The sequence below is a fragment of the Mytilus edulis genome, chromosome 5, assembly GCF_963676685.1.
Source record: "Mytilus edulis chromosome 5, xbMytEdul2.2, whole genome shotgun sequence".
Classification (NCBI taxonomy): domain Eukaryota; kingdom Metazoa; phylum Mollusca; class Bivalvia; order Mytilida; family Mytilidae; genus Mytilus; species Mytilus edulis.
The window spans coordinates 79,363,055-79,507,233 of NC_092348.1; the positions used below are offsets into that span (position 1 = coordinate 79,363,055).

The 144,179-nt window shown below is 33.1% G+C and overlaps 4 protein-coding genes and 2 long non-coding RNA genes across 11 annotated transcripts; 2 read left to right on the forward strand and 4 right to left on the reverse strand.

Moving 5' to 3' along the window:
* The first annotated feature begins 17,070 nt into the window (after positions 1-17,070).
* On the forward strand, positions 17,071-45,531 carry LOC139524532 (dual specificity tyrosine-phosphorylation-regulated kinase 1A-like). Of its 5 annotated transcripts, none has more exons than XM_071319372.1 (9): positions 17,071-17,417; positions 32,191-32,405; positions 35,373-35,567; positions 36,609-36,756; positions 37,391-37,677; positions 38,267-38,413; positions 39,317-39,457; positions 39,880-40,162; positions 42,175-45,531. In XM_071319372.1, the coding sequence occupies exons 2-9, from the start codon at positions 32,223-32,225 to the stop codon at positions 42,819-42,821; spliced, it is 2,031 nt and encodes a 676-aa protein (XP_071175473.1). In that variant the 5' UTR covers positions 17,071-17,417; positions 32,191-32,222; the 3' UTR covers positions 42,822-45,531. The 5 variants fall into 5 exon arrangements, with proteins under 5 accessions (XP_071175473.1, XP_071175471.1, XP_071175475.1 ...); XM_071319370.1 differs by lacking the exon at positions 17,071-17,417 and adding an exon at positions 23,762-24,472; XM_071319374.1 differs by lacking the exon at positions 17,071-17,417 and adding an exon at positions 23,770-24,472 and having other exon boundaries at positions 39,880-40,173.
* Positions 45,532-48,079: 2,548 nt separating this feature from the next.
* On the forward strand, positions 48,080-52,476 carry LOC139524533 (uncharacterized). The gene is made up of 3 exons (XM_071319375.1): positions 48,080-48,231; positions 48,712-49,199; positions 51,574-52,476. The coding sequence occupies exons 2-3, from the start codon at positions 48,746-48,748 to the stop codon at positions 52,275-52,277; spliced, it is 1,158 nt and encodes a 385-aa protein (XP_071175476.1). The 5' UTR covers positions 48,080-48,231; positions 48,712-48,745; the 3' UTR covers positions 52,278-52,476.
* Positions 52,477-55,467: 2,991 nt separating this feature from the next.
* LOC139524534 (uncharacterized) lies at positions 55,468-90,471 on the reverse strand. Of its 2 annotated transcripts, none has more exons than XM_071319377.1 (16): positions 90,358-90,471; positions 84,422-84,514; positions 82,979-83,167; positions 80,703-80,771; positions 80,111-80,383; positions 77,593-77,733; positions 75,920-76,024; positions 75,167-75,328; positions 73,162-73,287; positions 72,350-72,517; positions 67,600-67,674; positions 64,472-64,715; positions 63,582-63,673; positions 62,526-62,645; positions 61,976-62,147; positions 55,468-59,342 (listed from the first exon to the last, which is right to left on the reverse strand). In XM_071319377.1, exons 2-16 carry the CDS (start codon positions 84,485-84,487, stop codon positions 58,831-58,833), a joined length of 2,514 nt encoding a protein of 837 aa, XP_071175478.1. In that variant the 5' UTR covers positions 84,488-84,514; positions 90,358-90,471; the 3' UTR covers positions 55,468-58,830. The 2 variants fall into 2 exon arrangements, with proteins under 2 accessions (XP_071175478.1, XP_071175477.1); XM_071319376.1 differs by having other exon boundaries at positions 80,688-80,771.
* An 11,899-nt stretch (positions 90,472-102,370) lies between these two features.
* On the reverse strand, positions 102,371-106,942 carry LOC139524535 (lathosterol oxidase-like). The gene is made up of 4 exons (XM_071319379.1): positions 106,769-106,942; positions 105,297-105,526; positions 103,502-103,634; positions 102,371-103,180 (listed from the first exon to the last, which is right to left on the reverse strand). Exons 2-4 carry the CDS (start codon positions 105,504-105,506, stop codon positions 102,657-102,659), a joined length of 867 nt encoding a protein of 288 aa, XP_071175480.1. The 5' UTR covers positions 105,507-105,526; positions 106,769-106,942; the 3' UTR covers positions 102,371-102,656.
* A 21,350-nt stretch (positions 106,943-128,292) lies between these two features.
* On the reverse strand, positions 128,293-129,950 carry LOC139524536 (uncharacterized). Its single transcript, XR_011664813.1, has 2 exons — positions 129,898-129,950; positions 128,293-129,501 (listed from the first exon to the last, which is right to left on the reverse strand). It is a non-coding gene; the product is annotated as an uncharacterized lncRNA (long non-coding RNA).
* A 7,398-nt stretch (positions 129,951-137,348) lies between these two features.
* On the reverse strand, positions 137,349-140,856 carry LOC139525485 (uncharacterized). The gene is made up of 3 exons (XR_011664904.1): positions 140,512-140,856; positions 138,295-138,395; positions 137,349-137,421 (listed from the first exon to the last, which is right to left on the reverse strand). It is a non-coding gene; the product is annotated as an uncharacterized lncRNA (long non-coding RNA).
* Positions 140,857-144,179: the final 3,323 nt, after the last annotated feature.

Genomic DNA, 144,179 nt, shown 5'->3' on the forward strand with positions numbered 1-144,179 from the left:
GTTTTACATGCACACGTATAAAAATTGCGGTTTTTATCCAATGCAATCATAGGTTTGAACATTGCTTATAATTTAGACTTGTTTATATTTATTTTGTTTGGGCTTGTGTTATATTTTCCTTCCGTGAGTTTATATGATCCGTTCATCATGGCCTATTTCGACTCTTTAAAATTTAAGAGTCTATCCTATTAAAATTGAGGTAAATTATATGGCCTTCCAAATACTGTTTCGATCCCTAACATCACTGAAAAGACATCAATTGTCGAAATCTGAATATGGTGTAAAATAAAAATTAGAACCTCATGTAAGTGGTTTACCATCTTTGCCGCAAGTTAATTGTTTTTTGTTTGGTATTAAAATAATATTCAGATCCATTTGTTACATCTTGTGTATTTGTTATTTTACTTTTTATTGTACAAAATTTGGTAAAAACATGGGTTTAACTTGAAAACTAAAGTACGATCATGACCATGATTTTAAATGATCGTGCGGTTACGTACTCAATTAAGTTGCAATAATGTTTTTTTTTCATTTTTATTTGACTACATCTCGTCGTTTGAAACGATATGGTCCCCATTGGTAAAATTGAAGATATAGCTATAGTTGATATCCAAGTGCAATGGTCTACCTCAATATATAACTATAATGACGAGACTTCTGCACTTTGTTAAGTTTTTTACAGAACTACAACACTTCCATTAGATTAATAGCTTGTTCGTCTTGTTACTCATGTTACTTACAAACCCGATAACAGTGCTAGTTCGGTAGGTCAAATTCGTGAAAAGGAAACGGAATAGTAGTTACGACATCATAACTTATCCGATATCACCTGCGAAACGGATATTCCATAACGGTCAACCAACTCGTGATGGCGTCCGTAAAATTTACAAAGGGATGATTTCAAATTCTGCATTTGGAACTCCTGGTTTAATAGCTACCTTGTGAGCTGCAACCCTCTATCAAGAAAATCATGATAGGAAAATCAAATACAAGCACGGGAATATCGTATCAAATGGGAGATATATACCCCGTATGCAGGTGCTGCTGGAATGTTGCTACTTAGAAATGGAAAGTTCACAATTGGAAAACTGAAATAATCTCTTTTGTCGCGTAAAGTTTTGTTTTCAACCGACCCGCATTGCTGTTGTATCCTTGATCTCTAGTTCGATGGGATAGATGCGTTCAACATAGTCACCAAATTTTGGATTATTTGGTGAGAGAACATCATCTATATAGCGGAAAGTTTAGTTAAAGGATATTGCTAACTTCTTATCGTTCTTCCTAAGAAGTTACTATATGAATTCATTCTCATAATAATAAAGAAACAAGTCGGCGAGAAGAGGGGCACACTTATTTCCCGTTGGAATGCCGACAGTCTGTTGAAAAACACGTCCTTCGAACGTAACAAATATGTTGTCAATCAAGAAATCAAGCATCTTGATAATGTCAGTTACAGAGAATTTTTTGTTTGAATCAGAGTGACCCTTTACAAAGTAGGATTTATCCTTCCCTAAGACAATATACTTGTATCTACGTTAGCCATTCTTTTTTATGAAACAAAGCAATGCCAACTCTTTCAATTTGTCTTTTAGTTTGGAATGTGGAATACTTGTGTAAAGTGTAGAAAATTCAAATGTTTAAATACTATTGCAAGATGAAAGAGAATTAGATTGTATGCACTCCAAAAGATCTTTTGAATTTTTTAGTATCTGCATCTTTTTCACGCCACCTCTTGAATAGACAGTTTCACAATAACTTTGAAGCCCGGCTTTGTAGTAGTCACCAAATTTTGAATTATTTAGTGATCTCATATCATCTATATAGCAGAAAATAAAGTTAAATGATACTGCTATTCTCTTGTCTTTATTCCCAAGAAAGTCCTGTATGAAGTCAGCCTTATAATAAAAATAAAGAAACAAGTCGACAAGAAGACGGGCACTGTTGGTTCCCATAGGAATGACGATTGTTTGTTGAAAAACGTGTCCTCCAAAAGTAACATATTGCCAATCAAGCAATCTTGATTATGTCCGTTTCAGAGATCTTTCTTTTCTTCAAAGCAGGATGTATCCCACCCTAAGTCACGATACTAGTATCTACGCTGGACATTCTTTTTTCTGAAACAAAAGCAATCCAACCTCTTTCAACTTGTCTTTTAGTTTTAGTGGGGAAAACTTGTGTAGAAAAGTCAAATATTTTAATGCTAGAAGATAATGGCTTGGCTTTGCGTACAAAGGCGTATGACATTTTTGTTGATTTTTTATGCCCCATTTAGGGGCATTATGTTTTCTGGTCTGTGCGTCCGTCTGTTCGTCCGTTCGTCCGTTCGTCCGTTCGTCCGTCTGTCCCGCTTCAGGTTAAAGTTTTTGGTCGAGGTAGTTTTTGATGAAGTTGAAGCCTAATCAACTTGAAACTTAGTATATATGTTCTGTATGATATGATCTTTCTAATTTTAATTCCAAATTTGAGATTTAACACCATTTTCATGGTCCACTGAACATAGAAAATGATAGTGCGGATGGGGCATCCGTGTACTGGGGACACATTCTTGTTTATAAATTAAAATATAAAGAGTATAAACGTTATTTGTTCTGTTATGGAATAACGCTTCCACTTTGTTTTGACATTTTTTTTATTTAAAACAAGAACATATTAGGTATTGTAGAAATGACGCGCTGTCATGATAGCTCCATGCAAAATTATAATTCATGAGATATTTGTGAAAAGGTAGTGCATTTAAAAATAATAAGCGTACTTTTTTAAAGTTAAAATTATAGTAATATTGAGTTATTCTGTTAATCAAACACAACTAATCCTTATCAACGATTCATTACACAAGAATTTCACTTTAATCATAATTTTTTTTTCTTGTATTATGAATTATTATTTTAAATGCTATGACATCTACATTTTTGCTCTATCATATAGAACTGATTGATATTCAGTACGTTTAATAAAACTAAAGCAATCACACAGTCACGTCTAAATATAAGAGGTGTTCACAGTTAACCTTAAAGATTAAAAGAATTCAAAATTCTTATACAAGCAGCCGATGATTAATATCTTATCATTCGGGCTTGGAATTTATGAATATGCATCTTCAGATGGCATGTCACTATTTATTTTTGATTTTGAGATTTTCAAGATGCATTATATCTATTAATTGCGTATTAAAAAATGTTGTGTTAAAAGTTCGAAAGATACCTACGTGCCATTCAGACTCATAAGTCGAAAATAAACTTACAACACCATGGCAACAAACAGAAAAGAACAAAAACGACAAACAACAGTATGCAAAACACAACATATAAACTAAAAATTGAACCCATCAAACCGGTGGTGATCTTAGGTGCTCCAGAAGGGTTAGAAAATCCTGCTCCGCATGTGGATACCGTCGTGTAGGTGATTTTAGCCCAAAGCCGGTGGCAAGTCTAACGCGGTAGGTCGACATTCAGAAAGAAAGAGGACGGGAGTGTGGTTACGACGATTTGAACATATCTGTCGTCAGCTGTGAAACAGATACTCCATAATGGTCATCCCACTCGTGGCGGCGTCCGTGAAGTTTTCGAGGGATAGTTCATCTTCACTATTTGGTTTAATAGCTTTCTTTCGAGCAGCAACCTTCTTTCAATGAAATGCAATCTGTAGAATATCATTTATTCATATATGTGTATATATAAACAACCCTTCAGGCCATGTAAATACTGGTGATCTTAACATCTCCGGAAGCTGACATCTCTTGGACCTTAATTTAAAGAGTCGGATCACATTAATAGGAACAATAACTATAGAATGCACTAAAGTATGAGAATCGGTTGAACCATCCCCTCTGTCAGAATGGGTTAAAGTAATTGGTTCAATATGTGCACAATCTAATTTAAATATTGATCTCTGATTTCGTTATACTACATGTAGTATAACGGAATCAGAGATTAATATTTTAATTAGATTGATATGTGCAATTCATTCCAGGGAGGCAGTCAAGGTAGCATTTTCATCAATGCGCTGCCTATATCGTAAACTAGGATATATATGATGGCTCGTTTAGAGTCTGATACAATTTACACATGTGGCTCTTTTACAAAGTGAGATTATTTGTCGTAATTGAACAAATCCCGAAAAGCCATTTGTGACACGGTTTTCATAGGCAATACCATCTTCAAATCAGCACAAACGGTTTAGCTCAGTCGCTTGTTAAAATTGAACAATATCACTGCACAGAATTTTTTTGGTTTACGTATATTTTAGTTCCTCCATTTGAGACACATAAAATTATTGACTCAATTAAGTCCTTGATACAACTTCGTATTCACAAATTGAAATGTCTATCCTCTCTTCGCGATGAATATGTTGTTCTTACAGACAAAGATCCCAAAACATTTGTTTTTATAACTGTAGGACTAATAGTCTATCTATGAATAATTTGGAACACATGAACGCTTGAATAATCCACCGTATAAAACCTAACTTTGTCCGTCATGACCTCTTTGAATATTTTGATGAGCAAAAAATCTGAGGACTTTGTTTTATTGGGTGCGTTAATTTCATAAAGCTCTGTACAAACAACGGTACATTCCTGGCTCATCTGGATGCTCTACCAAGGAAAAAGTAAAATCACATAAAAAATACAAAACTCCGAGGAAAAATCAAAAGCACAAACACATCAAACGAGTGAATAACAACTGTCATATTCCTGACTTGGTACATACATGATCTTATTTACAAAATGATTGATTAAACCTGGTTTTAAAGCTATCTAAACCTCTCACTTGTATGACAGTCGCATAAATTTCCAATTTATTGACAACGATGTGTGAACAAAATAAAGACATGATAGGTAAACATGTAAATAATATAGGGGCACAGCAGTCAACATTGTATTATTATCCTAATCACTCTAAAAACAACACAGACGTATTAACAAATGTTAAAAATGGCAAAATAACACGATGACGGGATGTTAATGTACAGAGCCACGTTATATGTGATAAAGAAACATAAATAAATCATATATACAAAGCATATTAGAAAAATGAAAGATAAAAATACAGAACAATAACGCAATTACGGGTTGCATAAGTACAGAGCCGTGTCATATGTAAGAAAGAAACACAAGAAAAAGCATATAAGCAAAAATGAAAGACAAGAATACAAAAATGATCATAAAACAATAATATAAGAACAGGATGTATAGGTACAAAACCACGTCAAATGGATACCACCAAAACAGAATAAACAGTAAATGTAATATTCATAAAGAAAATTAAAAGAATACTACCAATTTAACACGTTATTAAGATGATAAACAACGTCAGTACCAATAATCTTTATTTCAAGACCATCTTTTATTATTTTTGAAGTTGGTACCGAATACATATAACATCTTGATACCTCTTTTTTTTTTTAAGAAAAAGGTCGAGAGGTTCTTTGGCATACCCCTGGTTCATCAACTCTCTGCTCAGACATTGGTGACATTTTACAAAGTCTGTGTAGTTGTTGCATGCTCTTGGGTACCGAATAAGATTGGAAATGTATATCCCATATGCAGGTTACGCTGGTATATTGCTACTAAGGAGGGAAAAATTGATTTTCAAAATTTAAATCGTCTTTTTGTCATAGATTCTGGTATAGTGGTATGACCGTGTATGTAAAATTTGTTTACATCTTTAAGGTATATATGTCTAAAATGAAGCGGAGGAATCCGTGTCTGTTGTTTCTTTAATTTCTTGTTCTGGGGAAAATATTAATGGAACCCAATCAGAAAAGTTTGGATTGTAAATGGAAAGAATACCATCAATATATCTGAATGTGAAATTAAATGACCTGGCTTCTTTGATCTTCTTGTTTTTACAAGTGTCTGAAGGAAATCCGATTCATATGAAAATAGGAAGAGGTCGGCAAGGTCGGCAAGGGGAGGCGCACAGTTCGTTCCCATAGGAATGCCGACAATTTGTTGAAAAAGTCTACCTTCAAATTCATCAAATATATTGTCAATAAGAACTCCAACTCTGTGAAGCATGTTTTATCTTTTTTCACTATTAACAAATTACGCATTGGCAATCATACCACAATTTCTTATTTATACGTACGGTATCCCAAGTAATACATTTATAGCGTATGCTACCAGTTTTATGTTGAAAAGCATTGTGGATTATTTCTTTTAGACGATTTTTCAATTTCACATGGGGAATGGTGGTATACAGGGTTGAAAAATCAAAAGTTTTGATAGAACTAATTTCACCCCCCAAAAAAATAAAATTATCCATATTTATTTGGTCGAACATGCAGATGAACCGGCAATATATCATTTATTGGGTTAACAAGATCAACCAAAAGTAAAACAATGATTACAGAAGTACTGTGATATTATAATGGCATCAACCATATGTGGAATTTTATGAACTTAAAAGAAATCATACAAAATGTTTTCCTCCGTAAAATTGTATCATACGCTGAAACCTATTGTTTTGGGTTAAATTCGGCATTTTAGTAAAAAAAAAATGAGCCTGAAAAATGCAACACCGTAGAATAAGTGATCAGTATGCTGGATGTTTATAGTTTGATGGTAGAATTTTCCAGTAGATTGTCAGCATTCTTATGAGAAAATACTGTGCACCTCTCTTGGTAGACCTTTTCTTATTTTCATATGAGTCGGAGCTCATTCGGACACTTGTTGAAAACAGGTATGATTGATGAACCTCATCAACAATTCAAATTTTCTATTGGGTACCCTTGATATATCGTCCTGAACTGGAGATTAAAAAAACTGCAGACAACTGAAAGCTTCATCTGCTTTATTTTAGACACACATCTATCGCGATGTTCACCGCACTATCATGACAAACGATAACAGTTAAATTTTAAAGTTACAAATTTTCCTTACATTAGCAGCAATACTAGCTATACCAACTTCACTTGTATATGGAGTACTGCTACATATACGGGTTATGTTCTTTACATATATTTTATGATGGTATGATACTAAACTGTACACGTGCATGTAATATAAGATCAGAGGCAAATAGAGAGAAATTTTGCAATTTAGTATCTATAACCCTACCTCAACCCTTACAAAGAAGATCCAAAAAGAAATGAAGTTCTAGAAGAAGGGGCGAATCTTGGAAACACATGGATATACCATATCCAAACTATTTGATTACAGTAACACGCACTTGAATACCTTACAAACTTTACAAGATAAGGCAAATAGTTGGATGACTGATCAAAGTTATCTTCCCCCATTGAAGTACAACTGTTACTTTGCTCCAACATCATTGATTTTAATTGAAGCAAGCTGCCATTGTTCAGATTACACAAACTAGTATTTGACATCTGTTCTAATTAGACTGGTTTTGGAGTTGCCCATATTTGACAGATAAAATCTAAATTAAAAAGTAAAATAACAAAAACACCCGAATTCCGAGGAAAATTCAGAACGGAAAGTTCGTAATAAAATGGCAAAATCGAAAGATCAAACACATCAAACGAATGGATAAAAACTGTCATATTCCTGACTTGGTACAGGCATTTTCTTATGTTGAAAATGGTGGAGTGAACCAAGTTTTATAGATAGCTAAACCTCTCACCTGTGTTACAATCGCATCAAATTCCATTATATTGACAACGATGTGTGAACAAAACAAACAGAAATAATAGATAAAAATGTCAAAAATAGGGGTACAGCAGTCAACAGTGTGTTATTATCTTAATCACTATAAAAAAAAATATGTAACAAAGAAGCACATCAAGAATATTAGCAAAAATTAAAGACAAGTATACACAAATTTACCATAGTATTATAACACAATAACGGGATGTGTAAATACAGACCCACGTCATATATGTTTCAAAAATACATAAAAAGTAGTGTTGTTAACCGGTTAACGGTCGGAAGGACCGAATATCGAATACCAAAAACGCTAACCCGTTAACTGGACCTTTTTCAATTTTAACAGATTTTTATATAAATGAGTATTGAAATCATGAAAATTTTTGTTCTATTTAAAAATTAGCTTCCTGGTTATTAGTTTGACACATCAATTGTCCAGTATATTGATTGCTATTGTTAATCCAAAAACATAGCATTAATTAGAACTAAGACAACTTGTGTAAAAGCTCGGGGCAAGATCATAAGTGAACATATTAGTAGAACTGTTTTTCTAAACAGTTAATTTAAATATGTTATCTGATTAAATTTTACGATTGACTTATTTTTTTTAAAATTTTTTGATCTAATATTGCGTAGACCTTCATGTGAATAAGAAACCTCCATCGTGCAAGGCTTTGTCAATGCCAACCCAAAAATTGTGAAATGCAATTCGACGTGAATATAATAAATATATACTTAATGGTACGAGTAACAGGCTAAATAATTTCAAATCTTAAATACTCCACATTATGTTATGAGACATCAAGAGAAAATGAAAAATCATCGGTTTCAGACATTTTCAATTGGACGAGATCTAAGGAAAGGGATTCATATAAGTTGCAAAACTTGTTTCCCAATCCACTATAAATAAACATGTTTAAACTAAAGAATTGTAAACTTTATTAAGATGATAAACAACGACAGTACCCATAATCTATACTTCAAGACCATCGTGTACTATTTGTGAAGTCGATTCGAGATACTTATTAGCAAGGTCTTGATACCTTCCGATGAACATTTTTAGAAAAATGAAGAGAATTTCTTTGACATACAACCTATTCAACAACTTTTAAATACCGAATAAGTTGGGAGTGGTTAAACAACTGAAAATTTTCTAAAACTATAAAAAGGCTGCTGGACCAGACAACATCAAAACCAATGACACTGAAAAAAACTAGCCTACCCAGTAAAATTTCCATACCTAACCATTATTTACATTTTTTTCGATGGAGACAAGGTAGATACCTGATGACTGTCGAACTGCAAATGACACTCCGGCATATAAGAAAGTTCAGAAATACATACCAGCCAACTATAGGCCAACATCACTAACATGTATATATGCTGCAAAAGAGGTGCGAAAGATACCAGAGGGACCGTCAAACTCATAGATTGAAAATAAACCATCAACGTCATGACTAAAAAGCAAAAAAAGCATACAGACAAATAATAGTACACAAGACATAACATAGAAAACTAAAGACTAAGCAACATGAACCCAACCAAACACTGGGGTCTCATCTGCTCCGGAAGGATAATTAGCAGCACCTCCTCCACATGTGGCATCCGTCGTGTTGCTCATATTATTACAAACCCGGTAAATAGTCGGGTCATATTCGTGGTAAAAATGGAAGTGGGTTGTAGTTAAGACATAAGGAAAAAGTAAAATCACAAAAATACTGAACTTAGGGGACGACCATTTGATATTCGAGGGGGGGGGGGGGGTGTCAGGAGGATTTGTTTTTGATCGGTTATTTATTTTTGTAAACTAAGAGGACAGATTATTCATTTTCTGCACTATTGAAGCAAGATTTTTCATTTTCATTAAAGCAAGGGACTTATTACTCATTTTCATTGTTTTCATTTTTGGTTGTAACTAACCCGCCTTTTTAAAAAGTATTGGCCAACACATGTCGCCGAGCAGCGCGAGGCAAAAATTTTTGAAGGGTTTTGAAGCCACTGATGGCACAAAAAGCTATAGCACAAATGGTGCAAAATCATGCTTTCTAGGTGTTCCGAAGACCCTTTCATAATCTGAAAATGCAAGTTTTGTTTATATAATTGTTTGACAATGTTTTGGTCTCAAAGCAAAATGTATAAATTCAGTGTTAGACTTAAGTTTCTAGGGACAACATCAAAAGACCAATGTGCATGATAAAGCAAAATTGAAATCACATAGTTAAGTCACTGGCTGCTGTGTTTTTTTTTTTAAACTCATGTTCAAGTTCATAACAAAATTACTAGATTACAAAAGGAATACTAACAGAATACAGAAAGGCAATCAATGAACAAAAGACAAATAAATAAGAAACATTGATCCCGAAAAATCAGGGCTACGTCTGAGGGAAAACAGAACTTGCTTTTTGCAAGGCACTCTCCATGAACATAATGAACCCAATTTGATATGGAGACAAGCGTTTGGTTTTGAAATTTCCTACATGAGGCATTTGCCTTTATGTAGTTATGGCCCTGTTAAAATAAAAGTGAGGTAAGGTTTCCTGAGACAATATACCTCAAGTTAAATGAAACTAATTTTCAGACATTTCAAGAATATTTAAATAATATTTATACTTTTATTATTAACAAATTGGGAAGTGTTTCACGATTTTTTTTGGGGAAAAAAGATGAATTGATGAAAAATCGGGTGCCATCTCATACTTTAGATTAGACCTGCTGAGTTATTTATTTTCAATACATTGCAAGTCAGGTAATTTATTTTCAAACTTCCACAGAACAAACCAATTTTTGTGATTATCAAGGCTGAGTTATTTATTTTCAAAATCGTCCTGCACCCCCCCCCCCCCCACCCCCGAATATCAAATGGTCGTCCCCTTAGAGGAAAATCAATTCGGAAAGTCCATAATGACATGGCAAAATTAAAATACAAAGCGCTTCAAAAACGATTGGACATATCCAATATCATCTGTGAAACGGTTATTCCTAAACGGTTAACCAACTAGTGATGGCGTCCGTAAAATTTATTAAGGCTTAATTTCAACTTCAAGCTTCCTTATGAGCAGCAACCCTGTATCAAGGAAATCATCATCGGAAATACAAGCCCGGGAATATCGTATCAATTGGGAGATATACTAGTATATTTAAAAAAAGAAGATGTGGTATGATTGCCAATGAGACAACTGTCCACAAGAGACCAAAATGACACAAACATTAACAACTATAGGTCACCGTAAGGCCTTCAACAATGAGCCCATACCGCATAGTCAGCTATAAAAGGCCTCGGTATGACGAAGTAAAACAATTCAAACGAGAAAACTAACGGCCTTATTTATATAAAAAATGAACGAAAAACAAATATGTAACACATACACAAACGACAACCACTGAATTACAGGCTCCTGACTTGGGACAGACACATAAATGAATAATGTGGCGGGGTTAAACATGTTAGCGGGATCCCAACGCTCCCTCTAACCTGGGACAGTGGTATAACAGTGAAACATAAGAACGAACAATAAAAATACGCCGTATGCAAGCGCTGTTGGAATGTTGCTACATAGAAATGGAAAGTTCACAATTGTGAAGCTGAAATCATCTCTTTTGTCGTAAAGTTTTGTTTCCAACCGACATTCATTGTCCTTGTATCTGTTGTATCCTTTATCTCTGTATTTGAATTTTGAATTATTTAGTGAAAGAACATCATCTATATAGCGGAAAGTAGAGTTAAAGGATATTGCTAGTAACTTCTTATCTTTTTTCCTAAGAAGTTCCTTTATGAAGTCAGCCTCATAATAATAAAGAAACAAGTCGGCAAGAAGAGGGGCACAATTGGTTCCCATTGAAATGCCGACAGTCTGTTAAAAACACGTCCCCGAAACGTAACAAATATGTTGTCAATCAAGAAATCAAGCATCTTGATAATGTCAGTTTCAGAGAATAGTTTGTTGGAATCAGATTGATTCTTTACAAAGTAGGATTTATCCCTCCCCAAGACAAGATACTTGTGTCTACGTTTGCCATTCATTTTATGAAACTCTTTCAATTTGTCTTTAAGTTTGAAATGGGGAATACTTGTGTAAAGTGTAGAAAAGTCAAATGTTTTTATACTATTGCACGATGAGAGAGGTTTAGATTGTATGTACTCACATCTGATTAACGCCACCTCTAGAAAAGACAGTTTCCCAATAACTTTGAAGCCCGGCTTTGTGAGCTGATGAAATAGATGTTAATGATTTAAAAAGAGGTTTCGTGGAGCACTTGGAAGACCCAGCAATATACTGTTGTTTGTAAGAAAACTTATGTAGTTTAGGTATCCAATACAATGATGGAAGATCCGATTCTACATCTTTCTTTTGAATTCCAAAGAAACATAGAACAGACCTATGAGTATCCAGGAATTCCTCTTTGGTAAGTGTCGTGAGGGTATATATTGAGTTTCCAAGCTAATTGTCAATACCTAATTCATTTATCAAGCAGTTTATGTAATCAGATTTACACACAGAAACGATGTTGTTTGGGGCTTTATCTGGACAACAACATATTTGTTATGGAGGTAGGACAAGTGTTTTGAAACATTTGGGTCTTTAAAGATTGACGTAGCATGAGTATCAATAGACCCATTTAGTTTCATAATTCTGGTTTGTATCAACGACCTTACAGCCTTAATCCATTCAGAAAGAGTATCTACGTCTTCTTCTCGCGCTTATCCAATTATACCTAGCATAATCTTCGACTGAATCCATCAATATTTTGAAGTTGTATTTCCAATTGATGTATTTAGGCTCACGATATTTCGGACCTTTGAATAACACATTTCGCAGGGAAGTGTTATTGACAATGTTAGTCTCAAGTAAAAACTTTGCCAGCCGGATTTTATGTGAATTGGGAACTAGCACAGGTGCAATGAATCAGAAGGATTAGATTTGAAGTCGTCAATATTGAGATCCTGCAATACGTGTTTGTAATTGAAAATCTTAGTTGAAATTAGTTTGGTATAGGTATAAATATAAAGGCAACAGTAGTATGTCGCTGTTCAAAATTCCTAAACCGATAGAGAAAAAAACATCTGGGTTACAAACTAAAACTGAGTGAAACGTATAAGACATTATTGGTACAGACAGATCTTTAAAATAAGGATGTATTTTCGACTAAACTTATTTATGATGCATGTTGCCTAAGTTGACGCAATCGAGGCCTTAGTTGGCAAAGGAAAGTTGAAGAAATCATCTTTTCAAATTTCATCTTTTCCAATGCGAACTGGTTTGAAATGTCTGTGACTAGCAATATCCTAAATGATAGCGGTAAGTTTGTATTGGTTTGAATGAGGGTTTGTAACAGTGGTTTCCAAACATAAATTGAACGGAGAATAAAGTTTTGAAAGAGGAATATTAAAGAATAAAGTTTCGTGCGAATGTGATGGATACCTAAAGGCTTTTGCATAAATGACAGCAAGATTTAGTCATTAACAGAGACATCATGCAGAGTAGGTGATGTATAATGACGATGACCATGACTGCGTCTAAGTCGAGGAGTAGAGTTGAAAGTATGCATTACTTTCACCAAGCTACAGGAAGAACTAGATATAATACGCATACCATCAATTTAGTCATTGCAAACATATGATGCAAAAGTTCCCAACTGTCGAATTCACTAGTCCTCTTTTTGTCTACGGAGAGGCGTTGCAAGTTGAGGATTATTATTCTTGTGGTATCTTTTTTCGATAATGCGCACTGAACAGAAACGATGGAATGATCAGGCTGATTAAAATGATGGTTAAGAATGTCGTTTGCATTGAGATTGGATTGATATTTGATATATGGCTGCACATACGTTTGTTAAGCCTTCTTTTCGTTTCATCGACGTATACCAATCCGCAAAGGTTACAGTCTAATCTGAAGACGACATTTATAGATTTACAATTCAGATCATTGTAACTTCCAGTAAAATAAGACTTTTTAGTTAAACTGCAAGTGAATTGTGCATCTGTTATTAAATTATCACAAGTTTTGCAGCCATTTGCTTCACATTTCGAAATGAGACAGTGTTGTTCAGAGTCATCAAAATACAAAATGTCTTTAAGGGGAACTGAATATGGCTGTGTATGATAAGATAAGATAAGATAATTTTTATTTACCAATCATGGTGCCCAAAATTTGAGCTATACAATTGAATGAATTACAAAATAAAGCACAGAAAATGATTCAAATGATTACAGTACATTTAAACAAATCAAAAAACAAAAACCAAAACCAACAACACATGAATACAAATTCACACTAATTAACCTGATATAAACCAAGTTATTGACACAACGTAGTTGTTATGAGTGCCACTGTGACCTAAAAGAGGGACGAACGATACCAGAGGGACAGTCAACCTCATAAATCGACAATAAACTGACAACGCCATGGCTAAAAATGAAAAGGACAAACAGACAAACAATAGTACACATGAAACAACATAGAAAACTAAAGAATAAAAAACAAGAACCCCACAAAAAACTAGGGGTGATCTCAGGTGCACCGGAAGGGTGAGCCGATCCTACTCCACATGTGGCACCCGTCGTGTTGCTTATGAGATAACAAATCCGGTAAATAGTCTAATTCGGTAGGTCACATTTATGACAGGGAAGGGGACTTTAGTTACGACGTAAGGAACATATCCGATATCATTCGTGAAACGGTTATTCCATAACGGTCAACCAACTCGTGATGGCGTCCGTAAAATTTACGAAAAGATGATTTCAACTCCACCATTTGGAACTCTTGATTTAAAAGCTTCCTTGTGAGCAACAACCCTCTATCAAGAAAATCATGATAGGAAATGCAAGGACGGGAATATCGTATCAATTGGGAGATATATACACCGTATGCAGGTGCTGCTGGAATATTGCTACTTAGAAATGGAAAGTTCACAATTGGAAAACTGAAATCGTCTCTTTTGTCGTAAAGTTTTGTTTTCAATCGACCTTCATTGTCAATTTCTAGATGTAAGTCAAGATATGAGGCCGACTTAACTGCATCTGTTGTATCCTTTATCTCTAGTTCAATGGGATAGATGCATTCGACATAGTCACAAAATTTTGAATTATTTAGTGTAAGAACATCATCTATATAGCGGAAAGTAGAGTTAAAGGATATTGCTAGTAACTTCTTATCTTTTTTCCTAAGAAGTTCCTTTATGAAGTCAGCCTCATAATAATAAAGAAACACGGCGAGAAGAGGGGCACAATTCGTTCCCATTGGAACGACAATAGTCTGTTAAAAAACACGTCAAATATGTTGTCTATCAAGAAATCAAGCATCTTGATAATGTCAGTTTCAGAGATTTTTTTGTTTGAATCAGAGTGATTCTTTACAATATGGATTTGTCCCTTCCTAAGACATGATACTTGTATCTTCGTTGGCCATTCTTTTTTATGAAACAAAGCAATACCAACTCTTTCAATTTGTCTTTTAGTTTAGAATGTGGAATACTTTTATAAAGTGTAGAAAAGTCAAATGTTTTAATACTATTACAAGATGAAAGAGAGTTAGATTGTATATACTCTTAAAGATCTTTGGAATTTTTAAGTATCCACATCTGATTCATGCCACCTCTAGAATAGGCAGTTTCACAATAGCTTTGAAGCCCGTCTTTGATTGCTGGTAAAATAGATGTTAATAATTTAGAAAGAGGTTTCGTGGAGCACTTGGAAGATGTATATTCTTCTCTTCTCTTCTGTGCGTGATTTCCAACAGTACTATTGCTATAGTCAAAAGTATGATGATCTGAATGAGTCATGTTTGATATTTGTCATGTCTGGTGATGAGGGGACACCTGTCGTATCAGACGACACCGTGTCCATGGTGACGTCTGTTTCTCGGACCTTTTTATACTGGACGACGTCCGAGTAAGTATCCTGTTAGATCTTTGGAAATTCATGCAGTTTTGCTACTGAACGGATGATGTCCTCAGGAACAAAATGTCCACCAGGAGAGACATCGACTCAGTGGTAATAAATGGGCGAAAGCTATCAGAGGGACATTCAAACTCATGAAATACTCTACATATAAATGGAAAGTTCACAATTGGGAAGCTGAAATCCTCTCTTTTGCCGTAAAGTCTTATTTTCAACCGACCCTAATGATCATTATCAATTTCTAGATGTAAATCAAGATATGATTAGTTATCAAAGGTACCAGGATTATAATTTAGTACGCCAGACGCGCGTTTCGTCTACATAAGACTCATCAGTGACGCTCATATCAAAATATTTATAAAGCCAAACAAGTACGAAGTTGAAGAGCATTGAGGATCCAAAATTCCAAAAAGTTGTGCCAAATACGGCTAAGGTAATCTATTCCTGGGATAAGAAAATGAGGCAGATTTTAATTAATCTGTTGTATCCTTATCTCAAGTTCGATGGGATAGATGCGTTCAATATAGTCATTAAATTTCAAATGATTAAGGAGAGAACATCATCTATATAAAGCGGAAAGTAAATTATATTGCTAAATTCTTTTCTTTTTTAATAAAAAGTTCATGTATGAATACAGACATAAGAATAACGGACAATTCGGCATGAAGAAGGACACATTTGGTTCCCATTGGGATGCCGATAGCTTGTTGAAAAACACAACCTCCAAACGTAACAAATATGTTGCCAATCAAGAAATCATGCATCTTCATAATATTAATTTTAGAGAGAAAAAAATGTTTGAATCAGAGTGAATTCTCTTCGATGGTACGTACAGTTGTATCTTTACTATCTCTTTGAATTTCAATGTGATATGTTTTGTTTGCGACAGACATTTGCTTTATATTCCTCATGAAATATTATTCTTCCTCAGATGTTACTTTTTATCTTTAAAACTGGTAGGACAATGTTTTTTTTCCGAGATGTAGTCAAAAGACCTGAAGCTCCACATGTGGCGCAGTAGCTAATCGGTCCTATCCTCTCCCCAATATTGGACTCATGGTTTGACGATTCGTATCTCTGCTTGATTTTTCCTGTTGGATGTCATATATCATATTAAAAAAAACCTACATGATGTCTGCTGAGGTGTCAAAATAACTGTGTGTCTCCATTAAGAAGGAGCTAACCGGCAGCATTTAATATTAAAGGGGGCGGGGTTAGGATGAAACAAATACTGCATTTTTGTTAGTTTCAATCATTGTCCTGTCTTTTTATTTTTTAATTCTATTCGGTTCTGCCTTTTTTTCTGTTAGTTTATCCAAACATTTTTTTTACATAAATTGTCATCCTGCTCTTTTTTGGGGGGGGGGGGGGGGGGGCAAAGTTGCTCAACCTGCCTTTTATTTTATTCAAAACTCCTGTCCTGCTATTTTTTTTATATTTCATCCAAATCCTCCCTAAAAATCAAATGGTATCTCCCTTGTTTATTTTAATCATTTATCCCCTTCACATCCTTCATTACATGCCGAAAAAAATCTTTGCGAAATTTAAGGTGCTCCAAATGTACGGAGGAACTTTACGGAAGAAGTATTAGCCATCGACGCCATTTTGAATTTTGTACGAAAGTGTCCGAACTTTTCAAAACAAATTTATTAAAATTTATTAATTAATTTTCTTATCAGGTGATTATAATCATCAAACCAATTTAGCAATAAATTTCGTATGAGGAAAAAGGTAAAAGTTTCATAACGCATTTTAATTTAAATTTGTTTGCGCGCCATTTCACGTTGCCTGGTTCATCGAGGGTGGCCAAGTCCAACCCTGTATATCCTATGAAGGAAAGAAAACTTTATATGTACCAAAACTGACTGAAGCAGATGAAACTAATGGCTGTTGGATAAAAAAGTAAACAACCTAGTAAGTAGAAAATTTTTTATAATGTATGAATCGATATTGGTAGCAAGAAAACCGATGAAAACGTGTCCTAACATTTCTTCTTTGACGTGACCATCTCGGTCTCAGATTTCAAAACACAGAAATGTTGCGTGAAACTGTTCGACCGTAGTTTCTCATTGCCAAATAATTTGGTCATGTACATTTCCCCCCATTAACACACATAGCATACGCTTGCAAGTCCCCACTTTTGACATTTGCAAATATAAATTCTGTTCGGTATGTTTAGACATGTTTTTACACTGAATAATTTCTTGTCTGTTATTTTGTACACACAAATTATCTACTTCATACTTTAATATTGTGATGAATAGAATTAGAAATATTCAGTTTTGTTTATTAATTGTATTCTATGATTTATTTAAGTATGTATGTAGAACCTTGATGTATTTTTTTAATAGAAATTTGCCAAGGGAGATAATTACTGTATTTTAAACTAGAAATAAATAAAAATATAAGGTACATCATTTCATCAGACAATAAAAAGATAGGTTTGTCTAAATGTCCAGAATTGCATGTTCGAAACGAACTAGACAAATGATTTTGGACCACCTATCTAGAAAACTAGATAAGATAGAAAACATTCAAATTTCTTGTTCACTGACACTGTTTTAGTGTTTAAAACATTTCAAAGTGTTCAGTTCGTGTTTAATAGCTTTATTTGACTGTAGAGGAACATTTTTCTACTGAAAGCACTATCTCTTTTCAGCTTATATATTTTAATATGAAATATAATAAACAAAACAAACATACACCACTCACAAGATCTCCAAAGACATAGTCACAGCAAATCTTTAATATTACATGTCATGGTCAGAAGCATATAGATACGATACAAATGGCATTAAGGAGTTAATTATAGTATAGAAATATTAAAATAACAGTAAGCAATCATTTAATATTAAACAAATTAGCAACTGTAGCACACCAAGCAGAAATTAAAGCATTAATTATTATCAATCATGTTACTGCTATCTGACAACATTACAGTAGGATTTAACATGTACTATGACCATGTCCATAACTTATGCAATTAGATGAATGTATTCATACAATTATTATTTGAATGTCCCCACTGTAGCAGAGTGATTTTTGGATTGTCAAAATGCGGGGGGAAATTGTGTATTTACTCAAATTGATTCAGATATTTTACACGCCCCTACCGGAAGTTCACCATTTGACATGTGTTTGATTGTAGAATAAATAGTCATATAATGTTTAATTTTGTTGCATTCTGTTATGAATTGTTGCATTTTGTCCATAACAGATACTTCTGAAGGAGATTCAGATGACAGAAATCATTCACAATCCTCAAAATTTGATTGTTTGAAAAGTTATTTTTCAGAAAGAAAAAAAATTCAAGGGTGGGTTTTTTTAACTAGGGTCAGTCGGGTAACTGGAACCCACACACATATTTTTACTGGGCCTGAACCAACAACAACCACTGAATCATAGCAGTGTATCCCAAACTCTGTCTGACGGACAAAAAATCATTCAGACAGACAGAAATTTAAAAATATTTTGGTTGAATATATAGTAGAAAAGTCAAAATTTCTCTTTCGGTCAGACAAAACATTAAACAGTTTAACACAGACTGGCATAGTTTCCTGACTATCCCATTTACAAATCGAAATTGCTAATTTTATGCCAAAATTTTTGTTTCCATTCCCTCACAAAATTAAGCAAATGACATCTTTGTGTCGGACCCAATTTCAGGCAAATTAGTCTACTGTTTGAGGCTGTCAAAATGAAAATTGCTGTTGGTCCTGGTTACCTTGGCTTCCAAATCAACTATGTAGTTCAAAAGCTGCTTAACAAAGGGAAAAATGGCTGATTTTTTTTCTCATAAATTTTCATTATCTAACTTTAGTTTGCCTCAACCAAATATTATGAAACTTATTATACACAATGCTTATAACCACAAAACTCAGATCCAGTTTGAATTATGGATGCGTCACTTTTACCGTTTTAGAGTTATGCCCTTTACAAATCTTTGTTTGCCTCAACCATATGGTAATAAACTTATACAGAATGCTTATTTAAACAAAATACAGATCAAGTTTGAAATTTGGTTGTGTCACTTTACTGTTCCTCAGTTATGTCCCTTTATTACTTTATTTGATATGCAAGTCAGGGCATCATCTGTGTCTGGACACATTACAAGTCTATTTCTTGATAGTCGCTTTATTTTTTTTTACCCCTTTCAGATCAAACATCTCGTGATAAATCCTTAAACCAACAATTTTTTTAAATCTTGGCTTAAGTTGTTGTAATTGAAATAAAGAAAGAGATATTTCTTTTATTTAGATATCCAATGGGTCATTTCAGAGTTGTCAGACTTTTCTTTTAGATCATGCAGTGGATATAGAAAAATAAAAAGATGTATGATTGCCAGTGAGACAACTCTTCATTAGAGATCAAATGATGTAATAGCTAGAATTTTTTCGTCAGGTCATGAATGACCTTACAATGTAAAAAATAAGCAAAAACTTTAACCTCCAGGTAAACCTAAAAACTTTTAAATTATATAAGGAAGGTCCATACAAACTGACAATCAAACGATATTATCTATCATACATGTATCGAGTGGAAAACAAATATCATATTAATAACTTTGGCACAGATGTATTCCAGAAGAAAATGGTAGGTTAACCATTGCTTTATAGCTAGCTTTACCTCCCACTTGTATGAGAGATCTTCATACTAAGTTCCCATATATTAACAAAATTGGTTGATTAACCCAAACAGACACAACAAGGAATTAGTCAATTATTAGCAACCCTGAGGTTTTGTAAATATCTAGTGTTGACTGATGTTTGTAGGTGGTACTTTCAATTTGTAAATATTCAGAGAAATTCATACCACATTGCAAGCTGTGAAAGGCCCAACATGACAAATGTATAGCAGTTCTAACAAGAACACTAAATTTTTTATAAGCTGCCAACTAAAAGTTCTAATTTATTCTTGCAACATCGAGGCAGGTGACTGCCAAACGGTGTCCATGCATTTTCTCATGAACTGTTCTACCAAAGCTTCTCACATCTTGTATGTTGTAATGATTCTGATGACAAAATGGATGTCAAGTTTGATATTGACGATTTTTACTTTCACCGTTCAGGAGTTGTTTCTTGACAGATTGAAAAATGGTGTTTGCAGTCATGATCATGCTTTAACTCATGAACCATTCAATCAAAGCTTTTAAAATTTTAATATATGTTGTAACTTGTGAAAAATGAAGGTCAAGTTGAAGTCAAATATTGATGATTGTACATGTCACTTTTACCATTCAGGAGTTTTGATTCTTGTGATATTGAAAAATGCCAGGACACAAATAAAATATGTTAAAACATCCAGTTTTCTGTTAATCTGAAATTCATTGTTTACTTCTGTTCATTATAAGAAGTCTATTTTACAAAACACTTATTTCATGCCCCTGCAGTAGCGGAGGAGCATTATGTTTTCTCCTTGTCCCAAAGTTGGTTTGCGATCTTTCACTTTAGTTTGCCTCAACCACAGTGGTTTCCGTTAAAGTTTGGCAATGGTAGCCAATATATACAGTTAAATACAAGAAAAGCAGAAACTTTAGGAGCCCTGGCACACTAAATTGTAGGGGCCATTGGCAAGTGGGCCCCTGTTAATTCATAGATGCCAACTATTACGATTTTTCCGTAGTTTTTCCGATTTTGCGATATAAACTACGCTATTACGGTCAAAGTCGAATAGTTACGGATTCCCAATCACCGACGTTCAATTTTGTAAAACGCGGATTTTTATCATTACTTTTCCGTCCGGGTCCAGTATTTAGGAAACGCCAATCTAATGCTTCCGGTTTCTCGGGAGTTATCAACCTATTGTTGGGTAACTAATTGACTTCCGAAGAGTCAAACTTGCATTTTATTAAGTAGCTTTTTCCCTTTCTCTACTTCTCCTTGACAAAACAAAAATGTTTGAGTCGAGAGCATCTGAACAATTAATGAATGGAATACATACTACAGACAACATGTTAAATGACAAATTTTAGTGTACATCACTTTGCAACCACTCGTCAGTAATTTTGATTGGTAAATGCACGTTTAATATAAATGATTACTGAAAACTTTTCAAAAATACGGAAAATTTGATAGTTTGTTACTGATTGTGTCAAAAGGGGGTTGGCATCTATGCTAATTTCAAACCCTGCTCAACCATATGTTATATAATTTTATATGCAGTGCTTATTACAGATTCAACCACAAAACACAGATCAAATTTGAATTTTGGTGTCATCATTTTAACCATTCTAAAGGTATATATCCCTTTGCAAATGGAAAAATTGCTGAATTTTTTTCGTTTTTGTTCTCCAACTTTAGTTTGCCTCTACCAAATGTTATGAAACTTATACACTATGCTTATTACCACAAAACACAGATCAAGTTTGCATTTTGGTGGTGTCACTTTCAACCATTCTAGAGTTATGCTCCTGTACAAATGGAGAATTCTGCGTTCTCTTACTTTAGTTTGCCTCAACCAAATGCTACGAAACATATACACAATGCTTTTAACTTTAAAATGCACATCAAGTTTGAATTTGATGATGTCACTTTTACTGTTCTAGAGTTATGCTTGTTTATAATATTGATTGAAACATTGCTGATTTTTTGTTTACCTTTTCTATCTTGAGTTCACCTCTACCAAATGTTATGAAACTTATTCACAACAGGGCGCCATTACACGCCAAAACCACCTGTAGGAAACACTAATACTATTACCTCAAAACTCGGGGGCGGATGCAGGAATTTTCGAAAGGGGGTGTGCTAACCCAGGGCAAAGGGGGGGTGCAAAACATATGTCCCGATACAAATGCATTGATCGGCAAAAATAAAGGGGGGGTGCGCACCCCCGGAACCCCCCCCCCCCCCCCCCTGGATCCGCCTCTGAAACTCAGATCAAGTACACATTTGGGTAGCATCACTTTTATTTTTCTTCAGTTATTTCCCTTTGTAACTTTATAAGATAAGTGGGGGGATCTTCTGTGTCCCATGGACACAATTCCCATTTATTTAATTGCAGATTTGAAAAGCCAGGGGGAGAAACTTAATTTGCCAATAGAAAAGCAAAAGAATCCATTTCGGAAAAAATAATTGTTAAATGATCCCATTTTGTTGAATGTGAATTTCAATAATTAATTTGCAGATTTTTGGCAACTGAAATTTCTATTTAGCTATAAATTGTTACCTCCAACAGGCGCATGTGAAATAATTGAACTGATTTTTGACAATAAAAAAAATGCACACCCAATGTCCCCTTTTTGTAGGACTAAACTGGAATTACACATGTAATTTTTTGTTACCCCAAAAAGTTTTAAAGAATGTACATTGTATCTTCAAATTTTTCCTATTATTGCATTGCATAGGGGGTAAGAACAATTTAGAATTGTTTTATAACTGGTTTTGATGGAATATTTTTCGAATTGCTTCTGAAAAATCCACAATTAATTTTTTTCAATTAGAATTTTTGATATACAATTATACATAATAGAAAGCTCTAAAAAATTTGGAGCTAGAAATATATGAAGTACTGAATTGGAGTTAAATAAAATATATTTACTTTTTTTTCTTAAACAAAATCCAAAGGAATCCTTTCTAAAAAGGAGAAAGCAGACCACCAAGGCCAAATAAAAAAAGTTGTGTTTCCTTTTACCCTACCTTCCCTATTATCAAAAATAAAAAATAGCCTACCTTAAAGTTTTTTGGGTCATTTTTCAATGAGCACTATTAAAGTCAGAATGTCCATCCCATACACTCAATGAAACAAAAATGGTAAAATAAAAAAAAATCTGTACCTACATGTACCCTCCTTTTTTTAGCCCAACCATAATAAAGAAAAGAAAAACACTTCTAGAGATCCCCATTAGATTAATTCAGAGTTTTGTGTTTCATTTGCTGTTTGCTTATATTAAATATATTTATAGAAACTTTTTTTTAGGTACTGGTACTTATACATACCTCCTTTTAGTTCATAAAATTCAAATCGCATGAGCTGTTGATTATCAAAATATTGTAAATAATTATTTATTCGTTATCTAACAAAATATTCAAATTTGTTATAAATACCTGATAAGTGTTATTCAAACTATTTCTAAACAAAATGTTTACATTTTATTTATATATCAGAGCATCTTAACAGCTTTCCTAAGTAAATTAACTGGAAAAATGGTTATTACATAATGTCACACACCCTTAGGGAGCCTCTATATCTCCTCTAGACTTCTCATTACATATTGACCAGACAACATTTTACATCCAGATAATGGATGTAAGAAGGAATCTGATTGGCTGATAACAGTCAGTAACCTCAGGCACATATCATCTTTGATCCAATTATGGCTCCTCTGTCACTGTGTTGTCAGGTGCTTTGCTGTAAATTTTACAGGGACATAAAGTGACCTGAAGTGTCCTTAATTTAACACCTTCATTGCCCTGTATTGGACCATTATTTGTTATGGATTATTTTCTTGTGCAAAAAGGGCTCATTAAGGATGTGAATAATTTGACTGTCTACCATGGAGGTCATTTGAGTTCACAGCACCATAATATGGTCTTACTTCCTTTATGATGGATTTTAAGTGAAGGCCTGGGATCCTTGCAATAGTTTGTTTATTTGTTATTATTGTTGATATTTTATAGAGTTTATTGATATTTACACTGTGCAATACTACTTCTTTGGTGTTCTCAACAAATCAAGATATTATATAAAACATATCTGATGCATTTTGTGTTCATATGGATATATCAGGACTGGCATGTTTTAAAAGTTGCATATAATTAGTGAAAAAAATTGTTTGTCTGCATCAGGAAAACATTGACATACTTTGACAGGACAAGTAAGGATATAAAATTTAATTCTAATGGTTCATGAGGAAAGTGGTGAAAACAAATTATTGGTCATGGATAGTGCCATGGATGATCGTATGTTGTCAAACCGTGGGCACTGGCTAAGACAGGAACAGGAGTACCATTTACAAGCCATGCGTCTCAAACGTTAGTATACAAAACTTCTCTATTTCATTACTATTCTTTTTGTGTTAATGGTTTATACATCACTTGTAGGGTATGCATGTTAGATGTACAGTCATACCTATGTAGGTGTCCTTGACCAAGATTTTGAATTAAATAGCCTCTGTAAAGTGACCAATATCTTTTCTGAATGGGACCATACAAATTTTTAATGGGAGATCAAAAAGTGTAAATTTCTCATTATATTATCAGTTCTGATCTTTTGTATTTAGGAAATCAGGTATCTAGATTAAGATAAATAGTTACCTCATCTTAGGGGATAAGTAAGGAGAACTTACTTATCTATTAATCATCATACATAATGACAAAAACAAATACATAAACAACAACACCCTTCAATCCATTCAAGATTGACAGCAGACACAAGTTGTCAAATTCTTGTATATGACAGAAAACTCCCCTGACAAATATTTATTTCATCTGATTGACCCCAGGGATTTTAATTGTAACATAGAATATAAGTTGCCCTGTGGGGGACCTCCTCAGTCAGCTGATTCATGTACCAGCTGTGTATATATGACTGGTAACATACCACACATACTTTAGTTGGGATGCTCTGATGTCAGATAGTACATCAATACTTTTTTGCAATAGATATAATGTTATCCAGGCATTATTTTTGTTTTCTTGTCTAGACAATCAATTTTAAACCTTAAAATTTAACTTTTACTGTTCATATTTCAATTTGAATGTTTCAGTTCATTAGTCAAGAGTAAGACAATACACATGTTTAAAGAATGTCAGTCTACAATACTTGAATAATCTGGCTTCTTTTGAACATCAGTAATGTAAAGTAAGGAGACACTGAATTCAAAATACAAATCTGAATGACCTTTTTAAACTGCTGAAGATTTAAATTTGACCATTGAACTGAAATAACTACCTACAATTGGCCATAGATGAAGTAATGAATGCTTGGTCAATCTTTATCAAAGGAGCCATGAAATTTCCCATGTGAAAACATTGTATTTTCTTTGTGATTTCACTTAAATTATGTACAAAGTAGTTAAATTAAGTTTATAATTTGTATTGTGGGAAACTCAGTGCTCATTCATGTGTAGCCAGCTGTAAACAATATGATGGAAGACATCTGAATATGTATGGCATGTAAGGAATGTAGAACCAGGAAATATCCTGTCTTTATTAGAGATAAACAAGAATGTAATTTTGATATATTATGTAAACTCAAGAATTTAAGGTCAGGTATTGTTATTAAGACCTTTTCTGTCTTTATACCTAATAAAGCTGCAGACTGGTTGACAAATAAATAATGCAGTTAGATTGACTTTTTAATTGCAAGATCATAAAGAGCCTATAGTATAATCCCTTCATTATCTTGCACTGTACAAACATTGCTGGACAAATTATTGATTTTGAATAAACAATCACATGCAAAACTTTATGTCCACTACATGATCTGGAAATGGTTTTAAAAGTTCCTCTTTTGGACTAAATAGATCAAAACATAATAAAATGTGAATGTTTTCAAAAACTCTTACCTATTTTTTTTCTGATTGAATAAATGACATGATCAGGACCATCAAATTTTGTATTTTTAGCACCAGAAATTCTCTTCGAACATCATATACATTTTCCTAAGTTTTTATAAATCTTCAAAATACTCTACATTATATAATGATTATATTAATTGCCAAGTTCAAAAACCTTGACTACTGGAGTATAATACCTTTCATTTGGGAACCATTAGTCTAGAGGTACATTGTATTACATTGATAGTAAAAGTAAAAAGCACAGAACTAGCTCCAATTGATTCTTATCAAGAAAACATGAAGCAAAGTTTTACGCATTTATTACCAGCTGTTTATTACCTCATATTGCCCATAACTTTTATTTTACACACTTTTATTTCGATATCATTTCAGACCCAATATATATATATAAGTTTACTTTTTGCAAAATGTGACTTGAAAGGAGAGTTGTCTCATTGGCACTCATGCCACATCTTATATCTATATATGTCTTTATATTTTTCCTTAGAATAATAGATCAGTCTCAAACATAAGTTTGATCAACTGAATCAAATGCTCTGACTGCACTTTATGAAATAAATTGAATCTTTTTTTGGATTTAATCTTGCCGGTCTCTTAGATCAGTCTACTTTTATTGGATAAGTGTTTGACTTATTTTGCATGTATATGTATTGTTTTTAATGGTGGTTTAAGTGTACAAATGTCATTACCCCCTAAGACATCTGTTGGTAGTTGTGTTCATGATTGTAGTTTATATTAAGTAAAACCAGATATTGAACTAATTGAAGGGCCTTTAATGTTAGTCCATGAAAAAGTTATATGTATATCCTATTAAATCTGAACATTGTGGAATCATTTCTTGCTAATTTGCACTCTCTTCAAAGTTCAAGTTGAAGTTTCTTTTTGGGATGTACATGTATCATTCCTTTTTATATAGGTATGAAATATTTCACCTTGTCTTGAACAAACATCAAATATTTGCACCTGGACCTCATGCAAACAACTCTAGGCTTTTAAATATCTCTCTTTTTCTATTTCAATCTTAATTATTATAAGATAATAGTTTACATAGTACATGTATTAATGAACTTCTAATTGTTTAAAGTGATATTATTGGAAACTATGTATGGTACTTTGTAAAGTCTCCAGTTATCTGACCACTGGTCATAATTAAATGTTTAAGGATGAATGTAGGAAAGTCAATGCTACTTCGTTTTAGAACTCCATTTCAATTTTGGATTTTTTTTCATACTTTTCATTTTATAGAATAATGAATCATTATTTACCTGAACAAGTAAACTTTTAAAACATATTCTTTGTTAAAAAAAGTTGTGTATAAATTTTTTGTATCATTATATTCATTTATACATGCAGTCAATAAATTAAAAAAAAATCTTTACTTCCAAATGCCAGAATTAAGAAATCAGAGTGAACTAGTTTATTTAGATTGTCACAATGAAATACTATAGATTAAGATTTACTGGTAAGAAGATGTGGTATGAGTGCCAATCAGATAACTTAATCCATGCAAGTTTTTCATCTTCTGAGCGACAGCCAATTGTGGGACTTCATTGACTTTATAATACACATACTGGTACAAATGACAATCTTTTTTAAAGGAAGGGCTATGTTGACTGAAAGAAAATTGGTACTGAATACTTTCTTTTCGTGATATTGGCATCCCACTCCAAATTAAAGAAACCTTTTTCGGCCCACAGGTCCAAGCATCTTTCATTAACTCTGACTGAATTAACATCTGAATGGACTTGAATAAGGCCCTAAAAACAATTATTTTACGGTTTCTTCGTTCAGAAGAAAAGCATGTGTAGGATGTTAAAAAATATTTTGATTCTAATTATGTTTCCTTCTGTAACCTTCCTTTAGGTCCCAAATATATAGTAAGTGCCAATACACACTCTGAGAAGGCATAGAAAGGGTAGGTCTTGTTTAGTTAAAACAATATTTTATTCAATTATATAGAAATAGATTGGGCAACAGGCAAAACCTATGTTATCTCTCTCCATGATTGGAAGGTAAACAATTCACCAGATTGTTTATTTTTGTCTTATTAGTAATATTACATGTACATGTAGGATATATAAAAAAAATACGGTTGTTTGACCTGTGGATAAATGGGATTGTGTATCTAGGTTTAGTCATCTTTGAAACTGAAAACCAACATTGTTGTAAATAAGATATGTGTCTATTGTGGCAATCTATGCAATTCTCCATCTAAATTTAAATTAGACAATGTATACTGTACTGATGTGATCTTAGGGTCTTTTGATTATGTAATACTTAATCAAGTGATAATCTTATGGTTTTTCTTGACCTTTAAAAAGAAAGTTGAAGTGTATATGATGTTGCTGAAATCTGGTTTTTACAGTTTTATTTTTAGATCTTATGTGATAAGAATAAGAATGTTATTTTTGTATACCATAAAAAAAAGATGTGTTGTGAATTGCCAATGAGACAGGGACAAAATGAATTAGAAGTAAAAAACTAAGGTCACTCAGACACTGTACATCCATGAGATAAAATGATTTAGTTCCTCTTATGCTAAATACTATGTTGGAAAACACCTAATTGACAAAAAAAAATGTGATTAAATTGTTGAATAATAATGGATAACTAAGCATATTTCTGTTAAATGGATCTAAGAATTCCAAGTTAAATACTGTTGATAACAAACAATGAATGTATGACTGAAATACCTGACGCTATTTTTACCCATCTAAAATAAAGTTTGATTACAACAATCATGACAAATAAGTTAGTTATTTTGAATTTCCCACCACAAACAATGACCCATAACACCCTTATCATGTGATCAAAGAATCTGTGTAGGTATTACTATTAATAGGTATTGTGCCTGGCAACAAATGGGTCAGTGATTGTAACCTTTCATCTGATTGGCTGACAGTATTAAAATTAGCAGATTGTGATCATGTGATGTAAACAAAAACAGCTGATAGCAGCATGGCCGTTTAAATGGAATAACAATGGAGAAATATATGAAATTATGGTGTGTGAAGGATTAACTAGTTATTCTTGTTTTGGACCAAATGAAAGTATGTTAGCTTGTTAATATTGAAGTTTATCTTCCTACATTTCTTTAAACAATTGACCATTTGTGTGTGTATATTTGGAGGTTTTATTATGTAGGAAGTTATATGAAGATTAATCTCTATCTTTTCCTTGTGTACTCTCTTTGTTTCTCAAAAGAACAATTTATTGTTATGTCCTTAAAGTTACTTCCTCCAGGAAGTCCTTACATGTATTAGAAGATTATGATTCTTACTGGTATCTTTAGAGATTATGTTTTAGAAAGGTCTGTTTACAATGTATTACATTGTTCTTGTATAGATGATACATAATGTATGAGGTTGATTACAGTTATTTGCAAATCAAAGTGTGAGCAAAATATTTAATCACAAATGATTATGTTATTTTTTCTACTTTCAATTTTGACAAATGAAGACCATGAGCACCCAATTTCTATTTTCATATATATACTTTAATTTTCACGTGAGGGCTTTATAATCTACATATATGCACTATTTATAACTTGCATTAGATACAAATGTGATGTAAAGCATTCTTTGTTATTTACCAAAGTAAAATGTATTTTACACGAAAGTTGAAATTAAATGTCTGTCCCTTGATATCTGTTGTTGGTTCATATAGTATTTATTATTATACATGTGTATATTGTTTTAAAGATCTGGATTTTGACATACATGTAAAACCTAATGAACAAGATAGAATTTTATACCTGCTTTTACACTATGAAACACCTCAATTCTCAGTCCTCGTCCTTTGTAAAAATAAATAAGAAAACTATGGTTACTCTACCAAAGATGTGAACTTTTTGTAGTATTTACTTTACTTATTCAAGGAAGATTTAATAGTCGCAATCCTTTTAGTTTCTGGTCCTCAGGTAGAATTTCAAGAAAAAAAAGAGGGGGGGGATATCTAGCCAATTTTGTAATAAAAAATCAACAAAATTCAAAACCAATTTGTTGGATAAATAGGATTTAATTTTAGATAAACAGCATTGTACACTTCTTATTTTAGCTATCGCCAAAAAAAAAATAATACATTATAATCACATATATGTACATGTATGTAACTATGCAGCTTATAAAATTTCTCTTGAAGTTATTAATGAATATGAGAAAATGTGTTGCCTCAGCTGCTGAGGAGAACAATATGTTACATTTGTTTAAGTCATTGAAAATCCTCTTAAACTGCCTTCAAGTGCCAAAATGGTGAAGAGGCTAAGTGAAAAATCATTCAGAAAATCTATTTATAACTTTAACTATTTCTAATCGCCTTTGAATGAGATTTTTTGTGAAATTATGAATGACTTGGATGAGGGAGGCGTTAAGGGAGTTAGTAACAATGAGAGTCTATGTATATTCATAGATATGTAAGTATGATCTAAGGCCAATGGCAGAGGAGATTAGCTCTGATGAACCAATAGTAAACAACCAAGGCATGAATAATTTTACCTATAAACAACATTCCCAGATGGTGTTACTAATTATAGACTCAGTAAAATGTGAACTTTGATGTTGCAAATAGAATGATAAACTGAAGATTGAGAAAAATGAAATGTAATAAATTAAAAACTTACATGCTAAAAATAAATAAAAGAAGTAAAAATTCTAAGATTGATAATCATTTTGATGCAAAATTATGTAATGTTTTGACGTCATGTATATGTAGCAGACTGAAGAGGTGGATATAGAAAATGTTAGGGGAATTGAAATTCATCAATTACATGGAATTGAAATTAATCAACTACAAGATGATGACTGAATGAATATTTATTTATATTGATCTATATATTAAAATAGAAATGTGATATAAAATACATGATAATGTTCATATCAAATTAAATTTTATCAAGGTTATCTATGAAAACACCTTATTTATTTCTCATATTTCCATCTGCAACAAGTAAAAACCTGAATTAATCAAAGATAAAAAAATCATTAAATTGATACATAATTGATTAAGGTGACCTTTAACCTTTACCTGTAAATCATTTAATTCAGATTTGAACTTGTTCAACTTGATACCCATAATGCTTTGTTTTGTTTTTATTGTGGAAGTTTTGTTATATTGGTGATGAAAATTTGTGAATTAATGGAAAAAGAAAAAAAGGATAAACAATTGGAGCTGTTGTAAATTTTTGTGTCACCTAAATTATGGTGATAATATAGTCTGATACATTTAAATACTTTACTTAAAAAATGAGGGAAGATTGTATACATGTTAGATCATGCTTTTCCCACCTGTGATTTTTACCTGGAGTTGATGAATTTTTATAAAAAGGATATATTTTCACTGGTGTAAAGGTAGGAAATTTGTTAAAAATGTCAATTTCTGTTAACTCAACAAATAATTAATTACAGGTAAAATATGTTAAAAGGTGTATATGTTAATTATGTATCACAGGTGTTCTTCATTCATGTCTTAACCATTGAAGTGAAACACAGTGGGTATTCTAACAATACATACAAATACATAACACATTCTCAACATATCATGTCTTTTGAAATGGCTATTTTACATGGTAACATACAAATGTTTTAAGAGACGGTTTAAGTTAAACTTGAAGGCATGCATAGGATGAATGGGGTACCTTGTTAATGCAACAGAGAAACTTGTCTTGAACATACACTCTCCCAAGTCTCATACTGTTTCTGCAAAAATACATACACTACAAGTTCTGCATTTTCAGTGTAGAGAATCTAATTTATGAATTTTCTAAAATATTGAAAAGTTCATTAATTGAGATCAATTGTAGCAATTTTCCAAGGCACCAAACTAATAGCTATCATATATTCAGGGAAATTGTTAACCAAAAGATTTTATGTAATCATTTGTACTTGGTGATATTTTTATATCACGAACAGGACATTGTAGCCCATTTGGGTGATTGTCCCCAAACGGCTGATTGTTTATAAATTGGACTATCCAAATACATGTATATTGCTGTCCTATTAGTGTTTATCTATGGGTGGCTAAAGTTTCAGATACACTTTAGATTTTTGAACTGCTGTGCTGTTGCTTTTATCGTATGTTCATCAATCTTCTCAGGCTGAAACAGTAGAGTTTACAAAAAAGAAAAGAAGACTATGTTTATCAGTGTATTGTAAAAATTAACTTTTTATATTGCAGGTCAGCTGTCTAAAGTTCGTCATGACCCAGGCATGGTTTACAGGCAGCTAGCAGGAGCAGCCGACCATATTGAAATCATGGCTGATGCCCTGCAGCAACAGCAAGACGTAGCAGCCATGCAGAACAGAATACCAATGACCTTCCGAGAACCCAGCAATGCTCCACTTCGAAAACTTAGTGTAGATCTGATAAAGACCTACAAACACATAAATGAAGTAGGTATTTCTCTACATGGTTCATTATTGTGTTTCTTGTTTGCAAGAGCTCAACTGTAGGACATACATCTTCTTTAAATATTCTAGTTTTAGAGTTCTGTAAATTCAAAATTTTGCATGCTTTTATTATTGCAATTTTTAAAGAATGCACATAAATGCAAGATATCTGGAAAATTTTAATACTGATAACAAAAAATTAACATGTATGTATCAAATATCAGAATGCAAGTTTTGTAATTATTGCAATTTTCACCCAGTTGCATTTTTTGGAATAATAAAAACCTTTGCAATAATTTCTGAATTTACAGTAAATATGTGTGGAAGAACAAAAATCACAAATTGATTCATTAAAAAATTCACAATTTAGCTCTGTCAGGAAATGTTAACTATAATCCCCATGTTTCATGGAACACATTATGACAATTTGCATTGATATGAAGAAAAAAATGACTGGAATAAAGAAATTGACACTTGGAAACCCAAATTTATGCACTGTATTACTCTGTTTGAACCACATATTCAGGACAAGTTGTTGACTGGCCATTGCTTAAATAGATTGATACTACATGTACAAAATTGTCCTTTTTTGTTGACAAAATTCAAACATGTGTCCCAGCCTCCCAATAGGTCAGTTAAAAGCTTCTTTTGGTTCAGATCATGTTAAACATCTACACGTGTATACATGTATTTTAGTTTGGTAAATAACAAACTGCGTTGGCATCTTGAATAATCTTAAAAACATCATCCCTATTTTCAACACAGTTTGGGTTTTCATCAATGTTCACACAGTACTGGAAAAAAACTTTTCATGCCAATGTTTGCCCTGATTCTTATACTAATGGGGGTTGGGAGTGTATATCAGTTAGAACTTCGAAATAAGCTTGTACAAGCCTCTGGATATTCCTGAAGCACATTTTAATTAATACAAAAACAAAATTGAATCTGTCTGCATCACAAAATGATTCTCTGTTTGGAACTAGTAGATATTAGGCATATTGACTTTGTTAACAAGATATACGGATCAGACCAAGTTTTACAAATTTGTACTGTTTTATCTTATCGTTTGAATACTTCATGTTCCTTTGCCTCAAGTTCAATACAAATGTAGGAGAAAGGAAATTCTAAATATTTGAAATATCTATTACACAATGCACTAGTTGATGAATTGCAATGTATCTTGTGATTACTAATGACATCCATTTGATATCAAGATTACATAATGTAGTTCTAGAACTGAGCTAATTAAATGCAAGATTATTATGTAATCTGGAAATGTTACTGGGTCTATAGCTGTTAGCTTTGTATGTGTTTTTTTCTTCAATTATATCATGTTAAAAGACAGAAACAGGAATTTTTTGGAAAGTTTGTTTAAAGAACATAAAATAACTGAGTATTGTAAAAATGTAGGGTAAAGAAATTGGGAAAAAAATCAAACCTATGTCAATATAAAGATAGGGACCTGAAAGATTTTTTTTTCTTCTAAATAGAGCTTTGGGGCACTTAATTTGAAAAAGTAATTCAGTAGATGATAGTTAATAACCTAGTAATGTTTTATTGAGTGAGGTACCTCTTATGTTTATTGCTGATCAATATTGTCTGCTGTTGGAATGTGTTTCCATGGCAACCAGACTACACAGACGAGATTTTCAGAAAATGGCAAAATATGTGAATGTGATAGGTTTATAATAATCCTCTGTCGACACCATATACATTTAAATGTTAAGTAGAATGTCCAGCATATATTACTTTTTGCACAAATGTACCGTTCATTATTTTCAGAAATAAATAAAAAAAACTAAAAAAAATATAACATGTTTGATCAGATATATATAGAGAGTATTATTATGTAATTTTCCTGCTGTCATTTAATTGTTAGAAGACAATAAATTTGCGTAAAAAAAAGCAAATATTGGTTTTTAAGCCTTTTCATTGAGATTACCTTTGCATGCTTGCACAGGTTAAACAGGAAAATGATAAAATTTGCATATCAGATACTTGCATATTCATGCATTGATATTTGAAGGTCAAAACAGTTTATCTTGCAAAATAGCTGTCAAAATTATTCTGAATCATGAAAAGGAAATTTCTTCCGAAATGTTTTTTTTTTTTTTTTTAATAAGGAAGATTGAACGAAATGCTTTTTGTTTATTATACAGTGTAACTCCCTTTGATTAACTGCCAAAATTAATGAGATTTCATAAATAAATTAGTATTCATTTGTTAATTATACAGCATTAAAACACACAATCAAAGACAATATTTTGATTAGGATATTGATTAGGTGACAGACTTGATTTACCTGTGTTCAATTAATGTCATATGTCATATGATGTACTCTAGCTGGTGACGATTAATCATTTTAAAAAGAAGACAAAAAAAAACACAACATATTTATAGAAAACTAACTTAAATCATCCATTGTTTCCAAATATGAAGATTATAATAATACCATGTTTTTAATAGGAGCTGGAAGCTTTCTCAGTAGCTTTCTACTTCATGTCAGTTATTGTTGATATCAATAAAGTGGGGAATCTATCTTTTCAAAATGAGCTTGTTCTTCAAAAAATAAGGAAAATATTGATAATAGAGTGGTGTTCTATGTGCAAATATTTTATAAATATAAAATAGCCTTAAGGGGAATTAGTAGTGGAAAACAGAAACAAGGATATATTAATATAAGGTTCATTGTTTACATTAACATATATTTTATTTCTAATGCATTCTAGGAAATACAATAAAAGGATGTTCCAAGAATGCATAATAATATTTAAAAAGAAATGCAAGTGATTGTTAACTTTTCAATTGTATAAATTTTGACCAATATTTTATAAGACAAACCCCTAATTGTGAATGCATGTTTTCTTATATTTTAAATATAAATTAAGCTACTATCAAGATACATTAAGAAGTTGTTACTTTTGTTTTTGTCATAGTCTCTCATTTAATATTTCATTATTAATATTGAAGGTTTACTATGCAAAGAAGAAGCGAAGAGCACAGGGCCATGGAGATGAAAGCAGCACGAAAAAGGGCAAAGTAAACGTGCATATTTATAATGATGGTTATGATGATGCTAATCACGATTATATAGTCAATCCTGGAGAAAAATGGATGGACCGATATGAAATTGATTCTTTAATAGGCAAAGGATCTTTTGGTCAGGTAAGCAGTTTAAGAAAAGAAAAAAAGAATCTAAATAGTATGACTAGAAAAAGTGACGACAATCAAGCTGCATTGTACATGTAGTAGGTCTTGAGGCACACATTAAAAAAATGAATACATGCATATATTTTCATCAAATAGTTTTCAAAACTCTGTAGTTGAATAGGAGAAAAAAGATGATTGCTTCAAAATTTATCCTGTAAGTCTTATCTGAAAAAAGGGAAACAAGGGGAGGGGGCAGAACACATTCAATATTTATTTTTAAAAAGTCAAAGAAATTTGAATGATCACAGGTGGTTTTAACTTTTCTCTATTATATTGACCTTGTACAAAGAATTGAACAGTAGAATATAAGGAGTTTTATTATATTGTTAGTAGTCATAGACAACAGATCAACACCAGAGGACCCAGGGGATCATTTGAATCCTATATTAATTTGATTGGCATCTTTCGTAAGTGGAAAGAACAGTGTGCTTCATTGGTTAAAGATATTTATTGCTTCATCCAATGAGAGTTATGGTATCAATACCATTAATTGTAGAACAGTTGATGTTTGTGAAATGTTTGTAAACAGGAGATTCCCAAGATAACTGTTATATTATATAGCAGTAGATTATGTATCCATACAAAGTTATGTATTTGGTGCAGGAAAAATAGAAATTATTGATGTCATAAGATATCAATCAACCTTTAATTTATATATAAAAAATCAACAGTTGAAAAAATATCTCAGCAGTACATTTTGTATGAAACACTGAGTGTGGGCTGCATACCAAAATATTTTCTTTCGTAAATATGGTTGAAAGATTGAAAGACATCCATCATTTTCAACCAAATCACATATAATTTAGAAAATGGGTTTCATTACAATTAATATAAAAAAAAAATCAAGAAAGGATTAATATCCTACTATTTTATTAATAAATTAAAAATAGGTCACAAATTTTTTTTATGCATAAATTTCCATTGTAGAAAAAAAACTTCGTCTTAAAAATCATGTATTCAACAGCCATGTATAACTATATCCATTATAAATTCCAGGTAGTAAAAGCCTTTGACCATGGAGACCAGGAGCAAGTGGCAATCAAGATAATAAAGAACAAAAAACCTTTCCTCAACCAGGCCCAAATAGAAGTCAAATTGTTAGAGTTAATGAATAAACATGATAAAGAAAACAAGTACTATATAGGTAAGTTTGATTTAATTCAGGGTAGAAAAAAAAACAGGTGTATAAATTTATAGTTAAACTGTCACAAGCTGTTTCACCTCTTGATTTTAATTGCTCGAGTTATAGCTTGACACCTACACTTAAATCAAAGGCACGATAGAAATATAAAAATGTATGAGAATCAATACAACAAAAAAGATACACCAAATACAGAAAAACAAAACTAATAATGAATATCTACTGCCAGAAATCACACAATACCTATATATCAGTGACAATATGAAGTTTTAAAAACTGAAGGCCTGAACACGGTGGTTATACATAATAAAGCCCTTTTTGATCAAGCATTAAACTTCCATTCTATTCAAGCATTATATGAACACTATTTGGAACCAGATTAATCAAACCTAGTTTTGCCAGCTGCCAATTACAAAAACATAAAAATGAATGACAACTTATTGTTGCTGTGAGTTGTGAGAAATATGATGATATTTTCTTATAATATTGTAAAGATGATTTGTGTTAAAATATTTGTATTGTGAAGTTGGAAAGAGGAAATTAAGTTATCTATACCAATATGGGCCTTCCTATACATTTGTATTTGAGCATGACCTACATAATTCATGATTAAAAATTATGTTTCTTTATTTTTCAGTAAAATTGAAGAGACATTTCATGTTTAGGAACCATTTATGTTTAGTGTTTGAACTTCTATCATACAACTTGTATGACTTATTACGGAACACAAACTTTAGAGGTGTTTCATTAAATTTGACTCGTAAATTTGCTCAACAATTGTGTACAGCTTTGCTGTTTCTAGCGACTCCTGAACTAAATATTATTCACTGTGACTTGAAACCAGAGAATATACTTCTGTGTAATCCTAAACGTAGTGCAATCAAGATAGTGGATTTTGGAAGTTCTTGTCAATTAGGTCAAAGGGTAAGTTATTTATTTACCTTACTTAAAATAATTAACATTTGCAGACAGAACAAATTTCGTGCATAATGTTTTTGTTCTTTTTTCAATTTCAAAAATGGACATTTATGGACCATACTTTCACCTATAATGGTTTACCTTTACAAATTGTGACTTGGATGGAGATTTTCATTGGCACTCATACCATATCTTCTTATATCTATGGACAGTAAAACAAAGCACATATGAATTAATGCTCACCCCAAAAAAAAGATGGAACATATAGATATGACATCATATGAATAGATAAATCAACAAATCAGTCTATCCATCCGTTTTCAGATGAAACATAGATATTTGAAATATTTACATAAAAATTTACACAAGACATAAATTGGATTTTGTTGATTATACAAATGTATCTTTAACCAAAATAAACAAGTTAAAATATTTTGCATACTAGATACAACTGGTTGGGGGGGGGGGGGAAATCACAAACATTCACCATGATATAAAAATACTTTGATCTGGTTGGAAAAAAGTGCATGAATTCAGTATCTTTACTTTGTTTTGATGTGCAGGAAGATTACTAATGTTATGTTTTTATATTCAGATTTATCAGTATATACAGAGCAGATTTTACAGATCCCCCGAAGTGTTACTAGGCATTCCATATGATTTAGCTATAGATATGTGGTCATTAGGTTGTATATTAGTAGAAATGCACACAGGGGAACCATTGTTTGCTGGTTCAAATGAGGTAATTGTAACATACAATAAAAGGGAGATAAATCTTTATTTTTTTATGAAATTTTAAAAGTGTATATTAAAAGTAATTCAAAAATTTGACCTTTGCTTATGAATATTTCATCGATAAGATAATTCAAAAAGTTTGGTCTTTGCTTTTGAATATTTCATGGATAAGATAATTCAAAAATTTAGCCTTTGCTTTTGAATATTTCATGGATAAGATAATTCAAAAAGTTTGGTCTTTGCTTTTGAATATTTGATGTATTTTAACTTCCTCAGAACATTACTGTTACTAGAACTCAGTTATGTGATCCATATTTGTATGAAGTCATTTATTAACTGAAATGTAATTCATTTATTGGTGACGCTTCAAGACTTTACTTGAGTTGACCTAATTTTCATCTGAATAGCAATAAGATTATCACAAGAAAAATTTAAATAGAAAATTCTTCAAAGTAATCAGTAACATATTTCCAATTTATTATATAATAGTTGAGCAGATAAGTTTCAAAAAATCATTTTGCCAATAAATAAATAATCTGTTAAATACCTGAAAGCAGTATATGAATGCTTAAATATTAAGATATTTCAAGACAATAATTGTTATGTTATTTGGTAATTTGATATATCATAATGAAATTTGCTTATAAGTAACTATTAAACAAATAGCAGTGTTCTCTGAAATTTCTTATATCATCTTGGTAAACAGGAATTTAAGAAAAAACATTTGGTTTCTAGAAATCATAGCATTACATCCATAACACTATCTATAAGAAATGATTTCTGATAGCACCACATTTCTAGAAATACAGCATCTTAAAGGCCCTAGGGATGACACTGAAATGGATGTTTAAATGTATAATTTCTATGCAATATTTAAATTCTATATTAAATTAATAATCTTCTCTTACAGTTTGACCAGATGATGAAAATAGTAGAAGTATTAGGTATGCCACCAAAAAATATTCTAGATCAAGCGCCTAAAGCAAGAAAGTATTTTGATGTACAACCAGATGGGACCTATGTATGTAAAAAACCTAAAGATGGCAAAAAGGTAAGATCCATAGTGGTATTGAACTCTGAAAATGTTAATGTGGAAAATATTAATAAAACGAATAAAACGTGTCATGAATAAAGTTGACAATGGAAATGGGGAATATGTCAAAGAGACCACAACCTGACCAAAGAGCAGACCAACAGCGGATGGCCACCAATTGGTCTTCAACAAAATGAGAAAATCCTGCACACAGAAGTGGTCCTCAGCTGGCCCTTAGTGTACTAGTTGAGTGAAAAGGAATGATTTGAAGCACAGGTGAATTTTTAGTTTAATTAAAAGAATTATTTTAGGTATCCTTTCTGCCAATAAAACTGATTTTCATACTTTATAACTAGTGAAAAAGTCAGTTTAGCAAAAATAGCTTTTTCTCTTTTAAATTGCCATGTTTTTTTATTAGATCTTTTTTTACATTATTTCAGTATAAACATCCTGGAACGAGGAAACTCCATGATATTATTGGTGCTGATTCTGGTGGCCCAGGCGGCAGACGGGCAGGAGAACCAGGTCATACTGTGGCAGACTATTTAAAATTCAAAGATCTCATTTTACGAATGTTAGAATATGATCCAAAGACACGGATAACACCATATTATTCACTGCAACATAATTTTTTCAAGAAGACCACAGATGAAAGTACTAACACGCCAAATTCTGCATCAAACAGTCCTGCGATAGAACAGCAGGGTGTTTCTAGTCCTACAGGTATAGTCAGGGTGAGACAGTACATTTCATTGTTCATGCTGAGGTTTAGGTCTGAAATTAACATAGTATGGTTCAAAACAAAACTGATAACGTCAGTTAAAGCCGATTTCATTGAGTATGTAGGGAAAGGTAGAATCCTTGGTTAGCTTGTTAACTGAACCAAAATTCACTGTTAGGTAAGGTATACTACCCTCCTTTTGAAATTGTCTAGTCCTACAGACAGATAGATTGGTTTTCTGTAGGGCTAGTCTACTCTGAAAGGAGATTTACTAATAACAAACAAGCTAACCAAAGATTCTAACTTTCCCTACATACTCAATGAAATTGGCTGTGAAAGAGTTGCAATTTAGAAAGATTTTATTCATTTGTGCACTATGCAAGAGTGTTTTTAACACTGAAACAGCATACACTAATGTGTACTAATGTTAATTTCACACCTCAGCTTCTTCCTATCCATTGCTGCACCTCATATTGAAATTCTTTTTGCACAAAAGTATTTGCACTTAAGTTTAAAAATATAGTTGCAGGCGAGAAGTAATGTACTGACATTGTAAATTGTTCTGTTGATAAAAGAAATATTGTACAGCAAATTTAAAGAAAAAAAGAAATTAGTCATTTACAATTTATTAAAATATCAATGAATTTATTTACCTTTTGTTTTAAGTATTGAAACTACAAAAACCACTATCCATGAAAAGAAATTGTGGAAAAGTTGTTTGTTGCTAATTTTTTTCTGCTTTGTTGTGTGTTGAAAAAAAACCCAGTCGGAATATAAATCATCTTTCTCATCATGAATTATAAGTGTTGTAAACCTAACTGCAGCAATGGATATGTTGTACTTAAGCTTTATGTACTACATTTTCTGTTTCTTTTTATTTGTTTGTCTTGTTAAAAGTATTCGTTTATAACAGCACTTCTTCATTTTAAAACATGAATTACATCATACTTTTTCTTCTGTCACTCACATATATGTTCTTGTTCTTTTTATAATCTCTTCAGCTTCTACAGGTCTTAAGTTAAACAAAGTTTGATAAATAGCAAGTGTTTATTTTAAATGAAACAATCATTGTAATATTAATTAAGTTTTAAGTTGTGATGTATTGATCATTATTTTAACCTTTCTTTGCTGTATTACAATTTTATACTATTATAAAGTGTTACGTTAACAATTTCTTATCAAGTGAATTTTCATTGACATTTTTAAATGGTGACATGTTTATATCTGAAAATTAAGAATTTTTGTGCCATTATTTATTATGTTTATAAAAAAGATGTGGTATGATTGCTAATGAGACAACTCTCCACAAGAGATCAAATGGTACAGAAAATAACAACTATGGATCACCTTATGGCCTTCAACAACGAGCAATACCATGTTCGAATGTTTTCACATTAGAATTTAGATTTAACATAGAGGGAAAAGTTAATGTGACATGATCTAAAGAGGGTTTCAAACGAACAGATTATTTTTCATTTCAATGTTTCTGAAGATTGACTTAAAAAATAAAAAAAATATTATTGCTAACAAGTGAATTTCATGTATGTATTTTATGCATTGATACTCAAAAGCATAAGCTTAAGTTCAATATTGTTATATGACATTTTTCCTTAAAAATATTAAAATGTTCTGATCTCATTTCCCAATTATTGCATTTTATAAGTTATGATTGGCCTGTAAATGTCACAACAAGAAAATTGTTTTTGCAGTGGTATACTCATTAAAAAAGTAAACTTTGTCCAGTGACAGTACTGTTTAAAAAAAGCTATCTGACTTACCTAGCTTGAAGCCTTGAACTGATTGTAGTACTACAGAAATTGTCCTAGATCATAAGAAATTGGAATGTATGTTTATATTAAGTTTCTCGGGTAATTTTGTGACCACTAATGGTTGGTATGGCCACACATCTCTTTTGGTTATAAAATTAATGAAAACATGTGATATTTATTCTAATGCCATATTATATTATATTAAAGTTCAAGAAGAATATTAACAAGATCCTTTTTCTTTTCAGTGAGTTCATCATCAAGTGGTAGAGCCAGGTCTGATCCAACACATCAGCATCGCTCACATCTGCATGTGCATTCACATTCTGCTCACCATGGTCATGGCGTGCAATACACAACAATGGAATGTGAAAGTCCACAATCGGCATCAGGACAGTCTCGATCACAACCTCCTAATTATCAACAACAGACGAGCTGGAGCGAACGGGATCAACAAAGTGGCAGACATATAACTCATCATCCTCATCATCAGACAAGACTATCTCCGCCGTCTTTATCAGAGGCGCCTTCATCTCATGTGCCACGAACAGTTCCAGAACACAATGTATCGTATACTGAGGGATATGTACAAGGTTCTTACCCAGGTGGAATTCCACCACCTGTAGATTTCAGGCCAAATCCAGCAACAGTAGACGCCTCACAAGTATCATCTGTTAACATGCATGTGCCCGCGGGTTATCCCTCACAGTTTGGACAGTATCAGCAGCCGGCATGGACTGCAGGGGGATTCCCCTTTTCATTGTCAAGTAGTGCTAACGCTAGCTTAACAGGCCATGAAACAAACAATCAACATGTACGGACAGCTGCAGAAAGGGGAGATGACTCTCCTATGGTTGGAGTTTGTGTACAACAAAGTCCAGTAGCAAGTCATTGATAGTAACTCAAAATTAGGATTTACAAATTATTTCAACCAGTGGAGCCAAGCTTTGTGTGAAAACCTGTGTTCAGATGCGCTTTCACTAAAGAAGGGATCCGTTCACCGCAAATTAATGTGCATACATGTACGTGTTTGTGTTTCGTTGTGAAAGTAATGAATGGAGCGTCTTATTGTTCATTGGTTCATCTGATAAGAGGGAGTTGTCTGTTAGTAAGAGTGTGAAAGAGACCTGGATTGGCTCACTGTGAGAACCCTTGTATGTTCCTGTATCAGGGAACTTTGTCATTTTGGTTTCAGTACTAATGAGCAGTTGCTAAGACATCTTCAATCCATTGTATAGCAGATAAACATCTGTTATTTTGTGAGATGTCTTATATGGTTCACCTCACCCCTCAACTGTGTGAACCTGAGAGCTTGTGCTAGCCAAGTAAAGGCAAGAAAGAATAGAAGAGAGGTTCATGGGTGCAGTAGTTCCTTACTTAGCTGTGGAAGTTATGGTTTTGTATGTTATATAAGACTATCAGACTGGAATGTGTTACTTTCAAACTAGAAATTTTGTTCCTCTGGTAAACTATAAATTTCTTAAAAATATTCAAATATCAAATACTTGGAAAAGTTTTGTTCATTCATTTTAAATCTATGCAAGATCATTAATGTGCAAGCTTTATAATCATTAAATAGAAAGGAAAATAATTTGTTAAGTACATTGTACTATCATAATAATTTAGATAATAAGTACTCTCATAATAACTTAGATAATTATTTGTTTGGTTTAAAAACTATGCAAAAATAGGTACAGTGCCAGTGGACATAAATTGTGTCCATGCATACAAGTCATCTAAAAATAAGAATGCAAATACATTATAAACAATATATATACATCAAATTATGCATGGCCACCCAAATTAATTTTTAGTATTATCAGACGTTCCCATACCAATTATAAAGAAAGTGGTAATGAATTTTTTTGGGGGAAATTGAAAAAACAGTAAATCTTTCAGAAAAAAATGTACAGAAGGAAATTTCAGCTAATTTTTTTGACCCCATGAATTTTTCATTATGTACCAAAATGCCAAAATTTGATTCAACCACACTTAAAAACTAATATGCATGTTTTTACATTCAAAGATTGCAAAATGTACTTTGAAAACAACTAAAAAGTTTTTTTAAGATCAAGGTTATTTTGATTGGCCTAATTCTGTATTTTATCAGATTTTTTGTAAGAAATAATGTTTGGACAGTCTATGTAACACTCCTTTCTGTAACATGCCATATAAAAAGTGTATTATAATAAGACCAGAAATTTGGCAGTGAAAAAATGTTTGAACTACTGTACTAGATCAGATTGTTGTTAATGTAGAGTCATATGGGAGATCTTGGTATATATAAATTGTTGGGCAATCGATAGAGAATTTATTGTGTAAATATATTGTTGATTGGAGTTAAGGCCCCTTATGGTGTTTAACACTAGAGGGAGTGATGTTTTATTGTAGACTGTGTACAGAGTATGTAATTGTTATTTATTGAATGAACGATGTGAGAAATTTTTAACCATTCATCTACCTTCAATTTTTTTAACAAATGTTTTTAGTTTCCAATGTGAAAATTATGGTAAAGAATTTTTAAAGTTGGTTTTAATACACATTTTTACTTCATTTTTTTGGGGACAACATATGGGGCTCTGCTTAAACTTGTCAGGTGGGATTCTGTTATTTTATGTAGAGAGATTAATATAGTCAGGGAAATTGATTGTTTTTGGTAGACAAAAGTGTTTGTTTGCAAAATGAGACATGTTATGAATTTGATACAGAAATTTAAATGATTTTGAATTGAGTTTTGAATTGAAATTTCATGTATATTGCTGTTTTATGCTCATTTTATCATTTTGAACAAAAATAGGGCAGTTAATAGCATTCCAATACCAACCTTTTAAAGAATCTCATACTTTTAGGTTGATTATAATAGAATTATTAAAAACTAAAAACATTCAAGTTATTAAAAATCTATTTTGAAATCGGCCAACATTTACAAATTCCAAATTTTTAATGAAATGAATATTTTATGATCTTTATAGTGTCAAAGTATTTTAGGTTTGTTTGTGTTTTCTCAAATTATTATTATTATAATTGTACATTTATTTTTACATTTCATTCAAATCTGTTTAGAAAAATTGAAACATTTATTCTTATACTATCAGTTTCAGCATAACAAATTTTTGAAAAGTTATCTGCTTTTGGAGACCTTATTCTTTTGTATTTCTTTCATTGACATTTGCAAATATAGAATGCAAAGTGGTTCATTTATGTTTGTGTAAAAGCAAAGAAAGATAATAATCTGAGGGTATTTTCTATTCCTTTGGATAATGTTGATGTGGTGAAATCTTCACCCCAAATTTGACGATTGAACTAAGAATAGAGATTTCAATTTCAAATTAAGAATAGAAAATTGAAGAAAGATGAAAAAGAAATGTTTTATTATGTATTGACTAGGATATCCTCGTCAGTATTAAAGATTATACAATACCTAACCAGACATGGCAGGTTTTTATGTATTTCTGGTGATTGTTTTGGTCACTAGCAAGGACTTTTAAAAATTTGTGCATTAAATGCCAAAAAGGGAGATAATTGCATAAATGTTATTGTTGATAATAGCAAACATCATTATAATGTAAAAAAATCACTGATCATTAAATGTCACTGTAAAATTACTATGTGTTTGTGTTATATATGCCTCCTATCTGATATCACATGCAGTGTACTTCCCAGATATTTCATATAGCATCTCGGTAAAAAAATGGAATTTGAAATACTATCCTCTTTCTAAAAACTGTAGCATCACATCCATAACATAATCTATAAGACAATCAATTCAGATAGCATCACATTAACGCATTATTTTTTCCAGTCTGTGCTGATGTACATCTGTCTGCCCTGCTTCAGGTTTAATTTTTTTGGCAGATAGTTGTTGATGAATTTGAAGTCCAATCAACTTAAAACATAGTACACATGTTCCCTATGATATGATCTTTCTAATTTTAATGCCAAATTAGATTTGACCCCAATTTCACAGTCCACTGAGCATAGAAATGATAGTGCAAGTGGGGCATCTGTGTACTTTTGACACATTCTTGTTGTATGAATTTGAGTTATTTCTCTTTAAACAGAAATATAATTAATAAGTATTTCATCAGCAATTGAGTACTAGGAGTTCTTTGATATGCGGATTCTAACTACTTAAGTTTTGGATATTGGACAATAAAAGGTAAACGTCCAATTTCAAATTTCTCAGTTCTTTGACCGCATTCATTTTGTGTCGCACACCTATGCTGTGTTAAATATTCAATAACAATCCAAATTCATAGCTGTTTTAGGCTAAAATGTTGTGTCCATACTTGCTCAACTGCTCAGGGTTTGACCTCTGCAGGGAAATTTGGTTTGCTGTCACTCTTACAGCCTCTTATTACATTTAACATAGGTACCTTGTTTCTTTTAAACATAGAAAACATAACATGAATTTTAAAAATATTAAAAAATGACATTTGAAGCCATGTGTAAGCTTCAGAAGCACTGACATGACAAGTGTAGCACAATTCATACAAGAACTGTTTACCAAACAATGCAGGGGCGGATGCAGGAATTTTCGAAAGGGGGGGTGCTAACCCAGGGCAAAGGGGGGGTGCAAAACATATGTCCCGATACAAATGCATTGATCGGCAAAAATAAAAGGGGGGTGCGCAGCCCCGGAACCCCCCCCCCCCCCCTGGATCCGCCACTGCAATGAAAACGAAAAACCAATATGGTATATAGCAAAACTACATCCTCAGGCACTAAAATACAGGTCTCCGACTTCGAAGAGGCACATAATATGAACTAACTATAAAAAGAAGAGGACTACTAATACTATATTGAAAGTGCTACTTCCCCAAGTCTGTTCTTTCTTTCACCTGTCAAAGATTCTATTGGTCTTTCAACATTTCTCTTCCCTGCTGGTGTCCAGATCAAGGAAATTGGTCATTATATCAGATATGTGGTCTATTAAACAGTTGGAAATGATAGCTGTCTGAATAAATTGCGTTGTGGGTGTAAATTCTGAGAACACATGGACAAAAAATTATATATTAAAGGTTAAATCAGTTTTCACAGATTAACAAATGTCCCTTGCATGTCTAATTTCTAAATCATCTGCAATGAACACGCAGCTGAAATCTTTATTTTGTAAAAGAAGTCAACAGAAACTTCTGCAGACCTGACAACAAAAAATAAACAGCCACTCACAATTCCTGACTTGATAGATGAGATGCAAATCTCCTTCATCTTCTTAGTCAGAGTAGAAACTATAACAAGGAAATTGCACAATACAAATCTATCCTTACATAAAAGAGGGACGAAAGATACCAAAGGGACAGTCAAACTCATAAATCTAAAACAAACTGACAACGCTATTGCTAAAAATGAAAAAGACAAACAGAAAAACAATAGTACACACGACACAACATAGAAAACTAAAGAATAAACAACACGAACCCCACCAAAAACTACGGGTGATCTCAGGTGCTCCGGAAGGGTAAGCAGATCCTGCTCAACATAAATGGTCCAAAGAATAGACAAATGTCCCAACTCATTCCTGACCCTACTGCTACGGGGCGCCGAATGGGACTCTTGTGGTTTTGTACAAAATTCAATTTTGTCATTAACAAAATCATTTTTGTCTTACAAAACTATGTGATACAGACTTGTTTCATTTTTGTCATCACAAAATCCATTTTTGTAGACAAAATTCATTTTTGTTATGACAAAAGTGAATTTTGTCAAAAAGGTATGCAAATATAAACTCATTTGCATACAAAATTGACTTTTGTTACCTGATATGGAAATTAAAACACAAAATCAATTGTGTAAGACAAAATTGACTTTTGTTAATTTTGTGAGACAAAATTCACTTTTGTCTCACAAATATCTCACAAAATTGAATTTTGTCTCACAAAAGTCACTTTTGTCTCACAAAAGTAAGTCACTTTTGTCTCACAAAAGTGAATTTTGTCTCACAAAAGTCAATTTTGTCTCACAAAAGTGAATTTTGTTGAGACAAAAGTCACTTTTGTCTCACAAAAGTCACTTTTGTCTCACAAAAGTCACTTTTGTCTCACAAAAGTGAATTTTGTCTCACAAAAGTCACTTTTGTCTCACAAAAGTCACTTTTGTCTCACAAAAGTGAATTTTGTCTCACAAAAGTCAATTTTGTCTCACAAAACTCAATTTTGTCTCACAAAAGTCAATTTTGTATGCAAATTTGGATCTGCACTTGAATTATCTCGTCACGATTTTGCAAGAAGGCCTCTCATTGGATATAGAGAATGCGGGTTTCGCAGGTTCAAGGTCATATATGGATGATGCACTATTCCGCAAAAGTAAGTAATACCTAATGAAGTTTATATATGATATTCTGTGCAGGACGTCATATTATTCTAGTATGACGTCCTTCTTTTGCTTTAATGTCAACAAATCCATGTTACTTAGGGATGCACGTAAATGACGTCAAAATTGAACTTTCGATGTCACTGGTTTTTCAAAAGACGATCGAAAAAAAAAAATGCTGGTGCTTTTTGAAAATAGAATTAAAAAAAAATAAAGTAAATAAACATGACCTCTCCTTCATAAAGAAGCCTCTGGACCCCCTTCTCCAATTTCAGATTTTTCTGACCCCTCTACCTTTTCCATATCGGATAAATAATCGTACATACATGTTGTATTTCATTGTTTTTAGAAGAAGATATAATGTCTAAATAAACAAAAAAACTCATGTTTTAGGTTTACTTTTCCCCGACTGAAATAGAGATTACTTAGTTTTATTATATTTTAATATACTTTGGTGTAATTTCCATTTGTAGGTTAAACCATATTTTAATTTTCAAACTGATAACGATGGCCTCAACAAGTAGCCTGCCTGACGAAAACATAAATATAGACAGGCTACAAAAGTTTTTAGATGAAGATATGCCAATCACGCAGATTGCACAAGACTTCAATGTGTGTACAAAAACAATCTACAGACGAATGAAGAGTTTTGGAATAACGAGAATACCATTCTCTGATATCAATGATGACGATCTGGTAGATATTGTGATAGAGATCAAACAAAATCACCCAAACGATGGCGAGGCTCTGTTGGATGGTCACCTGAAGGCCCGTACCCCTCCTATCAAGATCCAGCGCTGGAGACTAAGAGCTGCTATTCATTTTGTTGATAGTGCCGGGGTTCAGGCTCGGCGGACGGTTACAATTAAACGTCGCCAGTACTCTGTGCCATGTCCACATTATCTGTGGCACATTGATGGAAATCATAAGCTGATAAAGTGGAAAATGGTAATCCATGGAGGTAAGATGAATGTTAATATCAAGAGAGTACCTATGTACGTATAATAGTCGGGACTTATGTTACCTTTGTTCGTTCGTCAGTCGGTCACACTTTGGTTAAGTTCCTGGTTTAGGTCCATATCTTGGGTACTACATGTAGTAGAGCAATTATAGTTTAACACCGTATGAGTCTTGGGTAGTACAACACTACCCATTATGAATTAGGTCATTGTGACATACATTTTACGCAACAACGACTTTGGTTAAATTTTGGTTAAGGTCCATCACTCAGGCACTACAAGTAGCAGAGTAATGTTATTTGACCGGTATATGTGTCTTTGGTGGTACAACACCACCCACTATGAATTAGGTCATTTGATAAAAAATGACGTCGGTTAAGTTGTTGGTTCGAGTGCATATCTCAGGCACCTCAAGTAGTTGAGCAATTATATTTGATCAGTAGATATATGTCTTGGGTTGTACAAAACTACCCACTATAAACTAGGTCATTGTGACCTACATTTTACAAATGACATTTGACAAGTAGATGGGTCTTGGGTAGTGCAACACCACCCACTATGAATTAGGTCTTTGCAACCTACATTTTATGCATAAACGACTTTAGTTAAGTTCTTAGTTTAGGTAAATATCTCGGGCATCACACATAAAAGAGCTGTCATGATATCTGACCAGCATACGTGTTTTGGGTTGCAGGACACCACCTACATTGCGTATATATATCACTTTTTTAATTTCTTGGTTAAGGACCATATCTCCGGTTCTCAATCATTCTCGTTTAAATAATCTGATGTACAGTAGTTGTCGTTTGTTTATGTGATATATACGTGTTTCTCGTTTCTAGTTTCTCTTTTTTTTATATAGATTAGACCGTTGGTTTTCCCGTTTGAATGGGTTTACACTATTAATTTTGGGGCCCTTAATAGCGTGATGTTCGGTGTGAGCCTAGGCCCCGTGTTGAAGGCCGTACACCAACCTATTTATATATATAATGGTTAACTTTTTTTTTAATTGTTATTTGGATAGAGAGTTGTCTCATTGGCACTTACATCACATCTTCCTATATCTATTTGGGGGTCCAAAAATCGGGAAAAATAAATGTAGTAAAATCTAAGGAATTTTGAATGCATTTGAAATCATTAATGTGGAGATTGCTAGGCGAAAAAAGTCAAAGTATTGGTAACATGAAATTAACATTTTTTTTTATTCCTGAAACTTTGAAGATCTTTGAAGAATTACTTGTAACGTACAAATTTATCACACTACATAGAAACTACTAAATACCAAGACTCGATTACAGAATATTTATAACTATTATTCAATTTTAAAGTATCAGTAACGTAGGAATCATTAAAAATCTTGACAAAATAATATGGTGGCCGGATGCGGCCATTTCGTCTTTTCATGTTTTCGCGTTTTCTCCTTTCACTTTCACGCGAAATCGAGAAATCGAGAAAGCGAAAACGCGAAATCGAATAATCAAGAAAGCAAAAACGCGAAAACGCGAAATCGGGAAATCGAGAAAGCGAAATCTAGAAAACGCGAAATGAAATAGATTTCTCTATTTCGCGTTTTCGCGTTTTCGCGTTTTTGCTTTCTCGATTTCGCGTTTTCGCTTTCTCGATTTCTGGCCATGATTTCCCGATTTCCCGATTTCGGGTGAAATTGAAAGGAGAAAACGCGAAAACACGAAAAGACGAAATGGCCGCATCCGGCCACCATAACATATTTAAATTTCACAATTCGTTATTCAACCGAGTACAATTTATTATATTATTGTTTCTTTGTTTATGATATCAAAGGTGAGATTTAATCATCAGCAAACCTTTGTAAATGATTGTTTATGCTCAATTATTGTCAATCTTGACATGCAGAATAAAGGGATAACAATGTACTTCACAAACCCTAACTTTTCAGTGAGTCGTGATATTGAGCTGTATGATGGCTCATTAAAATTCTATAATTTTAGGAATTATTTAAAACATTTATTTATGTACTTTTATTTAAAATATTTGAATGCTGAGAGTATAATTTTGTCAATAGTGGATGCATGGTATAACTTGATGAGATTGACCGCTCTACAATTAGGAGTGCAATAATAAATAAATAGTTGATGTGGGGTTAGGTAAGGAGAACGATCCCGATACTGGTCACTGTCACAATACTGGGTCAGAGGCGGATCCAGAAATGTGGGGACCCGCTCCTGTGATTCCCTATATCAGCAACCATTTTTCCCCCAAAAAGGATGGGGCCCGGGCCCCCTGTCCCCTAAATTCGCCTCTGTGGGTCATTTATTATACCAGTTTTGGCACTACTGGATTCCCAGTAATTGTATCTTCCAGTATTGTCAATTATTTATATATTCAGTTAATTTTCAGGTATTGATGGGTTTACCAGACTAGTGGTGTTCATGAATATATCCAATAATAACAAAGCCACAACTGTTCACAGAGGGTTTATTGCTGCTACCGAGCAGTTCAACTGGCCAATTCGATTAAGGACAGACTTTGGAGGAGAAAACGAGCTAATTTGGCAGGCTATTCTTGATAAGCGTGGACCTCGTTCAGCATTAGTAGGTAGTTCTGTCCACAACCAGCCGATTGAACAATTATGGGGCATTATAAATGACAGGGTGACATTGCCATTCAAGGTACTCTTTGATTCAATGGCTAGAGATGGTTTACTGAATACAGACAATGATACGGACATTATGTGCCTTCACTGGGTATTTCTACCCTTAATACAGGCCAACCTTACAAGGGAAGTGTTGGCACTTAACAAGCGGAAGATTTCAACAGAACATCAGCGATCACCTTGCCAGCTCGAAATTCAGTTTATGCACCTCAAAGCAGCTTATGAAAACAAGCCCATCGAGCAACATGAAGGTGTGGTCTGCTCATACCAAGATCCTGATGACTTGGCTCGCCCATTACAACATGTTAGGTGTGACGAGTTTGAACGATTCCCAGCAGAACTCCGTGAGGAACTCTGTGCACTAGGCACAGCTTTAGAAATAAGAGATGGACGTCGGTTGTATTTAGAAGTCGTGTCAACTATTGAAAAGTATTTGCTTCGTACATAAGAACAATTTCATGAAAAGATAAACAAGAACAGAAGTCTGAATATTTGAAAAGTGTGTATTTTACAACTACTGGTATGTAATCGGTGTCATGTAATCTTGTAAATTGTGCAGATTAAAGTTTTTTGAAGTAGATAAAACTAAGCAAGATATAAAAAATAATTTTACCAAAAGAGATTTCTTGTCACAAAGAATATGTATGTGAAATAAAAAAAAAAAAACACTATCGTAAGAACAAGGTTCTAGTTTTTCTGCACACAGACTGATTGTATAACATTTGTCCCGGCAACCTATAAGTTACAGGTACTGGCTATGATTACTTCGGAAAAGTAACAATAAGAAAATATTCAGATTACTTCGCTCACTAAATGCTGGTATGTAACGTCGGTACAATTTGGGGGATTATTTTATTAACAAGAGTGCACACACTGAAATGTCTCGCCTTCTTTACTAATCATTGATATTTTGTTGATAGTCCTAAGTATAAAGCTTTATTACAACTGTCACTTAAACTTAACATTAACCAAGATGGCTTAAACAAAGACCAATAAACCATGAAAATTAGGTCAATGTCAGATGAACCATGCCAGGCAGACATATACAGCTAACAATGCTTCCATACAACAAATATAGTTGACCAATTACTTAAAGTTTAAGAAAAATAGACCAACACACACAAACTTAACACTGTGCAATGAACTGTGAAATTGAGGTCATGGTCAAATAAAACCTGCGGGACTGATATTTAGATCATAATATATTTCAGTACACCAAATATAGTTGACCTTTGGCATATAATATTAGATAAAAAGACCAAAACTTAAAAAAATAACTTTGACCACTGAACCATGAAAATGAGGTCAAGGTCAGATGACATCTGCCAGGTAGACAAGGCTCCGTGTTGAAGGCCGTACTTTAACCTATAATGGTTTAATTTTTAAATTGTTATTTGGATGGAGAGTTGTCTCATTGGCACTCACACCACATCTTCCTATATCTATGTACACCTTTCAGTCATTCCATACAACAAATATAGTAGACCTATTGCATAAAATATGAGAAAAACATACCAAAACACAAAACCTTTACTATAACCACTCAACCATGAAAATGAGGTCAAGGTCAGGTGACATCTGCCAGTTGGACATGTACACCTTACAGTCCTTCCATACACCAAATATACTAGCCCTATTGCTTATAGTATCTGAGATATGGACTTGACCACCAAAACTTAACCTTGTTCACTGATCCATGAAATAAGGTCGAGGTCAAGTGAAAACTGTCTGACGGGCATGAGGACCTTGCAAAGTACGCACATACCAAATATAGTTATCCTATTACTTATAATAATAGAGAATTCAACATTACAAAATTTCTGAACTTTTTTTCAAGTGGTCACTGAACCATGAAAATGAGGTCAAGGACATTGGACATTTGACTGACGGAAACTTCGTAACATAAGGCATCAATATACAAAGTATGAAGCATCCAGGTCTTTCACCTTCTAAAATATTAACCTTTTAAGAAGTGAGCTAACACCGCCGCCGGATCACTATCCCTTTGTCGAGCTTTCTGCAACAAAAGTTGCAGGCTCGACAAAAATCACAGAAAAAAGAAAGATTTATAGAAAAATATAATTTATTACTGGTAGGAAATACAAAACGACAAAGATAAAGATGTAAAATATTGCAATTCATTTATTAAGGATAACATTACCGACATATCCAAAATGTGCAAAAACATTCTCTTTAATTTGTGTTTACTTGTGAGTGAAAATGTACTTTTATAGACAATGTATTTACCCTTTACCCTCTTCCGAAGTCGAAGGTTTTCGGATTCATTTGGTTATTCAGAGTAGCGGATCGACAGCGCTAGACTTGGGAAGATGACCCTTTATCTGCAATGACTAACTATATATTTCAACACAGTGAGCCAACAGTATTTTATGTCTCAGTTTGTCGTACATGGGAATAACAACAAGAGGAAGTAACTGTACATAACCTATGTTTTTGTTACACCCAGAAATATTCGATTCCTTTCCCTACAATGCATACCCATGCCGGTATGCATTTAGTCTGCTAATCAATCCTAATATTTTTTTTATTTTTACTACTCAAGAGTAATCGTAGCCTGGCAGTGCCCAAGTTATTTTTTTTGTTCGCCTCAAGGTGCAAGCGTCTATGTCTCCATTCAAGTTAACGTCCGAGTTCATATCTCAGCAACTATAAATGGAAGGATCATGTAACCTTGCGTGCACATGTATGCGCTAGGGATGAAACATCAGCATCCAGTCAAAATTAAGTCGTTGTGACCTACATTTTCCGCTTGAATGAATGACTTACTTAATTTACATTAAAGTTTACATCGAAGTTCATATCTCAGCAATTCACATTATAGGATCATGCTTTGACCTTGCATGTGCATGCATTGGGATGATACATCTGCATCCAGACAAAGTTATGTCACTGTGACCTACATTTCCCGTACATTTACATCTGAGTTCATATCTCAGCAACTATGCATGATCGGATCATGTATGCTTTAGGGGTGGTACATGAGCAGAATTTGCTTTTTGTCTACAATTGGGTGGACCGTGGGTATGAACTATATTTTACAATTGAATGATTTACTTTCAACTGATGTTCCATAAAGAGGTAAACTTTGTAATTGTTGATTACCAATCTTTTCACTTTGCCAGCCATACTCTCAAATTGAAGCCAAGGAAATGTTATGCCTTGAAGGATTTAATGTATATAAATCAATTCAACAACATAGAAATTACCGTACAGTTTATTATTATAAATCAATGCATATTCAAAAAAACATCAGATAACAACTTCAAACATAAATGATAATCAAAACAACATTTATACATTCAAAAGTTTTAAGTTTAATGTAACTCATAATATTGTGATATGATTGATATTTCGAGTAATGCATTCTAATATGATTTGCTGTAATTGCTTTATGGCTAAACTCTGTTTAAATGCTCAATAAACCACTTTTCGTAGCTGCGCATTTTAATACTTTTGTTTGTGGTGGATTACAATAAGATGTGTTGTTTATATAGATATTGTTTCCTGAAAAAGTTAATTTGTTGTCATTTTAAGATGACCTGGTCCTTTATATTCATTATTTAACCACTAACTACCGCTCAGGGTTAAGGTAGTTTTTTTTTTTTTTGGGGGGGGGGGGGGGGGGGTCTTGATCATTGCCATATAATGTGAACAAGATTTTGTATAATAAAACTTTGTTCAATGAGCAATCAAAATTTGCAAAGAAACTTTGGGGTCAGGGATATACTTTAAAAGATACAGAGCTTTAAAAATGGACCATGTTTGGGACTTTTACCTTTTACATATGCATTAATAATCAACAATCAAGGTCCTAGTAGCGAAAAGAAGGAGCAAGGGTACTGGTTGTGGAATTATAAACCCACTTGTCATGTTTTGTTTTTAGGTGTAATATTTGTTTTGAACAAAATTAAGTTCTGACAACCTATGTCACAGTTAACATAAATGAAATCATCCTTTAAAATTCTTGATTTTACCCTGGATATGGAAATACCGAAATTTTACAACTAAGGTGATATAACTCTCAAACAGGACAAAGAATATTCCTCAAACTTTTAAGTATATGTTGATTTAATAGATAGCTTCAAATTAGAGTCATAAAAATTGATATGTCAAAAGTTACAGCATAAAATATATAGTAATTTGTGTTTGGCAGGAAAGGGGAGATAATACTTTCAAAGTAATTTTCTGCAAAAATATAAATATTTTGTTACCTATATAGTCAAAGAACTTTCTAGAATAGTAGCCTTACATAATATGCTTATAAAATATTACTAATTAATACATTGGTCCATTGCTTATATTTTGTGGAAAGTGAAGTAAAACAAAGGCACTCCTGCACAATATATGCGAATTATTTCCCTTTTTTGTAAAATCCAAAAAATGTACAATTTTACAAATTAAGCATTAATTCAATATGATTCGTGTATTTTTCAAATCAAATATATTATTTTTGATATTTTGTACCAATAATCATAACAAAAGTATATTGGTTATGAATAATTCCAAATTGCGCAGATTGGATGCGCAAGGCTATCATCCTTAATTAACTACCTTAAATGGGAATATCAAGGCCATGTTAAAATTTCCAACAAATAAAATTATTTCTTAAATAACAGATAGTTCTTAAAATTTGAATCAAAACATAAATGAATGTAAAGCAATGTAAACATAACTGAAGCATGAAAGATGCCCGTCATGTGCTAGCACTACTAGGTATATCCCCCCTCAAAGTTGGACAGCAGTTAGAGAACCTTTGTGAGCATGCTCACATACCCCACGCCCCCATATTCTCACTGGACACACAAAATCTTCACAGATTCCTAAGGTCAAAGACTCATAACTCTACAAAAGTCAACTGATAAAATATTTCTTGTGGATATGCACATTTACATATTATGTCCTCATTAACTACAAAGTTTCATGAAATTCTGATGTGTGGTTTCAGAGGAGTTGTGATGACAAACTGTTGCAGTATTAAATTTCAGCGAAAATTCAAAGTTAAAGGGGCATAACTCCCAGAAAAAAAATTTAATCATGGTTTCCTGTCAATATGCACATCTACAAAGTTTCACGTAATTCTGTTGTGTGGTTTCAGGGGAAATGCGATGACAAACTGTTGCAGAAGTATATTTAGGCAAAAATTACAAGTTAAAGAGCATTACTCCTAGAAAAAAAATAGAATCGAAATTTCCTGTAGATATGCACATCTACATCCTTATTATCTTCAAAGTTTCATGAAATTCTGTTGTGTGGTTTCAGAGGAGTTGTGATGACGAGAACAGAACTGAAGGACGGACAGAGAGAGTGATGAAAGACAGATGGACAGGTCAAAAACATTATACCCTCCGCAACTTTGTTACTTATGGTAAAATTAAAATGGCTTACTTCATGTAACTGATGAATGTGAAGCTATGTATCAAATTTTGATATCATTCCATTTTATTTTTTTGTTTGTGATGAAAGTTATCCATAAAACATCTCATTCACTGAAAAAAAACTCAATTCCAGCAAAGACAGGAAGTTGATGGTGGAGTGCATCAAAAATAGATTACAATGTACAATTGATCAATATGAAGATGTTTACCAATGGACAATGTACCATACTAGTCCAGTCAAATTAAGCTTTAACCTCGAACTAATTGCATCAGAAAATGTTTTAGTTCTAATCTATAGCATTAAGCCACAAATATAAACAGAAAAAAGTCCCATAAAATTTAACTTGAGGAAAGCTCAAAATCAGCATTTTTAATTTCCTATGGAAATTAACATTGGAAAGGGGAGATAACTAAAAACAAGTCTTTTTTTGTTGTCAATTTTTTGTTGATTTTCTTAAAATTCACATAAAGTATGAAACTTTGACGGGGTTATAAGTTCCTATTTGACTATATTATATAATCTTCTGCTCATGAAATGCACAAAACCAAAGTGTTATGGGTATTTTTTTTGCACATTTTTCATTAAAGAAATAGCAAATGTGTTGCTTTATGACCATTTTGAAATAATAATGTGAAAATTTGGTATGGTTTATTTCTGTAAATTATATTTGTTCGGCAACTTCTTTGTTTAAAGAAACTTTAAAGCCCAAAAAGAAGAATATATGCTTAATTATTTTTATGAAGTTTGATATTCTTTACCATGACAAGTTGAAAAAATTAATAAATGGTCAACTAATGAATTTTGAAATCTTGGTTGTAGCTTGATTAAAGATATGAAAACACTTTTAGAGCTGTTTGTTATTCTCTATATAGACGGCTAAAATATCAAGAATCAATACATTCTGATGAATAGAAACGGTAAAGTTATAATTTTGTTCCAATTTGTATTGATATTCCTTTTTTTTTGCAGACTAATCTCTCATTTTCAATGCAAATCTCCATAGGAATATTAAAATCGTGATTTTTTAGTCTTCCACAAATTAGATCTTGTTTGACTTTTTCTGTGTATATTTGGGGTATAATATGCTAAAGATTAAAACTAAAAAATCTTCTGTTGCAATAACTTTAAGGTTAAGGTCAAATTTATGCTCAATTGACTGGACTATAAAAGGCCTGGACAAAAATAAACTTCAAATTACGCCTTCATTTTCAGCAGTAAATCAGAAATACTTACGAGAAAACCATAATATATAAACACCATACATAAATTAACACAAACAAAAACTGTTCAACTGAAATTCAAACGAATTAATGCCACCTTTAATTGTGGAGTCTGTAACCGACTTCTAAAATACATTTACTTGCTTATGGCAACAAATAGTCAGAAGTAGTGCTCTGATGAGACTCAATGAGTACTGTAATACAATATGTATACATCAAAGGATGTTACACTGATTATTGATTGACTTATCTTTTTCTCCACACCAAAAAGCATCTATCAAAAAACCGAAACACATTTTTTGTGTTAATCTGTAACAAAAAATAATATAAAGTTTCTTTAATCAAATGGCAATTATTTTGCTGTAAAGGTTAAGATCTCACTATTCAGTCACTAAGACCGAACCCATCTCCCATTACCATCCACTTGCAGTAACGTTCCCCAGCTTTTCGAGTTTGTGCTTTTAAATCTAAGGGGAATGTTGCATTCAGCGCACAGGTGCTTATTTTTGGACTTTTGAAGTTGGGATCAAAGTGGATGAGTATTGGCTTATAAAATCCTCCTGGAGGTTCCATGGTGCTGCCGGTGAAGAAGCGCAAAACTTCCTCAGCTGAGATTTGCAAATCCTCCTTGGCAGGCTCATAGTCGCTACGTGGTGATTCTGATTTGCACAAAGCAAGCCCTGCGAACGCATCTTTCAGGAAGGACTTGAAATAGACATATGCCTTGTCCTCTTGTCTTGCCAGCTGAGAACCACATGCACCATACTTATTTAGCTTGAAGAGTTCTAAGAACTCGTTCTGGTTTTTTTTGGGAATGAGGTCAAGGCTCAAAAAATGCAATGCAGCTTCCTCTGCCTCTGGCGTTGATTTCCAGACTGAGAGGAATGGTTGCAGACCTGGAAAGAAAAAATAAATAAAATATTAGTCATACCACCTGCTTTCTTTTTTTTTCCTGCGGTAATGCGGAACAGGGACATAGCAATGCTAGCCTCCATGTGTCTGTCTGTCTATCACACTTTTGTAAGAGCTCTCATGCTGACATTACTCAACTGAATTTTATAAAATTTATACCACATGTTACTACCACTAATACCTTGGACAAGTTCCAACATCATCACTGTTCAATTATTTTGACAGGAGTTATGGGAGTTTATCAACTTTGTTTAGTAGGCTAATCATATTCCACCTAGTAGTTTCAGAGGAGTTAACGTTTGAAAAAGTTTAAGACAAAGGAAGAAAGAGGCAGAGTGATGGCAAAAGTTTACATAGGCTATTGGCCAGGTGTGCTAAAAACAACACTGAAATTTAGAAATAATCTGCAAATGCCAACTGGATGTCTGAGTGAGAACACTTCTGGACCCATTTTTCTCGATGGAAAGGAGGTCTAGATCCTCAAATTTTTCCTTTTTATTATCTATAACTTTATACTTTTGCTATGATTTATTACAACACTGCTTTAAAAAAAATATTTTGGGGCTCCTTTTTTCTCAGCAGAAAGGGTCAGGATCCTTGAAAATTTAATTTTTGTAATCTACAAGTTAATATATTACAACCCCACTTTTTAACAATTTTTGATTTTCACCCTTTTGACATCTTTCTGCACAGCAGAAAAGGTTGGGATCCTCAAAAATAGAATTTTAGTAAAGTATTACCTTTCCAATGATATATTACAACCCTACTTTTAAACAGCATTTGATTTTCCACCCTTTTGGGCCCCTTTTTTGTGTTCACATTGTCACGAGGAGCATTGTGTTGAAATTTGAAAAAGACTCAAGTCAATGGACAACAACAAACACAGACCTCATAACATAACTTTTTGTGGTCTTATAAAACTGAAATCAGAAGATAAGTTTATGAGTTGTTGCATAGACATTTGCAAAATGAACAACCTATAGGCTTTAATAGTGGAGTTCATGTTTTGCCATGGGAAACCCCTAAGTTCACAGTCATCAAACATGTCAAAATATAAAATAGTAGGAGACAGACTCTCAGAGAGTTTCAGTGAATTCTTTTGTGCAGCTAGGTAGATCACAAGTATATATTATTTGAGACATTTTTTTTTTATAATTTGCCAAAATGAAGATTTTACTATGCTCTTTTCAAAAATTTAATAAAAAGTAGGGGTCACTGTGCTATTTTTCAAGCTTTGAGTCTTTGAAAATTGCCAAAATTTGGTTAGTTTGTTCATGAAAAAATAGTGTGCATAAAAAGAATTTTGAAATAAATTGTAAGAAGAAAGGTTTCATAATATGTTTTAAGAAAATAAAAAGAAAACATGGTGTCACCGAACTTGATTTCTTGCTACAAGTAAAAATAAAAAAATTCCCATTAGCCCAGTATAAATTTTGTACTAAAAGAGTTATCTCCCCTTAAATGGCTCATTTTGAAAAAAAAAATGATTTTAAAACCACAAAAAATGATATTTGTTAAAGTATTTTGTACAATACAATTAATTTACAAATTTCCTTTAAATAGAAAAAAACATTCTAACCCATTGAATTGCAAATCTGTCTCCATATTTGCAGATTTAGGCAAATAACTAGACCGATTTTGTACTGTGATTGTACAATCCAAGATGGCAGTATACCATGAATCTACCTCAGGAGACTAAAGTAGATACAACATGTACACAATATATATATCATTAAATAAAATAGTAAAATAAGTTAATAGTTAACAGTTCCATTCAACTTAACTTTTTAACTTATTTCACTATTTTATTTAATGAATATATACATCTGCACATGTGAAAATTATTTTTTACGCCTATATAATATATATATACAAGTTAAGACTTCTCCACCCTATATATATATCTGAAAATATACAACTCGTTTAAACATCAACCTAACAATGTTAGATCTGTAAATTTGCTTTCACAATTTTTTTGTTCTTCCTTCGATGGGATTCGAACCCATGATACCGAGATATGGTGACACCAAATCGCCTGCACTGCAGCCGTCCCGCTAGACCTCATGAACATCTAGGCTTCATAAAAATGAAGCTTTCAGTGGCCAGGTGTTAACTTTCCACATCAGTTATATATATACACATATGTATATCCATGCATCTCCTCTCCATGCCTTATATATCATGTACTGTAGTACGCAGCTAGATTAAAACTGATGAGGAAAGGTAACACATGGCCATCGAAAGCTTTATTATTGTGAAGCCCAGGTGGTTGTGTGGTCTAGCAGGACGGCTGCAATTCAGGCGTTGTGGTGTCATGGTATCTCAGTAGCATGGGTTCGAATCCCGGCGAGGGAAGAACAAAAAAATTTGCGAAAGCAAACTCACAGATCTAACATTGTTGGGTTGATGTTTAGACGAGTTGTATACACATATATATATATACAACTCGTCTAAACATCAACCTAACAATGTTAGATCTGTTAATTTGCTTTTGCAAATTTTTGGTTCTTCCCTCGCCGGGATTCGAACCCATGCTACTGTGATATCGTGACACCAAATCGCCTGCACTGCAGCCGTCATGCTAGACCATATATATAAATCTCACTAACAAACTTGCCTCTCTGAAAATCCATGATGGCAGGCAACTGCATGGACAGCACATCTCTCCTGTAGAGGCCTCGGAGCCAGCATTTTCTGTCAGCCTCACACAGGGCTGAGGAAGGCTTCGAACAACCAATTGAAAGCCTATCCACAATGTCATCTATCTCATCTAATTTGCAATTCAGAACCTGTAAAAAGACCATGGTAACATTAGAATGTAAATACTAATACCTCCAATTATAAATTAACAGCCTTCCAAGAATGGTTGTAGCCAGTTGGTGTAAAGAATGACACTTTCCAAAAAAAAAAGTATTTTATATGAAAATCTGGAAAGAATGTGGATATTTATATCAGAGCTGTTCAAAATCTACCAGAATGTGGGAACCAAAGAGATATTACTTTGTGACCTCTGAAAAAACTTTTTCTCTCACAAGAACAAGTAACCACTGTGAAACATTTTAAAGAAGAAATATTTACCCTTATAATTACCACGTCAGAACTTCTTACCTATACAGAAAGTAATTACAATAGAATCTAAAAAAATTCTTTATATACCCCCTCTTTACCTTTTCTGCTAACTGTTGCTGCTCCTTTGTTTCAAAGTGTTGCTTTGTCACTTCTCCTAGACTGCCTTTAATAATAAACTTAGCTAAAGGCTCTGTAAATACAGGCAAGCCAACTGTGCCCTAAAATTAGTAGTATAGAATGTTAGCCTTGTAGTGCAGTGCTAAACACATGAAGTACAAACATGTACTAACCCCTAGGATAGTGTTATAATTGGTTTCTGACTATCCTGCCCAAATTCTTATTCTATACAATAATTTTTGTATACCTCCTACAAGTTCCTAGTATTATTGTTCAAAATGATGAAATACAAAACTCTGCAGATTATTAATAAATCTCTTACCAGTTTCCTCAAAATTCTGTTCTCTGAGTGCCACATTTATTTAGTCATGATGTCTCTGAATTTCTTATTAACTGATATTAATGAAATTGTCAAGTATGATAACAGCACATTACTGTTAAAAAAATAATTCATCTTCATACTGCTTGTAAAATGAATGCATGACCCTGAGTATGATGCTGCTCGACTTTCAGCATCAGGGTTATCTAAGTCACATATCAGAGGCATTGACAGTCAGAAGTTAGGTTGCTGAATGACAACAAAGTTACATCAATTCTAAAGCTTGCTGAAATGATAATTGGAAAAATGTTTACTGTGGAATCTTTATTGTTCGTTGGATACCAATTTTCGTGGGTTTCGTGAACCACAAATTCGAAATTCAAATGTCCAGTGACTATCATATTTTCAATAGGCTTTGTAAACAGAGATTGGCAAAACCATGAAATCTAAGATCCATGAATATGCATATTTTCAGCGATCCACAAAAATTAATACACACAAAAATAAATGAATCCACAGTATTACCCAAAACTAAGACATGTTGGAGAGCCAAGTTGAATTTTTTATTCATGTTTATTTATAGCAATTCAAAGGACTATCCAATTCTTCTTACAAAGAACTATACTTCATTGGGCATAAATAATGAAATGTTATTCAACTCATGTCCTATAAATCAAGAAGTACCAACATATCAAAGTCGTATTGAAAAGAACTATACCTGGGCAACTGTACTACCAACATAGCGTCCAAGGGTCTGAAAGTCCTGGTTGTCTAAGGCAGAAGCATTTATGGAGAAACCGCTACCAGAAGCTAATGTCCAAAAAAAAATCATGGCATCATTTATATGCTTTAAGGACAAATTATTGAAGCTACTTGCTTAACTCTATAAATAAGCAGACTCTTTGCTTAATTTCAGAAAGAATATTAGATGTTTTTCTGAGTAAGCAGGTACTGATTTCATAGGTTCATGTAGTCATCTATGCTTAAACAAGACCAATGGATTTCTGCACCTGCGTTGCATTGCAGCTGTGATTTACAGATGCTGAGGAAAATGGGAGGAAACATTATGGAGTATATGTCTATTTGACTTGGTTAACTCTACTAAAAACCATAATTTTGATGATAAAATGTCGGGTTGTTGTCTCTTTGATACATTCCCCATTTCCATTCTCAATTTTATAATGCAGTTAAAAAGGTCTATATAATATGCTACAATGCAGTTAAAAAGGTCTATATAATATGCTATGATGCAGTTAAAAAGGTCTATATAATATGCTATAATGCAGTTAAAAAGGCCTATTAATATGCTATGATGCAGTTAAAAAGGTCTATTAATATGCTATGATGCAGTTAAAAAGGTCTATTAATATGCTATGATGCAGTTAAAAAGGTCTATTAATATGCTATGATGCAGTTAAAAAGGTCTATTAATATGCTATGATGCAGTTAAAAAGGTCTATTAATATGCTATAATGCAGTTAAAAAAGGTCTTTTAATATGCTATAATGCAGTTAAAAAGGTCTATTAATATGCTATAATACAGTTAAAAAGGTCAAAAGAAGAATATCAACCTGAAGTTGAGGATTTTGGAACCAGTTCTTCTCTTACCATTGCTGAGAGAAGATTTCTCCCACTGTTTCAAGACAAGGCTGTTAAGCTCTCTCAATAACCCTCCACCATCACAGCCATCCTCCGCCTCAAACTCAATATGTAACCTTGATCCAGGCTTAAAACGGGCAACTTCCACAAGAAGGGTGTCAATAGCATCTTCACGCAGGATTGAGATAATTGATATGTTCGGATCAAGCTTCAAACTGCATGCTTCAATGAGATCATCTATTTTTCTAGGCTCCTGAAAAGTAGTTGCTTATGTGCTATGTTCTAAATATTATGTGAGAAAATTAAATGATATGGAGTAAATAAGTGAATACAGAATCAATCACAAAAAAAAAAAAAACACTTTCATCCAGGGGTCACCCCATGGTCTTCAATCCACACCATGTACCAAGCCCTAAAGTGCCCCAACAAAAGTAAATTAATAAATTTTTATTACATTTATCTGTCATAATGACTTAATATATGACTTAATATTATATTTGAATTTGCAACAATGTAAAACATAACTAGAATTGCAAGCTATAGTTGATGTTGCCACTGGTCATTTTTGATGGCTGCATGTTGTTCACAATCATAAAATTAGCCAAAACATCAATTTTTGTTGAAAAAAGACAATGTTGAGTTTGTAGCCATCTGTAGCCCATCTTTCGAAATGGTTGCCAAAATATCAACAATTCTTACTATTTTTTCCCATCAATTCCACCTTCATAGCCTATTGAACAATTATACATAGTTTCATCATATTCTGCTTAACAGTTTTGGAGATAAATGACCATTTTTTTAAAAACATTTTAACGCGTTTTGACAGCTTTCACGACAATGACAGCTTTTTTGACCAAAATAAGTTTCAATCTTAACTGTTCAGGCAGAACTCTGCCTGTGAGAAAAAATTGTGGCCTGAAAAGAAGAATAACAATATTTATCGCAATTTTGTGGATTCTTCCTTTGATCTTTTTTTGTGATAACATACCTGCCAACTTTTGAAAATGCCCATGGGGGTTTTAGCGCGCGACAACAATTTCAAAGGTTGCAATTCTTTGCGATGACTATTTTGCACGTGCTGTTTTGTGGTCTATCAGGTTGGGAACAACACCTAGGGATACCCCCTCAATGTTAGGGTATTAAAAACCACTTTTTAAGTACAAATGAGCACACATTCATATTACTTGAAGACACTTTTCCCAAAGAACTATACATCTTATGATCTACATGTACTCATTTGTACTGAAAAAAAAGTGGTTTTTAATGTCCTAACATTGAGGGGGTATCCCTAGGTGTTGTTCCCAACCTGATAAAGCTGGTCCGTCTTTGTGTATAATTTTAAATTGGAAAAGTCAACAACTATTTAGTATTCTTACACATGAAAATAATTCCTGGTCTTACAGCTACATGTTCATATTTTCTACTGATATAATAACAAGAGTGCAGACACTGAAATGTCTCGCCTTCTTTACTAATCATTGATATTATGTTGATACTCCTAAATATAAAGCTTTATTACGACTGTCACATAAACTTAACATGAACCATGAAAATGAGGTCAAGGTCAGTTGAACCATATGCCAGGCAGACATGTACAGCTAACAATGCTTCCATACAACAAATATAGTTGACCTATTGCTTATAGTTTAAGAAAATAGACCAAAACACAAAAACTGAACACTGAGCAATGAACCGTGAAAACCAGATCAAGGTCAAATAAAACCTGCACGACTGACATATAGATCATTAAATATTTCCCTACACCAAATAAAGTTGACCTACGACATATAGTATTAGATAAAAAGAACAAAAATCAAAAACTTAACTTTGACCACTGAACCATGAAAATGAGGTCAAGGTCAGATGACATCTGCCCGCTAGACATGTACACTTTACAATTATTCCATACAACAAATATAGTAAACCTATTGCATAAAGTATGAGAAAAACAGACCAAAACACAAAAACTTAACTATTACCACTGAACCATGAAAATGAGGTCAAGGTCAGATGACATCTGCCCGCTAGACATGTACACCTTACAATCATTCCATACAACAAATATAGTAAACCTATTGCATAATGTATGAGAAAAACAGACCAAAACACAAAAACTTAACTATAACCACTGAACCATTAAAATGAGGTCAAGGTCAGATGACACCTGCCAGTTGGACATGTACACCTTACAGTCCTTCCATACACCGAATATACTAGACCTATTGCTTATAGTATCTGAGATATGGACTTGACCACCAAAACTTAACCTTGTTCACTGATCCATGAAATGAGGTCGAGGTCAACTGAAAACTGTCTGATGGGCATGAGGACCTTGCAGGGTACGCACATACTAAATATAGTTATCCTATTACTTACAGTAAGAGAAAATTTAACATTACAAAAAATCTGAACTTTTTTTTCAAGTGGTCACTGAACCATAAAAATGAGGTCAAGGACAATGGACATGTGACTGACGGAAACTTCGTAACATGAGGCATCTATATACAAAATATGAAGCATCCAGGTCTTCCACCTTCTAAAATATATAGCTTTTAAGAAGTGAGCTAACACCGCCGCCGCCGCCGCCGCCGCCGCCGTAGCCGCCGCCGCCGGATCACTATCCCTATGTCGAGCTTTCTGCAACAAAAGTTGCAGGCTCGACAACTAGAATCATGCAAATAAACTTAAGAAAAAGGCATGTACGCTCATCTTACAAATATGACACTTTTTCTAGACCACAAAACAGCACGCGCAAAATAGTCATCGCAAAGAATTGCAACCTTTGAAATTGTTGTCGCGCACTAAAACCCCCATGGGCATTTTCAAAAGTTGGCAGGTATGTGAAGTCTAGAAAGAAGCCCATTTCACTGAACCAGTTTACATAAAGGTTTCAGGGCCGGCTACGTCCTACCTCTTGGTGTGATGGTTTCTCACTATTCATTGAAGACCGATGTGTCTTCCTGTGATTTATTCTTACTCGCTGGATGGGTTGTTGTCCCTTTGAGTTTGACAAATTCCCATTTCGATTAATTTTTCTATTATTTAAGTTATCAAATCTTGAATTGTGAAGAAATAAGAATTTATTCAGATTGCTGCAATCTATTGTAAATATCTCGACATCTACTAGGTTTAAGTACCTTCATAGTCTCAATAGTAGAAGCACTACCAATAGTTGGAGTATCAGCAAATGTCTGCTCACCATTATCAGCTGTCTAAAAAAAAAATAGTGCAACAATATAAAATAAAGGGCTGCGCTTTAGCGCATGATACGCCCGTAGCTCTTTTAACTTGTCTTTTATGCTTTAAATGAATTTATATGATCAACTAGAAATAGTGTGAGCCCTGTCAAATACCCCCCCCCAAAAAAAAAAATAATAAATAAAAATGCACAAAAAATTTGGCACTATTAAGGTGGTACCTAACACTACAGGGAGATAACTCAGCAGAACGTTTAAATGACGTTGTGTTCTTAAGGGAATATTAAGCTTCTCAATGATCAAAATGAGTGTTTGTCAAACTGCTATATAATCTGTAATCAGTGTAATTTTTCTGATTAAACGGTTGGTTCAATTTTTTTGATTTTTTTATATTTTTGTCAAAGGGTCAAAGTAAATACTTTGTCAAAATTTTAAGAAAATTAAACGAGCCAAATTAATTTTAGTTCAGGTGTTAGGTACCACCTTAAGGCTATTCACCAAAGTTGCATAAAATACCCTTTTTATAAGTATAAAAATTCATTTCTTAAGAAAACGTAAAATCTAAAATTTATAAAAATGGAAAGGGAGCTTATGTCAATAGATATAAACAATTTAACAAAGTTGCATAAAATTTTGTGAAAGTGTTAGTTATTGTCCAAAATTGGAAAATCCCCCCCTTTTTAAGCATAAAAATTCATAACACGGAAATGTAAAATCTGAAATTTATAAAAATTGAAAGGGAGCTTAAATCAACAGATATAAACAACTCATCAAAGTTTCATGGACATTGGTGAAAGCCTTTTTGAGTTATTGTTCAAAGTGTTAAAAATCCCCCTTTTTTTATGAATAAAGCCCCATTAATCCAAAACTAAAAGTCATAAGAAACCTCAAATAAAAAAATAATAATGCATATGTTTTTTATAACTCAATGGATAGTTCTCATTATAAAACTTATGTACATATACTTTTTTCTGAAGAAAATTCTTTAATTTATTCATATTTAGAAAAAGTTTACTTATTGGAATTGCTTCCTTCCAGCAAGCAATTCCCCCGACATATTATCCGTATGCAAGGTGACCTCAGTGTGACCCATCTCGTAAAAATCCGGTGACCACAATACGCATGGATGTCCTTAAAATAAACTATTATCTGAATATACATGTTAAACACGTGCTCAATTTCCATGCTTTTTTGTTTATTTTTCGTCAATTGTTGACAAACATGTGACAATCGTTAAACTTCGGCTTCAAAACACGAACTTTAATTACCTGCCATATTTTCACAACAACACTGACCGATTGAAAAAAAAATTGACGATTATACGAAATTTACACGAAAAAAGTGATAAATTCGAGCACAGAAGACTAAGTTTATGATGTTTGTATGCATTGGTTCAAGAATTGGAAGAACATTATTTTTCATCGGTCACTCGTTTCTTATGACTTTAAAATCTGAAATAAAAAAAAAACGAAAGGGAGCTGACGTCAACAGAAATAAATAATTCACTTAAGTTTCATGGAAATTGGTGAAAGTGTTTTTCAGTTATTGTCCGAAGTGCGGACAACGGATGACGGACAATGGTATACCATAATACGTCCCTTCTAAAAGACGAGCGTATACACACACTGTTAAATATACTTTCATTTAAAAGCTACTAATATCATCAGTAAACTGAAGAAATGATTAAAACTTGCTTTGTGGAAAGCGACTAGAAAAACTTTTATAGTTGTAGTGAGGCAGTGATAAAGCATTGCCAACTAGAAAATGTGTGTGTAAAACCAGATGTTTTGGGATGCCGAAAAGGACTCTTGTGGTTTTGTACTCAAAATTCAAATTTTTATGGACAAAAGTGAGTTTTGTTCAACAAAAATGAGTTCTGTTTAATAAAAATTGTAGTATACTACAAATTTAAATTTTGTCATACAAAATTATCTTTCAGTGGACAAAAGTTTCTTTTGTCATGAAAAAAATCAATTTTGTATCACAGACTTGACTATTGTTAGGCAGACAAAAAAATCTAAGTTTCCAGTAACCCAACTGACCCTGTTTTTAAGCCCTGACCCTAATTATTTTATTAGATTAATCAAAACAAAAAAGGTATCAACCGACCCTGTTTTTGACACAGGCTTCTGTTAATCAACATAATAATTTATTTACCTTGCCTCTATTGTCACAGAAAGCCAGTAAACCATTTTATTAATGTTAAAAAGGTATTCCAAATAGGTTAAATCCAAGAAATTTGCACACCAGGTGCTTCAAAAACATTGCAAATGGCTGCACTTTGGGTATTTGAAACTAATTACAGACCCATCCTTGGAGAAAAACCATGATAATTTTCCAGATTTCATTAACAATGTAAAAAAAAAAAATATCAGAAATAAAAATTTAGAGACCTACTGACCTATTTTTCAAGATGATGTTACCGGTAACACAGATCTTTTTTTTTTTAGGCCTTACCGTATTTGATAAATGGGCTACAAAAGTCATTTTTGAACGAAAATTAGTTAAGTTTGGATTCTGTGAACTAATTTGCATACAAAATCAACTTTTGTGAGACAAAATTGAAACAAAAATGAATTTTGTCTCAACAAAAATGAATTTTGTCTCACAAAAGTCAATTTTGTTGAGACAAAAGTCAATTTTGTTAATTTTGTTGAGACAAAAGTCAATTTTGTCTCACAAAAGTCAATTTTGTCTCACAAAAGTCAATTTTGTCTCACAAAAATCAATTTTGTCTCACAAAAATCAATTTTGTCTCACAAAAATCAATTTTGTCTCAACAAAAGTCAATTTTGTCTCACAAAAATGAATTTTGTCTCACAAAAGTCAATTTTGTCTCAACAAAAATGAATTTTGTCTCACAAAAATGAATTTTGTTTCACAAAACTCAATTTTGTTGAGACAAAAGTCACTTTTGTTTCACAAAAATGAATTTTGTCTTACAAAAATCAATTTTGTCTCAACAAAAGTCAATTTTGTCTCACAAAAGTCAATTTTGTCTCACAAAAATGAATTTTGTCTCACAAAAGTCAATTTTGTCTCAACAAAAATGAATTTTGTCTCACAAAAATGAATTTTGTTTCACAAAACTCAATTTTGTTGAGACAAAAGTCACTTTTGTTTCACAAAAATGAATTTTGTCTTACAAAAATCAATTTTGTCTCAACAAAAGTCAATTTTGTCTCACAAAAGTCAATTTTGTCTCAACAAAAATGAATTTTGTCTCACAAAAATCAATTTTGTCTCAACAAAAGTCAATTTTGTCTCACAAAAGTCAATTTTGTCTCACAAAAATCAATTTTGTCTCAACAAAAATGAATTTTGTCTCACAAAAATGAATTTTGTCTCACAAAAATGAATTTTGTTTCAAAAAACTCAATTTTGTTGAGACAAAAGTCACTTTTGTTTCACAAAAATGAATTTTGTCTTACAAAAATCAATTTTGTCTCACAAAAATCAATTTTGTCTCAACAAAAGTTAATTTTGTCTCACAAAAGTCAATTTTGTCAACAAAAATGAATTTTGTCTCACAAAAATCAATTTTGTCTCACAAAAATCAATTTTGTCTCACAAAAATCAATTGTGTCTCAACAAAAGTCAATTTTGTCTCACAAAAATGAATTTTGTCTCACAAAAGTCAATTTTGTCTCAACAAAAATGAATTTTGTCTCACAAAAATGAATTTTGTCTCAACAAAAGTCAATTTTGTCTCACAAAAATGGATTTTGTCTCACAAAAGTCAATTTTGTCTCAACAAAAATTAATTTTGTCTCACAAAAATGAATTTTGTTTCACAAAACTCAATTTTGTTGAGACAAAAGTCACTTTTGTTTCACAAAAATGAATTTTGTCTCACAAAAGTCAATTTTGTCTCACAAAAATCAATTTTGTCTCACAAAAGTCAATTTTGTCTCACAAAAGTCAATTTTGTCTCACAAAAATCAATTTTGTCTCAACAAAAGTCAATTTTGTCTCAACAAGTCTCATTTTTGTTGAGACAAAATTGACTTTTGTGAGACAAAATTCATTTTTGTGAATTTTGTTTCACAAAAATGAATTTTGTCTCAACAAAAATGAATTTTGACTCTCAAAAATCTATTTTGTTGAGACAAAATTTGTCTCAAAAAAAGTATATCTTTGTCTCACAAAAGTTGATTTTGTTTCTCAAACAATGAATTTTATCTACAAAAGAGAATTTTGTCTACAAAAAGAATTTTTATCATTACAAAATTGAAGTTCTCATAAAACAAGTCTGAATCACATAGTTTTGCAAGACGAAAATGGTTTTGTAATGACAGATTTGAATTTTGTAAACACAAAATTGATTTTGATTACAAAAAGTGCAAGTCCCATTCAGCACCCTGTAGATGTCCCTCCCATAGATTGTACTTTCCCAGATATAAACTCAACTCAAAAGAACTGAACCAGAGTCAATGAAGCATAAAATGTAGGTCAAAGTGACCTGAGAGTTTCTGAACCGTGGCACACTACCCATGACACTTCCACAGGTGAAGTACCATAACTATACCATGTCTACTTTCTGAGATATGGACCTTAACCAAAGTGTTATGTACGGACTGACTTATGGACAAGGGTAACACTATATGTCACATCCTGTACATGGTTGGGACATAATAAAGCAGTACACTAAAATGAAAAGGGTACAAATATATAACTTCAGTTTTCTTACCTCGCTTTCTGTCATCCAGACAGAATTTAGCACCGTTGGGCCAGTTATCCCAAAGTGTGACAATGGCTTGCCTGACAAAGACGACTCTAGTGCCATCTCCATTGTTGCACCCCTAACAGTAAAAAACTCAGTTGCACTTGACTGTGAGCCAATGAAGTCCATCAGCACCTAACGAAGAAAATAAAATATCATGAACTTCTATTCAAAAAATCTTTTGATAGTCACTGCAATATATTTGGTGATTTAATTCCTAGAGCTCATGATTCTTGTTGAAACAATGAAATATACTAACCAACAAAAGAAACGCCCCACTTATATTAATTTCGTTGGAATTTAAATTCAGATGCCAATATCTTTAAAGTTAATTATAGAAATGAACTGATATTTTGACAGAATGCTTCTGGAATCCGTTATGTATCAAATTCTGTGAAAATGAAGATTTTCCTAATTTTCATTTTTGATTTCTCCAAAAATGAAAAGTGACGTCATTTTGTGACATTATTGAATGTTTTATTCAAGCTCAAAATTGCCAGAATTGACAATATGGTCACATTTTTAACCATTTATAATATTCATCATGTTCATTGTAATGACAACTTGGAAGGGAGGACTCTAAAAATAAATGTTGATTCACACAATAAATTGTCTGTGGAATTTGTAAGAAATTGCCTAACACGCATGGAGCAGCTCCTGCATGATTTGTATAAAATATGTAGAGAATACAACAGAAAATCTACAGACCCTGCACAACCAACTTTGTTCAAAAGGGGTTCAAGTTGCATTGTTTCTGTTCATATTTTACTGAAATTTACCTGAATGTCCTGACATTCCAAGAATTTTCTGGACAGGACTCCCTCTTGCGTTCGTATCTTTATTTCAAATCCATGATCTGAATCTGTTTGCTCAGCGAGCAATCTTGTTTGCCTCCTCAATCTTATCTGTTATAGGAAGCAAGTAAAGTTAAAATTTGAGAATGAGAATATCAACACTTGTGTGAACATGATTAGATACTACTGTTCAAATGAAACATCAAATTCTAGAACACTAACAAGAAAAATTTTGCAATTTTCAATCACGTAAAAGGCATTTACCAAATATAAAAAATGGATGAAAATGATGAAATTAAGACTGTTCAAGCTATAATGCATACAGCTTTTAAAAGTGTGTCAAAATTTTAACTTAATCTGTTCTGAAATAAAAATTCTTTTTTTTCACGGCAGTGGATAATAAAAGGCTGCACTTTAGCGCATGATACGCCTGTTGCTCTTTTAACTTGTCTTTTAATGAATTTATATGATCAACTAGAAATAGTGTGAGCCCTGTCAAATAATAAATAAAAATGCACAAAAAAATTGGCACTATTAAGGCTACCTCAAATTTAACTGAGTTTGTTGTCTTAATTTTTCATCCATACATTCTATCTTGTTCACAACACACTTTCTGAGTACCAAGTACCTTTTATATTTATATTAAAGAACCTTAGTGTCAGAGCACGCTCACATACCCCACGTCCCCAAATTGTCATTGGAGAAATTAAATAAGTTTAAGAAAAAAAAATTGTATAAGAAAAATTAATTTCCTGCCAATATGCACATCTAAATAGTATGTCTTTATTATCTACAAAATTTCATGAAATTCTGTTATGTGGTTTCAGAGGAGTTGCGATGACAAACTGTTGCAGTAGTACATTAAAGTAAATAAGTTCAAAGGGGCGTAACTCCTAGAAAAAAATTGAATTGCAATTTCCCGTCGATATGCACAACTACATAGTATGTCCTTATTATCTGAAAAGGTTTCATGAAATTCTGTTGTGTGGTTTGAGAGGAGTTGCGATGACAAACTGTTGCAGTAGTACATTAAAGTAAATAAGTTCAAAGGGGCGTAACTCCTAGAAAAAAAATTGAATCGCAAATTTCTGTCAATATGCACAACTACATAGTATGTCCTTATTATCTGAAAAAGGTTTCGTGGAATTCTGTTATGTGGTTTGAGAGGAGTTGCGATGACAAGAAACAGGACTGACGGACGGACTGACGGATCAAAAACATTATACCCTCCGCAACTCGTTGCGTGGGGTATAAAAATGGAAAGGGAGCTTATATGAGTTATTGTCTGAAGTGTGGACAACGGACGGACAACGGTATACCATAATACGTCCCGTCTGAAAGACGACGGGCATAGAAAAATGACAAAAAAGACTACAATGACAATGAGGAGCAGCAAGAAGAAACAGTGAAAGTGAAGATGGTGAAAGTGACTCTACTGAAAGTTATGATCTAAATGAGGAAATAGGTGATGAAAGTATGTTATCATAAAATGATATATGCCTCAGGGAACAGTTAGAATCTCAGGGACTGCTAATGTGCTTTCATCCTTGCAACTACTCAATAATAAGTACTAACGTATGACATTCATGGAACCTATTTTTTACAAGAAATTTAATGTTTTAAATTCAACTAAAGATTTTACAAATTTTATGTTTTCATCAGATTTTATTAAGTGCTACTTGTTACATCAATAGATATAAACAATTCACCAAAGTTTCATGGACATTGGTGAAAGCCTTTTTGAGTTGTTGTCCAAAGTGTTGAAAATCCCCCCTTTTTTTATGAATAAAGCCCCATAAATCCAAAACTAAAAATCTGAAATTAAAAAAAGACAAAAGGGAGCTTACCTCAGTAGATATAACAATTCACTTAAGTTTCAGGGAAATTGGTGAAAGTGTTTTTGAGTTATTGCCCGGGCGTATAAAAATGTAAGTATAAAGTTGTGGGAATAATTCTTTCTCACACACATCACTGCATATACATTACTTACTAATTCAACTGCCTCAGCAGCTTCAGTAGCTTGCCTCCTTTCTGCTTCCTCTCTTCTTCTTATTTCACGGTCAATAGCCAAAACCTGTGCATACTCTCTGTCTTGCTCACAGCAAAGACAGTTACTACCAAGACCTTCCAGAGTGTGACCAGCTGGGCATGTCTGAAAATAAAACAAACACTTGTCTGTATATTGGAAAACAAATAACTATACAACAAACTTAATTATCTAGAGCAACTGGAAATTGATCAGCTCCATATAACAAGAACGCCAAGGGTACTCCAATAGTCAACCTAAACTTTGTTAACGTGAACTATAAAATCCTAATATACATATCTTCAACACATGAACAAACATAAGACAAATCAAAATCTTTCTTGCATTAAACTGTTGTTTTTTTTCTAAATCCATAGGCTGTAATTTTGCCAAATACCAGCTGACCCAAACAAACAGCAAACTTGATCTGTAACTCATCATAGTAGACTCATATTTCAAATTTCAGCTCAATATCTCAAGCTTTGTAGAAAAAAAACCACCCGTTAAGTTAAAACCTGACAGACAGAGGGACTGACCGACGGAGTGAGTACTAGACCTGCTTTCACCACAGGTGATGCAGGTAAAAACATTCTAGCATAAAACTGCGGGAATAGTTATCCCCTAAATAGGACAGACTGACAGATAAGGGTTAAAAAATATGCAACTAAACTTCAAGTTGTGGGGCACAAATAGATTAAAATAAGCCATAAAACCTACTCTATGGACACTAGTGCTTCTGTCAGCTTCATGACACTCCATTTCACCTGCTTTGTGGTTCTCAATGCCATCCAAGTTGTTTTCCTTGTCATCCTCATCGCTCTCCTTTAAATTCAAATGAAATAGAAATTTCATTAATCTTTTAAAGAGAAACTAGTGAATATGCACAATTATAGGCTTAACATCCACCACTGATTTTAGGCAGTGCAGTACACCAAAAACTTTTAACTAATAGTACGAAAACAGTAGGTTCTTCACTGGACCAAAGACCTTTTTAACGGACATAATTTGATATTTTTTTAGATAAACTTACTGGACATCTAGTCAAGTTCATCAACAACTTTTACTGGACCAAACTTAATTTTACTGGACTTTTGCCAATTTCAATAGATCTTCAGGATGACTGCAAAAAACAGTTTTAAAGCTTTTGTCTATTTGTTTATATGAAGTGTTGGCTAATTTTTACTGGTCAAAATCAATTTTTGTAAGGAGGGGTCGCATAGCATGGCGTAGCCACCTCTTCCATTAGCACACATCCAGAAAATGAACATCATTATGAAATTATTTAGGCAGTACATTTGCAGTGTTGTGCTCAGTGAAAAGTCCCAATATTCAAAACTGCCAAAGTTTGAATTAATGTTTTTCCAAAATATAATACTGATTCAAATAGAAAGAACTGAATGTTTTACTGAGAACAAACAAAATATTGGACATTTAGTACCCGGTCAACACTGTTGTATACAGTATTTATCTCCAGTTTTATGATTATCTGATGATGCATTTATATGTGGTTTTATAGCTATTTTGCTTAACTTTCCTTTAAATTGTGAGTGATAATATGTCTAGTATCATAGATGCCAACCCTGTTTTAACACAATCAGTAACAAATTATCAAATTTTACGTATTTTTGAAAAGCTTTCAGTTATCATTCATAAACTTACATTTACCAATAAAAATTACTGACAAGTGGTTGTTAAGTGATGTGCACTAAAATTTGTCATTTAACATGTTGTCTGTAGCATTAAATAATTGTTCAGATGTTCTCGACTGGTACATTTTCGTTTTGTCAAGGAGAAGTAGAGAAAGGGGGAAGGCTACTTCATAAAATGCAAGTTTGCCTCTTCGGAAGTCAGTTAGTTACTCAACAATTGGTTGATAACTCTCGAGAATTCGAAAGCATTACATTGGCATTTTCTAAATACCAGACCAGGACGGAAAAGTAATGATAAAAATCTGTGTATTACAAATTTAAAATTGAACGACGATGATTGGTAATCTGTAACTATTCCACTTTGAATGTAATAGCGTAGTTTTTATCGCAAAATCGGAAAACTACGCCAAAATCATAATGGTTGGCATCTATGCAGTATCACTGTACAGAGCTCATACGAACATATAATCTCTAAGGCTGTCTTCAAGGGACGAGTGCAATGATAACCCATATATATTGGAAACGCTGGCAGAGATCAAAATAAGCTGTGAACTTTCATGATTTACCAAATGCAATTTTGAGTAAAACTCTGGTGCTGTCAAATTTCAGGTCTGTATTTCGTAAGGATTTCAAAGCTTTTGTGTTAACAACAAATTGTTAACAGGTGACAGAAGGATAAAGTGAAAACTATAGGGTGCCTGCAATGCAGGATGTATTATAAGCATTCTTATCAGAACTTACTATACTTGATGCACTGGGGACAGGTTCTAGTGCCAAAATGTACATTCGTCCCTGTGGGCTCATGGTTATCAAGGTAGTTGCATCAAACCTGACACTCTTGGAAACAAATGGTTTCTTGAGACTTTTATTTCCTGGCATAACCTAGATGAATAATATGGTTGATTTAAAAACTTAAGAATTAATAAAACATCACATATTCTTCTTATAGTGATTCTGGCTTCTGTCTTAAATTTGTATTACCAGTTATCTTATCTGGACCTTTGAGTCAATTATTAGTCCATGTGGACTAGTGCAAGCGAAATGCATACGTGTATTGAGTTTCATCATGATGGCATACTTCCTTCTTGAAAATTCAACTTCAACCTGTAGGTTTACCTGGTATATTAGCCCCCTTTTTATAAGTTCATTACACTGTGTTTAAAAGGCTATTATTTTTTATAAATTTAATCAATTAAATTAATTAAGTATTTCATCGTTACAAAAGTAATCAGAAGTCATACTTCATTTAAAAGTGAGCTAATGCATTTCCCTTTATCATACATAGTTGTTCACACCTGGAACGGTGAACCGTGATGGCTAGAATTCACTGATTGAAGATTAAAAGATCAGAATGGAATATATGCTCATCTTTTACTGTCATTATCCCATCACCTTTGAGGTATTTAAATACCTATTGCCTGACCAGAATAAATTTAAATTGTACAATAGGTATTGTGAGAGCTCATCAACAGGTGGTCATTTAACTACCCAGTAAAAAAATCTTCACTATTCCTAAAAGGTAAAATTTAAATGACTGATAGCTAGCTTGCTTTCCTCATGCATCATGACCAATGTCCAGAATAGACTATTCTATTTAGAGATGGGACATTTTAAGCCATTTCTTTTTGTGTCTCAAAATAGTCAAGATGGAAATTTCAATCAGTGAATTTAGTTTATAAAAAAGGCGATATATGTTTGCTTCATGGTGTTTTTAATGTGGGATGTATTTTAAGTTTTTGATCCTAAATGGAATTAAAGTGTTTGTGAAATGGATTTTTTTGGATAGCCCAATTATTTGTGAATAATTCTACAAGATGAATTATGTGTGGCGTAGTGTTTTCTAATGGGATATATTTTCATGTTATATTAAGATTCCTGAAATGGAATAGTAGTGATGCTAAGTTTCATTTGATATTAAGGATCTACTTCAATTGGAATTACTGTTTAAAAATTTATTTTCAATATATATCAAAAAAAAGTACAAATGGCTTAGTGAATAGAAATTTCAATGCTTTATTCTTCATTATGAAAGTGGGATTTACCAGCAATGATTTATTTGTGATTGTAAGCAAAATGAATAAATATACAATACATATCTTTATTAGAAAGAACAAATAGTGTATTTAATGTAAAATATCCCATACCTAAATAGAATAGTTCATTCAGGACATTAAACATGAGGAAAGCAAGCTAGCTACATGTATCATTCATTTAAATTCATTTAAATTAGCTCTGTCAAAAACAAACCAGGTAAATCTACAGGTAGTTAAATGACCACCTGTTGATAATAGCTCTCACAATACCTGTTGTACAATTTAAATGGACAAATTGTATTGACAATTTTTAAACTGGTCAGGCAATAGGTAGTTTACTACCACAAAGCTTATTGGATAGGCACAGTAATTATCTCGAGTTTAACCACGCATTCAACATTCACAAAGTGTCACATAATAAGGGCTATTCCATTTAAACATAGATCAACCCCAAGGAAGGCATTTTGAAACCACTTCTAGTGGTGGGTGCCCTTTTCAAAGTTTTGATGAGGACAATCCTTCAAAATTTGTAAAAATGCTTCTCTGGGTGGCTGCCCTATTGTCATAGTGCCTTCCTGGGGGTTGATGTATGTTTAAATGGAATAGCCCTAATACCCATTGTCAGAATCAAGCATGTATTTTTAATACACTATTGATCATGTCAGTTTCATTTGTTTGTTTAAAATATTTGTAGTAAAAACATCATAAAAATGTTCTATTGTATGATTAACTTTTATTACTAAATTTCATATAAAAAATCCGCATATAAATCCTACAATCTCATTTTAAAAGTTGTATGGCTATCACTTGTTTTTAGTTGGTTGATAGCTACACTAAAAGTCGTTGATGCACTTTAAATGCCCTTATCATATATATGGCTAACGAACAAGACTCAAATGAGATTTATTTCACTCCCAGCATGCAAAAAGACTTTAACTACGTCAAATTAGTCAGGAAGTTTGAAGGAATAAAATTAATAATTCCCCATTTTCTTCTTTATTAGTTTTAATTCAAAATAAAACTTGGTGAATATTTTTTTTTTATGGAATTATGAACATAAGATGATAAGTGAAAAAACGTGAAGTTTCCCTTTAATGCCACCCAACTGAAGTCAATTTTATCAGCCAAAACAACATAAAATGTTTGTTTTCTTTTTTTTGTGTCTTACAATGCCTGGTCTAACTAATTAACAATCAAACCAAGCAGCACCTAAGATCAATCAATACCTGCAGATATGCGAAACTGAAATCCCCAAAAAGTGAATTTATTTCACTCCTTACAGCATCTTCTTTGTCAACAGAAGAAAATGTAATTTTTCCCACCATGTTCCTCTTTGCCAACTCTGTTATCATGTTTGACGTAGGCATAGTGTAGGTGTCAAGATGTGATGATGTTGTGTGAGGCAGTATTACAACGTCTTTTGTGATAACTCGTCCCCTCCTCTTTCCCTTGACTTCAACCGCCACTGCCCTTGTGCGCTTGGGACGTCTAAGAACAGGCTGTTTAAAAATATTTCAAATGAAAATTTGTATTATCATGCCAACTTATTTATGACATCAATAAAAATGTATACAAATTTACAGTATAGCTGTCCTCTTTTGCAAAACACTGCCTGCCATGAGATTTTTTTTTATAGTATATATGGTAATAACTAGATCATGTAAAGGCCAGGTGAACAGAGACTGTAACCATTATTAATACTTAAGACATGTCTCCTGCCACAATTTTGTTGTTTTTTTACACATGATTTCCCTTGAAATAATATAATAATTAATGTAACTTACAAATAAATACTCAACTTACCATTACCATACTCACCATACTTGATTGCTGCACAAAGTCATCTTCAGACTCTGCCCTCAAAAGGGACAATGTAGCACTAGAATTCTGAAAACAAACATTCATCAAGCATTCTTAATATATTGCAAACAATACATGGAACCCTACTGGCTTCAATGGGTGCAGCTTGTTGATAAGACCACACAGGTTGAACCCTGAACAGTAAAGACAAGTATGGACTCGGACTAACACATGACTCGTCAAAAATCTGTATATCAAATCAATATTTTTAAGCTACATGAAAAAGAAGTTCTGAAAACAGATAGTTTGGGCTTTTTTCTAAGTCCAAGGACCTACAAATTATAAGACTAGAACCCAATTGAAACATTATCTGTAATTATTCATAAAAAGACAAAGTGAAATTACAGACTGTTTATCATTTGTAAGTTTGTTAAAATATTAAAACATCAATTGACATGACTAATTGGCTCAATAAACACTAAAACAGTAAATGTTATGTAATCATGACACACCCCAATCCGTTAATCTGCAGTGGTTTCTTGTCACGTATCAAATAGTCTACTGATTGAGGTGGCACCCAACACTTTCACTACAATAAATTTGGCTCATTTAATTTTCATAAAATTTTGTCAAAGTATTTTCTGTGACACTTTAACTAAAATATGAAAATATAAAAAAATTGAACCAACCGTTTTGTCAGAAAAATTACACTGGTTATATAGCAATTTGACAAACACCAATTTTGATCAATCGGAAAAGCTTAATATTCCTTTTACAACACAACATAATTAAAATGTTTAGCCGATTTTACAGAGTTATCTCCCTGTAGTGTTAGGTACCACCTTAACAACAAAACACAACACCTACAGCATTAGATGCTCTTTTGATCAAGTCATTTCTTTCATATAATTGTGTAACTGTTTTAACAAGCCTGCACGTGAATTGGCTCAATGACACTAATTGCATATCTAAAAACTATACTCATAAAGTTAACATGCTAACATTCCTAAGGTTCATGTATAATGAAAGCCGTAAAAGGGGACGGGCGTCAATTATAGAACTAGCATATGCAAATATTATAAATCATTGATGTAATAGAACTTAAAATGTACTAAGAAAGTTCAAGGTAGATATTAATTGTCAGGAAAATATGACACAACATGCTTTTGTATTTAACTTTTTTCACTTTATAATTGTAAAATGGTAATTTTAAAACAGTCGATGTGGATTTAGTTGGTAATTAAATCGCAAGAAAAAGACAGCAAGAAAATAACCTGGTTTACAGTATTTGTGTAATTAATAAATTCTCTAAGTCCAAAGACCATAACTTCACCAAAAATCATCAGACCAGGACATAATTCAAAACTGATCTGTAACTAGTCATAATAAAACTATAAACCTGACGCTGAAAAGTATAGAAAACTGATAATTTTTGTGGAAGTCCTTATTAGTAGGACCACAACAACAAAAAATCATCCTACATAAACCAAATTTGAACTTGATCTGTAACTGGTCATGTTTATTAAACTATATACCAAATATCAAATCAATATCTTCAAGCACGATTTAAAAAAGTGTGGAAAACTGATTTGCGGTGACTGATGGACAGACAGACGTGAAAACATACTAGCTCTTGATGAAGTTTAAGAATTAAGATAAAATTTAAAAAAACAAATTTTTTTGATTTGTCCAAAGAACATGAATGTCAACGCCTAAAAAAAGTTTGGTGAACAGGATATTGACATTCCACCTTAATGAAAGTTGCAAAAACACACATTACAAACCCTCATGCTGACGCTGTATGCACGTTTTTTAATCATTCCCATGGACAGTTCTTACGTTTTAGTTCACAAAAATGTAACACTGAAATTCAATGAAATTATATAAACTAGAGGCGCCTAGGAACCTGAATCCCTCAACTAATTACCTTAACCTACATGTTTCAGGGGCCATAACTCCAACATCTGTCAACCGATCTTTCTGAAAATCTTAACAATCATTTTGTGCAGAATACTCTAAGAAACAATCATGCAAACTATTGGATGCAAGGTGATTGCAAAAGCTCACCCTACCTTTGAGGAAGGCGAGCTAAAAATGTCTGGAAAATAGAGTACAACTCATGCTAAACATCAAATTTCAAACCATTCTCATGGACATGGAAAATTCCAAAGTATTAGCTGAGGAAAATATGCAGGACATACATTAGCACCTACAGACAGAACAGAAGGTAAAACTTACATCAACCCATCAAGACGGGGCAATAAAAGGCGGCATAAAATAAGCAATTATCTTACCATCCTTGCCGATGGTATACGTAAACGGCTTGGGGAAAAGATCTGCCTTGGATGTGACTGCTTTGAGCTCTCAGTCTGTGATGCAATCTGTGACTGTCTCTCTGGTTGAGTTACTTCAGACTGTATTGACAAAGCATCTGATGCTGATGAAGATTGAGTGGCAAGCAATGGTTGAATAGTCTGCAGGAACTGGCAGAAAAAGGATAGATAGAACATTAAATATTTAATTAGTAAAATTTAAACTAATAAATTAATAGGGAATATGCCGGAAGGACAGACAGATGGACATACAGATGGACAAGGGTAAATCTTAATGCCCCTGTCATCTTACGGGGGGTGGGGGTGCATACGAAACTCTATAAATATAGATCTTTGCCTCTTTGCTAAGCTTCTGCACCATTCACTTAAAATGATTCAATTTATGTCCCAAACCATTTCCTGTTCATTTATAGGATATTCAAACTACAACTCGGGGAAAATAAATAAATGAAGAATGTGTATTAAAGGACTTGGATGTCCATGCGGGCAAAATGGATTGAATCATGCATAATCGGGACAAGAACAAAATGGAAAAGGAGAATTACTCAGGAACAGTGAAAGTGACGCCACCCAAATAGGAACAAGATCTGTGTTTTATGGTACTTAGCATTTCATATACTATCTTTTCTCAGGTAAAAAGGGGCACAACTCAAGAACGGCAAAAGTGACAGTACCTAAATTTGAACCTGATCTGTATTGTGTACATTGTAGTACGTAATAAACATTTGTGTATAAGTTTTAAATCATTTGCCTTGGTTGAGGCAAACATTAGTTATAGAACAGGACCCAACTATTTTTCATATATACATGTACATAAAGACAAGGGTAAAGCTTAATGCCCCCGTCAATGTACAGGGGGGGGATAAGAACAGTATGGTCCCATACATGTAACTCCAACAAAATTGGTTGATATTAAAATGGAGGTGCAGTATGATGTAGTACTTATGGAAACTAGCGATCCTGAAAAATTTAAAGAAATCGGATTAGTGGTCGATGAGGAATTGCATCCACAAAATGTTCCTTTAGTGTACAATAATAAGAAATAGTCAATTAGTCACATAACTCCGACAAAAGGGGTCAGTTCAACAACAACAAAATATGCGATACATAGTAATGGTGGCCTCTAAGTAAGATTCCAAGGATAACAGCAATTATGTAAAGGCATTGTTTGATAAACCATGCACCCTTAGAATCGGTACTGCGTCTATCTGGCCCACAGTAAATGTTTCAGTGCGTTCTTTATCATTTTACTGTGTCAATGAAGCCAAGTGGCAGCCTAAAGTGATCCCTGAAAGTTTGGACAGAATTTCAGTTATCAAAATTGTTGGTTTAGGCAGACTTTAATGTACAAACAAATTACTCTGTCTCATGGTGTTCAGTTTCATTCATATATTAAATTCTTACCTGTCCAAATTGTTGCAACAACACACTGTTGTTAGCAGGTGGTGGAGGATCATTATTCTCATTCATCACAACTCAATTGTTCGGCAAAGCTTTCTTTGAAAATAAAAAAAAAAATTTTTTATGCATTCAATAGGAAAATCTACTAAAAATTATCAATTACAATTTCAGAATCTATACAACTGATTATCCATGACGATTACTTGCTCAAGAGCCTTTTAATTTTTATAATTTGTTTGCCAACACAAAAATATAATTGATTCTAAATTTTGAGGGAAAAAAATATTCAAAGGAAGAAGAAAAAATATTCTGAGGGAGGATGCATACCATAAAAATAATGTTAAGAGGGTGGTGAAGGGTTATATTCGTGCAAGGTTTCCAACTGTTTTAATTTACTGTGTTTTCGTGTTTAGACATTTTATTTCTCCTTTTCTTGTGTTAGGGTCAGTGTGTGTGCTTCGTGTTTCCCCTTAAATATTTCCCATTTTTCGTGTCAGTTAGCTTCAATTTCTCGTGCTTAAAATATCACACATTTGATTGAAAAGTAGGCCAGAAATGATTTATAAGTCAGCCCAGCACTAAAATGTGACTCAAAGTATCCATGATCATTGATAATGACTGCATGATCTCCAATAATGGCTGAATAATAACTTCTATCACTTATTGCTTTAATATTTATGATCTTATTTCTCGTTTCACAATTTTATTTCACATGTTTCGTGTTCAGTTCCCCCCTGTTAAGTTTGAAAAAATAATTTGTTGTGACGTGTCTTAAAAATAAATATTTGGCCAGAAAAAAAAACATGACCCCCCCCCTTTTAAAGTTAAATGATCAGTCCCTTCTGTAGGAAGAGTTCATGTGTTTTCGTTATTTTTTGTTTATTTTTTACAACAATCACCATTATTTTTTTTCCGCCTCGCTGTACTCGGCAGCAATACACTCCATTATTTAAAGAAGGCCATCGTCATTTGCCGGCTCAACGAAATGTCCTTTGTAATCTCTATCAGTGTTATCAGTTCTCGACAATGTAACAAACTTTTTTCCAGTTGGGCCAGTTCTTCAAATAAATGTGGTCAAAGTTGATTGTGTTAATTTAGTAGATACTTGTATCCCCTTATCCTCACGATGTTCTCTTGCGTAAATAAAAAAAAATCATAACATCCGTTGTTGTGCTCAATTTTGACATTGTGTGCAAAAGGTCATCAGTTCTTGATAGTTGTCAAAAGTATAGTATGGTATGCATGTTTGATATTAATAGAAGATTTAAAATTACTCAAATTGAAGAAAAATATCAATTAGTATCATTTGTCTCTAGAAATGAATAATAATTTTTTTTTAGCCTTATTGGTCAATTTAGACATCTTTAACAGATATCCTAGGAATTATCTCTCAAGGACAAAAATAAAATATATGCATTGAATATTTATAATTATCTTTAATACATATTTTAGATGGTTTTAAATTAATAAACCAATTCTTATGTGTTATAAGATGTTGTCACAGCTGTTATTAATTTTTACTGTCATAGTAACAATATTTAAGGGCATTACTTTTCCGATAATTGAATTGGATTAAATTTAAAAGTTCATAAGATATGATATTTAAAAACTTGCTAGGCCAAAATTAAAAATATGTTTGTTTCCCTTTCCCCCCCCCCCCCCCCCTTTCCTGAAAATAATTTGTTTCAATTTTTGGAAAGTGCTTGAAAGCTGAAGGATTGATAATCTAAATAAAATTAAATACAATAAAATTGAGCACAAACAACTGATAAGTGGCCTGGACTGGACAAGTCAAACAATGGACCACTTTCGAGTTCATCCGTCACCGGCAAAAACTCGTCAATTATGCACTCCTTTATGACGTCACTTACCAGATAGAGGAGCTCGCCTGTATCCCTGCACTATTTACGTTCATCAAGCGTCTTAGTGATCGTCTTTGTGCAGGATAAACTAGAAATAATGGTTGCTCTGTAGGTACTTACTGACAATTCCCTAATGACAGCAGTGTTGATTGTCAATTTTGAGAATTCAATTTGCCGAATAATTCGTACAATATAGAATTATAGTTTTCCAACCACTCTCTCAACATTGGGAGGAAGTGACGACGCCCCTAAACGCAAAAATGACGGTGATAAAGGCGCGTATAATTGACGAGTTTTTTCCAGTGACGGATGAACTTGAAAGTGGTCTATTCATGTGACCATGCTATGACAATCACTACCAGTTCAAAAAAAAAAAAAAAAAAAGAACCTGCCTTCCTGGTCTGTTTACAAAGGGTAGACCCGGGGGAGGGGAAACAGACATTCTTTTAAATGTGGTTTTATTTAGGGACTGTTCAATATTTATCTGCGAGATTGGCATGTGCAAACTTGGGCAGGGCAAAATCATTTTTTACTAAGAATAGTGACAGGGGCAGACCCTAGCTTTTTTGTTGGGAAAAATCAAACTGTTAATGGGGGACTCAACCTTATTTCTATTAATTTATATATAAAATATTCAATTAACATTTTAATATATATAAAACATTAAATATTTCATTAACTTTATCAACAACTAAACTCCAAGAGGTGAACCAACGCCTGTGTGAATCATTTCGATAGAGTCCCTGAAGTGGATACCTTGATATGCCGGGTTGTCAAATTATGCAAATGAATGCAACATTTAAATAATACTCCAAATTGACAACAACACTTCAAATGGTCTGCAATTTTATTTGCTGTGGTCTACATGTATCGCCTGCAAGGCAGGCTTCATCAGGACAATTTTTATACAGAAATTCATCCCTGAAGTACTCAAAGTGGTGCATTAAATTTGACGTCATGGTGAGAGAAACAATGAAAAGTGAAATTAGCAATAGAGTTCTAAATAGATAAGATAAATATAGAAAATTAAAGTTTCTTTACAATGTAAATTGAGTTCGTTTTACTATTATATGATACATGAAATTGTTCTAAAGCCTAGCTTGGTATCTAATTTGAAGTGTTGTTGTCAATTTGGAGTATTATTTATCAACAATTGTTTCCTATCAAATAGTTTAATTCCATTTGCATTTAACTTCAAATTTTCAAATCTTGTGTTAAGTAATCACAAAATGTAATATTTAGGACTAATTTGCATGGAGTATGCTTGTAAAGGTCTGTAACAATCTTATGACTTGAAAAAAATAACAGTTGCTATCACTGACAGTCATGATTTACTGAAAACAATTGTAGAATTTGCCTATTCAACATGTAGTATATATCTCTAAATGAGTTAAGATTTTACATGTATTGTAAGAACAGTATAAACATGACATAATGGCCTTATTCTATGAAAATCTCAGGTCATTTTATGAAGTTACAGAAATTCTCAAAGTTGACTATTAGTATCTGAATTTAGTCCTAACTGAAAATTCTCATTTTCTCTTGATTTAAAAGGATAAAATTTGACACCAATAAATATAAATGAAAAACAAATTTTCCAATATGTACATGATGTAAGAACAGTATAAAAATATTGAAAAAGGAGACAAGTTGTATGAAAATCTCACATAATTTTTTAGAGGGGACAATAAATGAGCATTTCTGACTGTCAACAGTTTGGTGGTGCATTCTATAATGAATTTTCTTTTTTTTCTTTTTTTATATTATAATTTTCTTTATTGAAAAGCACTTTACGCCCATATGGACCAATGGCTTAAAACATTATACATAATATACAGTTAACATAAAACAATGAAAATAAACAACGGAGACACTTTGAACTATAATTTGTCTTTTTTTTAAATCAATATATATATAAGAGATTCAAATTATATCAAGGACTCCCTGCCCTCAGTGTTAGTGATTTTTTTAAAAAGGAGCCTAATTTGCAAGTGTCCTGTTTTGTTTCAGGATTGAGGATATGTTTTAATCTATCTATATCATTTAAGTTATTATATTTATTTTCATTTAAAAATTCTTTTCTTAAATGTTCCTTTATTTTACATTTAAAAAAGAAATGAAACTCATCATCTAGTACATCACAATGTGTACATAGTCTTAAATCTCTGGGAATTTTCCTGTATAGATCTTCCAGTTTCTATTAATCAGCAGTGGTCACTTATTTGAAATTTAGAAATTAGTTGTCTATATTCAAAGTTTTGAGAAAGTAGGTATGGTTCAAAGTTATAGCTTTTCTTTATTTTTTTAAAAAGTTGGAGTTTGCTATTCTTTTGTAAATTTAATATTTTATCATTATATAAATTTTCATAGGAGTTTTCTAGATTTTGTTTGTATATTAGCCTATTATTTTTATCCTTATTTTGGTTAACAATTTCTAAATCATTTTGACTTCTGACATGATTTACATAGGAGTACCAAGAATAAATACCTGCATTATGTAAAGTTTTTGCCAAATTTAGTGTCTCTTTTAGTAAGGGACTAGTTTCTTCCCTTAATAGTCTATCATGAAAAAGAAGAGTTTGTCTTTTTATAAAGCAATCAATAGGGTAGCTGCCTAATTCAGATCGAGCAGCTATATTTCAAGAGCATTTTTTTGCTCCTAAAGTTAACTTATTAAATTTATTTAGTACTTTATCAGGTGGACTTTTGTCAATGAAATTAAGAGTATCTACTTTTTTGTTATTTTTATCTCCTTTAATTGAAGCTTAATAAAAGGATGAGTATGCATCCATATACCATATTTCACTGTTATAAGTTAATATAGGTCTGACGAGTGAGTTAAATAAATGGTTTGACAAATTTACAGGAGTCTGATGAATCGAATTACAATATGTTTTTATAGAATACATTACTTTCATAGATTTTTTGGCTAATTCTTGTGCTGAATGAATAAGATTTCCATTCTGACTAATAATATTACCATGAAATTTAAATCCAGTGCAAACACAAATACCACTCTATAGAGGGATAATTTTATCCCTCTAAAGAAGGTTTATCCCTCTATACAGGTATAATCACCATCCAGGGGGGTTTGTTCCCAACCTGTTAAAATCATAGTTTTAGTTTTTTTTCAATTTACAGTTACCTGCCATTTATCACAGTATTGAGACAAATGGTTTAAACTTGACTGAAGACCCTCTTTAGTTTCAGACATTATCAAAATATCATCAGCAAATAGGAGACTTCGAATATTTGTCTTCTATTTTCAAGGGATCACAGTCATCCTGTTTAAAAATTTGAGGTAGATCATTTATGAAAATGTTGAATAGGGTGGGACTTAAATGAGAGTCCATAGAAAAAAAAGTATACCGAAAATATATTTTTAAATGATTTTGATAACTATATAACATACATAAATTGGTGGTATACATGTACTCCACCTCCAGCTTATTTGGTGATTCTCAGGTACATATGATTTCAAAAAAGAGAAACAAGCTTAGAATTATAGATTTTTTTTTGTAATAAATGGCAACTAATTTTTTTACAGAAATGTTTAGATGGGCGGTGAAAACATGTGCGATTTCGCGAAATTCGTATAAAACAACTGACGTCGGATGTATCCTATTTATATATACATTACACATTCTAATACAACAACGTTTGTAACGTTTATTTTGATTGGATAACGTCACTTTCTTACATGGCATCAATTGACAATTGATGCTATGGGACGTACGCGCAAGCGCAGACGGCATATGACAGATTTTAAATACATGTTTTAACGTTGTTTTCTGTCAGTTTCATTAGAATGGAGATAACAATATTGTATTTTAAGCTCCGACGGCATCAATTTGGGATTTGATGGTCGCAAATACCCGTTTACTGTCTCCGCTAACGCGTCGCCAATAAACTTAATTTGCGACCATCAAATCCCCAATTGATGCCGTCGGAGCTTAAAATACAATACAGTTATCTCCTAAGTGTTAGCCAAAGAAGGACGTCATATTAGAATAAACAATATTGTACAAAATGTCCTATATTTGCTATATACATACTTAATAAGGTATCTATACTTACTTTTCAGTCTTTTGCAGAATAGCGCATAATCCATATGATGTATCCTTGAACCTGCGAGACCCGCGGTTACTATATCCAATGAGAGGCCTTCTTACTTCTTCGTGATGAGAGAATTCATTTGCATACAAAATTGAGATTTGTGATACAAAATTGAGTTTTGTGATACAAAATTGAGTTTTGTAACACAAAATAGACTTCTTTGTTAAATTTTCACTTCTGTTTAACAAAACTCAAAAATAAACACAAAATTAAATTTTGTCACAACAAAAATGACTTTTGTCATTACAAAAATGACTTTTGTCATGACAAAAATGAATTTTGTCGACAAAAATGAATTTTGTCATTACAAAATTCACTTCTGTGTCACAAAAGTCAATTTTGTCCACACAAAAATAAACACAAAATTGAATTTTGTGTGACAGAAGTCAATTTTGTCATGACAAAAATGAATTTTGTGACACAAAAATGAATTTTGTCATGACAAAAATGACTTTTGTCATGACAAAAATGAATTTTGTCGACAAAAATGAATTTTGTCATTACAAAAGTCATTTTTGTCATGACAAAATTGACTTCTGTCACACAAAATACAATTTTGTGAATTCTGTGAAGACAAAATTGACTTTTGTGACACAAAATTGACTCTTGTGGCACAAAATTGACTTTTGTGTTAAATTTTCATTTCTAACGATTTAACAAAACTCAATTTTGTCTACACAAAAATAAACACAAAATTGAATGTTGTGACAAAATCTCAGTTTTGTATGCAAATTAGTTCACAGAATCCAAACCAAACCTGTTTTGCATACAAAATTGACTTTTGTCGCCCAATATTCAAATTAGGTAACAAAAGTAAAGTCTGTGTTACAAAAATGAATTTTGTCATGACAAAACTAACTTTTGTCCACCGAAAGATAATTTTGTATGACAAAATTGAAATTTGTAGTATGCTACAAATTTTGTTAAACTGAACTCGTTTTTGTTGAACAAAACTCACTTTTGTCCGTACAAAATTGAATTTTGTCGACAAAACCACAAGAGTCCCATTCGGCGCCCCGTAACTGCATTGTGCAGTAGATTTCTTACAAAGGCATGAATAATATTTGAAAACACCAATATTGTGCAATGTTCAAAGAAAGAAGGCTGTGCAGAAATCAAATACAGAAAAAGATGATGGGGATCTGAATGTTGATGGTGCTTACCTAGCAGCCATTGTGGCGATAATAATATGCCATATAAATTCATGTCTGGCTTTTTACGAAAAATATGGGACTGCCGGAAAATCACATTGGTTGCAAGCAGAGCAGAGGTCCTGATGAAAGTCTTGGCTCCAAAAGGTTTAAAAAGTTAAGATTGACCACGTTTTAATTATTCTTTATAATGCCCTCACTGTAGCGTAGTTTTTTTTTTATCCTTGTCTATGATTTAAATTTGGTTTCGTCCTCTTACTTAATTTGTCTCATTGGCACTCACAACACATCTTCCTATATCTATTAAGTTTGTCTCAACGAAATGTTTTGAAACTTATACACCATGCTTACTACCACGAAACACAGATCAAGTTTGAATTTTGATGACAACTTTAACTGTTTTTGATTTATGCCCTTTTACAAATGGAGAAATTCCTTTATCTTTAAACACAATGCTTATTACCACAAAGCACAGATAAAGTTTGAATGGAAAAATTGCTGCATATTTATCTTCCTTTCTTTTGAGTTATTTTATTTGCCTCAAGTAAATGTATGAAATTTAAAACATACTAGTACCACAATACACAGATCACTTTTGAATTTTGGTTGCGTAATTTTTACCGTTCTAGAGTTATGTTCCTTTACTTACATAGTCTGTAACTGAATGCTGTATCACTCCACTATGCTCAGATCTTCACTTCTTTGCTGACTTGTTTCGGTTCAGGTTCCTGTGTCATCTTTTGTTCTTTAGATATATTTCATGTGTGATTCTCAATGCTTATCCAAAATTTGTCTAGTCGTCTCTAGAAACTCTGTAGTCGTTGGTGCGTTAACAACACGGCTGGGCAAACTGTTCCATATTGATGCAATTCGTTGAGTAGAAAAGTTTGATCTGATGTTTTTGTTGCACCTTTGTATAGCCAGTTTCCTGTTGTGCAGTTACAGAAGTAGTGTTGTATGTTAACAATTTAGGCAACGCTTTATGGTATATTCCGGATGTTACTTTGTAAGCTTGGGTCATCTTCTTCTGTAATTTTTTCACTCTTCATCTGGATAAAGATGATTAATAACTAGTGCATGTTAGAACAAGTTAATACAAAAGAGGGACGAAAGACCCTAGAGGAACAGTCAAACTAGTAAATTGAAAATAAACTGACAACGCCATGGATAAAAATGAAAAAGACAAACAGACAAATAATAGTACACAAGAAACAACATAGAAAACTAAAGACTGAGCAACACGAACCCCACCAAAAACTGGGGTGAACTCAGGTGCTACGGATGGGTAGGCAGATTCTGCTCCACATGTGACACCCGTCGTGTTTCGCATAAACCCGGTAAATAGTATAATTCGGTAGGTAACATTCACGAAAAGGGAAGGGGTCTAGTTACGACGTAAGAAACATATCCGATATCATCTGTGAAACGATTATTCCATAACGGTCAACCAACTCGTGATGGCGTCCGTAAAATTTACGAGGGATGGTTTCAACTTCACCATTTGAAAATCTTAGTTTAATAGCTTTCTTGTGAGCAGCAACCCTCTTTCAAGGAAATCATGATAGGAAATACAAGCGCGGGTATATCGTATCAATTGGGCGATATATACTCCGTATGCAGGCGCTGTTAGAATGTTGCTACATAGAAATGGAAAGTTCACAATTGGGAAGCTGAAATAATCTCTTTTGTCGTAATGTTTTGTTTTCAACCGACCCTCATTGTCAATTTCTACATGTAAATCAAGATATGAGGCAGACTTAACTGTATCTGTTGTATCCTTTATCTTATAGTCACCAAATTTAGAATTATTTAGTGAGAGACCATCATCTATACAGCGGAAAGTAAAGTGATACAAAAAACGGAGCAAAGAACAGACGTAGTGATTAAAACTATGTACAGGAGATGAGCTAATTAAATGAAGGTGGAGATAACAGCATATGTAAGCTGCTCTCTGAAAGAATCGACTGTCTGTGAATAAACAACTGCAGTAGGTAGGAGATTCCATTGGGTTATAGTGTATGGGGAAAATGAAAATTTATACAATTATTTGGATGTATAGATATGTCTGAAGGTGTGTGAATGATGTTTTCTGGTTCTTGAGTCTGATAGAATAAGAATTGTCTTAGATGATATAGCAACAAGATGATGTGTAATCTTGCATATCATAACAAGGCGTGCACGTAATCTGCGTTGTGTTAAATGCGGCCAGTTGAGTGTATTGAACATGTTTGATACACTGTTAAGTGTTATGATCCCTGTTGCAGGCATACCGAGCAGCTCTCATTTTGACCATCTCTTTCTTAGAGATAGATTCTGAAGTGTGGGGTCCTAAACCGAGCAAGATTGCTCGAGTATGGGACGGACAAGTACTTAATGTTTTGATTTTATTATGTTTTGAGGTTTTTTCCAAGAAAGCCGAGTGTTTTATTGGCTTTTGAGTAATTATCATCTATATATTTGTTCCATTTGAGGTAAGATTGTAATGTGATGCCAAGGTACTAAGCAGATGTAATAGTTTCTAAAATATGATTATGAAGAGTGAAGTTAGGTTGTAAAGGTTTATGTTTAGTTGTTATAGAGAGAACAGTACACTTGTCTTAGTGGAAGGCCATCAGCAAGTCCACTTCCTGTTTCGCAGCTGCATCAAGATCAGCTTGCAGTTTGAGGCAGTTACCCTGGGATTTAACCGGCATGTACCAGTATATGATACTGTCATCAGCAAATAATCTTAGTTTGCTATGAGTAAAGTAGGCCGGGAGGTCGTTAATATAGGCTAAGAATAGGACTGAACCTAAGACAGTACCTTGCATAACCCCAGAGGTGACTGGGACTGTGTTTGATGATCTTCCCTCAAGAACAACTGTCTGAGTACGGTCCGAGAGAAATGCAGAGATCGAATTTAATGTGTTTCTATAGATACCAAAATGATTTAATTTGTAGAGTAAATGACAATACGGAACTTTATCAAAGACTTTTGCAAAGTCCATTATTATAAGATATGTTTCTGTATTTGAATTGTTTGTGGATTGAAGTTCTCGGATGAAGGAGATATGCTGTGTTTCGCAAGCTTAAGATCGAGAGTGCCGAAAGCCGTGTTGGAGGTCTTACAAGATGTTATTTGATTCAAGATGTTTCATAATGTGTGACGTGACTATGTTCTACATTGTCTTGCAGCAAATACAGGTTAATGCGATTGGTCTATAGTTGACATGTTTTGTTTGTTCCCATTTTTATTTGCCGGTGCGACATTAGCCTGTTTCTAGTTGTTAGGTGTGATTCCACTGATGTAGGATTTTTCGAAAATTTGGCAAAGAATTGGTGCGATATGTGTCTGCATTTCTTTGAGTAAGCGGCCACTGATGTTTTCTGGGCCGTTGGCTTTATGAATTTTTCAATCCTTTTTGATGTTATATGTAATTTACTGATTTGAGGAAGTGTGTGGAATCCCTTGTTTGATATTGAGTCATTTGTTTTTGGGGTAAATACTGATAGAAATTGTTCGTTTAAAAGATTTGCCTTCTCTGTAGCGTCTGTAATGATGTTGTCGTCTTTCTTTACCAGATTTGTCAGTTCTTATTGACTTGATACATTGAAAAAAGGTTTTTAGGTATACTCTGATTTTGTGTTGGAATATCTGTTTCTTTGTCGTTTTGGGTTTTTGTTGCACTTCAGTGTTTCTGTTGTTTCGTTGTTTTCCTCTTATAGCTGATGGGTTAACCTCAGTTTTAGTTTGTAACCCGGATTTGTTTTCTTTCAATCGATTTATGACTTTTAAACAGCAATATACTACTGTTGCCTTTATTCATTGATGGGAAGATCACATATTAGTTTTTCAACAATTCCCAGTAAGCTTTCTTTTGTACTTTTTGTACCTGAGCATTCATCTTATTATATTTCTCAGTGTATTTGCTGTTTTTTCGCTTTTTGTACAGTTTATTTTTCTTGTTTATTTGACGTCTTAATTTGTCAACTCTCAAGCGTCTGTATTTAAGTGTTACTAAGTTAAGCTTCTTCAAGCGTTCTAGATACTTTAGATCTTTCAGTGATGGTATCAATTTCGTTGCTTTCAAATGCTGTTATATTTTTAACTTTATATGGGCTCCATATAGCGTTTGTATATTCAAGATTTTTTAAACAGTAGTAGGAATATTTCCCAATTGAGGCAGGTAAATGTACTTCTGATTAAGCCCATAATACTGTTGGCTTTATTTATCTTTACATTCATATGTTGCTCGAAGTTTAGTTTGTGGCAATGGTTAATCCGTTGACTATTTTTTTTTCTACATGTTGTGGTGTTACACAGGTTGTATTTGTGGTTGGTATCATGTTGTTTCCCTGTTCTTAGCACTTCACATTTATCTGGATGAAATCTTACCAATAAAGTATTTGGCCAAATTTCTAGATTCTTCATGTCTTCCTTGGCAGGATGTCTTTTCAGTTTTGGAATGAAGCCATTGCCCTCCTTTGTAAAGAAGCTGACAAAGAAACTTGAAAGTGTTTCTGCTTGCTCTTTGTCGTTTGGCGTTAGTATATCATTACCATCTTGTGTACTCATAATACTCAGATACTCTAGTTCTTGTTTTAGGTTTTGATTTTACGTAACGCCAGAATTTGTTTAAGAGTACCTTTAACTAGCTTGGCAATGTCCTTCTCTTTCATCTTGACTGCCTTTCTGGGAAGGCTCTTATATTACCCTCGTTTCTGGATCTACAACATGTCCAACATCTGTGCTTTTTCTTAATTGCGTTTAACGTTTCTTGGTCGAGACCTTCAGCTTTATTTTTCTTGCCTGATTGTCCTTTCTTCTTATGTAGTACATGTTTATTTTTCAATTCAATTACTAGTAGTCTTTAAAAAATATCGATTGTTCATTGATTGTAGATTTTCCTTTCGGTATGGTGTTTCAGTCTATATTCATGTTCAGATGATCTGCCTTAAGTCAATCCAAGTCTGCTTGACCATAGTAGACCTTGGTCATTTCTGACTTTGTTTATTCAACGTAACAGCTGAATTTGATAAAAACTGAGTGGTTGCTCTTTCCCAACGTACTAAAAATATTCAAAATCAGGAATCATACCTTCTTCGTTTGTCAAGAATAGTATATGTGTATCTTGATTTATTCGTCCTCGTGCTATTTTCAGTACATGTTGGTATAAAAAGAAATCTCGAAGACATTCAATGAATGTATATTGTTTTGAATGTTAATTTGTTGACATGCTCAATGTATCCCAATTTTATCTTGTCATAATTAAAGTCTCCCATCAGTAAGATATGGCTATAGTATCTGGATACCATATCTTTAAATAACTTCCTTAGTGACTCAGCATTGTTATCCTGTCCATTAGGGCTTCGATAGATACATCCTATGAGTAATTTGTCTCCACTTACTAGTCTGATATGAACCTTTACCGATTCCTCTGACATAATCTGTTTCAAAGTCTACCTGAGTCGCTTCTAAAGATTCGTGTATATAAAGACTTACTCCGCTCCCAGTGTTATTACTGACATGTACAGTGTACATTTCACACAATTCAGAATGTTGCATTTAAAGTTTTTGGGTTTTACTTTTGTTATACATATTATTTTAGGGATGTTGTTCAAAGTATTTGTAAAAACAGTCAAGAGGGTAAATAAATTTAACGAACGCAATGATGCTTTGAACGGTTAAAACTATTTACATGGTGTTTATAATAATTTACTCTGGACTCAGCTTCTTTATGTACATTGCCCATAGTGGGCCTCTTAACATGAACCTGAATTTCCCCTGTAAATTTTCTCCTTTTTATTTGCCTTTTCTTTCAGTTGATTTAGCTCTTCCCTTTCCTTTGGTGTCGGGGCCTCAGTGGCCGAGTGGTCTAAGTAGTTACTACTGTAATCACTAGCCAGTCAACACTGAGGTTGTGAGTTCGAACCCCACTCGTGCGGGTGCACTCGACTCCAATCTCAATTGACTAGGATTGTCAGTTTTCCTATCGAAGGTCGGTTGTTTTCTCCGGTTTCCTTCACCAGTAAAAACTGGCCGCCACGAAATAGCCTAAATGCGGTGCTTAAAAGTGGCTGTAAAAGACCAAAAATCAATTAATCAAATCCTTTGGGGTCATGTCATGGCTGATGCCAATGTTATTGTTGTCATGGCCTCGAGATTCTGATTCAGCTCTAACTTTACCGGAAGTTTTTAAAACACTTCACGTCTGAGCGTGTCACTGTTAAATATAACTAATAATGGTCTATTAGTTCATCAGTTAGTTTTCAAAAGCGCTCTAGGTAAGGAGTTTGTGTTACACCCCAGGGTACCGAAATTTGTTTTGATAGAACTCAACTTCATTATCTTATTGATAAAATACAAGGTGTTAGACTAAAAAAAAGTGTCCAAAAGAGGTTTAAAAACGTCCCTTTCAATGGTCCACTCATTTAGCTATCACGACTAAGTAATTTTTATACAAAAAATTTAATATAAAGCGATTAAAAAAAATTAAAGTATAGGTGTAAACAACTAAACCATATATAAAACTATCATATTTAATGTAACACTGAAGATTTTTTGTTTTAAAAACAATGTTTATTTACATTACAAACAATCCGATTTTTTGGGTAAAGAAATTTGTTATTTAATTATCCGTATTTGTGAATTAAACTTTAGAATTGACCAGTATGCAATGTTTAAACTATTTGCAGTATTTATATGTCGTCTAAAATATGAATTATTCAACAAAACATGTGTACGTAAAATACCGGAAATCATCACATTACCGTCTTCGATTCAGTCGAAAGTATATTCATACCTAAGTGCACACATAAGCACGTTAACCTTATCAATTTGCAACTGAAAACAAACATTAAATAGTCGATTATGTTGTTTTTGTGAGACAAATTATTTTATAAAGTAAATGTAAAACAAAATATTTATGAAAAAATGACAAATGAAATTGAAGGTTTTTTTTTGCGTTCTGAAAGGGTGCACTCTATCGAACTCAATAAAGGTGTGCTAGTTTACATTTTGTGGTGATTGAGTTAAGATTGTTAAGCCATTCAATCGACAAACATTGCTTTGAACGAAGGTCAAAAAGTCAGTTAGGAAATTTGTTCAGACTTTTTACTTTCTTTGGCACAAAATTATGTCGATTTGACATACCATCTTGTTACTATTTATTTGCTTTTCGTAATGTATACATTGTTCCTCATTTGATAGTGTTTTTTTTATTATTTTTCTTTCCTTCTTAATTGGATATATTGCTTCACTCTTCAATGAATTTAGTCTTGTTTTATAAATTTTGTACATAATGTCAAATGATTTTGTCACTTTGTTTGCATTCAGCTTTTTGCATATGAACGTCAAAACTATTCCCGATACATGTCAGTCTATTTGCTTCATATGCAAAAGCTGCCAAACATCCATCCTGATGCGCATGAATATCTTTCATCTGGTTGTTTTTGTGTTCATAGAAGCTCTCATTGATTTTCTAGATCTCCAGTTGACCAAACAATCGAGCAAACATTGAACAGAGATACAAAAACAAGAGGTGGCATTGTTGGTTTCAGATTAAATAAAAGTTTTGTAAAACGTTGGTTGTTAAATGCACATGAAAGAGCTTCAATGTCACCAAAATGTCGAAATTTTACAGGAATTGTTAACCCTGACGCATCCGCACAAAAAGAACTTGGGAAAACTCGAATGAAGCGAGATGAAACTGACGTTTTGGTCCAGACACTGCAAAGGTGGACAAATCCATTTGAAACAGATTAGCAGTTATCTAGTTGTCCTCGGGTACTCTTGCTTCTTCGGAATTAATGTGCGACCTTCCAAACGCGTATGGAAAAGGAAAATCGGCATTAGAAAATTTCATTACTGAACGGCTTATTCAAAAGTCAACCAATATCTTCCAACCAATCAGAAGACAATCATTGCTTACATTTTCAACATAGCAAATAAAAGGTTAACAGTTAATGGCTGATAAGAACAACATCACATTGAAAGCAGATACAGATATTTTTGGTAGCCTGCTTGTCATAGCCCAGACAAAACAGTTGGATATGCAAGAGGTACTCCAGTTTGAATTGGTCTCTTACAAACGTTGATGATACAGCTGTAAAGACAAATAAATCTGTCCTAGGTGGTCCTTAAGAAAAGGACGTTGAACAAATGCAAGCGATTCCTGAGGAAATCATGATGGTACGGCAGTTATTCAATCCATCACAAGGATACCAAGTACTTTTTCTGATTTGGCAAATGTTGTTTTTAAAACCATCCTTTCAGTTTCAAAAAGAGCTCCCCGCATTGATTTTGTCACTGATCCGTATCCCACAATATCCATAAAATAATTAGAACGGGATCGCAGGACCTTGGGAGGGCAAATCATTACAATAATTTCGAGACCATCACAATCGTGTCCTCGGCAATGGAAGAAATTTTTGTCAGTTGGTAGAAACAAAGTTGCTCTTGTTGAATTCTTTCTGTCGAAATGGAGTAAACAATCCTATAGATTTACACTTGAAGGAATTTATTTATTTGTATCACATGGAAGTTTCCACAAAATTTCTTTAGAAAACGAAACAGTGACAAGTGTAAAATGCACTGAGCTTCTAAGCAAACAGGAAGAAGCCGACACAAAAATGTTTCTTCATGAAAAACACGCAGCTGACAAAGGTTACGATTCCATTCTAATAAAATCTCCTGACACTGATGTGGAGGTATTGGCCTGCTATTTTCAGAATTGCATCAGTTCAAATATTATTCTTCTGACAGTTCCGTCTTCCAAATGCAAATGATTAAATGTGCAATCAATGTGCACAAAATTGGGGGAGAATGTTTGTAGAGCACTGCCAGGATTTCACGCCTTTACTGGTTGTGATTCAGTTAGTGCTTTGTCTTGTAAAGGAAAAAAGCAAAGCATTCGGCGTTTAACACGTTTTGTGGAGTTTTCAGAAGGTCTATCCCGTCTTGGTGAAACTTTTGAAGAGGTAGGCGAAGAACTGTCAAAAACACTCGAGAGGTTATTGTGTGCTATATATGGCTACGAGAATAATAACATCAATGATTTAAGATTCAGAATTTTTTGCAATGCAAAAAACATTCATTGTCATCTACTGCCCCCAACAAAAGATGCAATGTTAAAGGACATCAAACGAGCCAATTTTCAGGCAAAGATTTGGAAATCTGCTCTTCAACATAACACTGTTCCATCGCCAAACAACCATGGTTGGATTGTTAAGAACGATTTGATCAGCATCAATTGACTAGACCAACCGCCAGCGTTAGATGCTTTATTGAAACTGCTAAGCTGTTCATGTAAAGCTGGTTATGCCACCAAAAGATGTTCATGTGTTTGACAAGGTTTATCCCGTACAGATGGCTGCAAATGTACGAATGCTTGTAGCAACAAAAATAATCAAATCGTTGATATGGCTGACGATGACGACGAAGATGATGAAGATAATGGTGGTGATAAATCGGTAGATGGCGTGGACGAAAATGAAGATGATTCTATGAAGATTCTATGAATTGACCTTTTTAATGACCTTAAAATGTGGTAACTCTGTTGTTAAAAGAACTTTAATATAGATCTTGAAACCCTGACAGTTCTTTTATTTTTTAGTACTATGTGTGTTCTTTAATGACTGTGGTGTACATTGCTTATGTTTGTGTTTGTCATTGATTCCATGTTTTTTTCCCCTTTCTTACCTTTGAATTTTGTTCAACCTCCTTTGGTTTCTTGATACTCTATGTTTCAATGTAAAAAATATCGCTTTTTTATCAAGAAAACTAGTATGTATGCTTTGTTTCATTCAAAATCATGAATTTTGGATATTATCCTCCCCCTTTTTTTCTTGGTCCTATACGATTTAAAAATTAAATAAAAATTAGCCTCCGTATTAATAAGATATGATTTGTTCAATTTAATAAGAGAAATAGTACCTAATACTTACTTGGTTATTTTTTCTTTTTTCTGTATATATGTGTTAAACAAAATGTTTGATATACTCTTAAATAAGACCCCTTTTGGACACTTTTTCAAAAGTCTAACACCTCTAAAAATATTCTTCAGACATTACTCTTTAGATTTATACAAAAAAAATTGCGGTACCCTGGGGTGTAACACAGAACTGAAATTTTACCTTACCAGCTGATGGTATGTGTTTATTTTCTTCTTTGGGGTTCTTACCCAATCTGAGAACGTTGATGTTACCGTTTTCTATTTCAACGTCAATACTTTTTACCGATATTTGTTTTACTTTCGATATCTTGTGTTGACTTTTCTGTTTTAATATTAGTTTAAGGCTCAGTAACATTGAAGAAGATTGAGTTGTTGTTTGCCTTCTTTCCCTATCTTTCATTTCTTCCACAGTATCTGACTGTGATTACATCGTCTGGTGTGGTGACACATAGTAAAATTGCTGAATTTTTCATTTCTGTTCTCTAACTCATGTTTGTCTCAACTAAATGTTATGAACACACACAATGCTTATTCCGGTCCCGAAAAGACAACTGTAAATCAATTTAACGAGAAAACTAACTGTCTGATATATTTAAAATACAGAACGAAATAAAAAATATGATATACAGTAACAAACAACAACCACTGAATTACAGGCTCCTTACTTTTGTATATCGTACTTTGTATTGAACATACATCAGACATTTAGTTTTCTCGTTTGAATTGTTTTACATTTGTCTTTTTCGGGACCGTTTATAGCCGAATTTCGTTACACAGACAAATACTTAACACACTTTTTACAGGGCAGAAATGCTCTTTTATACGTGCAAATCTTTCAAAAAGTTATAAATGAATCACAACATTACACAAAATAAAATCACGAAAAAAATAATAACAATAATAACTTTAATATGACAAAACAACTGACTGAAAGGCAGAGTATTTTTAAATTGAACGTTCATAATCACGAAAATATAAATTAGCTCTTTATTATACACATAGAAATTATTACGTAAATTCTTTTCTATTACACAAGGACATTTTTATAAATAATTTCGTTAATCATGATATTTTTCTTCTTCTGACAACTGTCTATATGCGACACTATACACTAATATCGGTTTAGGTAGTACACTGAAATAAAAAGTGTGATAATCACTTCTGTATATAGATTTTATCAATCAGCCTTGTTTTTCGTAGTGTTTTTGTTTTCGTCAGTCAAATCAATCGCCTTTAAGGCCTCAACCATTGGACCATTTCCTTCAAATGCACTTGGATTTCTAAAGGTCTTTCCGATTCTGTCCCACAATGTAAAAAATTGTCCATAATTGAAATTATAAAATAGATGATGATCTGTATGGTGTGCAGAACCATTGACGATCGGCTTAAAAGTGTCTGGAACTCGATAATATCCATCATGTATTGATACTGTCCAAAAGTTCACAAAAACAAATAGTCCAAGATATGTAAACTTATGCAGTGGAAACAGAAATGGGTATATATGATATGGACAACTTTGTAGAAATCCGTCCACAGGATGAAAAGCGTGACTTGCAAATGGTGTTGGAACTTTCCATGTGTGGTGAGCTTTATGAATATATTTGTAGACCTGTTTGTGATGCAGCCCTCTGTGTATCCAGTATATACACATGTCTGTGAACAGTATAAAAGTTGCAACACTGAGGATAATCCCAAACCAACCTGAAAAGAGAACGAACAAATTTATTCATAAATTATGATATTCCTATGAGTATGATATAAAAAAGAAGATGTGGTATGATTACTTATGAGACTAATCGCCACAAGAAACCAAATGGTACATAAATCAACAATCATATGCCACTGTACGGCCTTCAACAATTGGCAAATCATTCTTGTACACTGATTAATCGAATTGTAGCACAATTTTAACATCAAATTACAAATAACTAAAAAGAAGTCTTGCATACATAAGCATTAAAAGTGACTACCAATAATAGTAAAATCTTGGTAGCTAGTGAAATCATAAGAAATAATACCAACCCAATCTGGTGTCTCCAACATTATCATACAGCTTGCCATAACCTCTAACTTCTAGGAAAAAGATACTGATTGTAGGTGCACTCATTACGGGAATCGATTTACACGTGTAAATAATCTCTCGGCGGATTTGGTTCTGAAAGATTAAAAAACATGATTATAAGAGAATAAACAATTTTATTTCCGAATTCGAGACCAAAATTTGTCAATGCTTTTCTAATATAAAACAAAATGGAACACTCTCAACTACAGACCTATTTACTAAGTAAGTACTTTTTAAGTTGGATTATCAAAACATTTTGAAATTATTTAATGGCCAAGAAAGCAGTTAAAAGTAATGCATTACAAGTTTAATATAATAACACGAAGTTGCTCCAAAGATTAAAGAAAACATTTGAGCGAACATTCACGGTGCACTAGACTATATAATGTCTGTATAGTTGACTTCTCATTGTTACATATACATGCCGTAGTAAAATAAGAAACAGATAATTTTTTGTTAGGAGGGGGGTTTCGGGATTTGTTTTTGAGTTTTACTTCAAGTTCAGTACGACTTAGCTATATTTATTCATATGTCAATTTTTCATCTAGCGACATTCCATTTTAATTATCTTGATATATTTCTTATATCTATTTTAATTAGATATATCTTATCTAATACATGTATTATCTATGTAATACGTTTTCTATAACCGTTAATTGTATTTGTCACTCGATTTAAAGAAATATTTGCCCAGTTTGAACATGTTACTTTTGGTATTATATAAACTGTTTTGCTAAATCGTTATATCAGATTTGATTTAAGATTTATTATATCACACTGAACTATGTAGTTTACTTATTAACGTATTTAACTCGAAAACCAGAGTCGTCATTTTTTTCAACTTCCCTGGCGTTCAAATTATATAAAATATGTAGTTTAAAAAATTGTTTCATCGTTATAATAAATTGTCACAGTGTGTGCACTAAATTCTTGGAGTCCTCGTAGATGCAATTTTTAGCGGTGAAAATTTTAACGTGTGAAATTGATTTCTCATGTCATATATAATCTGCCAATTCGTCATGTACCGGTCAGCGAAATCTAAAATTAAGTCATTGAAAGATTAAAGTCAATGTGACTTGCATGACTATTCACGTATTAGTATTTGTAAACATGTTCAATGTATTCCGAAGGCAGGGGCGGATCCAACCATTTTCAAAAGGGGGTACCCAACCGAGGATAAAAAGGGGGGTTCCAACCATATGTCCTTATTCAAATTTATTGATCGTCCAAAAAGGGGAGTTCCATCCTCCGGACCCCACTCCCTTCTGGATCCGCCACTAAAAGGCACAACAAATATTGCCTGAATGAACCAACCAACCTTATGCCTTGAGTGCATACCGTCAACTTAAATGTCCAGGACGCGGAGAACCCCCCCCCCCCCCCCCCCCCCCCACACACACACACTTAAAAATCTGCAACGATTTTATCTAGGGAAACATCTGTTGTAAAACTTTATTTTTGCGTAAACCAATAAAGCGATGTCAATATCTCTAAATGTCACATGAAACATACAAGAAGATAACATTTTTCAGTGTAATTATGAAAAAAAAATACACAAATTGTTGTTGGCAGTGGCGGATCTAGAAATTTTCATAAGTAGGGGCCCACTGGCTGCCTTAAAAGGGGGCGGGCCCCCCGCCCCGCTAAATCCGCCTCTGGCTGGTTAGTATTTCAATTTATATGTGATATAATTATCATCCGAACATGTGCAAAGACTTTAAAATTTCGGACAATCACGGTTAAAAGTGCATATACCTTTAGTATAAGTGGATGCCTGAGCAGTCTTTTATCAAACAGAAACCAGTAACTTAAGGTAGCAGCAATAAAGTACAGCACATATCCACCAATATTTGTCAACAGGAATAAACTCAAAATTTGTCGTAAAGGGTTGTCCTCTGGCCATGACGTGGAATACACATATGGGGTAAGGACATATTCATCAGCGTAGCTCAATACAACATCCATCGTCTGTCTGTAATCACAATCTACAAAGACAAATAAGTCACATGCAAAAAGTACCTTCCAATCATGTTGTTGCGTGATATATTTTAACCCCCAAGTAAAGTCACAGTACTTACCTACATCTAGATTCAACCAACGATGTTCGATATCAAACTAATGCATATTTGGAAGGAATTCGTCATAAAAATATTGATCAACGCATTCATATACTCACTATGTCGTATAAGTTTTAAGCAGCAGCAGCAAAGAATGAAGATTTGATCCCCTACGGGAGAATTTTTATCTGTCATCTGTGATAATAAATGGAATAAATGCCAAAGTCCTTGCCACCGGACGCGTGTATCGTCTACATAATACACTAGCATGCAGTACCCGGAAATTTAACAATACAAGATGTCCAGTTCGACAGCAAATTTCTCTATAGTGATGCTTATATTTGAAAATCCAAAATTTATTAAAAAAATGAAGAACTGATAAATTCTTATATGACAAAAAAGTAAAACCGGGCAAGGAGAAAACCAAAAAGGACAAAACATATAGTAAAGCTCAGTGCTGGACAAGGAGTTCGAGCTTTGCATGAGGGAGATATATTCCTTATTCTAATAAAAAAAAACCGTAATGATCTCTATATTTTCAGGCATTTACCGAAATACTGATCAAAGAACTGGTTGCATCTTAAAGGACTAAGACTCTTCATTGATTCTATATATATAATAAAGGCAGATGGCTGGTTAACGCAAATTCGAATAAAAAAAATATCTAAAAGATGTGTCGAATTGTAGTTGGGCGTAGAAAAACTTTAGTGTAATTAATTGAGGAAGGCCGAGTAAATCATATTTATTAAGTGCAACCGAGTTTGGATACTGTTCTAATTAATAAACAATACAAAAATAAGATTTATGATTGTCAATGAGGCAACTCAGAGTCCAATGGCAATAGACATATAATAGAAGCTGGTACGGCTTTCAACAATGAGGAAAAGCCATATCGTTCATTAAGCTATAAAATGCCCCTAAATGTCATTCAAACCCATGGTTTACAAACAAAGACATAACAGAAGGTCTATTGATTTGCAAACCTTTCGACTGATATATTAACTGATATACATCTGATATTAATAGATATATATCTTTAAATAAAACACAAGAACGATTAGTGAGTTACCATGTGTAGGAACCAAACAAACAGCGAGATCGATCGACCGATTGATTGAATCTACAGGGAACTATTTTATTTCTATCTTGAAAAAAAAAAGAAACACTCACCTTTCAATCTCTTTCTTCACATGCGATAATTATCTCCATTTGTAAACAAATTAGTACTTTGGTTCAAATATTCTTGTAAATCAATACAAGGACAATATAGTTATACGCGTCCCGTATATAAAAAGTGTTGTTGATCTATGCAAAAGTTATTTATATCCGCATTACAATCAATTCGACTGATACCCTGTTTGTATGATGAGCAGACGACGAAACATACATGTTTGTTAAGTCAAAGTTCAATTTCGTATCGTTCCACCAGGTCACTTTTTGTGACGATTATATCATAATTTTATGAATGTTATATTTTAATTTAAGTAAAATTTATGGCGCGGAATCAGGGTCATAAATATCGATTTTAGTATATATCCTAAAATGTTTTCAGTATATCCTAAAATGATTTCAGTATATCCTAAAATGATTTCAGTATATACTAAATTACATTTTAGCATACCCTAAATTGATTTTAGGGTATCCTAAAATGATTTTAGTATATGCTAAAATCATTTTAGAGTATCCTAAAGTCAATTCAGTATATACTAAAATGATTTTAGTATATACTAAAATCATTTTAGGATACCCTAAAATCAATTTAGCATATACTGAAATATTCAGCATATATAGAAATATTGGCGCGGAATCAAGGTCATAAATAACGATTTTAGTATACACTTAATTGATTTTAGTATATCCTTAATTCAATTTGTTAATAGTTTTGTTCACCAATGAAAAGATCGCTTTCTGGACGAGTTGGAAAGACATTCACTGCGGACTTTGCTGAGATGTGGCAAATGTCCTCTCACTTGATTTCAAACCTTTAAATAGACTTATTCGGAAAGGATATAGTTACGATACTGTTGACAGGTGATTAAGGATTGCATATGTTGGTGTTAATATTGATTCACTCATATGTCTTTGCCTCGGAAATAAACACATTTATTCTATAAACAGTTGTTGGTCTGATACCAGTGATACGGGTTATGTTCTTCTCATTTATTTTATGATGGTATGATACTAAACCCCTAACGGGAGGGATTTTACTTGATTTTCATATGATGCAGACATAATCTTTCAATCAGTTTAATTGAGGTCTGCAGCTGGCATGTCAGTCCTTTGTTAATTTATGTATCACATGTTGTCATTTTGCTTGGTTTCTTTTGTTGCCTATTCTGATATCTGATTCGGACTTCTTTTAAACTGAGTTTTACTGTGCGAATTGCTATGTGTTTCTTTATTCTACATTTGCTGTATAGGGGTAGGGTTGAGATCTCACAAAACATGTCTAACCCCGCCGCATTTTCAGTTGAGCCTGTCTCAAGTCAGGAGCATCTGGCCTTTGTTAGTCTTGTATGGTTTTTTTTTTAAATTTTAGTTCATTTATATGTTTTGGAGTTTAGTGTGACATCCATTTTTACTGAACTAGAACACAATTGTATTTAGGGGCTAGCCGAGGACTACCTCCGGGTGCGGGATTTTCTCGCTGCGTTGAAGACCCATTGGTTGCCTTCGGCTGTTGTCTGCTCTTTGGTCGGGTTGTTGTCTCTTTGACACTGATATTCCCTATTTCCATTCTCAATCTTATCTAATATCTCGTGGGGCGGATGCAGGATTTTCAAAGGCATATGGGTTTATTAGTAAGTTGGAAATCAATCAGACTTTGTTTAGATGGGACATGTCTTCAGAATGAATAAAGATGAACAATATGGAGAGGGGGAGTTAAAGATTGAAAAGTTAAACGTTTTTTGTTTGTTTTGTTTACTAAATGCACAATAAATTTATGTACATCTCTTCTCGGTTAATCTTCCTCTTGGTAAATTCATTTAACGATTTAAAAGTACATCAAACGGAACTAAAACTGTAGAAGATGTGTGTTATACGTCAATAAGACAGCAATCAAGCGACAAAAAACACCTAATAGATATAGGAAGATGTGGTATGAGGCTCCGTGTTGAAGACCTTTTTTAAATTGTGACTTGGGTGGAGAGTTGTTTCATTGGCACTCATACCACATCATCTTATATATATACACCCAGTTCCATTTGTCTGAAATGCTGATACATATGTGTCCAAACCCGACTGTTTTCATTAACAAGAAAATAACACAATTTGAGGTCCAGAGTCATGTCCGTTAGGAGGGATTGTTTGTGGTAAACCATGCAGACTAGCATATTTTGTTTTAGTACTGTACCATATTTGAAATCCCCTCAAATGAAACTGTATTATTCGGAGGTCTATTAATTTTTTTTATATTTTCTTGGTATTTTTATTACTGTTGATGTGTTTAATCAAATATTTTAAACAGGACTCTCCAATACTATAGCCTATAGGTAACAGAAATACGTCTCGACAAACTTATTTGTCGTCAAAAGTATATGTAAAATTTTGTTCGCTTTCGCTCTCCGTATCTAGAACGGGATTTATCTACGCCTTTTTAATTTAATTTACCCAATAAATACATATCTTTGCCTTCTTTGGATAGTTCACGCTTATATATAGAGAGTATGTGCCTTATTATTTCATCCTGTTCAAATTGGTTTATATGTTAAAAAAAAACAAACAACAACACGACAGTCTCTAGTTATTTTGGCCACATTCAAACGTTAAAGTTATTTATACATTATTATCTTCAATGTAAAGTATGACATTTCAAGAATGAAAAAAATATAAAGAACAACAAGATTATTTAATGTGATCTAATTGTATGTTTTTTTTCAGCTTGTGCTGCCTCAATTAGTCCTTGCCACATGTTTAAAGATCATTGTATGATATCCAGCATTATTTTTCTTGAAAATTAACGCAACATTGCAAAATTGCCTTTGTTTCTGTTTCTGATTTTACATGGCGTTAAAAAATACCATAAAAAGTGTTTAATCGGATTGTTAACCTGATCTATCCGTGATTTTAGAGATTTACACGACGGCTGATACAGTCAGTAACTTCTGATCATTAATTCACAAACATCAATTTAAAAATTGTCTGCTCGTCGTTGTATAACATTTAGTACTGGAGTTGCATATTTATTTCAACAAAGTTAACAACTCTATTTAAGTCAAACAATATCCCGCATCTCATTGAAAATGAATACAAAAAGAAATTGAACTGTGACCACTAAATAGTATACATATATTTGACAACATTGTAACAGTGATCAACCAGCTTAAACAATCTCGTGTATACATGCACTCAATATTGTTGATCATTTTTCGAATGAGCTCAAGCCAGTCTAGCATCTTTTATTTTCTATTAATGACTGATGAGTTTTCTTCTTTCTTTGTTTGTTTGATTCATCAGGGCCTACCACACAGGCCATTTAAGAATAAAGGAATTTGTTTTCGAAAGGAAGCAGAAAATGATACATTTTGTTTACTTTTAGAAAATGTAACTACTAAAACAAAAATTGAAATCAAATTTGTTTTAGTTTAAACATATTTTATTTGCAAAAGTAGCAAAAGGGATTGTACACAAGTTATAACAACATTAGAGACGAACTCTCCCAATATAAATATAAACACAAAGTACATTAGATAATGGCGGGAAAAAAACATAGTAGTAATGCATGTAATACATACTTCAAACAAAAATTAGAAATAAAAAGAAAAAAAAATACAATACAATATAATAAGGAATAATAATGAAACAACTGGACTGGAGTGAAAGGTTGTAAAGTAGAAATTTAGAATGTTAATTGATTGTTTTAAATCTTTGTGTTATTCTGATATAAGATTGTACGGACTCAAAAATGTCTTTGTTTTGCTGAAAAGAAAGGTCACCGTCACCAGCTAAAAGAAGCTCAATGGATATAGCATAACTTTCTAATTTTGAAAACAGTATTTTTCTTGCTTCGTTGTGAAAAGCGCACTCTACAAAATAGTGTATACTATCCTCAACAGGGTGGCCACAGCTGCATGCGGGACTTGGTTTAATATTAACACGATGTAAATCTGAATTTAAAGAACTGCACATGTATATTTCTCAAACGTGTATGAATGATATTAAGTTTTCTATCCCCACAACTAAAATAGGAAGGTGGCTGTATCAATTTGGACTTCATCTTTCGTTTAAAAATATTTATATTTTTGGACGTACGTGTGTCGGGGGTAAGACTATTCCATTCAATAGTGGTAGATGGGAAAAAGGATTTTCTAGTTATTTCTAGTCTATAACCGGGTAGTACATAATTATTACTGTTTCGCAAATCGTAGTTAGATACTTGACCAACAAGCAGGGGCATTAAATCACAGAGATAATCAGGGGCAGTCCCATTATGTAAAGAATAGAACATATTGAGCTTTCTGGATTTTCTTCTGTCCACAACCAATTGCCAGCCAGTTTCAAAATATATAGCTTCCCGACTAGCAAACACGGGCAACCCAGTTACTAACCTCCCTGCTTCTAACTGAACATGTTCTAAATTGTCGGCTTCTTGTTGAGTTCAACCATCCCATAACTCACATGCATATTCCATAACGGGTCTTATAAAAGTTAAATATATACGAGCAAGATAATTTCTATTCAATACATATTTCAATTTTTTAAGAACATTTAATCTTGTGCTTGCACACTTTAAAATATTTTCTATATGTGTATGGAATTTACCATTGGAATCAAAAGTAATCCCTAAGTGTTTATGACAGGAGACAAAATCTATTAATTGGTTTTGAAATTCTATTTCAATATCATCTGGGGAAGTATGGCAGGAGAATATCATAGCCTTTGTCTTATTAGGGTTAAAGTTAATAAGACAATCTTTAGACCATACTGAAATTTGTTCTAAATCGCTGTTTAAGACATCCTCTATAGTGTAAGGGTTATTGCTGGAATAAGAAAGAGATGTATCATCAGCAAACAATCGAGTTAGACTTATTAAATTATCAGCTATGTCATTTACATAAACAAGAAATAGTAGGGGACCTAATACAGAGCCTTGCGGAACTCCTGCATTAGTATTATCAAAAGGCGAATAGGCATTTGAAACAAAAACGCTATGTTTTCTATTTGAAATATAACTTTCAAACCATTTATACAGATTTCCATCAATACCATACGCTTTTAGTTTTATTAAGAGGCCACTATGCCATACCCTATCAAAAGCTTTCGAGATATCACACAATATAAGAGGTGTTATACAGCGATCATCAAGTGACATGCATATCCTATAGTAAATTTCTATTAGCTGGTGAACGGTAGAATGACCTGGAATAAAACCTGATGGAAATTTGTATAATAACTTGTTTGCTATTAAGTGATTAAATACATTTTTAAACACAATTCTTTCAAAAACTTTGTCCTTAATGTTAACTAAATTTAGAATAAGCGATCATTGTCTCTTAATAGAAACTGGACGATATACCAAAATACCACGAAATGAAAGAAAATGTAAAATAGAAATCTATGTAATATCTTAGACGATGAATTTCATTTTTTCTTTAACTATAAAATAAATGAAAATAAAAGAGAAATCTTTCTAAAATATTATATACAAAAATATGTGAATTTTAATACACTTAATTTTACTGATAAACTCGTGATTATACTAAATCCATCAACACCAAATGATGCAAAAGCAGTTGTTTCTTTTATTAAAGAGTCATTAGAACTGAGGAAAGGAGAACAATAACTGTTTTTATCATATATCTATTATAATATTGTCGAGTTTTCATTATGTTTGATCATGTTTGTTTTGTATTTGCCATAACCTAAATTGGTTTTTGTCTGTTTTGCAAATAAAGTTATCATTAATAAAGTTGAGAAAGGAAATGCGGAATCTATCAAAAAGACAACAACCTGGCCAAAGAACCGAATTTTAGGATTATTATAGTTTTGGCAGTGGCTATTCGTCCGGCTAGCCGGACAAATAGTCAAAAATGTCTATTCATCCGGCAAGCCGGACAAATAGCATTTTTACGGTTTTTCGCTATTTGTCCGGCCAAAAATATAATGATAAAGATATAGCATCATGTTTTGAAGATTTAAAGAAAGCGCGAGTTGTTTTAAAATAATTCTATTGTCTAACATCGTTTTATGAAAAAGAACTCATTCTAATAAAAAAAAAACAAAAAAACTATACATTTGATTCAGATTTTTTTATTCTAATATTCTAAAGGAATTTGGGTAGGGGGTGATGATTCTCTCTTTTGATGTTCTGCCTATGAATTTTCTGTAAGGTAAATAGTCGGGCCAATCATTATTGGCTTCATCTATGATTCCAAAAGATCATGAATTTATTGTTTCTGTGAAGTTTGGTTAAAGTAAGGTCCGCATATGATTATGCACGATTCTTCATTTAAATTCTTCGGCGATTTTAAATTCATAGGAAATTAGAGAAAAGGGCAGGCACGTGTAACCTGTCCCCAAAAGTAGGACTGTGTTTTTTAGAAAAAAAAATGTGTATTAGAAACAACAGAAAAAAAGGGGGGAACCCCAACTTTGGTGTCTTATTCCCAGTCAAGGCATATCAGTATGTTCATAGATCTCCGTTGTAGTATAACTTGAAAATTATGCATCCAAGCAAGTTTGATATAGTATTTTTTTCCGAATGCGTTTTGCCTCCATAAGGTAAATGAGGGTAAATCATCAATTTCACTTTGATTTCAGGCTTATTCCTCACAGTTGACATGTACACGCTATTGTTCTGGAATCACTCCTATAGACATTGGTTTAAAGCAATCACATTCTCTCTGGTTTTCTCTATGACATCTTTAAATATAAATCACGATCTCCAATTCTCAAAAAGTCCATAGCATACGCTCGTGTGTTATCCGACACCGCGTGTGTTATCCGACACCTCATCCGGGACACTTTCCGCGTCACATGACACTTTTATTGCGCATCCGCAGACGGATGGCCGGACGAATAGAGATTTTTAACCATTCGTCCGGCTAGCCGGACGAATAGACACTCTGTATAGTTTTTGTGTCATATTTGCCGAGTTAATTCCAACCTCTTTCCACTTAAAAGATGAGTGACCGGGGCCTCTATATGTGATTTAAGTAGGAGATTTCAGTAAACTTCAAAAGCGTGTAAAACAAATTAAGCTATACTGCTTACTGATGATACCCCTGTTGAATTGTTTCGTTAAACATGAAGTTGTTGAGTGATGAATCTGAAAACGCATCCCAGTGTATAACTAACTTATATAAACCCTGAAACCAAATTTCAGAAATCCTTGTAATTGAGTTCCTGACTGAGTAATATGTGACTAACGGACGGACTGACGGATGGATTGACTGACGCCAGACAGAGGTAAAACAGTATACCCCCACTTTTTTTAAATTGAGTGATATAATTATGAACTGCATGATACTTGTTTCATACTTACAGTTTTGAACGCATTGCAAACTTTTTGATATTATTTCTGATAACATACTCGTAGAATGTTTTCATTTGAACAAATTGGTTTAAGTACAGGTGTAAATATTGCGGATTAAAGACGAAAACTTTTAGACAGACTTTCTTCTCTGTCGTACTTGATTTCTTTTAAGCAAATGCTGTCGTGTGATTAACCATGTAAGATTTTTTTTGCATTTGGCAAGCATACTATTGCGCCAAATATTAAATTATTTTCTTGGGTTCTTCATAATTACAATAACTTGCCGTACCAGAAGTATTAAAGAAATCTAGCTGCGGAAAATAACTTTTAGCGATTTCTAGAATTTTTTTTTTTTTTCAACAACAGCTGTCCAAGTTTCATTACAATCAAGCGAGAAATGCTAATATTATCCACTGAAACCAGTGGTATTATACTTACTTCAGTTACGCAATTCAGTTTTCAGAGACCTTTATAAAAATAAGATGAGGTATGATTGCAAATGAGACAACTATCAACCAAAGTTCAAATAAAGTGGATGTAAGCAATTATGGGCAACCGTACGGCCTTCACCAGTGAGAAACATCCATACCGTATAGTCGGCTATAAAATGTCCCGGCATGATGAGGAGGATGAGGATGATGATGAGGAGGAAGAGGAGGATTTACAAATCAACAAGCAACTCTAAGTCAACCAGTCTTTGGCCTTACACCTTGTGATTTTCCGAGAAGCACCAATATGCCAAAATATCCCTCTGGTATCTTTCGCCTCTCTTTTACATGCATTCGAGACGATCAAATCGCATCAAATAAGTTTTCTGTTAATTTTGCAGGATAGTAACACTACAACATAAGCTCTGAGTGAGCTTTTGAACAAACATAACGATTTAGTTTAGACACCTGTCTATTGTTGAACACTATATGTTGCTCTCTAGATATGCTTATGTGGTTCATAAGTGTTTCTCGTTTCTATATAGATTATACCGTTGGTTTTCACGTTTGAGTGGTTTTACACTAGAAACTTTTTTCGGGGGCCCTTTATAGCTTGCTGTTCGGTGTGAGCCAAGGCTCTGTGTGGAAACCCGTACCTTGACCTATAATGATTTACTTTTATAATTATGACTTGGATGGAGAGTTGTCTCATGGGCACTCATACCACATCTTCCTATATCTATTAGGTGTTTTTTGTCGCTTGATTGCTGTCTTATTGACGTATAACACACATCTTCTACAGTTTTAGTTCCGTTTGATGTACTTTTAAATCGTTAAATGAATTTGCCAAGAGGAAGATTAACCGAGAAGAGATGTACATAGATTTATTGTGCATTTAGTAAACAAAACAAACAAAAAACGTTTTACTTTTCAATCTTTAACTCCCCCTCCCCATATTGTTCATCTTTATTCATGTTGAAGACATGTCCCATCTAAACAAAGTCTGATTGATTTCCAACTTACTAATAAACCCATATGCCTTTGAAAATCCTGCATCCGCCCCACGAGATATTAGATAAGATTGAGAATGGAAATGGGGAATATCAGTGTCAAAGAGACAACAACCCGACCAAAGAGCAGAGAACAGCCGAAGGCAACCAATGGGTCCTCAACGCAGCGAGAAAATCCCGCACCCGGAGGTAGTCCACAGCTAGCCCCTAAATAAAATTGTGTTCTAGTTCAGTAAAAATGGATGTCACACTAAACTCAAAACATATAAATGAACTAAAATTTAAAAAAAAACATACAAGACTAACAAAGGACAGATGCTCCTGACTTGAGACAGGCGCAACTGAAAATGCGGCGGGGTTAAACATGTTTTGTGAGATCTCAACCCTCCCCCTATACCTCTAGCAAATGTAGAATAAAGAAACACATAGCAATACGCACAGTAAAACTCAGTTTAAAAGAAGTCCGAGTCAGATATCAGAATAGGCAACAAAAGAAACCAAGCAAAATGACAACATGTGATACATAAATTAACAAAGGACTGACATGCCAGCTGCAGACCTCAATTAAACTGATTGAAAGATTATGTCTTCATCATATGAAAATCAGGTAAAATCCCTCCCGTTAGGGGTTTAGTATCATACCATCATAAAATAAATGAGAAGAACATAACCCGTATCAGGTCAACAACTGTGTATAGAATAAATGTGTTTATATCCGATGCAAAGACATATGAGTGAATCAATATCAACACCAACATATGCAATCCTTAATGACCTGTCAACAGTATCGTAACTATATCCTTTCCGAATAAGTCTATTTAAAGGTTTGAAATCAAGTGAGAGGACATTTGCCACATCTCAGCAAGGTCCGCAGTGAATGTCTTTCCAACTCGTCCAGAAAGCGATCTTTTCATTGGTGAACAAAACTATTAACAAATTGAATTAGGGATATACTAAAATCAATTAAGTGTATACTAAAATCGTTATTTATGACCTTGATTCCGCGCCAATATTTCTATATATGCTGAATATTTCAGTATATGCTAAATTGATTTTAGGGTATCCTAAAATGATTTTAGTATATGCTAAAATCATTTTAGTATACACTGAATTGACTTTAGGATACCCTAAAATGATTTTAGCATATACTAAAATCATTTTAGGATACCCTAAAATCATTTTAGGATACCCTAAAATCAATTTAGGGTATGCTAAAATGTAATTTAGTATATACTGAAATCATTTTACGATATACTAAAATCGATATTTATGACCCTGATTCCGCGCCATATAAATTTGTACAAGCGTTGACTCCAAAGCAGTTAGCATGAAGGAGGTTACTCTTCTTGATCATAAGCATAAATTCTGTCTACTTTAATTTTGTTTTACTCTTTTTCTCTTCTTTTTGTTGGTATTCTCTCTAGTATTCTTTATATTTGAGAACCCCATTATTTTATTTCATTTATTTTGGGGCCCGCTATTTCTCTCTATTATAATAATTATTTTTTGCCTATTATTTTGCAAGGTTTACATAATTAGAAGATGTAGTATGATTGCCAATGAGACAGCTCTCCACAATAGACCAAAATGAGACCAAACTTTACAACCAAAGGTCACCGTACGACCTTACAAATGAGCAAAACCCATACCGCATTGTCAGCTATAAAAGACCGAGAAATGACAAATGTAAGACAATTCAACCATGAGAAAACTTAAGGGCTAATTAAGTACAGAATAATGAACGAAAAACAAAATTGTCCATTATTATCTATTCTATCATGAAACACCATCATCGTCCGTTATAACTTTCTTTTTCAAGATTTTGAGTTGGTTTTATTTCGCTGATTGATCGTAAATTCTTTATTTCTTCGTTTCAGCCTTTTGAAGTTTTATTGGCTGTCGTCAACGTATTTTGTGTGGTGATGGCCTCAACAACCCTCCTTATCAGACTTTTGGTAAAGTTACATCGATCGATTAAGAGTGTCCCCCTTTTTATACGACCGCAAAATCTATACTATTAAACGAGAAGACCTCATTTTGTGTGTCGCTTCTCTTCCTTCCACAATAAATCAATCATCATGCCTCTGTGTCCTATAGGTAACATGCATAGTCGCATTTGTCATCCATTCTTATGATTATTCAGATTGAGTTATTTTGGGAGAAAAACGACAAAAAAGGAGTCCGGATATGATTCCGTCATCAGACTGAATTTTAGTCATAGATAAGACTTCCGGTTTGAAACATGCACAAATACAACCAATCGTATGATCTATACTATTAAACGAGAAGACCTCATTTTGTGTGTCGCTTCTCTTCCTTCCACAATAAATCAATCATCGTGCCTCTGTGTCCTATAGGTAACATGCATAGTCGCATTTGTCATCCATTCTTATGATTATTCAGATTGAGTTATTTTGGGAGAAAACCGACAAAAAAGGAGTCCGGATATGATTCCGTCATCAGACTGAATTTTAGTAATAGATAAGACTTCCGGTTTGAAACATGCACAAATACAACCAATCGTATGATACATAACAAAAATGAAAAAATAAATAAGCCAATCAGAGCGTTCTCAATATCATGGTGTTTAGATCGCAAGAACCACAACTATTATACCTCCTTATAGAGGACAATTATTTTTCGCGTTTATCTACATGTAAACTACGATTATACTACTTCAATATATAGAGACTCTGTTCTGTTTTCTTTGAAATGTTAACGTTTACTATCTAAGGGGGTCATACCAGTTGCATATATATTAAAATAAGTAAAACATGTGACACAAGTACAACCAATCGTATGATAGATAACAAAAATGAAAAATAAATAAGCCATTCAGAGCGTTCTCCATATCATGGTGTTTACATCGCAAGAATCACAATTATTTTTCGCGTTTCATATCATGGTGTTTAGATCGCAAGAACCACAATTATTATACCTCCTTAGAGAGGAGAATTATTTTCGGCGTTTATCTACATGTAAACTACGATTATACTACAAGTTTAATATATAGAGACTCTCTGTATTCTGTCAGGGACTTTCAATGTTAGTATAGAAAGTCCCTGGTTCTGTCTACTGTTTTCTTTGAAATGTTTACTATATAAGGGGTCATACCACTTGCATATATATTAATAAGTAAAACATGCTCAACTTCATCTAAAACTACCTCGACCAAAAACTTTAACCTGAAGCTGGACAGACGGACGGACGGACGGACGGACGGACGACCGAACAAACGAACGAACGCACGGATGCACAGATTAGAAAATATAATGCCCATAAATGGGGCATAAAAATTTATGGTTGAAAGGGAAAATAGTGATTTGACACTTGCATATATATTAATAAGTAAAACATGCTCAACTTCATCTAAAACTACCTCGACCAAAAACTTTAATCTGAAGCGGGACAGACGGACGAACGGAAGGACGACCGAACGAACGAACGAACGCACGGATGCACAGACTAGAAAACATAATGCCCATAAATGAGGCATAAAAAATTATGGTTGAAAGGGAAAATAGTGATTTGGCAAAAATGAAAGTAAGGTAGAGATTAGAGGGAGGCAGGACCTTTTTCGGGGCGTCGGGATCGGGTGTTTTTAAGCTCGGGATTTGTGGATTGATCCTTATGGAATCCGGGAATATATTTTTCGATTTCGGGATTTCGGGATATGAATTTCTTTAAATTCTGCATCTCCGGATTTCATGATTTCAAGCCTGGGGTTTCGGGATCAGGACCCCTCCGACCACCCCTCAAATTAGCCTAAGTCGGTCTTAGTCATTTATACATGATTCATATCCTACCATTGGTATGTCAAGAAGGCTCTCAAAAGAAAAGGCACTGATGAATTGTCCTAGAAGCATATTTTATTAGACTAATAATGGTCTATTATATAAGCAGTTACATTTATTTCATGTTTGAAACGGTGCAAATTTTTAATTTGATTTGACTTTTACCAAAAGAAGCATTGTAGCAAAGAAGAATAATAATTGTGGTCTGAGGCCAGAAACACGAAAATAATTGAATTTAACAGAAAGGAAACAAATATCGGACTTTGGAAAAAGGGAGAGGGCTTTTCAGTGATACCTTTTATGAAATTCTCCATACATAATATCTTTTACAAAAAATCATCCTACAACAGTTCACAAGCTGTATATGCCCGCGATTTCGCGGGTGTGTTCTAGTTGGTATTGATATCACGACGACGTCGTCCGAAGACAGATGGTTTCCAGATAATAACTTTAGTATATGAGTAATAAGAAATCAATAAAATTTCAATACCACAAAAGGAAGGTAACGTTGTGATTGATTTTGGGGGTTATGGTCCCAACGGTTTAGGAATTAGGGGCACAAAGGGACCCACAACAAGCATGTATCTAGTTTCAGGACAATAAGTTGTGTATAAGTATATCAATTCATTGCTATGAAATTGTACCACAATGTTCAATACCATAAGTAGAAGGTTGGGATTTATTTTAAGTGTGGGTATTAATTTCCAAAAAGGGGCCAAAAACAAGCATTTTATCTAGTTTCCGGATAATAACTTAATTGTGTGTAACTGTATTATATGGATCTCTCTGACATTGTACCACAAGGTTCCATATAACAAAGGGAAGGCTTGGATTGAGTTTGGGGTAAAATTCCCCGAACATGTAGGAATAAGGGGCAAAAAAAAGGTCCAAAAAGAAACTTTCTTCTAGTTTACAGACAATAACTTGTGTTTAAGTGTATGGATGTCTCTGAAATTATACTACAAGGTTTCTTACTACAAAGGAAAGGCTGGAATTGAGTTTTGAGGTTCTTGCTCCAAGTTGGGGCCAAAAAAGGGGCCCAAATAAGCATTTTTGTAGTTTCCAGTCAATAACTTGTGTTTAAGCGTATAAAAATCTCTCTTAAATTATACCACAAGTTTCCATACTACAAAGGGGTGGTTATGGTTTTTTTTTTTTGCTCAAATCATGTAGCATATAGGGGCAAAAAGAGGGAAACAAGGGTTATTGTTGCAAACTCTTTTAGAAATTTGAATTGAGTTTATTTTTGGAATAAGGGAAAGGGGAGGTGAAAACAAATTGGAAAGGGGGGACAAATTAAAAAGAAAATTTCTTCAAATAATTTTTTTTAGGGGATAAATATTCAACAGCATAGTGAATTGCTCAAAAGCAAACAAAAATTTTAAGTTCATTAGACCACATTCATTCTGTGTCAGAAACCTATGCTGTGTCAACTATTTAATCACAATTAAATTCAGAGTTGTATCCAGCTTGAATGTTATGTACTTCCCCCTAGGAGTTCAGGGTTCGACCTCTGCAGTCGTATAAAGCTGCGCCCTGTGGAGCATCTTTGTTTTTACTATATTAGTGTGAAAAGCATGCTCTCGTCTATCTGTGCTTCGTCAAGTTAAACATTTATTAGATAGTTCACTTACATGTAATTATTATGCTTTTATTAAACCTATATTAGAATATGGTGATGTTGTTTGGGGCAATTGATCCCAGCATGAGACTGAGCTTCTTGAAAATATTCAGATAGAAGCTGCTAGAATTATTACAGGATTAGGACGTAATTCCCACAGACAAAAACTTTATATTGAATTAGGTTTAGAAACTCTGAAGAATAGACGTAATAAACATAACCTTATACTATTCTATAAAATATTAATATCTATATTTTAATATAAAATATTAATATCTATATTTTAATATAAAATATTTTAATATCTATATTTTATAGAATAGTATAAGCTTGTGTTTATTACGTCTATTCTATGACACCAGCATACTTATATGAGTTAGTCCAGCCAGATCTTCCCAGACAAACCCCTTATACTTTAAGGAATGAAAATAACACTGTTTATCCGCCTTTAGCTAGACCGAGCACTTATTTTAACAGTTGCATTCCTTCCACTGTAAGACTTTAGAATAGTCTTCCTTTAAGTTTACAAAAAAAAAGTTTGGGGATATTTAGAAGTTTTATAGGACTGGTGATATATTTAAACCTTTCAACTACGGGATAAGGAAACTTAATAAAAGTCATTGTCAACTCAGAAATAATGCTAGCAACCTTAAATCTCATTTGTTTAATCAGTTCTTTTCCAAGAACACGTTTTGTGCAAACTGTAACCATCCTGTTGAGGATAACCAACATTTCTTTTTTATTTGCCCTATAAGTATAAAGATACGGAAGCCGATAAGGGCCATTCAAAAAAAATATTTTATGTCGTAATTACGACATAGCATGTCGTAATTTCGACATAACATGTCGTTATTACGACATCGCTATGTCGTAATTTTGACATAACATGTCGTTATAACGACATCGCTATGTCGTAATTTCGACATATCATGTCGTAATAACGACATCACTATGTCGTTAAAACGACATAGCTATGTCGTAATAACGACATCGCTATATATAAAAGAATATGTATTATGATTGCCAAGAGACTAAATGACACAGAAATTAACAACTATGGGTCATCATCATGCCCCCAATAATGAGAAAAGCCCCCGAATAGTCAGCTATAAAAGAGGGAGGAAAGATACCAAAAGGGAAAGTCCCCGAAATGCTGTGTGGCAGACAGTGTTATTAATTAATTATTAGCTCCCTTGGTAAAAATCCAAATTTCATATTTAATGTATTTCATTGTTAAATAATTTACATGAAGCTTAATAAGTATATATTTGTTAATTGCATAGGTTTTGCTATTTGAATTCATTGGTTGAAGATTTTTTATTTACATTGTAAAGTTTAATATTTGCATCGTCGCAAAATCTTTGGTTACCTTCTTTGGATACCTTCAGTGAGAAACTTATATATTTTTAAAATCCCGTCGAAGTTTTATAAGTTACCTGCCATGGAAGGGCTGTACAGCAAGACAAGTTTGAAATAAACAAATAAGACGTGGAAATATATGAGGACTGACATTGCATGGCAAGCATTCCATCTCCCTTTATATAAGCGCAAACTACATGGCTTCTTGTAATAAGGGTGAATTGAAGTATTGATAGCTCTATTTCTACTTTCAAACGTTGAGCACGACATTCCTACAACACGACGTTACACTTTAACATGCGGCGTCGAAGAGGGTTTTTGACTTCGTTTAATTTTTGCAAGTTTTATTCGGTTTTTCATATTGTTGGTTGATTCTGGTTCTGTTCGTTTTGTGATGTCAAAAATTACCTCGAGTTGTGGAAATCGATTTAATAATGTTTACTCTTTAAGTTATTTCAACTAAAAATGCAGTACTGTCGCAAGTAATGTAGGAAGGAAAGATGGGACGGAAGTACATGCATACGGTTTTCCATATTTTTGTTTTATCATAGGATGTTTAACTTTCAAGGTGCATATCATCTGTCATTGTAAAATTTCTATATCTTAATTCAACCAATACAAATATATCTGACACTCTGCAAGTAAATCGAACATTTTTACCCTTGGTAAAATTTGAATAGAATTGTATTTTCCCTGGCACATAAGTTGTCGAAATACACCCCTTCAATTACTTGAACCTTGGCTTGAGAATTATTTCCCAAGTCATCTATAGCGTTTAACTTCTGATATACATTCTAAAGTATAGTAATCTACTCCTGGATCGTCCGCGAAAACGGCAAATATAATCCCGGGTTTTTATTAATTCGATGAAACGGTTTTCGTTGCTGTTTGGGATTCGTCTTTCAATTACCTCCATTTCATGCACAAGTTTATATTGACGAAAAGTTCCGGCTTCGCTAGTACAGGAATTATTTTCATCACGACCGTTATAAGTTAACATGAATAGCAGAACAAATCGCGAAGTAAAACATTCCGTGAACTGGTATTAAGTCTTTAAATATTGGTGATTGCACCTTACTGAAGTGACGACTTTAAATGATCTATTTCGGAGTACTTCCGTAACATAACTTTCAATTCGCATTTTACATTAAGAGGACTGTCTTGGTGTCTTTGCAAAAGATGGACGAAGTTCATGTAATGGGATGTTTTCCCCATTTCCCAATTCTTTTAAATAAATCGTTAAAAGCTATAAACGATTAATAAAAATTGCAAAATTTAACCTGTGTCGAACCTATGTCCTCGGGCGGAGTCTATAGCAACATGCACTATTCTTTTTTTTTTCGGCAGCAATCATCAACCTCTTTTTCCAAATTTTATAACACGATTTGTTTTAATTATCATGAACATTTAATTGAAACTTTACCACATGTAACGTCGGAAATTAGCGTCTTTAGGATTTTAGACGTTTTCAGACGTTTGGACAAATTGGCTACCGTTTTGTAATGTGTGGAAGCATTTTATTTCTTTAAGACCCAAATATGTAGGTAATAAGAAAAGAATATTGGCATTTTTTACTCTTCGTGTATCTAACTTTTGTTTTTATTAATTATAAAAAATACGCGTTAACTGCTTTGAAAAATGAAATATCAACTTGGACAAAATGGCTACCGTTTGAAAAACGACTGTGTAGAGAAGATTTTTATTGAATCAGCAATATTTGAACTCACATGAGGCAAATATTTGTACTTTTGTTAGATATTATTATTGTCTTACTCTTTTTATTCATTTTCTGCTGTATCTACTTATAACATTCACTTTCAGTCGTTGAGTTAATGAAAAACGTCATTGGACATTTTTCTTATTCCAGCTTAATATGCAGTCACCGAGTCAAATGAAATTTGGCAAAATAACTTAACGGCACAGAGAACCAACACATGTCGTTGTTCCTGCCAAGAATCAAGAAGATCAGAGAATAAGAAATAGGATCACTATACATAAGGGTTAAAACAGTTTTTCATAAATGTAACGTTGGACATCCGTTTTTTTTCACAAAGCTTTCTTATTTTAATCCTCAAATAAACTAGATATTACTTAGTATATGATCAAGAGCTGTAAAAACATAATTTAAAACATATACTGAATTTGTTACAATATTGTTTCGTGTTTTCTAACATTTTTATTTTTATTTTGTTTTGCGGATGAAATTTCGAAGATTCTGTTTTAAATCATAGGCGTTGTAGGAACATCGTGTCCAACGTTTGAAAGTAGAAATAGAGCAATCAATACTTCAATACAACCTTATTACAAAAAGCCTTGAAGTTTGCACATATTTGTAGGGAGATGGATAGCTTTGCCTTACTAGGAATGTATGTTAGACTTATCATACAAGGTCGGTGTAATTACACGGGATCTATAAAATATATAAATTTCTCACTGAATCTATTCAAAGAAGGTAACCAAAGATTTTGCGACGATGCAAATATTAAACTTTACAATATAAATAAATATCTTTAACCAATGAATTCAAATAGCAAAGTCTATGCAATTAACAAATATGTACTTATTAAGCTTCATGCAAATTATTTAACAATGAAATACATTAAATATGAAATTTGGAGTTTACCAAGGGAGCTAATAATTAATTAATAACACTGTCTGCCACACAGCATTTCGGGGGCTCTCCCTCTGGTATCTTTCCTCCCTCTTTTATAGCTGACTATGTGGGTCTTTTCTAATTATTGGGGGCATTATGATGACCTATAGTTGTTAATTTTTATGTCATTTAGTCTATTGGCAATCATAATACATATTCTTTTATATATATAGCAATGTCGTTATTACGACATAGTGATGCCGTTATTACGACATGTTATGTCGAAATTACGACATAGCGATGTCGTAATAACGACATGTTATGTCGAAATTACGACATAGCGATGTCGTTATAACGACATGTTATGTCGAAATTACGACATAGCGATGTCGTAATAACGACATGTTATGTCGAAATTACGACATGCTATGTCGTAATTACGACATAATATTTTTTTTTTGAATGGCCCTTATCGGCTTCCGTATAAAGATGTAAGACAGATCCTTCTTGATTCCATTTACTCCAATGTTGATAATGTTGACATAAATATTTAATTACTACTTTTTGGAAACAGATTATTATCATATGATATGAATATTGCTATTTTAACATCTGTTCAGAAAATATCAGTGACACTCAACGCTTTGTTTGAAACTTACTTAATTTTTGTGTCATTTAGTTTTAGTTTTTTGTTTTTTTCTCCTACACTCCAACATTAATTCACTTATTCCACTAAGCAAGCTGAGGGTCTCTTTCAAGCCAAAAATATATATATAATTCTAATGACTTATGAAGGATATTTGCATGTTTCAAGGTACTTTAAATAACTGATGATTAATTGCCTATATATTTAAATATACTTTGCATTTAGTATATAAGTAACACTGTCAACATATATTTGTTCGTGTGTGCTCACAAGTAGCATGTATGTTCCACTATATTGGATTATTTTAAAAACAGTTGTTATAATTGAATTATACCTTGTACATGTAGAGAGAGCTTTTATAGGCTGTGCCTGTTGCTCAATCCTTTTCGTATCTAAATGAATAAAACATGTTTAAAATCAAATCAAAACGATGTTGTTACGGACATTTTTGACATGTTCTGTTGCATATGATGCGAAAACGAAAAACGAAACTCACAGACTGCATGGTAGAGCGAATAAAAAAGATGGCTTTCAGTATGGATTTTTATTTTCACATCAAATGAACGAACATGTGGTGCCCGTTTATAAGACTGACTCCGACTGAAAACTTAACTTCGATTGACAAATTATAAAGATAGCTATATATGTTTACAGGCTGCCAAAGATTCAAGATTACCTAATAAGTGTAATAAAGTTGACAAATTTTACGAGCATGCATTAAGGACTTTAAAAGTAACAATAGACGATGATTGGAAAAAAAGATTAATGTCACCAAGGATTTGTAAACACTTACTATACAAATCCTTAATGTCACTGTAATCATAAAATCGAAAATGGATATTGAAAAGAATTATCTATGTACGCTATAAACTTAATCAGTAAGAGATTATTTAAAAAGGAAATGAAATAGTAGCATACCCTTGTAGAGTTTTTCACACAATTTTAGATTAAATAGTAACACACATATTTATAATACATGTATTTAAGAATGCAAATCGAAACACGTTGTCTGTTCAATTTAAAATGAAATTGTCTGAATAAATTAAACAATTAAACAGACACTCTCTAAATAAAAATATTAGATATAAGTCCGAGTAATTTACACACAATTTGGTCCGTCTTTTTCCACAATCTCACTAGCTTGAATCCATTCAAAAATATAAACTATAATTTGCCACAGTTTCTTTTTCTAATTAATAATAAAATATAGGATTGTTAAATCAAAGTGATTACCTGTCGCTTCCGCAATGTGATTGACTTAACATGGAAGGGCGTTGACGTTAAACTCGTAATTGTCGTAATGTGTCTGGCAATGTTAGAAAAATAGTTTTTATTTGACAAAATATAATACCTATCCTCAATAGGAAAATTCATCAATGTATATAGGGAAACATAACAACTGATCAGTTAGATATGATCAGATATTAACAATGGCTTCGAACATATGATAAATGTTATCACATGCGACTGCGATTAGGATTTGGACGGCAATAGGTAGATGCGGAAACACGGAATACTTTTATTCGTCTTAACTTTTGGAAGATACTTTAGCCGACGAGTATAGATGTTACATATTGTTGATCCTATCTGTCTTGTGTTAAAGAACTAGTGTGTGAGCATATTATATCCATCAATATACTGGTAAACTAAAAGAGACGAATGACCGGTTTGGCTAGTCCATATAAGGATTATGACCAGTTGTTTTGAAGAGAGACAACAGATGCAAACCTGATGATCAGATGCACCCACAAAATTGTTAGTACGTGAAGTATTGCAAACTATAGAACATATCAAAAACAACTTTAGGGTTGAAAAAACAAGACAACCATCTAAAGCAATAATAAACCATCTAATTAACTTTTACCCCAATATATAGAACTTTTATCATTGCCATGTGTGTGGGAATTCCATGCTTTGTGGAAAAATTGGTGAACGCATACATACCACCTGTCCAAAAGTCTTGATACCGCGATCCCAATTTTGAGCACGGTTGTGATGAAATAAACATTTAAAGAGAAAAACAGTTGGTGCACACGTAAAAACCTGTCCATCGAGATGAGACAGGACAGAAACCCCTATTCCAGACGTGGTTATACTTTGAGAAAGAATACATATAGACATACAGCATGGAGATCGAAACGTTTAGACGGCAACTCACCCTAAATGGACGAAGGAGTACTTCAAACAGGGAAAACTATGATAACCGAATTTCAAGAATACGGTAATGAATAGAACAAAAACTGAGATCTCGAGTCCACAGTTGCATATTTCATGGCCAACCCAACCTCCCTGAAACAGACGCAGTGTTGCCATCAAAGATTTCAGTCAATATAAAAAAGAAAAGAGAGTTCTTTTGCACCAAACCTTTTCACCCCACCAAGAGGATTACACGTTTTGTCTCAAAATTTACTGTAACAGCGATATGGTAGCGGAACTAGCAAATGTTTTATAGAAATTATTTGTTCTATGATGGGCAACATCCTAAAATGTCCAGTTGTTTACAGAATCTCTTTTGAAATCATACTACAACAATATCAAAGGTCTATAATGTAAATATGGTCACACTATGAGATTCTACTACCACCAACCCAAAAGTTCAGCTATCGTGGACCCACAATGGACATAAACATCGGTCAATCCTCGTTTGTAACACACAACCGTTTGGAAAGGAAGCTGTATTTAGCTGAGTATTTAGTTAACGACACTTTAGATATGTAAGTGATAGCAATACCCTATAATAATAAAGAGAATAAAAACCACTACAAACTTAATGTACATATATTCTTTTTAATTTATAGTTTGGATACATCTGCTCAGATATATAATCATCATCGCTTGAACATGGTGTTGAGGAATATCTCCGACGACGCCGCCTTCGTTTATGTTTATGATAATGTCTGCAACAACAATATCGCGCACATAACTTTACAAGACAATGTGCAAAAAGACTACCTATACACGAACTCACAATTATAATTAAACATAGTACTAATGGCACCAGGATTATTTCTACTCTGTATTTATCAACGAACATTAAAACAGCCTTATGCACTTCTTCTCGTAAGATATCGATATCTAACCTTATAACCATGTTGGTGGTATATTTGATCGATGTAGCTAAGTAAAATGTTACGTTATATCAGAAATGAGCATCATTCACATGAGACACACCCTGGATAGATATATATAGGATCCATGTATTTAGTTCAACAAAATTTTGAACGCTATAGTATATGATATGACGTCTCAGTATGACGTAGTTCCACTGCTTGCAGAAAAAACAATCTGTGGTCGATTGAATGCGGGTTAACGCACATGAAACTACGGTTTATGTTAATTGATCTTCTTCTTCAACTAAAGCAGCACTACTTCTGTAGTCTAGTACGGGTAAGCAACTATACTGCCAGCAACTGTGTGCTTAAAATAAATATAAGAGTAAAACTGTAGACACACAAACCAGTATAATACCACCTATGAATCAATTCCAGTTGCTGGTATGATAGATAACAACATTGTCCGAGTTAACAACCAATAGATCACGATTGTAGAATATAGTCAAATCCATTATAAGATAAGGATTCTATTCCAGCATACCGCTTACTTCACAACACAAAGCACAAGAAGCACACAGCTATATATATATATATTCACTATTTTATGTACAAGGATGTGTTCCGAGAAATCTTCCGACACCACGTATACACTGTGACTCTTAATCTAAATCAAATACGTTATTACTAGTCTATGTACATCACTATAAAAGTCTATGCGTTGTGGAATCCACTAAAGTCTAAGAGCACCATCCATGTCACTTCAATCTAAATAATACAGCCACATCCAGTTACACAAAACACATATCACAGAGGACTTATCTATTCAAGGTAAGTAAAATATTGTTCGTACTTTGAACTGCATTAATACACCTATTTATGTACTTTCATAAATCACTGACACTGCGCCCATATACTAATGACTCCTACATATAAAGAATAAATACAATGAATTGAATTAAGAAAATTAACATACAGATTATGTATGGATAGCCCGTATCACATATAAATACTTATTAATATAAGGTCAAATCAAAGATTTGTATAGTACAAATCCTTGGTCAGATAAAATACACCTTTATTCTTTATTTTAAATCAGTGTAAACTGTTAGATAATGTTCTTATTTAAACAATTTTTAACCACTCAACCTTGTGTATTAATCTTAAGTCGTAATTAACTATGGATTATCCAGAAGTAAAGAAATAAGGCCTTGCCTTTACAATCAAAAATATATTCAAAATCATCATCTCGAAAAAATGTACGGTACGGTAAATATCCCTTTTTACCTCTTTATGTTTATGAACAAAACATTCATACTCACCAGTAGGAAACTTAAACAATTCTTACCATTTCATCATATGTATTAAGTCATCTATTTATATAGATAACGCCTATCACTTAACTTATTAAACTTCCTGTCTCCTAGACGATTACATAGGGGGGTAATGGGGATACCTTCATGACGGTAAAAATACTTGCCAAGAGACATTAACGGTAATTTTAGGTGCTTGACAATAAAAAGTTCACTTTTCGATCCTTTACATTTGGCTGATTTTGACGAATCACGTTCAATGGTTTTCAAAAATGATGGTAACGACGAATATTTTGACGAATCACGTAAAATTCAAACCAATTTGACGCTAACTGTAGCCAAAAATGACCGTTTGACACCTAACAGTAAAGGGCATTCCTACCCTCAAACATGTATAATGAAATACATAACAGGAAGTCATACATTAATAATTAACATTGCACTGACATTGAATCGAATTCCTTATTAAAGCCAAACATTTGAGGCTTGAGCACTTTAAAGTATTCTAAGTTTGAAAGATAGTGAAAACCCCGTTCTTCTTTAATCGTGGATATACGATAAACGGATTGTCATTATCTTACATGTTATCCTATTGTTTAGACCTATTCCAATAATCATAAAATTTCAATTAATGATTCACTGCCCGAAGCACATTTATCAGGTAGAATGAATTCTATTTTGTTATCGAAATTGATTAAAAATTGTAAATAGTTAAAACAAACAAAAATCAAACCATGCATTGAAAATTACTATGAAGAACAGATTCAAAGCAATGCAAAAGAAAAGAAAGAAAAACGTCCTTTAAACTTTAAGCTTTTACAATAACAAAACATTTCAGAATACTGGACCATGTTGGGTAAGAATAGTGTTTACACAGGGATTAAATCAAAATGAATCATTGAAGCAATAAAAAAAAACAGTTTACGTTCTTTACTTTTTTTTGTGATTGTTTTCTTATGTTGTTGTTTTGTGCGATTAGTATTCCAATGCGATTGCCAATATAGTTAATAAGCAATATTTATTCTTTGTATCGGTCTATCTACCTGTACAATAAAAACAGCAACGACAAGTTTTACAAACTTAGCAGACAAAACGACATGGTATCTGCAGAAAGTAAGAATGTAAGCAACGACAGCGTCGGTGACTTTTAAAAATAGTATATGTATCATTTTTTTAACGATTTAAATGTATAAAATGAAAGAAACTGTTGAATACGAGATCTGATGTCGTTTCAAAAGACATTGATAACGTCATCAACTATTACAGTTCTGGGATTCTTCTTTGAAGATAAAAAAAAATTGGCTGAACGTCAATATTTTTATTTCATTTTTTATACTTCGGACATTTGTTGCCAATTTGTTGCGTGACATCAACAACGATATCGACGAAAGCAGCGTTTGGGAAGAAGACTTTGGTTAGTAAAAAAAACCACAATACGTCACGTTTGCTCTCCAATAGGTCCGGATCACCTACCAAGTTCCCTTAGAAATATTTAATGTCAAAACGTATCGAACCTTTAAAAATAATATACTATGGAAGTAATGATTACAGCCCCACTAGAAAGCCAAACGAATCACTAACCGAACTCTGTCTGTTTGTTAAGGTCTTTTTTGTTTTTTGTTTTATTTCAAATTAATTGGTAATAATAAAGGATAAATCTATAAGCACCCATTGTTTATCTTATCTTATAGTCCTTCGTTCAACATTTAGATTGTCGGACAACTCTTTTTGTTATTGCTATTTAATTGTTATGTTGCAAAAGAGGGACGAAAGATACCAAAGGGACAGTCAAACTCATAAATCTAAAACAAACTGACAACGCCATGGCTAAAAATGAAAAAGACAAACAAACAACAGCACACATGACACAACATAGAAAACTAAAGAATAAACAACACGAATCCCACTTAAAAACTAGGGGTGATCTCAGGTGCTCCGGAGGGATAAGAAGATCCTGCTCCACATGTGGCACCCGTCGTGTTGCTTATGTGATAAAAAATCCGGTAAATAGTCTAATTCGGTAAGTCATATTCATGAAAGGAAAGGGGATTGTAGTTACAACGTAAGGAACATATCCGATATTATTTGTGAAACGGTTATTCCATAACGGCCAACCAACTCGTGATGGCGTCCGTAAAATTTACGAAGGGATGATTTCAACTTCACCATTTGGAACTCTTGGTTTAATAGCTTCCTTTTGAGCAGCAACCCTCGATGTTACCCTCGGGGGAAAACGTCAAACAGCAGTGGCATCGGACCAGTGGTTTAAATAGTTATCAAATGTACCAGGATTATAATTTAATACGCCAGACGCTCGTTTCGTCTACATAAGACTCATCAGTGACACTCATATCAAATTATTATAAAGTCAAACAAGTACAAAGTTGAAGAGCATTGAGGATTCAAAATTCCAAAAAGGTGTGCCAACTACGACTATGGTAATCTATTCCTGGGATGAGAAATTATTCGTTTTTCGTAAATTTCGCGTTCAGATGAATAATTACACCATTACACCAAAAACCAAGCTGCAGTGGTTACGATATAGAATAACCAGGAGGTTATTTTAGGTAAATAAATAATTTTTTGAATAGAATCAATGTTATTGACAATCCAAACTGTACCTTTTACCAAGAAGAACTTCGAAGCGGAAACAATTTAACATATTTTTTGGAGCTGTTGAAATTGTACAAACATGCATTGACGAATACTAGTAACATAAACGCTACCATTTTTTTCTGCACCAGATGTGCATTTCAACAATCAATGTCTCTTCAGTTATGCTCAAGACCAACATATTTGAAGGTCCAAAGCTTATTAAACGGGACGAAGGGCTATCAACCAAAAAGGGACAAAAAATACAGCCAAAGCCGGCCAAGGAATCAGAGCTTTGTTTGAGGGAGATACATTCCTTGATTTTAAATAATTTCAAAAATTTTGTAACCGCAAATTTTAATAACACAAAATCTGAATTTTCATGAAAGTACCGAAGTACTGGCTACTGGGATGGTGATACCCGCGGGGACTATCTGTCTACTAAAAGACGCATCGACCTAGTGGTAGTAATAACATAAACTGTATCAACTTTTCTGCACCAGATTCGAATTTCGACAAACATGAAATTGACGCTTTATTTTTGTCAAATCGTATATGTGTTCAATTTACCAAATAAAAGTTTTCTGTTAGTCATTACTCGTATACAAAATCGTTTAAGGGGGTGCTGTTAATTTGATTTATCTGCAAATAAAACAATATATTTTTAACTGCAATTATTTAAAATAAAAAGTTTTAACAGTACATGCAGTGCAAAACTGAATAAAGTCTCTTTACAGTATTGAACAAATAATATAAATTTGGAATGGTTTTGACACACTTTTAAGTGATTATTCAAAATTATAGGGTCAAACAACGCGAAAAACATGTAATTTTGATATCTGTACTCATTTATTATACTAAACGTTACACACGTATTGAAAAAAGAGACAAATATCATTAATATGGCAACTACAGACCAATATCTATCACTTGCATATAGTGTAAATTACTCGAATAATCATCAGCTAGTAACATGATGAAACACCTTGAGACATATTAAAAGTAAAATTACCAAACAAAAAAACAGAACTCTTAGGAAAATCCAAAATGGAAAGTCTGTAAACAAATGACAAAATCAAAAGCTCAAACATCAAACATCAAACGAATGGATAACAACTGTCATATTACTGCATTGGTGCAGACATTTACTTATGTAGAAAATGGTGGATTAAACCTGGTTTTATAGATAGATAAACCTCTAACTTGTATGACAATTGCATAAAATTCCATTTTATTGCCAACGATTTGTGAACAAAACAAACAGACATAATAGGTAAAACTGTCAAAAATAGAGGTACAGCAGTCAACATTGTGTTATTAGTTATCAAAAGTACCAGGATTATAATTTTATACGCCAGACGCGCGTTTCGTCTACATAAGACTCATCAGTGACGCTCAGATCAAAATAGTTAAAAAGCCAAATAAATACAAAGTTGAAGAGCATTGAGGATCAAAAATTCCTAAAAGTTGTGCCAAATATGGCTAAGGTAATCTACTCCTGGGGTTAGAAAATCCTTAGTTTTTCGAAAAATTCAAAGTTTTGTAAACAGAAAATTTATAAAAATGACCATATAATTGATATTCATGTCAACACCGAAGTGCTGACTACTGGGCTGGTGATACCCTCGGGGACGAAACGTCCACCAGCAGTGGCATGTGTTATAACTGTAATCACTACAAACGCAAACAAGTATGTTACAAAGAAACACAAAAAGGCTTAAGACAAAAGACAAAGCACATTAGTAAAAATGAAAGACAAGAATACAAAAATTTATCATAAAAATGAAAAGCAGGAACTCAGTGCAGAACGATCATTCGAATTACAGGATACAATCCCGTTCCCTTTTCACGAAAGTGAGCTACCAAATCAGACTATCTAATGGATTTGTACTAACATTAGCAACACGACGGACGCCATATGTGGAGTAGGATCTGCTCATCCTTCCGGAACACATGAGATCATCCCCAATTTTTTTTGGGGGGTTCGAGATGCTTAGTCTTTAATAAACGCTGAGATGTCGCCAACGTCACTAAAACGGACAGATTAGTAGTCTGAAAGATAACCAATTACAGCCAATCCAAAAATGTTGTATTGTACAGTTCAAAGTCGAAAATAAATTAACAACGCTACGGCTAAATGAATAAAAGACCAACAGACAAACAAAGGTCTATAAAACACAACATAGAAAACTAAGCACTGATCACATGACCCCAACGAATGAGTTGGATTGATATCATAAAATATAAAATTGAAGAAAGAGACACACTACACAATTAATGTATATATATATTTTTTAAATTATATTTTTGATTTATCTGTTGTGATATATTTACATCATCATCATCATCCTCATTGTCATCATCAGCATCATCGCTTGAACATTGTCTAAAGGAATATCTTCGACGACGCCTTCTTCTTTTATATTTTGGACGCTTGCAACAGTATCGCGTACACAACTTTACAAGAAAATGTGCGCAAATACTACCTATACAAGAACTCAAAACTATAATTAAACATAGTACTAATGGCACCAGGATTATTTCTGCTCTGTATTTATCGACGAACATTAGAACCGCCTTATCTACCTCTTCTCGTAAGGCATCGATATCTAACCTTATTACCATATCGGTGATGTATTTTATCGATGCAGCTGGGAATAATGTTACTTTATATCTTGGGAAAAGTAGCCAATGTCGTATTGCGTAATCTGAACGAATTTTATCATTCAAAACAAGAGACAATTCATGGATATACATAGGACCCATGTATTTAGGCAAACCAGGTTTTGAACACTATAATATAATGTGGTGTCGTTTCACTACATCGATAATACATCCTGTAGTTAATACGTCTGTGGTTTGATACGGATTCTTGAACATGAATTCACTGCTTATCAATAATGTTGCACCTTTTTGTTAATATTATTCACTCAACTGAATCTTGGGTACAACTCCTGTTGTAGTTATGTAAGGAAAACCATCTAACGGTATACTGTATGCAACTGTGTACAAATGATCACAAATGCAAGATCAAATTAGAGTAAGAATATAGTTAACAAACCAGTATAATACAACTTATCCGTTTATGTCCGATATTACTGGACATCATAAAGATTCCCGTAAAATTTGATGTTATAATAGTACATATCTGACGCATCAATGGAAAAGTGATTGTTGTATAACGTCATTAGTTCAAGAGGCACATATTATGGGGTAAGTGGCGCAGATTTCAAACTAGTGATAAGGTCTATATCGCCTTTGAATAAATTTTTCCAGATATTGGTAAATATATCAACACTGTCCGGAGTATTCACCACAAAATTAAGATCACTATACACGCACTGCGACTGTTCAGTTAAACCAAGACGTTAAGACGTTTATTCATAATTTTAAAGACTTTTTTCCATATGTACATTACTGTAAAAGTCAAAACGCTTCGATATTCACTTCCAACTAATAAAACGCATTACATCTCACTAAAATCTAAAAGTTACTATCTTATTCAGTTTCATAAAACACACATTATATCACTAAATACATTTGTAGTATGAAAAATATCGTTTGTACCTTGCACTGCTTATTATCATCCCTTATACACACCTGATATTTAAGTAATCACCTCACACTACACCAATTTACTTATGACTCCTATTTCAATAAAAACTACAATCAATACAATCAGAGACATATAATACAATTAAGTAAATATTTACATACAAATTATTTATGTAAATACCCTGTTACATGCTTCTTATAACTATATGGTCAGATATATATATTCACCTTTAAACTTGATTTAAAATCAATTTTATAAATAGTTATTTCCTAATTTTCGTATTTAGATCAATTTTAACCACTCAACCATATGCATTTATTTCACTTTATGACATAACTATATATTACTAGTATCCGAAATCATGGAAACAAAACCAAACATTTCTTCTCCTTTTGTTATACATTACTATAAAGTCAAATATATACACAAACAACTCAATAATAAACATATGTATTCTTTGTATTGGCCTATTTACTTGGACAATAAAAAAACTATCAGCTGTACAAAGCATTTCCCAAAACAAAACGACTTGGTATTTGCAGAAAGTGTGAATGTAAACAACGACAGCGTCATCGACCTTTATACATAGTATATTTATCGTTTCTAATGATTTTTAGAAAATAAAACGATAATAAAGACAACACCCATCAATAACCGCATGATTTTTAATAACGTATAAAACTATTCGATCCTTTCTATGAGTCGACTTTTTTTTTTTTTTTTTTTTGCGATTTGGACTCCTGTTAGGAAAATTATTAATCAATATTTATTCTTTGTATTGGACTATCTACATGAACTTTAAAACACCAGCGAATAGCTGTATAAAGCACTTGGCAGGTAAAACGACTTGGTATCATCAGAAAGTACAAATGTAAGCAACGATACCATGATAATAAATAGAATATGTATCGTAACTATAATGACATTTCTACTGATTTTGACAAATTAGACCATATATATAGAGAGAGATTGAATTAATATATAAAATAAAAATTAAACAAAGTTAATGGGGAATGTGTCTATGGGACACAGGTGATGCCTCCGCTTGCATATAAGAAATACGATTTTAATTGGTCATAACTCTAAACTATAAAAGTGATGCTGCCCTAATTTGTACTTTATCTGAGTTTTGTGGTAATAAGCTTTGTTATGTTCTTTTTCACGGGTTCACCCGAACATAAAGCATTTCTTTTCTATACAAGGCTTAATAACACAAAACACAAATATACTATGGGATGTAGGTTTGCAGCATCCAGTCTTTTAATAATACATTCGGAACATAATAACAAGTGGAAAAAAAAAAATAGAATGCGGCAGGTGTTACGCCAAAAAACGGTCCTTATCACATTCTCTTCACTAGAAGTATGATCAACAGCCTGAACAATCTACAAAATATAATTACAAAAATTAGAAACAATTCGCAACTACATTTAAATGAATGAAAAGAGAAATTGATTAAATACTGTAACTTTGGACAGTATACATGTGCATCTTTTGAATTGTACAAATCTATAAGAATAATCTTAATAGACGTGTGAAAGACAGTACCTATAGAACAACAAGTGTTTTTAAACAAAAACAAAATAAAAGTCAAACAGACCTTAACAGCAATTGAATTAAACGTGTAGACTGATTGAATGCAAACCGTCGAATGATTTAATTCCCGCTTAGGTATGCACGGGTGAATCCACCCGTGCAAACTACTACGCATAACGGTATTCGTTAAGCCTTATAACGAAAAGAAAATTATTTATGTTCTTTTTCACGGGTTCAACCGAACATAAAGCATTTCTTTTCTATACAAGGCTTAATAACACAAAACACAAATATACTATGGGATGTAGGTTTGCAGCATCCAGTCGAGACAAAAGGCGAAAGAGTGTATATTAGATGCCAAGGTATAAGAAACTGTCTTTCACCTATCCGTCTTTAGAACTTTCGGCTCGCCAACGGCCATTAACTTTGAAAAGCATATATGAAACACCGTTGTTTGTGGCTTGAGAAGCGCCTCCTCTTCGTAAACTATACAAACTAAATTGTTTTTGTCTAACCCTATTGCACTTAAAGCTTCCCTGGCTCTAGTATAAGATGAAGGCTTATATATTTTACTCAATACTAAGGTGTCTTTTGGGGGCTGCAAAGAAAAAAATGTACTCCGAAGAATTAATCTTAAGATTGCTAATTAAGTCACAATAATATTTAAAAAAAAATTACAGGATAAGTTGGTATATCCGTATTTGCTATCATAACTATACTACCTTGTCTATAAATATCGGTCTTGCCATTGTGAACTATAATTTCAACGTGTGTTTTATGAAAATTGATATCACTCATTATTATAAGCGAGAGTTCTTTGTATCTAAAAAATCAAGCATAAGCCAATTATAACAAACAAAGTAACCAACAATAGGACAGGTTAGAATTATCATGATACAGGTTAAATAGGAAGTTAAATTCTTTCTTTTGTATGGTTTTCGCCTATCCTTCAAGTACAGAAAATCACAACCAGGATACAAGCGGCCAGGTCCGCATATTAAACACATTTACAATGTACAATCTACTGTTACAATATGAAAAAAACAAAAAGTGGCAAGGTACGCATAAAGAAAGTTTTACTCAAAATTCATTCATTCATTTTAGCATCAAATTGCAATACAAGACATGGAAAGATATGCAATGTCCTATCCTTCAAGGACAGAAAATCACGGCCAGGTCCGTGATAAAAGCGGCAAGGTCCGCTATAAAACATATGTACACTGTACAATCTACAGTTACAATATAAAAAACAAAAAAGCAGCAAGGTCCGCACAAAGATATTTTTATTAAAAATTCATTCATTCATTTTAGCATCAAGTTTCAATACAAGACATGGAAAGATATGCAAAATCCTATCCTTCAAGGACAGAACATCACGGCCAGGTCCGTGATACAAACGGCCAGGTCCGCATATTAAACATATGTACACTGTACAATCTACAGTTACAATATCAAAAATCAAAAAGCGGCAAGATACGCATAAAGAATTTTTTCTCGAAATTCATTCATTCACTTTAGCATCAAGTTTCAATACAAGCACATTTGAAATAAACCTATAATCGTTTAAAACCGAATTCTCAGCACATCCCCTGTCGAAAAAAAAATAGAAGGGGTTTATATACTCTTGCACTAAACCAACAAACTTGCCGGTGTCAACAGACTCCGGTATCGGCCAGAAAACTGTCGATTTTAAGTAAGGGATACCCAATGTACCGTTAGCTTTACATAATTGAATATGTTTTACAGTGTAAGCTATTAAAGATACATGTGACAAGAGCAAATTATTATCGATTGACCAGTCAAACGTGAATGCATCAATTATAAAAATATAACTTTTGTTAAAGGATCAAAAAGCTTTGAATTATACCTTGGGAGTTAATCATTGTCACTATTAGCAAACCGATCTAGGCTAAAAGGTCCCAATATTTTATTAAAATAATGAAAAATTCTGTCCGACAACGACCAATCGTCAAAATCAAATATTTTCCTATACTGATCCGCGGTAGTATTCAAAGTTCTTGGTATCCACTCAATTTTCAAACACATCGAATTTTCTGTACAAAAATAAAAAAATTTCCATAGCTAGATTAGGCAAATCCAGTTTAATACTGCCAACTTCGAATATTTTATCTACGTTTTGGTAATCGGTGAGTAGTTTGAAATTTATTTTAAAATGATCAGGAAAGCTTTCCAAGTCAAAATCACTGCCTTTAATTCTCGCCCAGTTGACCTTGAGATTTTAGTGAAGAATGACAAAATTCTAACTCTTTAATAGACACAAGATCTAACTTAACTCTAGAGTACCAAGAGGATCGATCATTTACTAAATGGTGTAAGTGTCTTGTCAAAATTCTACATAATTATATTACCTAATGCGGGTGATAATGCAATGATTTTACCAATATCCGCTGCAAATTTCCTTGCAGTCGTATAACAAGGATTTATAAGTGTCACTTTTCTATGAAAACACAAGAAACTTTTGTGATTCAACATGCATATCTATATGAAGATACCCCGATGATGTCTTGAATCAAACTTAAATGCAAAATTTGTATTTGCTGCATACGTTTTGGCCTCTTTACAACCTCGTATTTAAATTTAAATAACATTTCGTATTGATGTACGTGTCTGAGGTCAAGAATCAACACCGATAAAGGATTAACAACAAAAGGGGGAGTGCTAACTTCCTTAGCGAATCCCGTAAATACCAAAAATACAGAAGTAGGTGCATCGGTAATTTTCCAAAAAAAAGCCAGATTCAAGTATATTCTATTCTATTCTATAGGTAAAACTAATTTTTTGAATTCCGCCAATAAAAGTTTTTCTTTCCAAAATTGTAGGCTATAATACAATCGACCTTTTACATTATAAACTTGTACTAACTCATTGTCATACTCATATGTGTCTAAACATAAATTAAAGTCAATCAAAGATAATACCTCATTTGGAACTGCTGGTGTTGTTAGACCGCTTATTTTTGGACAATTAGACGACCAATGTCCTGTGGAAAACAACGAGAAAGCCTCAGCTGTAGGGATGCTAGTAGGATTGTCATCTTCACTCCTATAATGACTTCTTGCAGGTGCACATTCAGGAGAACTTTGGACTTCCTCGTCAGACATGAAGTAGAAAAAAGTCAAACAGACCTTAACAGCAATTGAATTAAACGTGTAGACTGATTGAATGCAAACCGTCGAATGATTTAATTCCCGCTTAGGTATGCACGGGTGAATCCACCCGTGCAAATTACTACGCATAACGGTATTCGTTAAGCCTTATAACGAAAAGAAAATTATTGTATACGTTTAAGTATAATATTTAGGTGAGGCACACTTATGTTAATTTAAGAACGGAAACGAAAATTTTACCATTTTTCCATTTGTTTAGGGGCATTACTCTAGAAGGGTTAAAGTGACAATACCAAAATTCAAACTTGATATGTGTTTTGTGGTAATAAGCCTTGTGTATAAGTTTCACAACATTTTGGTTAAGGCAAACTAAAGTAGGTGATCGGAAACAAAAAAAAACTTGCAAATTTTCCATTCGTAAAGGGGCAAAACTCTAGAACGGTAAAAGTGACACCAACCGAATATTCGAACTTGATTAGTGTTTTGCAATAAAAAGCATTATGTGTTAGTTTCATAACAGTTGGCTGAGGCAAATGTAAGTGTAACGAAAATCGGTAATAGTTTATTTATTTCGATGTGAAATACCAGTTGTCTTTTCCTGTTAATTGTGTTTCTATATGTTTATAAGTTTCTCCATAGTTGGAGCACCGTCTATTTGTTAAAACACCCCTACAATTGGTATAATCTTGATTTTCACCCCTTCAAGTATAATGGACCGTTCCCTATGGTAGTATATAAGCCAGCTCAAGACAGAGAAACTTTGTCAGTTTTATGTGGACCATTGAAGAGTTAACATCTAGGATTAAATATTCCAACTGGTAAGTAGAGTGGCTTTAGTGATTCAGAGGATATAAATTATAGTGTTTGGATTTATATGTGAATATTTCGAATAGTGATTGTGTTATAAAGTGAACTTATATAATAAGTTAGTGTACAGTGAAAGTACAAGGTGTATACTTGCATGTGTTGCAAGTTGTTATATTGTGGATGTGTATTAGTGAGAATACATGGTGAAATCTTGCTGGTGTTGCAAGTTGTTATATTGTGGAAGTGTATTAGTGAAAGTGCACTGTGTTAAACCTTACCAGTTGGATAATATTCATTGTGTGGGAACTCAAAGGGATAGTTAGTGCGTGAGTTCAGCTGTGTTATATATATATTCCTTGTGAATTGAAACATTGTGCAAGTGTAATTGTGTCATTGTGTTATTGTGGTTAGTTGCAGACTAACAAGGTGATACTACATATTGGTGGACGTTGTAAATAGAAGTTGTATATATGTGATTTTGTGTTCATACGTTTTGTGTAATACTTACTTGATGCATGTTGCAAAGTAATCTGTTGGTGACATGGTGTAATACAGGGCCGTATGCATGTTGCATAATAATCTGTTAGTGACATTGTGAATAAATCGGTCTGATACATGTTGCATAGTGATTGCATAGTGATTGCATAGTGACATTGTGTATATATATTCTGTTATGAAACATTGTGTCTGTGCATTGTGAATGAGGTACTTCACCCGGCAGTTTGATTAATGTGCTTTGTGTGGCGTATATATTTGACATTGTGAATTCATTTAAGGGTGTGTTAATTGTTTTAGATAGGACAACTTCTTGTGGTAAAAAAAATGAGTTGAACACTTGAAATCCTGATTTATTCAGATACGGATCCATTGATCACCCGGTTACACGTTATATAAGAAAGGGATCGGAAATGAAAAATTCATAAATTTGTTCATTTGTAAAGGACATAACACCCTTTAGAACGGAAAAGTGACACCACCAACTTGATCTGTGTTTTGTGTGTCGTTGTTAGCATTGCGTATAAGTTTGATAATATTTGGTTGAGGCAACTAATATTAGAACATGGAAACCAATTTTGGGACCGTCCAGGGACGTACGAACAAAGGTAAAACTAAATGCCCCCTCCGCTACGGCGGGGGTTTAAAATTTGGTGTACATAATCTGCTCTATATGTTGTTTAAAAAAATCTTAACTTTGTCAACTATTACAATATAAAAAAGAAGATGTGGTATGATCGCCAATGAGACAACTCTCCACATGAGACCAAATGACATAGAAATTAACAACTCTATGTCACCACACGGCCTTCAACAATGAGCAAATCCAATACCGCATAGTCAGCTATAAAAGGCCCCGAAATGACAAATGTACACAATTCAAACGAGAAAACTAACGGCCAAATTATGTACAAAAATAATTCTTGTTTGAAGATAACAAATGGATGAATGCCGATCGCGATGTTTTTTACATTTCGAACAGTTGTTGCTAATTTGACGCGTGATATCAACGACGATATCGACGAAAGTAGCAATCGTTAGGACAACTTTGGTATACAAAAATGTCCTAGACGTCAAGTTTCTCTTTTATAGGTCTGGATCATCGATTTCCATAGAAAATTTCAATGCCAAAACGTATCGAACCGTTAAAAATTGTATCGAAGCGGTGCTGAAGCCACAACTAAAAAGTTTAAATGAATGATAAACCGAACTGAACTGAGGTAGCAATAAACAGTTAGGAAAAAATAATAAAATTAGCCCTTATGAATTTTACCATTCCCTTTTCATTGCTTTCTTGCAATATCAAGCTTACTGTTTGTGTCATATATGGGCATATGTATGTAATCAGAATCTTTCATAGATTTTATTTCCAGTATATAAAATGGTAAAATATAATTTCTTTTTGGTGTATCCATGGCAACAATCTGCATTTATTTGTTATAAAATATTGCAAAAAGGGGGGGAAAGATGTCACATATTTCCCCAAAATTTGACTAAAAGTAGAATTTCAATTGCTTGAAGTAATACCTTTTCTGAAACTGTGTACATATATCATTCAGCAAATCCAATGAAAATCATATGTCTTTCATCTCATTTTTTTGTAAAATTGCGTCAAAAACTTCGTGTAGAAAAAGAGTGTTTGTAAACAGTACATTAATTTCTGGACCGATGGCCGGTCTAGCTATGAAAATACGGACTGTCAAACAGAAAACAGCCCATAAAACATGTAAAAAATAATCTTGATGCTCTTATAAACTACTTTTGAAGGCTAAATTAACACTCATCTGTCTAAAAATGAATTTTATTTCACAATAACTTTCCTATTTGAAAAATCCACAGGGGCCATAATGCGAAACTAAACACCTAACTGTGTATTGCTACCTGAACTCTGTTTATGCAGCATTTGGCAAAACCTTTCGGAGTGTTGGTTCCTTAATTCCCAGTTTCGTACTTTATTTGTTTTTTTAAGCCTTATTCGGAAGAAGAAGTGCCACTGTTGGTTGAGATTTTCTCCCCGAGCATTAGTTCAGTAGTCAGCACTTCGATTCTGTGTTGACATAAAATATCAGTTACTTACTTACTTACTTACTTACTGCCCGGTATGCCATCGGCATGTAGGGCAGCAACAAAGGTTCTCCATTTCTGTCTGTCTTTGGCCATCTTTTCTACTGTTCCCC

Excerpts from the sequence above, each read along its gene's own strand:
- LOC139524532 (XM_071319370.1), top strand. The coding sequence starts at position 24,340 with ATGGTTCATGAGGAAAGTGGTGAAAACAAATTATTGGTCATGGATAGT. Across the intron at positions 24,473-32,190 it reads ACAAGCCATGCGTCTCAAAC|GTCAGCTGTCTAAAGTTCGT; the intron begins GTTAGTATACAA and ends TTTATATTGCAG. Across the intron at positions 36,757-37,390 it reads AGAAAACAAGTACTATATAG|TAAAATTGAAGAGACATTTC; the intron begins GTAAGTTTGATT and ends TTTATTTTTCAG.
- LOC139524535 (XM_071319379.1), bottom strand. The coding sequence starts at position 105,506 with ATGGATGTTGTATTGAGCTACGCTGATGAATATGTCCTTACCCCATAT. Across the intron at positions 103,635-105,296 it reads GGCATCCACTTATACTAAAG|AACCAAATCCGCCGAGAGAT; the intron begins GTATATGCACTT and ends TTAATCTTTCAG. Across the intron at positions 103,181-103,501 it reads TGTTGGAGACACCAGATTGG|GTTGGTTTGGGATTATCCTC; the intron begins GTTGGTATTATT and ends TTCTCTTTTCAG.
- LOC139524534 (XM_071319376.1), bottom strand. The coding sequence starts at position 84,487 with ATGAATGAGAATAATGATCCTCCACCACCTGCTAACAACAGTGTGTTG. Across the intron at positions 80,772-82,978 it reads GTATACCATCGGCAAGGATG|AATTCTAGTGCTACATTGTC; the intron begins GTAAGATAATTG and ends GTTTGTTTTCAG. Across the intron at positions 72,518-73,161 it reads TGGAATGTCAGGACATTCAG|GTGCTGATGGACTTCATTGG; the intron begins GTAAATTTCAGT and ends TTTCTTCGTTAG.
- LOC139524533 (XM_071319375.1), top strand. The coding sequence starts at position 48,746 with ATGGCCTCAACAAGTAGCCTGCCTGACGAAAACATAAATATAGACAGG. Across the intron at positions 49,200-51,573 it reads GAAAATGGTAATCCATGGAG|GTATTGATGGGTTTACCAGA; the intron begins GTAAGATGAATG and ends GTTAATTTTCAG.